This window comes from Mytilus edulis, chromosome 7 (genome assembly GCF_963676685.1).
Source record: "Mytilus edulis chromosome 7, xbMytEdul2.2, whole genome shotgun sequence".
Taxonomy (NCBI): domain Eukaryota; kingdom Metazoa; phylum Mollusca; class Bivalvia; order Mytilida; family Mytilidae; genus Mytilus; species Mytilus edulis.
The window spans coordinates 85,642,113-85,760,598 of NC_092350.1; the positions used below are offsets into that span (position 1 = coordinate 85,642,113).

The following is a 118,486-nucleotide window of genomic DNA, read 5'->3' on the forward strand; positions in this document are numbered from 1 at the left end:
GAGTGGTAAATGAATGTTGTATGATCAGGTGTCACATGTCATGTTCAGTACAGGAGTGGTAAATGAATGTTGTATGATCAGGTGTTACATGTAATGTTCAGTACAGGAGTGGTAAATGAATGTTGTATGATCAGGTATCACATGTCATGTTCAGTACAGAAGTGGTAATTGAATGTTGTATGATCAGATGTCACATGTAATGTACACTACAGGAGTGGTAAATGAATGCTGTGTGATCAGGTGTCACATGTCATGTTCAGTACAGGAGTGGTAAATGAATGTTGTAAGATCAGGTGTCACATGTCATGTTTACTACAGAAGTGGTCAATGAAAGATGTATGATCAGGTGTCACATGTCATGTTCAGTACAGGAGTGGTAAATGAATGATGTATAATCAGGTGTCACATGTCATATTCACTACAGGAGTGGTAAATGAATGTTGTAAGATCAGGTGTCACATGTCATGTTCACTACATAAGTGGTCAATGAAAGATGTATGATCAGGTGTCACATGTCATGTTCACTACAGGAGTGGTAAATGAATGTTGTATGATCAGGTGTCACATGTCATGTTTAATACAGAATTGGTAAATGATTGTTGTATGATGATGTGTCATGTCTTGTGTCATGATGATGCAAGATTTATGTAAAACCAAAGGAATTTTTTGATAGAATACCATTAAAGTGTATGTTAAGTGTCATAAAGTATAATAAAATAAATCACAATATTTCAGTTGTATGCAGTTAAGAAGTATCAGACAGCAACCCTTTGACATCCAAACTGGAGTGGTATTCATCAGTGTAATGAAGTAAATCACAATATTTCAGTTGTATGCAGTTAAGAAGTATCAGACAGCAACCCTTTGACATACAAACTGGAGTGGTATTCATCAGTGTAATGAAGTATTTCAAGTTAGTTTGTTTGTAGCTGTTATTTGTCTTTTCGTCTGGCCATGGCATTCTCTTTCTACTTTGTGTACTTAATGTGTTTTTTCGCTGTTTTACTTGGGTATAGGTGTTGAATATAGGAGTTGTATACATTAATGTTGCGTACTGATGTTTCTCACTGTTTGTGTTGAATACAGGAGTTGACTATATTGGTGTTGTAAGTTGTAAATAATGTTTTGCACTGTTTTTGTGGAATACAAGAGTTCTATATACATTTGGGATGTGTAATCATGTTTCTTAATATTTTGAAGACTATTTGCAATAATCAGAAATTAACATTGAATCACTGAACACTAACTGATTCATATTATGTGTACTATATATAATAAATACATTTTACTTCACTTACCCTATCATTAGTTCTACATTCCAAAATAGCTCTGTTTACACATGATTCTACCTCTTTTATATTCCCCTCCTCTGCAGCTGTAAGAAGTTTCTGTAAGTAAAACAAAGTTTTAACATTTTCCTCTAGAACATACAAATGTATCATAAATATAATAATTGAATTTAATAGGCTACATGTTTACAGTTTCCATAGCTTATATCAAATACAGTGATTACCAAACCGAAGTAAGATTGTTGTCTATAATTTTTTTTAGAAAAGACTTTATAGATAACTGTAGTATGTATCAGTTTTTGCTGCGGTTTGTATTGTTCGATCTTTAGTTTTTTAAGTAATACTTTGAAGATTGTTGTTTGAATTGTTTTTGTTCTTCATTTTTTGCCATGGCGTTGTCAGTTTCTCTTCAATTAACATTGTAAAAGAGTTGTGAATATCCTGTGATATCTTACATCTCTTTTTTTGTTCCCTGGAATTTTGTATATTGAAATTCTTCTCACTGTAATGATATTGATTTTTTCCTATTCTCCTTCTTACAAAACTACACACCTGTATCTTTCTGTACAGTTTATTGACAACATAGGTCACATGACATAGGTCACATGACACTGACTGACTATGAGAATACTACACGCCTGTATCTTTCTATACAGTTTATTGACAACATAGGTCACATGACACTGACTGACTATGAGAATACTACACGCCTGTATCTTTCTGTACAGTTTATTGACAACATAGGTCACATGACACTGACTGACTATGAGAATACTACACGCCTGTATCTTTCTATACAGTTTATTGACAACATAGGTCACATGACACTGACTGACTATGAGAATACTACACGCCTGTATCTTTCTGTACAGTTTATTGACAACATAGGTCTGACTATGAGAATACTACATGCCTGTATCTTTTTGTACAGTGTATTCACAATATAGGTCATATGACTTTTAAGAAGAAAAACTTACCTCATCCCAACTTGCCATTATATCCTGTAAAAGAAAAAGAAAACATTGTATCAAATTTGTACTCAGTTGTTATTTGATGAGGAATAATGAAACTGTAATTATGATGTCATATTTAGATTGTCCCAATATGTTTAATTATTGAAATTGATCAAATCTGTATTTTCTCTAAACTATGATTAACATCCAAATTTGTGTTATGTAACATACCACCATAAAAAAATTGTATTATATAATTTTACAACAAAATCACTCTTATTTTAAATAGATGCTGTACTTTCAGATTTTGCCTAAATTTTAGTGTCACGTTAAAACAATCAAGAGCCATAACTCCTGAGTAGTATAACATTTTATAAGTGAAAATTGGCACTTTCATAATTGAATGCAAGTTATTACACAGAAATGTCATTAACAGTTATTTTTCAATCAATTAAGGACAATAACCCTTAATCATTGTTAATCAGAAACATGTTAAAGTCTTTGTAGCAACCATTTGTCTAAATTAGTTCTGTCACTTTTGTCTGGTGGAGAGTTGTCTCATTCGCAATCATACCGCATCTCAGTATTTTTATATTGTTAAAACATCTTCAATTTCAGCATAAATCATTAAAAAAAACAACTTAAAGTAAAGTATTAAAGCCCCTGTCTTAAGCTAATTATCAATTTTATTAAATACCCAAAGTGAAATCTGTTGGTCCAAGTTCTGCAACTGTCAACAAAGGATTACACGTGGGCCTTCGTTAAACTCTAATTTCAACTTCAGTATGTTATGTTAAGTCTGTCTTCATGGACTTTATGCCACTTTATATTACATACCCCTTCTGCCAACAGTCAATTAACATGATAAGAAACTGCAAATAAAGTTTTATAAAAAATGTTAAATAAATACACAGATGAAAACCTGTAAACAAGGCCTAAAATAAAATTTCATTTGTTTGGCATTGCCGCCCGACCCACTAAAAAACTTGCCGCCCAAATAATTTTATTTGCGTTTCAGAATCATTTATTTTTTTATTTAAAAAAAATCGAAATTGTGCCGGAATTTGATCGTATCCGCCGAGTTTGTTCCTGGCTTTACTTATTTCAAATCACAATCTTAAAAGCGCTTGCCTTACACTGTATTCATGTGTGTTGGGAGCAAACATTTTTAAAAATGACATGGGATAGAAAAAGTCTGCCAAAAGTAATGGAACGGGGACCCAATTATTTGCCCCATTGGAACGCATTGAAAATCATAGTAAATACATAGGGTCCTGTTCAATAAATAATTTTGATAGCCACCTTGGGACTTCTGGTTCATGTTAGGCATTCATTTTGCAGTGTCTAAGTACAATCTCAGTACCTCATGACCGTCATTCCGTTGCAAAAATTTGTTTTTATTGACAACAGGGTCAGTCTGTCTACTTCCAGGGAAGAATAAAGGCTAGAATTTAGGCAATTTACTCTATGTACTGACGCCAGATTACATTGAAATCAATCAAAATTTTTACAGAAATTTAAACTAGAAAGCAGACCCTTTAAAATAAATCTACAGTCAGTTACAGAACTAGTGAAATAATAACACTACACAATTTATAACAAAAGTTATATATTTTTTTTAAGAACTACATTCGTGGGTACCGGACTGGTTGCCCTAACTGGGATCCTATTCCTAATGTCAAAGAGGCCGGCAGGGGAAAGCATCTCCCTATGCTGCAATGCATTGGTTAAGGGAGATGGATTTTATCAAAAATAAAATTTTAAGCTATTCTTTGAAAGAAACGTTCTGAGAGACCTTGTAGAGGACTCAAATTTTATCTTTTGTAAAGCAGAAACAGATGATTTCTGCTTGGCTTTGTCGCTTCATGAGATAGAAGTTTTTCACCAGGACATCACAGAACAAATATGTGTGGCTCTTACATGTTTTGAACTTATTAAATATTTGAAATTTATCATTGACACATTTTCCCTTGAACCAGAGAACAAAGTATCTACTATTGTCAGAACCACAATCATGCAGCATTCAAGATAATTATGGCTGTAAGCACCAAAGCTTAAAGACCAAAATGGTCCCAGATTTACAGGTTTATAGTAGTTTTGTACCAGTAGATGCTAGCCTGGTACAAAACATACATATTTTAAAGACTAGCATCTTGTGTCTATTGAAGAACTTCCCCCTTTTCTTGCCTTTCTCAACATGAATAAGATAATTCTTAAAACATAAAAGATACTGACAGAAACATATTTATAAATGTATCTAGTGTACTAGTGATGAATAAAATCCCCTCCTTTTCCACAATTCTAAGGGCTCATTAATTTATCTGTATTCATGTAATGCATGTCCAGATTTCTGTTAATCAAACAAGCATTACAACCCATAATTTAATTATCTGCAAAAATTGTCTGTCATGCTGCATATTTCCATTTTGAATTTATCATACGTTTTAAACCTAGCCCTGAAAAACCTTGCACTTGGATAATATTAGTATAAACACCATGTCTATTTGTGCCAACCTTCCAAATATTTAATATTTTGCTATCCTAATTTGGTTCAGATCCTTTATCCTCAAAACTTATCAGGGGCAGTATGCTTGTTTGTATGGTAGTTCGTCACACCTTACATGTATGATTACTAGCCTCTAGGTATTGGTTTGGTTCAGATCCTTCATCCTCAAAACTTATCAGGGACAGTATGCTTGTTTGTATGGTAGTTCGTCACACCTTACATGTATGATTACTAGCCTCTATATAGGTATTGGTTTGGTTCAGATCCTTCATCCTCAAAACTTATCAGGGACAGTATGCTTGTTTGTATGGTAGTTCGTTACACCTTACATGTATGATTACTAGCCTCTAGGTATTGGTTTGGTTCAGATCCTTTATCCTCAAAACTTATCAGGGACAGTATGCTTGTTTGTATGGTAGTTCGTCACACCTTACATGTATGATTACTAGCCTCTAGGTATTGGTTTGGTTCAGATCCTTTATCCTCAAAACTTATCAGGGACAGTATGCTTGTTTGTATGGTAGTTCGTCACACCTTACATGTATGATTACTAGCCTCTAGGTATTGGTTTGGTTCAGATCCTTTATCCTCAAAACTTATCAGGGACAGTATGCTTGTTTGTATGGTAGTTCGTTACACCTTACATGTATGATTACTAGCCTCTAGGTATTGGTTTGGTTCAGATCCTTTATCCTCAAAACTTATCAGGGGCAGTATGCTTGTTTGTATGGTAGTTCGTCACACCTTACATGTATGATTACTAGCCTCTAGGTATTGGTTTGGTTCAGATCCTTTATCCTCAAAACTTATCAGGGACAGTATGCTTGTTTGTATGGTAGTTCGTTACACCTTACATGTATGATAACTAGCCTCTAGGTATTGGTTTGGTTCAGATGCTTTATCCTCAAAACTTATCAGGGGCAGTATGTTTGTTTGTATGGTAGTTCGTCACACCTTATGATTACTAGCCTCTAGGTATTGGTTTGGTTCTGATCCTTTATCCTCAAAACTTATCAGGGGCAGTATGTTTGTTTGTATGGTAGTTCGTCACACCTTACATGTATGATTACTAGCCTCTAGGTATTGGTTTCAGCCCTAGTTGGGCAGTTACAAAATTAAGGTTTGATTTTCATGTCATATGTGATAAGGTTAGTTTCCTCCCGCAGGTTGGCGTTTTCCTTCAAGTACTACGGTTTAGTACGCCACTAAAACTGACTGCCATGAAATTACCCATATTGTGTAGAAAGTGATGTTTATAAAACCAAAGCAAACAATCAAAGTTTTAAATCTTTGTCCATTTATACAAGGAGCCGTAGTGGTTGAGCCATTTAACTTGTGGTAATTTTACCAAACTGTGACCACAACTTCAAATGTGACATCAGGCCTCTGTTCAATGGGCAGTCCCACAATAAAAGTTCAATTTTCACGTCATACATTTTATATGGTTAATTTGTCAGTTTCCTGCCTCAGTTCTGTGTTTTTTTCTGGGTACTTTGGTTAACTCTGCCAATAAAACTGACTGTCTTACATGAAATTATCCATATGATGTAGAATGTGACATTGACGGTTGACCCCTTTCAAAGAAACCACCAGCATGTACACACAACAATGCTGCAATGCTTTAGACAACATTGATCTAGAGACTTCATGATTTACATGATTGTATAAAGCTTTTAAATGTAAAAAAAATAAAAAAATCCCTACCTACCTACCCACCTGCTGATAGTGTGGGTCGGCAATGCCAAACAAACAATTTTTTTAAGGGTGGCCCTATCATTTATAGGTAATGTTTTTTCATATCAAGGAATTATTTAAAATGAAATTGATATTGGGTTCCTTCCTATTTTATACTAGACTGATAAATATATATTTTACTCAAAATTTCATGCAAACGAGATCGGAAAAAGGAAGTACATTATAGAATTCTGCGGAGATGCGGGAATTCAAAACATGACATAATTATGATCTTAACCTGCTAAGGCTTAGTCCAAGATTACTCTGAAGTACAGACAACAGTCGCGGATCTTAGACATTTTCATAAGTGGGGGCCCACTGACTGCCTAAGAGGGGGCCCGCTTCGGTCATGCCTCAGTGATTCCCTATATAATCAACAACAAAAATTCCAGAAAAGGGGGGCCCCCTAAATTCGCCTCTGGACAAGCTGGGGCTACGGAACCCGGCTTGTGGCCCCGTCTTGCAAAACTGCCAGTGGACATTGTAATCCTCGACTATGCCAGACAAGCTTGGGTGTTTCTTGGACACCCTGCTGTTTTTATCGCAAAGATCTCTGACTTTGAAATACTGTCAAACTGAAAATCGTTATGCTTCCTGAACAGGGAGATCAGCAGTAACTGTGTAAATAAGTTAACTGTCAAAATATGTTTAATATTTTTAATTAACACCATAATTTGTGTATTTTAAAAATGTTTGACAAAATAATTTGTGTTTCTTCCCCCGATTCTATCACCATTCACAAATCCTTAAGGCCAAAAAAACTTATTTAATTTAACAAACAATAGTTAATTTCAGCCCCAAAGATTGTTTTTATTTGAATTTGTGATACAGATTATATTATTTCTTAAGTCCCAATACCAGGAATCATTAAGGACTTTATTTCGGTTGATTCATTCAGGAAGAAAGTGTAAAGTTTCTGAAAGTAGGATGAATGTTGAAGGAAAAGTCCTGACATATCCTGGTCTATATTATATTTATTTTTGAAAGCCTGGAGATATCCTGAGAATTCCTCTAGTTTAAAGCTGCTTGATTTGAAAGTCCTGACATATCCTGTATATCAACTTTTTCCCTAAAAAAAGGGGCTAAATGCTTTACAGGATATTTTCAGGATTTATTTCTGCAAGGGTTTTTGGCCCCTAATTCCTAAACTGTTGGACCAAAACTCCCAAAATCAATTCCAACCTTCCTTTTATGAATATGGTCATAAACCTTGTGTTAAAATTTCATTGATTTCTATTTACTTATACTAAAGTTATAGTGCGAAAACCAAATGTCTTCGGACGACGACGACGTCAACGTGATACCAATATACGACCAAAAATTTTTCAATTTGTGGTCGTATAAAAATTGAATCGTAATTTTCTGTCTATATGCACATCTTTTTAGTATGTCCTCATTATCTACAAAGTTCATGAATTTCTGTTGTGTGGTTTTAGAGGAGTTGCAATGACATGAACAGGACTGACGGACGCACAGATGAACAGAGAGACCGACGGATAACAGTGTACCATAATACGTCCCGTAAACGGGCTTAAAAAAATGTAAGCAGTCAGAGCTCAGACACAAACAAGTCTATTTCTGTTTTTGACTTAAAGAAGTCAAAACATGTATTCTTTATAAAAATATAATTACATTAGATGTATGTTTCATTACAGTACGTTATTCTGATTGGCTAACTGCACATCATGTGTTATTCCTTTTAAGCAGTTGTATCACTCAATAAAACTTCTCATTCATGATGACATGAGGTCCCACAATAAAGTGCACAGGTAAATAAAATAAAAACTTGATAAAAGGCGTGTTTTCATGATCCTATCATCCTATAGGTAAAAATGTAATTATAAGTATTGAATGCTTTTTTTTGTAACTTTATAGGGTTGTAAAAGCGTTGACCGTGCTTCATACAAAATGTACTTCGGTCAACGCTTTTACACCCCAATAAATTTACAAAAAAGAGCATTCAATTCTTAAGTGTTTTCAATTTTAGACTTATCTGAGTCACAAAATGACAGACTTGTTTAGGTCTATTTATGTTGATCAAAAAACTTAACTTGACTTGGTGGCCAAACTACACCACCTTTGACAGTAAAAACCTGTCTGAGAGTTCACAAGGACTTGATCTATCTATCTATATTTAATTATCTAATTGAACATCCTTACTAAACACAGATGTTTTACCTCATTCAGTGTGGATCCAGGTGGTTGCATTGTAAGGTTACTTAACATGATCCCCGATTTTTCACTCTCATTCATATTTGTCTTTAGAAGACAAGGCATTGGCTTTCAATGTTGTCATTATTTGATTTAGATGCATGACCTTTTTATAAGTATGCGTGGGTCTTGAAGTTGACCAATTTTGGTAACTTATCGACTTGTAGGAGTTGATATTTGCAACTTTTTGATTCTGGTCAATCATTTCTTGCTTAACAATATTTGACTTATTTAAGTCGTAATTTGTCTTGCATTAAAGGGAGACAAATCCTTAAACTTACAAATTTAGACATCTATAAGTCAAAAGCAGATTCAGACTTATTTATGTCTGAGCTCTGACTGGTAAGTGGGACAAAAGAGGGAAGGGATTTTGATTGCCACTGGAAAAAAGGGTATATGATTGATGGGAATAGACATGTACATTAAGCCTTCCAAGAGTAATGAGTTGTTGCCATGGTTCTTTTATGCACAGCCTTTATAAACATACTGTATGTTCAGGATTTCAGGATAATAATATTTCAATATAGAACTTTTATTCTTTTCCAGAAATAAACAAGAGTGCACACGCTGAAATGTGTCGCCTTCTATACTGATCATTGATATTATGTTGATAGTCCTAAGTATAAAGCTAAGCTTTATAACAACTGTCACATAAAATTAACATTAACCAAGATAACTAAACATAGACCAATGAACCTTGAAAATGAGGTCAAGGTCAGATGAACCATGCCAGGCAGACATATACAGCTAACAATGCTTCTATACAACATATATAGTTGACTGATTACTTATAGTTTAAGAAAAATAGACCAAAACACAAAACCTTAACACTGTGCAAAGAACCGTGAAAATGAGGTCACGGTCAAATAAAACCTGTGCGATTGACATAAGATCATAAAATATTTCCATACACCAAATATAGTAGACCTATGGCATATAGTATTAGATAAATAGACCAAAACTCAAAAACTTAACCTTGACCACTGAACCATGAAAATGAGGTCTAGGTCACATGACATCTGCCCGCTAGACATGTACACCTTACAATTGTTCCATACAACAAATATAGTAGACCTATTGCATAAAGTATGAGCGAACAGACCAAAACACAAAAAATTAACATTGACCACTGAACCATGAAAATGAGGTCTAGGTCACATGACATCTGCCCGCTAGACATGTACACCTTACAATTGTTCCATACAACAAATATAGTAGACATATTGCATATGGTATGAGAAAAACAGACCAAAACACAAAAATTGAACTACATGTATAACCACTGAACCATGAAAATGAGGTCAAGGTCAGATGACACCTGCCAGTTGGACATGTACACCTTACAGTCCTTCCATACACTGAATATACTAGCCCTATTGCTTATAGTACTTGAGATATGGACTTGACCACCAAAACTTAACCTTGTTCACTGATCCATGAAATGAGGTCGAGGTCAAAATAAGAAAAAAAGAAACTACATGATCATGATGATTGCCATTTATAATTCTATTTTCCTGTTCTTTTCGTTTTTAAACTTGACAACATGGCATCAAAATACAGTACTTCTTATAACCCACATGTGATAAGATTTTTTTCACCTTCAAAGACAGAAACCATGGTTACAGTTAACATGGTTAATAAATTCTGGGATAGCCTATAAAATAAGATTTTTTTTTAACTGGCCAAGCAGGCTAACACTTTTCTAAATTCACTTGCCCTTTCTGATATTTACTTTTCCTTCAAAATTAAGAAAGAATTACCTCATAGATCTGTAGTAATGTGTTTAGTTAGCCTTTGTTAATCTTTATATGTTTTGGAGTTTAGTGTGACGTCCATTTTCACTGTCTAATACACAATTTTATTTCGGGGCCAGCTGATCAATGACCACCTAAAGGGTGTGGGATTTTCTCACTGCGTTGAAGACCCATTGCTGGCCTTCGTCTGTTGTCTGCTCTTTGGTCGGGTTGTTGTCTCTTTGACATATTCTCCATTTCCATTCTCAATTTTATTATATTATACAAATATCCAATGTCAATTTATTTCTAGTGAGGAAGAAAGTGAATGTAATATTTTATTAGTTTTTTTCATGAACATTTGTTAACTCTTCCAATTAGTTTCTGTAAAAAAAATTATTACCTTTTTCTTTTTTCATGTTTTTCTTTTTCATAATTTTCAATTCAAAAGTTTTTATTTGATTGTCACCTATGGCGATTCCAGGCGATTTTATTTTTAATTTATTTTTTGTATTTGATTGGTAAACCCAGAATTAGCTGATTAGCCTTGTCCACTTCCGGAATCTGGTCCAGTATTGATTTTGTCTACATTTTCAGTTTATAGCCGCCATTTGTCGAAGTTGTCATGGTTGTATTTTGTCAGTTGGATATGTTTTTCACTCGGTTTTACACATTGCTTGTTTGCGATTTTCGGCATAAAGCTAGCAGTTAAGCAAAAAGTACATCGCTGTCATGAATAATATAGATGAAAACGCAATTTGAAAAATTTTCAATCCAGCCGGCAGATGTCCCTAAAAATCTCGTTTGGGAATTCCTGCTGAAATTGGGAAAAATGAAGGGGTTTTGCCATACATGTAGGGAATCGGTCCGAATACCTGACCCTGTGGAATGCTAGAAAAATCCATGTAAACTGATATTAAATACTTGTCTCCAGTCTAAAGCCCTACAGGTAGTTCACATGTACACAGTAGCACATCCTTGTAAACTGATGTTAATAAAAATGTGTCCCCTGTTCACGAATGCCCTACTCGCACTGTAATTTTCTATGATCAGTGGAGCATGAAATTGGGGTAAACACTCTAATTTGGCATTAAAATTAGAAAGATCATGTCAGAAGGAACATGTGTACTAAGTTTCAAGTTGATTGGACTTCAACTTCATCAAAACCTACCTTGACCAAAAACTTTAACCTGAATTGGGACAACAGACGGACAAACGAACGGACCGACGAACGGACAAACGGACGAACAGACATACAGACCAGAAAACATAATGCCCCTCTACTATTATAGGTGGGGCATAACAACTTATCTCAAGTCTAAAGCCCTACAGGGAGTTCATATGCACACGTTAGCACATCCTTGTAAATAGATGTTAAATATAAAAAAGAAGATGTGGTATGATTGCCAATGAGACAACTATCCACAAAAGACCAAAATGACACAGACATTAACAACTATAGGTCACCGTACGGCCTTCAACAATGAGCAAAGCCTATACCGCATAGTAAGCCAGGGATTATTCCACTATATAGTTTAGGGCCGCTGAGCGGCCCTTAAATCGGCCAGCAGCCCCAAAAAAATGTACATGAAAATGAATTCCCAATTCAGGAAAATAAAATAAAAATCCATATTTCCGGAAAAGTTTCTGTCACTGATTAAGGCAACTATAATTTTCCATAGTTTGTTGTCAAAACGTTAAAATCCAGATAAGAATGCTGTTTATGATCGCATTAAATTAAAAACGATTTAATTATGTCAACATGTGGCAAACAATTTTAACAGCCGAATTCAATTGATTTTAAAATATGTTATTGGAGTATTCGATCTTGTAAAAGCCGATCGCCCAGGAGGTTTATAAAAATGGGTGTCAAAGCAGACCTCGGCAGAGAGCAAATTCAAATTTTGATATAACATTGATGGATAAATTTTAATGGGCGCCGATCTAGTAAAAGCAAATGTTATATTTTTGTATTAAATGTTTTAATCTTCCTAGTTATCGAATTTGAAGTCTCTATCCTGTCAATAATAAAACATTTTTTTCTGTTTCATATCGGTCAGGACATTAGTAGTTTCAAAGTCAAGTTGGTCAGGTCAAATTTTCTAACTCTTATAAATATTTTTTAATTTTTTTTTTAATTTTATTTATTAAATATAAGTTCTCATCTTGCTTCATTCCAAATTTCAAGTAAATCCTTCTAATAATAAACATGATAAAAAAAGTATTTAGCATTTTCATTTCTGTCAGGACACTGTCAGGACATTGTCAGGACATTAGTGTAACCCTCATTATGGAACTATTTCAAAAGTTTTGAAGATGATCCAAATGATTTTAAAGAACACTGGTTCAATGCTTTAAATATCTTATCAATTAAGTATATAAACTTTTGTAATCTGAATTCGACAATTGACCAGTTCAGTTTGAAATCCATTTGAATCAAGGTAAATTTGTGGAGATGACCTGCTGTTGAAAAAATACCCGATGAATGATTTTTTTCAGTGGTTTATGTTAGCTGGAATATATGTTTTTGTAATAGGCCTATGTAACTATAGCTAAGACTGGTGCATCATGTTCAATGATATTCATGTAATAACAGTAGCCCATCCAGAATTATTCAAAATGTTACAACTTACATGAACATCAGTGTACAGGTTAAACTTAATAATATACATTTTCTGTTTTTACAGGAAAATAATGTTAATTCGACCGTCTTAGATGTTATGCTTAAAAAATTCCCAATTAGAATAAAAATTCCCAATTTGATGTTCAAGGGACCCATTTGAAAACACCTGGAATCATCCCTGTAAGCCATAAAAGCGCCCGATAAGACAATGTAAAACAATTCAAACAAGAAAACTAACTGCCTTATTTATGTAAAAAAAAATGAACGAAAACAGGCGCGTAGCTACGTTTAGGTCAAAACGCCCGGGCGTACACTTGAATTTTGATGAAATGAATTATAATCTAAAAAGAATTATAAATAATTGGTAAAATACACATTAGCCTTTTACTTTTTTCTTCAATGAATTTCGAATAAGAGGGATGAAATTTTCTTTTCGACCAAGAATCATGTCAAATGAGCTGCTTCGGGTAGAAATCGACATTCAAACGTGTACATGTACGTGTATAAGATGATGACTAAGTTTGGAACATACAGTAATAGATGAACTTTGGTCTGTGTTGCAGGGTTCTTAAATCTTTTATGGCTAAAGGACAAGGTTCACTTATGGAACAATATGGCCTAAAATATCAACTTTATCATAAAACCCCAAAAAGGTTACAATTTGATTCCTAAATGGAACTATTTTAAAAGACCTAATGCTAAATAAATCAGTTCTTTTCATAAAAGTACATAATATTCTCCAAAGAAGGCCCATTTTTGGACATTTTGTCAAAATATGGTAAATTTGTTCAATTTTCAGACCTAAAAGCTTTCGGAAAACATTGGCCGCCACCTACGATCCAAAATGTTTTGAATCAAAAAGATTCGAATTTTGATGCAGAATTCATCAATATAAAGATTTTTTGGATTGTGGATGGAGGCCAAGGTTAATTATTCCAAAAATAATTAAAATTGTGGAAAAATTTGACCACAATTGACCAAAAATACAAATAATGTATATTTCAGGAGTCATAGCTTCATAAATTTAAAAGGAAGGTGCCAATAAAATATATTTTTATATTGATATTATTGTCATAAGTATTTCTATGCAAAATTTGTAATTTATTGGCCCGATTTTAAAAACGTCAAAAATTTAGGGCCAATTTTAACCCTTCGTGAACCTTCTCCTTTACAAAACAGGCAAACGTTAATATTCTAGATCAAGAAACTTCAAAGCATATTTAAAGACAATGTTTAATTATTTTATTTAAATCCTGTAAAGAACTGACATGACTGATAAATGGATAAACTTATTTGCGAGAAGCACTCCAAGACAGGACCCAGGGTTACACAGAACTCTTTACGAGTTTTGATATTGTAACGGCACATGTCTGAAAACTAATTTTTCCATGCTTACTTACGATTTTATTTTTCGATTGAATGCTTTACCCAACGGCTTCTTTAAAACTTATCTCAAAGTTATTGTTTTGTACGTTTTCTATAAAACCAATGACCTTAAATTCCAAAGTTACATTCAACATCAAAAATACACCATTAAATTCTAAGGTCTGTTACTATTGATGAGTTTTGAATGACAGGAATAATGGTATTTTATTCCTGAATAAATAGATAGCTTTCGGGGGCTTCGCCTCTTCGAACCCAATACCACCAGGTACTTTGACCTCAGACCCGCTAGGGCTCAATTTTAGGACCACAATGAACATGATGAAAAAAAAAAATTCAAGAAATCTGTAATTTTGATACTATATGCATTTATAAAAGTATAAACAGTCAAGGGTCTAACTTAAATAAGTTATCAGAGAAAAATAACATGCATCTGTTATTACAGACACTTTCATGAGTTGTCTACTCTTTTTTCCTTAATCTGTAATAACATATCATGCATATGTTTGTTATCAGTTAAATATATCATAAGTATTTTATCTTTAATGGGCACTTGGGAATTCTTAAAACTTTGCGCAGTAGCTTAATATATTACCTTGATATCTAATTTTCTAATTCCTATAATACATGTACAATTTTGATCACCCATGGTAAATCAATGAGACAAGGCCTTTAAGGGCAATCGAAGCTGTTATAACAAAGCTTAAGTTATTACAAGCATGTTACTTACTATATGAGAGTAAATGAAGCACCAGGAATCTTGCGCAGTGCCTCATTACAAGCTCTGATCATCATTTCTTACAATGAAATGAAATACATTGTTATGCAAGTCAGAGCAAAGCCTTTAAAGAGATATAAGAGAAGCAGTAATAACACCCTTTTGTTATTGCAGAAATACATTTTCTGTAATAACATAAGTGTACTATGCATGATTGGTAAACTATGAGCTGTTATATCTTTGCAAAGATTAGTATACATAAAGAAAATTATGATATCAATAGAACTTGAGAAAAATTTAACAAAATAAAGGTTGTATATTTTCCCTTTGAAACATGTAACATACATGTATATGTTATCACAGTTTTTTTATATTTAGCTCACAATAACAACATGTATGTTATTTTTCTCTAATAACTTATTGGCACTGGCTACGGTTACATGGAAATGTAACAATAATAAAAATATTATTGTTACATTGGAGACTAAATGCCGGAATGCATGGTTGGGTAAGGACCTGTTTAATAACGAATGTAACAATAATTATTAAGGCTACATTGCGTTATTGTTACATAAAAAAAAGCAATGTACGATGTACTAAATAATAAAAGTTGAGGACATTTATTACATACATTTATAACATACAATTTATTTACTGTAATTTTTTATTCACAATGACAATTTCTACAAATCCAGTAAGTTGTTTTTGAAGTCCGACACATTTTTGATGAACGAAATTACGTCCTCCATGGATACGTGTACATACAGAATTTCTTAGTTTTTAAGTTACAGTTAGCAAACTTTGCTTTTGATTATCAATTTGCGTCAAGTTATAAAGCTTTATGAAATGTATGTCTTGATAGTGTTTCAGTTTCGTTTAAAACGCATCCCAGGTTTTATTTTTGTCACCATAAACAAAATTGGTCCAAAGTATAATGACAGTAATAACAGTAGGTGTGCAGTTAAATACTTTAAAAAAGTGAAACAATTGAACTATTTTTTCGCCTTTGACAGTCATGTGACAGTGGAAAAGGCAGCTTCGTTTATTATTTTGGACTTTAATACAAAATTCTCAATTGTGATATTTTAGACTTTAATTATCTGTGTTTTATATTCATTTTATTTTATAATTTCGTTTCTATTTACATTTCGTATCCAGGACTTAAAATCAACATGCTTTTTAATTCTTAGTTTGGACATTGAGTGACATGTTTCAATCTGTTACCTAATTAGTGACATTTTACCTTATTCATAATGTATGTTCTTAATTGTCATAATCAGATTATCATTTAATATCTATTCTTCAAGTTCTAAAAATAGTTTAATCTTTGTCAGTGAACAATATCACTCAAATTAATTGTTATTTGTTATGTCTATTCTTGTCATTTCAATTGTGTATAAATACTTGCTTATAATTTCAATAAGCAAGATTCGGACTCAGGACTTTACACTGAACACAGTCCATCTGTAATAAAAGTATTAGTATTCCATGCTGAATTATTGGTTTATTCATTCGCTAGTTCCAAAGTCTCAAGAGTTAGTTTTCACCAGAGTTTCAGTATCAGAGTTCTCATTGCTATTCAGAGCAATCATTCGTTGTGTGATCAGGTGCATCACACAGTTTCATTAACAAGAGGCCATTCAGTCAGGCTCTTGTTGCACGACCTCACAAGTCACCCAGTTTCCCCGGTGACAGATTGGTGGACGACGACGGCGTGCTGACTTTTATGCTCAGCACACGATCCCGAGACCTTAAGCAGCTAAGCGAGTTCCCCAGATAAGAAGTGCAGACAATATTCAGTGATGGAGTACAGCTTTCGACCACAATGGAGACCATGGAACATCCAGTTAGGTTACAGTCCAGCATGTGGGAGATGCGGTAAATTCCATAAACATTATATTTGTAATTCTGTCAATCAAAGGTGCTTTTCATGTAGAAAATTCGGACATTTCTCAAGTAAGTGTTTTTCAAAAGCAACAAAAGACAGACAAAGTACACCAGTTCATGTGAAATCTAGAAAACAAAAAGAACGTGATATAGCTAGAATACACAGCTATATTGAGCGCAAAAACATCATCCGAGCTTTACCGTTCTCAGGTATGAGAAATTCGGCCTTCATTCAACATTTGGACATTGCAAATGTGTTAAAAACAGAACTAAATAGTGTTAAGTCGAAATTATCAGAGGAAAAACGGAAAAATTCAGAACATCAACAGTACATTCAGGACTTAAAATTTCAAATGAACCATCTAGAGAGTGTTAAATCCGAGAGAGATCAGTTTAAGCAAGAGCTTGCAAACATTAGTAAACATAAAGAAGAAAATGCCTCGCGTATAAACGTACAGGAATATGTGAATCAAATTCAAGAATTAAAGGACCAAATAATTGAAAAAGACAAGACTGTGAAAATGGTGCAAGATCTTTACTTTATGCGTTCAACCGAATTTACGGACGAAATAGAAACATTGAAAAATGAAAAATCAGACCTTCATTCTAAACTTCAATCTCAAGAAAATTCTGTCAAACAGCTGACAGAAGAACTGCAAAGCCTTCGGCATGAAAATTATATGTTGTCTTCCAGTCAACACCAACAGCGACCTAACTACAACAACAGACACTATAACAACCGCAGAGGAGGCCGATTTAGATAGTGCTAAGTCCGAGGACGGACTTAATTGGGAGGAGAGGCATATGTGACAGTGGAAAAGGCAGCTTCGTTTATTATTTTGGACTTTAATACAAAATTCTCAATTGTGATATTTTAGACTTTAATTATCTGTGTTTTATATTCATTTTATTTTATAATTTCGTTTCTATTTACATTTCGTATCCAGGACTTAAAATCAACATGCTTTTTAATTCTTAGTTTGGACATTGAGTGACATGTTTCAATCTGTTACCTAATTAGTGACATTTTACCTTATTCATAATGTATGTTCTTAATTGTCATAATCAGATTATCATTTAATATCTATTCTTCAAGTTCTAAAAATAGTTTAATCTTTGTCAGTGAACAATATCACTCAAATTAATTGTTATTTGTTATGTCTATTCTTGTCATTTCAATTGTGTATAAATACTTGCTTATAATTTCAATAAGCAAGATTCGGACTCAGGACTTTACACTGAACACAGTCCATCTGTAATAAAAGTATTAGTATTCCATGCTGAATTATTGGTTTATTCATTCGCTAGTTCCAAAGTCTCAAGAGTTAGTTTTCACCAGAGTTTCAGTATCAGAGTTCTCATTGCTATTCAGAGCAATCATTCGTTGTGTGATCAGGTGCATCACACAGTTTCATTAACAAGAGGCCATTCAGTCAGGCTCTTGTTGCACGACCTCACAAGTCACATTATTTCCCCGGTGACAGTCACACTGCTAATCTTGAGTAGTATCTTTAAGAACATCAAAACCATTAATACGTAGTAAAACTATTCAAGTTGTACACCATTTGTTGAATAATAATATTTTATTATTTATCAGTATTAAATTAAAGTATTGTTTAGTACATATGAAAGAATGAAGCAATACAACTATAGAAGATTTAAGTTTAATCAATCTAGCGTACATTACTGTTTTTCATGTAACGATAACATGATGTAACCGTAGCCTCAGTAATTATTGTTACATTTGTAATTAATCGGTTTCTCACCCAACTTTGCATTCCGGCAATTATTCTCCAATGTAACAATAATATTTTTATTATTGTTACATTTCCATGTAACCGTAGCCAGTGCCTAACTTATTTAAGTTAGACCCTTGACTGATAAATGAAAGGTTCAGACACACAGATCCATGGGAAGAAATTTGAGCATGGAATTGACAGCAAAATAAGGTTTTGAAGCGGAGAGGTGAAAAAAGTAGTTCGATACCTTCTAAATATACGTTTATAGTGGTTATTTCCATGGATTGAAACAAGTGCCTGTGTTAAGACAAGCTTTTTATAAAAAAAAAATACTTGTTTACCAAAAAAGTACAAACATCAGCGCCGCCTGGTGTCTAAAAACTATTCAACAGTTTACTGTCTTTTAACTTTCAAATTTGAATTCATAAATACTTTTACCTTGAAGAAAATAAAATTACTCAGTTAAATGTTCAAATGAAATTTCTTCTCAGTCATTGTTCAGAACATTTCGTCTTAATGCAAAGAAAAAGAGATATGGAAACCCGGAAATATTTGCATCGACATGTTGCTGTGTTCAAAGAGGGTGGTAAAGGGTTATTTTCGTGCAACGTGATCGCCGTTTTTTATTTCACGTTCAATGTGTTTTTACTTTTTTATTTGACGTTCAGTCGTGCAAGACGGGTGCCTCGTTCAACGTGTTCTGCTTATTTAATTTTACGTGCGTTGTGATTTTCAAAGTCTTATTTTGCGTGCTCGGTATTTGTCAAATAAAATTCAAACACATGGCAGGGATCGTCAAGAAATACTTTTTTAAAAGCCTAAATCAATTATATCCTAAATGTGTATACTAAATCGGGAATATCAAGTAAAACAAAGAGTTAATATATACAAGAAGACAGTGACTCAGTTACAAAAGGTTCAAATAAAAGTATTTATTTTTCGTGCAACGTTCATTACAGAAATTATTTCACGTTCAACGTGAAATTATGTCTTATTTCACGTTTTTTTCGTGCAAGCACCCCCCCTTTACCACCCTCTTCAAACTGTAAAAAATATTTTTAAAATGACCTAAAATGAATGTGTCATTTCTTCACCTGAGTCAGATATAACAGAAATTACCCTTTAAAGCCATTGAAATGACGTCTTCTTGGTTAAATAGAATTGCTTGCAGTTTGTCGATTACAGTCTAAATTACGAGAAGAGCAGGAAGTTTTTGTCAAAACGAGACGCTGAAAAACGGGATTAGGACAAGTCGGACCAAGAATACTCGGACCTTCTTCTTTATTCTTTCATCAACTATCTGGAGTACCACCATGCGCGTAGCTACGTTTACGTCAAAACGCCCGGGCGTACACTTGAATTTTGTAAAACAAAATATTTTCATCTAGATATTATTAAAAGAATTGGTTAACAATACATCAACCTTCTAAGTCTTTCTTCAATTGCTAATAATTTCGAATAAAAATGACAAAATTGGTGTCATATTTATATATTTGTTCATTTTCTGTCAAAGTCTAAATCTACCTTGATTTCTATACTCGCTTTCCTTTTAGCAATTCCTTATTCCTAATTCGAATTAGTTTAATTTGCATTCGAAACGTTTGACGTCCTAATGTCAATTCTAATTCGAATTGCAATGCGCGTCAAATTCGCTAAACTGTCAAAACGACGTTAACTTTTAATTCGTATTAACAAAAGCATATTTCTAATGCGAATTGGATAATTCGAACTAGCCAATTCGAATTAAAAAAGAAGAGTGTGTGAACGCGATTAGCGAATTCAATTCGAATTAAACGTTCGTGTGAACGAGGCATATGATTCGAAATGTGGTTTGCATTATGATCTTTTTAATTATAACTGTGTAGTTTTTTTTTATATATTAATAACTTTGTCAAACCGTCGTATGATTTTACGATAGCTGGACAAAAACTGTGTATGGTCAAACGAGTATCCAGCGCATCATGACGAAATTATATATGATGAATTTTCCCGTAATTTATGGATTTTTAAAAGGAATTTCTTAAAGAAGTTACATTCTGAGGTTAAAATTTGGTACATATAAATTATTTGTAAAACCGTGGTCAAAGTTAATGAAACTTTTTTGGAGGAAAACGCATATAGCGCAAGAATAAATTTCCATCCTGGTATCTATGATGTCGAGTTAATTTACATGATAAATTTATAAACCTCCATTTTTTGTTATGAAACTTGTGCAGAAATTAAATGAAAATATTTGATTTGTTAAAATCCTGTAATGGACTGATAAATGAATAAACTTTTACGGGGAGAAATTTCTTTTTTGGAAAAGGGGGGGGGGGGGGGTCGGACCTTTATCGGGACTAATGTCGGGATTAAAATTTCCTTAAATTCGGGAGCTCGGGATTGATCCTTTCGGGATTTGGGAATTCTTTTTTCGAATTTCGCGATGTCGGGATTAAAATTTCCTTAAATTCGGGAGCTCGGGATTTCATGTTTTTAGGCCCTGGATTTCGCCAACTTTCATTTGTTTTGTTTTATGAATACCATTCCGATTCAAGTTTAAGCAACTGTGTACAAACTGTTTTGCCGTTTCGTTGATCATGAAAGTGAGGTCTATGAGAAGAAACTTCGGTCACAGCCGTTTAAAACTAGTCTGCAATTTATGCAAGAAATTGTTGAGAATTATGGCATCGAAAGAAAACAACAACGACGACGAAGACAATCTAGTGTAAACGGTCCGTAGCTATCTTGAATGAGTGAAGTGAGGGACTGTCGTGTATGTTTACATTTTTGGGTTACGCTTTTTATCTATTTGTATAGTAGTATTATAACTCATACAACAGCGAAAAATACTAGGGGAGAGTTGAGCGTCCATAAACATGTTTAACCCGCCACAATCTTTGTGTGCCTATCCCAAGTCAGGAGTCTGAAAGCTCAGTGATTTTCTTTGGTTCATGCATGTCTGTCATATTTGTTTTTCGTGATTTTTTTTTCTTCTAAAGATTTAGATGTTAGTTTCTCATGCCATGGTTTTTGAAGCAGACTTGGCCTAACTGGTATGCAGTTTTCTCATGCCATGGGTTTTGAAGCAGATTTGGCCTAACTGGTATGCAGTTTTCTCATGCCATGGTTTTTGTAGCAGACTTGGCCTAACTGGTATGCAGTTTTCTCATGCCATGGTTTTTGTAGCAGACTTGGCCTAACTGGTATGCAGTTTTCTCATTGTTGAAGGTCCAACAGTTATCTACAATTGCTTACATCCACTTCATTTGAACTTGGATTGTTGTCTCATTAGCAATCATACCACATCACTATACCTTTTATCAGGAACTTGACTTTTTGGTAATTTCTAAACTATTATCATTAGTACTGCAGATTTGAAAGGAAACAAACCGTTTAGTCTGTGTGAATGATAAAAGTCTTACTAGTAAAGAGATGGCGTTATAGACACACAGTCAATATATTAAAGATGTCTTCAAGATCTTTAACAAAAAGCAGACATTCATAGAGATTGCTTTTGTCTTATCACATTAAGAATATTGTATGCCAAGTTACTTGTAAGCCAGCAAAAATATTTAACTTGAGTGGGAAATGTAGGCTCAGCATATACATGTAGCTCAATTTTGGTAATTTAGCTTCATAATATAATTTCCGCAGGAATAAATATTACAGTATATGTTCCTAACGGAACAAATGGTATAGAATATTTGTTCCCACAGGAATAGATATTATGACAATGTTTATAATAAAGTTTCCATTGGAGCTTCTGTTAGGCGGAACAAATATACCTTGACAGTGTGTCTTATAAATTTATGAACATACTATGGAGGGATCAAATTACCGGTGAACATCTTACTATATGGTCGTATATAGATGTTATCTAATTGGCATGATATTACTATGTACATGTATTCTTGTTCTCCGTGGACTATCAATACATCTACGACTTTGTTCTATTATTCCGTTTTACATATTTTACATCATCCTCCGTTCTTGTCTCGAGACGATTCTCGAATAGTCGTAGACATATACAAATCGATACGATTTCATATCATATATAAACTGTTTCAACCAGACTGGGTCTACGCCTGACTGGCCATTGTAGAGTTCCTAACCAAACGCATGTTGTCACATGATACCAGACTGTGTCTACGCCTGACTGGCCATTGTAGAGTTCCTAACCAAGCGCATGTTGTCACATGATACCAGACTAGGTCTCTGCCTGACTGGCCTTTGTAGAGTTCCTAACCAAACGCATGTTGTCACATGATACCAGACTGGGTCTCTGCCTGACTGGATTTTGTAGAGTTCCTAACCAAACGCATGTTGTCACATGATACCAGACTGGGTCTCTGCCTGACTGGCCATTGTAGAGTTTCTAACCAAGGGCATGTTGTCACATGATACCAGACTGGGTCTCTGCCTGACTGGATTTTGTAGAGTTCCTAACCAAACGCATGTTGTCACATGATACCAGACTGGGTCTCTGCCTGACTGGCCATTGTAGAGTTCCTAACCAAGGGCATGTTGTCACATGATACCAGACTGGGTCTCTGCCTGACTGGCCATTGTAGAGTTCCTAACCAAACGCATGTTGTCACATGATACCAGACTGGGTCTCTGCCTGACTGGCCATTGTAGAGTTCCTAACCAAACGCATGTTGTCACATGATACCAGACTGGGTCTCCGCCCGACTGGCCATTGTAGAGTTCCTAACCAAGCGCATGTTGTCACATGATACCAGACTGGGTCTCTGCCTGACTGGCCATTGTAGAGTTCCTAACCAAGCGTATGTTGTCACATGATACTATGCCTATGGGCAACCATTTGATCTTCTGTGGGAGGAGGTGGGGCTCCGGAATAAATATTCGTGATCATTTTTTGCTACTAGTACAAATTATTGTCATTCACATTTATTTTCTGCATTGTCCTGTATTTTGTTGGACAAAACATTCATCTTCTTCCCGTCTTTTCCAAAATTATTTACAAGGCCGGAATATTTTATTCCAAAATCCTACGGCCCCATTCTCTTTGTTTAGAATATCAAATGGTCATCCCCTAAGGAATTGAATTCGTTGACAGTCAACCGGTATTCATGACTTTGATTTGGCTGTTATACCATCGGTGGTGGATACGTTGTACCAAAGAAATGATTTAAATCAAGAATGTATGATTAAGGATGTTTACTTGTCAAGTTTTGGAATTTTTGTCAGATTTTCAGAATCCTCTGGTTTTATCCATTTAATTTAAATGCCTTAAAAGTGGCCAATGGACCCCCATTTTTCACTTTATAAATCTATTACATGTATAATAACAAGCCATTTGTAAAAGTCTTATAAAATCTTTTTTTTTTGTATATAGTTTTTGAGAGCTTTAACTGGTCAATGGCTCCAATGGCTAATATCTCGAAAACAAGCACATTGCTCCCTATATATATATTTTTTTTTTTTGCTTTTTTGATTCCTCAATTTATCCCCTATCAATATAAACTAGTGTTATGGAAAGCTATTTATTTTGAAACTGAGCAGCGAACTTCCTTAAATGTCATTTCCAATACTGCGTAACTTGCAGAATTGTGTTCTTTTAAATCATAATTCATGATTATGCCTATTTTAATTAACACTTGATCACCTATACGCTTCCGCAGCGTTTTTCTGGATTAACCTTCATCGGAAATGCTCAAAACCAAATATTTAAAAAGATATGACTCAAAGATAAAAGATAAAAGCCAAATCTATCTACGGTCAACTTAATTTACCTTATTGAAATCATCACTATACAAAAATAAGATGATACTTCACATATCGTACAGTTAGTTGTAAAAATTACCAAAATCACAAAATGTGAAGCATTTCCGATAACAGACTCCCTTTTAAAAAATAAAAATCAACAGCTCGGTTTACGTGCTACATGATAAAAAAATATATATGATAGATATATTGAAGCCACTACACAGATTTACGTGTCAAATAAATTGCTAAAGTGACGTCACGAAATAATGAAAGATGAAAAGAGAATAAAACATCATTGACAAAACGTCGTTACCTTATGCTCTCGTAGCTGAAATCAATCAATGCTTAATATATTAACATTAACCAACGATCGGCCCTTTGGCAGTTAAAGAACACCTAAATCGGCCCTTTAAGAGAAACGTCAATCGGCCCGACCAGCAATTGGCAGTTAGAGGTAACGTCAATCAGCCCTGCTCGGTCCGTTGGCAGTATAAGGGTTAAGAACACTTCTGAGTGATTGATTCAGGGGGGAAAGGGGGGCGTACGACCCGGCCCACCGTTTCATTGTTCCGATTCGTCTTTTAAACAGGTGTGATTTGTCTTAAGACTAATCCGAGTTGTCTTAAAATGATTTTGACAAAATGTCAATGCTTTATATATAAATGTCTATATATATATAAATTATTATTATTAATTACTATATTATTAATTATTATAAAAAAATAAGTCAAATGGAACCATTGATTCACATAAATTCGCCAATGGATATTGACTGATTGCTACAGTGATTTCCCCAACAGGAGGATCTTTTCCTTTGTCACCTCCATGACTGAGGGTCTGGTATGGGGGGATCATTAGAAACAGGCAAAGTACCATCTGACTGGAACCACGCAAACGTCAAAACTGTATTAAAAAAAGGGGATAAACATAACCCAGGTAACTACAGACCTATATCCTTAACATGCACAGCTTGCAATTTACTTGAACATATTCTTGCAAGCAGCATGATGCAACATCTAGAAATCAATAACACACTTTATGAATTACAACATGGATTTAGGGCAAAACGATCATGTGAGTCCCAAGTTATCTTTCTGATTCATGAATTATCACAAAAAATGACAAGAACATACAAACAGATCTCATAATCATGGATTTTGCTAAAACTTTTGACAACTGGGTACCACACAAAAGATTAATTTACAAAATGAAATACTTTGGCATATCAGAACAAATCATAAACTGGGTCGAATCCTTACTTTCAAACAGAACTCGAACAGTACTTTTAGAAAACATGACTTTGTCATCTTCAAAAATACCAGTCATATCGGGTGTCCCACAGGGTACAGTGCTAGGACCTATACTTTTCCTTATTTACCTAAATGACCTTCCAGAATACATCCAAAATATCAACATCAGACTCTTCGCAGATGACAGTATAATTTACAGACAAATTAAATCTCAAAACGACTGCATCAAGCTTCAAACCACCAAAGACTGGAACAAATTACCTCCGACATAACTAAAAACACCACTATAGAAACCTTTATATAGAAAAAATATATTAGAAAAATTAAATAAAAACAAAGAAAAATCTAAAAACGAAGAAAAATTGTAAAAATTTGTATTATATATAACAAATATATAACATAACAAAATTATTTATTATGGAAAACAAAACAAAATTACTAATACTTAATAAATTATAAATTTGGAAACATTTACCAGACATGCGCCGGAAAGTAAACATCAGTTTTTTTTTATGGTTTTCTGAAGCGGAAGAAGAGAAGAAAGTTGAATAGAAGAAGAAGAGGGGGGGGAGTCGTTGAACAACTGACCAATCAGTGACATATGTAATTACAGAAAGTCACATTTTCCTTCGTCACATCAGTGACATATGTAATTACAGAAAGTCACATTTATCTTCGTCACATCAGTGACACATGTAGTTTCAGATGTCAATTGGCTATGTTTTTTGTAGAATAGTATATTTGTTTTGCACAATTTCAACTTTTATGCGAACACAGTCATGTGTACTTTTCTTGTTGGCTTTATTTCAAGAAAAATATAATTGACCTGTTCCTTTGGTAAATGCAGGATTTACACTTCCGAACACAAAAGTCTTAACACTTTCTGATATGTCAAATCCTCTGTTTGCTAAGAAGTTATCCCCTAGTAAAAGCTTCGTTAATGGAGCTCGCTTCTCAGTTTCAAAGTAATTAACTTTTCAAAACACTAGTTTATATAGATAGGGGGTTAATAAAGGAATCCAAAGAGCAAAACAAGTATATATAGGTCACCTTGCTTGTTTTCGTGATATTAGCCATTGACATTTTGGCAGGAAAATATTCTCTCTTGACTTTTCATAGCTTTATCATTGACAAGTTAAAGTTCTGTTAAAAAGTAATTAAAGTTTTATAAGACTTTTACAGTTGGCATATCAGTATACATGTAAAAGATTTATTAAAAGAAAAATGGGGGTCACCGAGCAATTTTTTTCAAGGCATTCAAATGGATAAATTGGGTAAAAATATAATGATTACAGAAAAGAAAAATGTCCAGAATCCAGAAGTAGTTGCAGAATAGCCATTATTTTTAAAAGATAAAGAATAAAGAGCGAAAATATTAAAGAATACAGAAATGAACCGGGATCCCAATCAACACCCTCATATAATGACACAGATAAACAAATCAAAAACATCACAGTTACTTGACCAGGCTTCAGCACAGGAAAGTCAATTCTAAGGTGTTTAACACAGTAAAAAACAATGTCACAAAAAACTTACCCTGTCACAGAAATATGTAACTTTACCCTGTCACAGAAATATGTAACATTACGCTGTCACATGAATAATTTATGTAACATTACGCTGTCACAGAAATGTGTAATTTTACGCTGTCACAGAAATATGTATCTTAACACTGTCACGGAAATATGTAACTTTCCGCTGTCTCAGAAATATGTAATTGTCCGCTGTCTTAGAAATATGTAACTTTACGCTGTCACAGAAATGTGTAATTTTACGCTGTCACAGAAATATGTAACTTAACACTGTCTCGGAAATATGTAACTTTACACTGTCACAGAAATATGTAACTTTCTGCTGTAACATAAATATGTAATTTTACGCTGTCTCGGAAATATGTAACTTAACACTGTCACGGAAATATGTAACTTTACACTGTCACAGAAATATGTAACTTTCTGCTGTCACATAAATATGTAGTTTTACGCTGTCACAGAAATATGTAACTTTACGCTGTCACAGAAATATGTAACTTTACGCTGTCACAGAAATATGTAACTTTACGCTGTCACAGAAATATGTAACTTTACACTGTCACAGAAATATGTAACTTTCTGCTGTCACATAAATATGTAGTTTTACGCTGTCACAGAAATATGTAACTTTACGCTGTTACAGAAATATGTAACTTTACGCTGTCACAAAAATATGTAACTTTACTCTGTCACAGAAATATGTAACTTTAAGACGGCGTGCACAAAGTTGACGGCAACTGTAAAATGCGCTTTTTAAATAGTTCCATACAACCGTGTTTAAAATATTTTTGAATAAAAATAAGAATTAGAATTTTTTTATGATAAAATAATAAATGCATGCCATTAAAATCCACATTAATAGTAAAATAAATTAAAATTTAATCTATAAAGCATGAAACAGACATACAGAAAACGGCAAAAATACGGTGTAACTTGTAACATTAAATAAGCATAAATTAGAGTTTTTGACCTAAAACTTATACAAATTCAACATATTTTCCTGCATTTTCGTATTACAGAATTGTTGGGATTCGGACTCGGACATCACACGAAATTCATCGCAAAAAAATTCAAAAACGATCATGGTAGATAAGTTTGGAATTATCTTCGTTATGTGTAAGAAGTAGTAATTTGGAAGGACTAATAATCGAAATGGAAGAATCGGCAAGAAAAAATGTGTAATTGCAATCTTTTTATTTCAAAATGACTTGGTATTCAAAATGTGCATAACCAGAGGTTTTAGATAATCTGCAAAATATGAATGATTCGATAGTCTCGACTGAACACCTGAATTTTTTTTAATGTCCAGCTATTATGTTATAATCTAAGGAAATGACGTTTTAACGCTATTTTCTGAAAAGTGTTTCCGACATAGTCGCTAATCATTTCCATTGCACTGCTCTTAGCATATATTTATTTATATTTCCAGAATGTGCATTTGCTGCACTTTTTTGTTCAAAAGAAAAAAGAAATATGTTGAACGTAAATATTTAAAGTTATGTGATGAACTAAGTGTCCAGTGTTTTTGTTACGCGCTTGTTTTCTGGGCGGAAATGCCGACGTCGTAAATGGTTTTAGTAATTTGAAGACGTTACGTTTGTGGACTCAGCTTTGTGCACGCCGTCTATGCTGTCACAGAAATATGTAACGTTACGCTAACACAGAAATATGTAACTTTACTCTGTCACAGAAATATGTAACGTTACGCTGTCACAGAAATATGTAACTTTACCCTGTCACAGAAATATGTAACTTTACGCTGTCACAGAAATATGTAACTTTACGCTGTCACAAAAATATTTTACTTTATGCTGTACGTGGTGGCCTTCGGCTGTTATCTGCTTTTAGGTCGGGTTGTTGTCTCTTTGGCATATCCCCCATTTCCATTCTCAATTTTATACTTTACGCTGTCACAAAATTATGTAACTTTATGCTAACACAGAAATATGTTACTTTATGCTGACACAGAAATATTTTACTTTACGCTGTCACATAAATATACAACTTTACGCTGTCACATAAATATACAACTTTACGCTGTCAAAGAAATATGTTACTTTCTGCTATTTTATAACCCAAGAATCTAATTCTCCATCACTGTGTTGGTATGTAACCTGTAAATGTATATTTGTACTGAGTTAAATTAGCCAAATTAGCCACAGTCTTACTCCGCATTTGGTAGAATTCTGCCATTGTGTTAAAGGCATGGACAGTTAATTTTTAGTTGAGGGAGGGATTCTCGAAACACATGTTTTGTCCTGTATAGAAAAATATTATTGCAAGACTTAATTTTTGAAATCCACAACTTCATAAAGAAACTTTTTTTTCAATTTTCCTCCTTGAACAATCATGTTTAGATTTAGAATCAAACAATGTTTTTTTTCGAAAAAAAAATAAGAATAATGGTGATTGTATGTTAAATATTTGTTCACAAATAAAAATTACAAGTTCATGTCCATGATTTTACTAGGAATATAAGTCCTAGGACAAATGTTCCTAGGAAAATAAGTCCATAGCTAGTAAATTATGTCTGGCACTTGTTTTCCTAGAAAAAATTGTCCCAAGACTTGTTTTTCTTATAGTTTTATTATATCATAAAATATATTTAAAATAGATGACATTGAAATTGGGGTAAAAACTCTAATTTGGCATTACAATTAGAAAGATCACAGAGAACATGTGTACTAAGTTAAAAGTTGATTGGACTTCAACTTCATCAAAAACTACATTAACCAATAATTTAAACCTGAAGCGGGACAGACAGACGGACAAACGAACAGAAGGACAAATGAACGGACGCCCAGACCAGAAAACATAGTGCCCCTCTACTATCTTAGGTGGAATATAAAAAATTGAAACTCCCACAGCATGCACTTCTTTAAAACCTACTATTACTGTGTGTTTATTTATTCTTCATTGTCTAGAGAACACAGGGGAGGGTTGAGTTGTCACACAATATGTTTTACCCCAGCTAAGTTGACTAAGCTACTAGTCCGATGCCCCAGACTCTTATTCAGATTAGTAAGTATTTGCAAAATATTGTTTACACAGTCATAAGCACAATGCCGGAATATTGGTCTATGGACTAGTAGTTAGAAAGGATTTTGGGACAGACTGTGACCACATCACATTTGTTTCTCTTTTTTCAGATGAAGACATTTGTCAGCCTCTCGATTCCAGTGTCAAGCTATCCAGCAATTCTCTTTATAAAAAGCTATCGAACAATTTGTCATTCTGCAATTTGGTTTGGAAAACTACTTGAGCGACAATTTTTATTTTTTTCAAAATCTTGGTTTTTGTCTTTTTTTTCGTTCGAAAAAAGTGTTATATAAAAAAGGAAAGATTTAAAAACATTCTGACTTTGATTCATAGATTTCTAACTCACAATTACGGTTTTGAAAGTAACATTATAATTTACCCATTGTCTTGGCAGTTCTTCATGGCTAGGTATTATATACTCTGCTTAAATAAATAGCTTTTGGATAGTACTACACGGGATAGTATCGAATTTCTGGGATGGACATTCTCCAAGGCCGAAATTGTTTTCCCGAAACCTCGAAAAAGGCCAAATTCTATAAAATACGCATTTGGGATACCCACTTTCAAACCTATTATCTCGGCCGTTCTCTGTGGCTAGGCATTAAAGAATCTGCTTTGACAATAAGCTATTGAATAGTATTATAACGGGATAGTAATTAATAGAATTTCGGGGTCAGCATATTCAAAGGCCGTAAAGTTTCGTCCGAAGCATTGAACAATGCCATATTCTATAAAATACGCATTTGGGTGACCCACTTTTCAACTCATGGTCTCGACCGTTCTTTATGGCTAGGAATTATAGACTCTGCTTTTCAAAACAGTTATTTGATAGTACTTCAATGGGATTGCAAATAACTTCTTGATTAAGCATTCTTAAAGGCCGAAACATTTCGTCTGAAACATTGAACAAAGCCAAATTCTATAAAATACGCATTGGGGGTACCCACTTTCCAATGCATTGTCTAAGTAGTTCTTTGTGGCAAGGGATTATAAACTCTGCTTTAATGAATAGTTTTTGGATGGTACTAAAATGGGATAGGATCGAATTTCTTGAGCAAGCATTCTCAAAGACCGACAATTTTCGTCCTAAACAATGAAAAAACCCAGATTCATTGGGGGATACCAAATTTCCAACTCATTGTTACGGCCGTTCTTTATGGCTAAGGGTTATAGACTCTGCTTTATAAAATAACTACTTGATAGTACTACAACGGGATAGAAAACAAATTCTGAAGTAGGCATTCGTAAAGGCCAAAATATTTCGTCCGAAACAATGAAAAAGGCCAATTTATATAAAATACGCATCTCCTCGTTTCTAAGATGTAAATAACTTATTTTCCATAAATTGGTTCATAAGAAAAGGGGAGTAACTTGATTAGGATCGGTTTCTTATAAAATACAAACTTCATTTTGTAGTAAAAGTTCAATGGTAAGTAATCGGTTACTTATAAAATACAAACTTCCTTTTGTAGTAAAGGTTCAATGGTAAGTCATTGGTTACTTATAAAATACAAACTTCCTTTTGTAGTAAAAGTTCAATGGTAAGTCATCGGTTACTTATAAAATACAAACTTCCTTTTGTAGTAAAAGTTCAATGGTAAGTCATCGGTTACTTATAAAATACAAACGTCCTTTTGTAGAAAAAGTTCAATGGTAAGTCATCGGTTACTTATAAAATACAAACTTCCTTTTGTAGTAAAAGTTCAATGGTAAGTCAATCGGTTACTTATAAAATACAAACGTCCTTTTGTAGAAAAAGTTCAATGGTAAGTCATCGGTTACTTATAAAATACAAACTTCCTTTTGTAGTAAAAGTTAAATGGTAAGTCATCGGTTACTTATAAAATACAAACTTCCTTTTTGTAGTAAAAGTTAAATGGTCAGTCATCGGTTACTTATAAAATACAAACTTCCTTTTATAGTAAAAGTTCAATGGTAAGTCAATCGGTTACTTATAAAATACAAACTTCCTTTTGTAGTAAAAGTTAAATGGTAAGTCATCGGTTACTTATAAAATACAAACTTCCTTTTGTAGTAAAAGTTCAATGGTAAGTCATCGGTTACTTATAAAATACAAACTTCCTTTTATAGAAAAAGTTCAATGGTAAGTCATCGGTTACTTATAAAATACAAACTTCCTTTTGTAGTAAAAGTTAAATGGTAAGTCATCGGTTACTTATAAAATACAAACTTCCTTTTATAGAAAAAGTTCAATGGTAAGTCATCGGTTACTTATAAAATACAAACTTCCTTTTATAGAAAAAGTTCAATGGTAAGTCATCGGTTACTTATAAAATACAAACTTCCTTTTGTAGTAAAAGTTAAATGGTAAGTCATCGGTTACTTATAAAATACAAACTTCCTTTTATAGAAAAAGTTCAATGGTAAGTCATCGGTTACTTATAAAATACAAACTTCCTTTTATAGAAAAAGTTCAATGGTAAGTCATCGGTTACTTATAAAATACAAACTTCCTTTTGTAGTAAAAGTTCAATGGTAAGTCATCGGTTACTTATAAAATACAAACTTCCTTTTATAGAAAAAGTTCAATGGTAAGTCATCGATTACTTATAAAATACAAACTTCCTTTTATAGAAAAAGTTCAATGGTAAGTCATCGGTTACTTATAAAATACAAACTTCCTTTTGTAGAAAAAGTTCAATGGTAAGTCAATCGGTTACTTATAAAATACAAACTTCCTTTTGTAGTAAAAGTTAAATGGTAAGTCAATCGGTTACTTATAAAATACAAACTTCCTTTTGTAGTAAAAGTTCAATGGTTAGTCAATCGGTTACTTATAAAATACAAACTTCCTTTTGTAGTAAAAGTTCAATGGTAAGTCATCGGTTACTTATAAAATACAAACTTCCTTTTGTAGTAAAAGTTCAATGGTTAGTCAATCGGTTACTTATAAAATACAAACTTCCTTTTGTAGTAAAAGTTAAATGGTAAGTCAATCGGTTACTTATAAAATACAAACTTCCTTTTATAGTAAAAGTTCAATGGTAAGTCATCGGTTACTTATAAAATACAAACTTCCTTTTGTAGTAAAAGTTCAATGGTAAGTCAATCGGTTACTTGTAAAATACAAACTTCCTTTTATAGTAAAAGTTCAATGGTAAGTCAATCGGTTACTTATAAAATACAAACTTCCTTTTATAGTAAAAGTTAAATGGTAAGTCATCGGTTACTTATAAAATACAAACTTCCTTTTGTAGTAAAAGTTCAATGGTAAGTCATCGGTTACTTATAAAATACAAACTTCCTTTTGTAGTAAAAGTTCAATGGTAAGTCAATCGGTTACTTATAAAATACAAACTTCCTTTTATAGTAAAAGTTCAATGGTAAGTCAATCGGTTACTTATAAAATACAAACTTCCTTTTATAGTAAAAGTTCAATGGTAAGTCATCGGTTACTTATAAAATACAAACTTCCTTTTGTAGTAAAAGTTCAATGGTTAGTCAATCGGTTACTTATAAAATACAAACTTCCTTTTGTAGTAAAAGTTCAATGGTAAGTCAATCGGTTACTTATAAAATACAAACTTCCTTTTGTAGTAAAAGTTCAATGGTAAGTCAATCGGTTACTTATAAAATACAAACTTCCTTTTGTAGTAAAAGTTCAATGGTAAGTCAATCGGTTACTTATAAAATACAAACTTCCTTTTGTAGTAAAAGTTCAATGGTTAGTCAATCGGTTACTTATAAAATACAAACTTCCTTTTATAGTAAAAGTTCAATGGTAAGTCCTCGGTTACCTATAAAATACAAACTTCCTTTTGTAGTAAAAGTTCAATGGTAAGTCATCGGTTACTTATAAACTACAAACTTCCTTTTGTAGTAAAAGTTCAATGGTAAGTCAATCGGTTACTTATAAAATACAAACTTCCTTTTATAGTAAAAGTTCAATGGTAAGTCAATCGGTTACTTATAAAATACAAACTTCCTTTTGTAGTAAAAGTTCAATGGTAAGTCATCGGTTACTTATACAATACAAACTTCCTTTTGTAGTAAAAGTTCAATGGTAAGTCAATCGGTTACTTATAAAATACAAACTTCCTTTTGTAGTAAAAGTTCAATGGTAAGTCATCGGTTACTTATAAAATACAAACTTCCTTTTATAGTAAAAGTTCAATGGTAAGTCCTCGGTTACTTATAAAATACAAACTTCCTTTTGTAGTAAAAGTTCAATGGTAAGTCAATCGGTTACTTATAAAATACAAACTTCCTTTTGTAGTAAAAGTTCAATGGTAAGTCAATCGGTTACTTATAAAATACAAACTTCCTTTTGTAGTAAAAGTTCAATGGTTAGTCAATCGGTTACTTATAAAATACAAACTTCCTTTTGTAGTAAAAGTTAAATGGTAAGTCAATCGGTTACTTATAAAATACAAACTTCCTTTTGTAGTAAAAGTTAAATGGTAAGTCAATCGGTTACTTATAAAATACAAACTTCCTTTTGTAGTAAAAATTCAATGGTAAGTCAATCGGTTACTTATAAAATACAAACTTCCTTTTGTAGTAAAAGTTCAATGGTTAGTCAATCGGTTACTTATAAAATACAAACTTCCTTTTGTAGTAAAAGTTAAATGGTAAGTCAATCGGTTACTTATAAAATACAAACTTCCTTTTGTAGTAAAAATTCAATGGTAAGTCAATCGGTTACTTATAAAATACAAACTTCCTTTTGTAGTAAAAGTTAAATGGTAAGTCAATCGGTTACTTATAAAATACAAACTTCCTTTTATAGTAAAAGTTCAAGGGTAAGTCATCGGTTACTTATAAAATACAAACTTCCTTTTGTAGTAAAAGTTCAATGGTAAGTCAATCGGTTACTTATAAAATACAAACTTCCTTTTGTAGTAAAAGTTCAATGGTAAGTCAATCGGTTACTTATAAAATACAAACTTCCTTTTATAGTAAAAGTTAAATGGTAAGTCAATCGGTTACTTATAAAATACAAACTTCCTTTTGTAGTAAAAATTCAATGGTAAGTCAATCGGTTACTTATAAAATACAAACTTCCTTTTGTAGTAAAAGTTAAATGGTAAGTCAATCGGTTACTTATAAAATACAAACTTCCTTTTATAGTAAAAGTTCAATGGTAAGTCAATCGGTTACTTATAAAATACAAACTTCCTTTTGTAGTAAAGGTTCAATGGTTAGTCATCGGTTACTTATAAAATACAAACTTCCTTTTGTAGTAAAAGTTCAATGGTAAGTCATCGGTTACTTATAAAATACAAACTTCCTTTTATAGTAAAAGTTCAATGGTAAGTCATCGGTTACTTATAAAATACAAACTTCCTTTTGTAGTAAAAGTTCAATGGTAAGTCATCGGTTACTTATAAAATACAAACTTCCTTTTATAGTAAAAGTTCAATGGTAAGTCAATCGGTTACTTATAAAATACAAACTTCCTTTTGTTGTAAAAGTTCAATGGTAAGTCATCGGTTACTTATAAAATACATTTACTTCCTTTTGCAGTAAAAGTTCAATGGTAAGTCATCGGTTACTTATAAAATACAAACTTTCTTTTGTAGTAAAAGTTCAATGGTAAGTCATTGGCTACTTATAAAATACATTTACTTCCTTTTGCAGTAAAAGTTCAATGGTAAGTCAATATTGACATCAATCGGTTACTTCAAGTTAAAAAAATACAAACTTCCTTTTGTAGTAAAAATTCAATGGTAAGTCAATCGGTTACTTATAAAATACAAACTTCCTTTTGTAGTAAAAGTTCAATGGTAAGTCCTCGGTTACTTATTAAATACAAACTTCCTTTTGTAGTAAAAGTTCAATGGTAAGTCATCGGTTACTTATAAAATACAAACTTCCTTTTATAGTAAAAGTTCAATGGTTAGTCAATCGGTTACTTATAAAATACAAACTTCCTTTTGTAGTAAAAGTTCAATGGTAAGTCATCGGTTACTTTTAAAATACAAACTTCCTTTTGTAGTAAAAGTTCAATGGTAAGTCAATATTGAAATTAAAAGAAGAGATGTTCAGATCCCCGAACCCGGCGGGAGAGGCTATTTGAACAATTTTTGTTTTAAAAATTGGGAGATGTGGTATGATTGTCAATGAGACAGATAAACAGTACTTAGTATAAAAATGAGGAGATGTGGTGTATGATTGTCAATGAGACAGATAAACAGTACTTAGTATAAAAATAAGGAGATAAGGTATGATTGTCAATAAGACAGATACACAGTACTTAGTATAAAAATAAGGAGATAAGGTATGATTGTCAATAAGACAGATAAACAGTACTTGGTATAAAAATAAGGAGATAAGGTATAATTGTCATAAGACAAATAAGCAGTTCTTGGTAAATCAACCAAACAACACACGATGGATGGTTGGTGCTTTATAGTTATTTTGTCCTGAATTATGTACGACGTAGCTGTATTCAATCTACTATGACATACTGCTGTCGATAGTATGAAAATAGTATACATTTCGTATGTAGCTATTGATAGTGTGACCAAAAGGATACGTAGTGTTTACATCTCTGGCTTACAGGTATCAAGAGTATGACAAAAGGGATACGTAGGGTATACATCTCTGGCGTACAGCTGTCGATAGTTAATTAAATGGATACGTAGTGTATTCATATCTGACGTACAGCTATCGATAGTATGACTAAAGGGATACGTAGTGTATACATTTCTGGCATACAGGTATCAAGAGTATGACAAAAGGGATACGTAGGGTATACATCTCTGGCGTACAGCTGTCGATAGTTAATTAAATGGATACGTAGTGTATTCATATCTGACGTACAGCTATCGATAGTATGACTAAAGGGATACGTAGTGTATACATCTCTGGCTTACAGGTATCAAGAGTATGACAAAAGGGATACGTAGGGTATACATCTCTGGCGTACAGCTGTCGATAGTATGACTAAAGGGATACGTAGTGTATTCATATCTGACGTACAGCTATCGATAGTATGACTAAAGGGATACGTAGTGTATACATTGTACATCTCTGACGTACAGCTATCAATAGTTAATTAAATGGATAGGTAGTGTATACATCTCGGGCGTACAGCTATCGACAGTATGACTAAAGGATACGTAGTGTATACATCTCTGAAGTACAGCTATCGAGAGTATGACTAAAGAGATACGTAGTGTATACATCTCTGACGTACAGCTTTCGATAGTATGACTAAAGGAATACGTAGGATATATATATATGAGGTACAGCTATCGATAGTATAACTAAAGGGATACGTATGGTATACATATCTGACGTACAGCTATCGATAGTAAAAAATAAAGGGATACTATAAAAAAGAAAATGTGGTATGATTGCCAATGAGACAACTATCCACAAAACACCACAATGACAGAGACATTAACAACTATAGGTCACCGTACGTCTGGTATACATCTCTGACGTACAGCTGTCGATAGTATAACTAAAGGGATACGTAGGGTATACATCTCTGACGTACAGCTGTAGATAGTACATGTATAATTAAAGGGATACGTATGGTATACATCTCTGACGTACAGCTATCGTTAGTATAACTAATAAAAGGACACGTAGTGTATACATCTCTGACGTACAGCTTTCGATAGTATGACTAAAGGGATACGTAGTGTATACATCTCTGACGTACAGCTATCGATAGTATGACTAAAGGGACACGTAGTGTATACATCTCTGACGTACAGCTATCGATAGTATAAGTAAAGGGATACGTATGGTATACATCTCTGACGTACAGCTATCGATAGTATAACTAAAGGGATACGTAGGGTATACATCTCTGACGTACAGCTATCGATAGTATAACTAAAGGGACACGTAGTGTATACATCTCTGACGTACAGCTATCGATAGTATGACTAAAGGGATACGTAGTGTATACATCTCTGACGTACAGCTATCGATAGTATGACTACAGGGATACGTAGTGTATACATATCTGACGTACAGCTATCGATAGCATGACTTAAAAAAATCGTAGGGTATACATATCTGACGTACAGCGGTCGATAGTATGACTAAAAAGATGCGTAGGGTATACATCTCTGACGTACAGCGGTCGATAGTATAACTCAAGGATACGTAGTATATACCTTTCTGACGTACAGCTATCGATAGTGTGACTAAAGGGATACGTAGTGTATATATATCTGACGTACAGCTATCGATAGTATGACTTAAAGATGCGTAGGGTGAACATCTCTGACGTACAGCGGTCGATAGTATAACTCAAGGATACGTAGGGTATACATCTCTGACGTACAGCTGTAGATAGTACATGTATAATTAAAGGGATACGTATGGTATACATCTCTGACGTACAGCTATCGATAGTATGACTAAAGGGATACGTAGTGTATACATCTCTGACGTATAGCTATCGATAGTATGACTTAAAGATGCGTAGGGTATACATCTCTGACGTACAGCGGTCGATAGTATAACTCAAGGATACGTAGGGTATACATCTCTGACGTACAGCTGTAGATAGTACATGTATAATTAAAGGGATATGCATCGTATACATCTCTGACGTACAGCTATCGATAGTATGACTAAAGGAATACGTAGTGTATACATCTCTGACGTACAGCTATCGATAGTATGACTAAAGGGATACGTAGTGTATACATATCTGACGTACAGCTATCGATAGTATGACTTAAAGATGCGTAGGGTATACATCTCTGACATACAGCGGTCGATAGTATAACTCAAGGATACGTAGGGTATATATAAAAATAAATACGTAAACCAACAACACAACAAATACACTACTAGACATCTAGAATTAAAGAGTATCGGTTTAAACTCGCCTGTATGAATTTAATTCTATACAGTCATGTAATACTTTTGGGTCATTTTTTCATACGACGTTCAGTTACATGGGGCCGATTTTGGAACAGTGTTTTTTTATACTCTGATGATATGAAATGTACTATGTCGCAAAGTTCCATTGTCGGTGCTTCATTGAAATGCTCAAAGCGCGCCAAATTCTTAAAATATTGTATTTTTTTTAAAAAGGTGCGGGTAAATCATAGTTTTCTTACTAAATACGCATTTGACGAATAGTTTATCCGTATAAGATAACATATCATTATGATAAATCAAGTTATGCTGTGTGTCTCTTATACATATGTTGTTCTCAAACTTGAGTTAAACTTGAGTTTAATTAATTTTAGTTAGCTTTCATTACTGGTTTTCGTTTATGTCCTTTACCCAATCAAGACTAAGGCATGTGTTTGCCGCTTGTTGGAAGTTGTGGACATCATTATTTGGCAGTTACGTTTGCATTTCCGGGGGCATATTTTTTAACTGATTTCAGAAATTGTTTTCTTTTAACAATAAACAGGAACGATTTATTTCTAAAGTAGAAGGATACATGCATATTTAGGACGAGAAGATTTAAAGATCGATCCGCTGGGTCGGTTTATTTTACGTTCTAGTTCACAAGGCAAACAGTCAAACAGACATCAGGAACACAATTCCTCTACCCGAACTGATTATTCTGACTTCTGGCTGATCAGTCTATATTTTTACTTCTTATACAATATCACGTGTTTAGCGGAAAAGCTAATACCAGTTTTCAAGTTATTGGTTTGACCCGGCAAGGGCTTGAAGCCATGACACGGATCTGAAAAACCTGTGCAATAACTTTTTAATTATGTCTGGTTAAACTGATCAACTGATATATATTTTATGAGAAATAAAAGCAAAGTTGGGCACATGTGGCGCAGTATCTGCTGTCCTTTGTGATGTTTTTTCAGCTTTAGTAGGGTTTTGTTCAGTCTTCAGTTTTCAGGTAGTTTGTGTAGACTTATTGTTTGCCTTTTTATTGTTTTTTTTTATTTTTTATTTGTCGCTATGGCGTTGTCAGTTTGTTTTAAATTATAGGAGATTGATTATCCTTTGGTACATTGTATTTTCAGCCAGCCTGCAAATTGTTTATTTTGTTATTAAATTTGTTAAGAGAAAACAAACCCATTGACCATAATATATATCTAAATGTAAATATGGTATGATACATATATTATTCAATACGCTCGTGATTATTCAAGCAATCTTTGTGTAAGCCTTTATAACAATTTATGCACTCGCTCTTTTTCCGATGACGACCGACAAATCATTCTCTATCCGAACACACGCAACAATCCTTATACTTGGACTCTTTCCGATGACGACCGACATATCAGTCTCTATCCGAACACACGCAGTAATCCTTATACTTGGACTGTTTTCGCAAAGACGTTCTCTTTGGTCTGCCAGGTTTAACTCGTGAATTGATTTCTCTGGATAGAGGTTTCCTGATTTGCTACTGTACCAACCCAGGGGCGGATCCAGCCATTTATAAAAAAGGGGGGTCTTAACCCAGGATAAAAGTGGGGTTCCAACTATATGTCCCTATTCAAATGCATTGATCGTCAAAAAAAAGGGGGGGTCCTGGATCCGCCACTGCAACCATAGTGCGAATTGGGTTTCACTTGGATATTTTTCTTTTGTTAAAGCAAACAAAAGTGTGTGTGCTTGAATATTTGTTCAAGAAACCGTTGCAAGTAACTGTTGCACGAACGGTTGTAATATATATATATAGATGTATGTCGCCTGAAATTTTTATGGCAAACACAAACTGAACTTTGAAGCACATTTATATACTATTTTATAGTTGCAAATTATTCCAAATTCTGCTTATACATGATAAAACTATTTTTGTTCTATATATACACAAATCAAAAACAATACCTTAAACAAACAGAAACACGAATCTATATAAAGAATCTAAAGGTCGTGTCAACTCAGTTCGTGTAAGTATAATTATATAGTATATTATAGGTCAAAGAACGACCTTCAACACGGAACCTTGACTCACACCGAACAGCAAGCTATCAAAGACCCAATATGACTAGAGTAAAAGCCGGTGTCACTCATTCACGATTTTTACTGCCGTTCTTGATAGGACCATTTCCGATTAAAATATGTCAAAAGTCTGATCAAGATCCGGTGAATCGCGATTGTAAATTAAAAATTTAATCAAGACTTTTTGAAAATATGTATTTAATCACGACAAAAATTAGATATTGTTTCCAGCCAAATTTGTCCCGATTATCCCGTTCTCAATCCGATTCTAATTTAATTTGTATCTTTCACATGGCAAAAAACGACCGAATATGTCCCGACAGCGTCCCGAGTCCGCCGAATATGACCCGACAAAGATCAGACAGTGACCAGACAGTAAACCGATGCTGACGGAAATTATCCGTTAGTAAATCGTTTCATGTGAAAGTTCCGTCCTAAAAAAAAATCGTCATATTCGGGATGATCAGGTACATTGTACTACCGGAACGCAACCCACGCAAAATCTGCTGTACCGATTGTGTCTAGTCGGAATGCAATCGTGACTATGTCGTGACAGATTCTGATGTATCGGATTAAAATCGTAAAAATGTTCTGTGTTTTCTGGACGTTGTTCTTTGGAACGAGCATGATCATGAGAAATTCATCATTGCTGTTTTTTGGCCGATTGAGTCCAGATTTTAAACAGATCTTGCCGAATGCGAACAGTCTTTGTCGAAACCGTTTCGGAATAGTCCCGTTATTGGTACGAAATTCGGCAATGATATACACGTCAAAGTCCCGACAATTACAGATAACAATACGACAGAGTCCTGACAAACCCGTTTGCAATGCGTTACAGCAGACTGTGATAGGATTGCGTTCCGACTGTTCCTGATCATACCTAATTTGGCGACAATTTTCTAACGGGTATCTTCCGTCAGCATCGGTTCACTGTCTGATCTCTGTCTGATCTCATTCGTTAAAATCGGCACGCTGTCGGGACAGGTTCGGTCGTTTTGTATCTTGCGAAAGATACAAATCGGATAAGAATCGGATTGAAAACGAGTTGATCGGGACTAATTCGGTTGGAAACGGCTAAATTTGGACGCTTCCTGAGAAATATCTGATTGTTTTCGTGATTCAATAAATGTTTTTACAAATTTTAATTGAAGTTTGAATTTCCAGCCACGATTCATAGGATCTTGATCAGACTTTTGACAAATTTAAATCGGGAATGGTCCTATCAAGGACGGCAGTAAAAATCGTTAATGTGTGACCCCAGCTTTACGAGACGCCTCTAACTGTCGGAGTCCTTGGTCGACCTCTCCGGACTATTCCCAATCCATAGGAATTTGTTACGAACGTATTCGACTCGTTCAGACAATGAAAGGACATTCCAGATCATTCAGGATAGTATTCCGACTTATTCACTTTTCGTGTCTTAGCGCTGTCTGATCTCAAACGGGAGCCATAACTGACACTGTGTCAACGCCGCATTTAGCAATTCAAACAGGCAAACCAACGGTCTAATCTATATAAAAAACGAGAAACGAGGTCTGTTTGATAAATGCACTTGTGCACTAAACTAAATACTCTCATATAGAATAACAAACAAAGTGTTCTAGAAACGGTGAAATCGTTATCAAATAAAAAGTTAAGAAAGTTTGTGCTGATATGCAATTCGATTCCTTTAATCTTATTATGATGGATAAAATAATCTCCTGCATCAAATGATACCTCCAACACAACACTTAACAGTTGAGTTACGTACCAGCCGTACCTGATACGTAGCAAATCTGGAAACATCTGATAGCCGATAATCGCGTAAGAGATCCTCTATAACTGATTGTACAATCTGTAATCTGTAAGTCCGTCGTCGTTAACTTTAACAAAAATCTTCTTCTCTGAAACTACTGGGCCAAATTAAACCAAACTTGGAAACAATCATCATTGCGGTATCTAGTTTAAAAAATGTGTCCCGTGACCCGGCCAACCAACCAAGATGGCCTCCATGGCTAAAAATAGAACATAGGGGTAAAATGCCGTTTTTGGCTTATTTATAACTCAATAACCAAAGCATTTAGAGCAAATATTAGAGGGGTAAAATTGTGAATCAGGTCAAGATCTATCTGCCCTGAAAATTTTCAGATGAATTGGACAACCCGTTGTTGGGTGGCTGCCCCTAAATTGGTAATTTTAATGAAATTTTACTGTTTTTGGTTATTATCTTGAATATTACTATAGATAGACAATAATAGTGCATTGACTTGACATACCAACGATATAAGGATGAGGCTTAGAAACGGGGAAATGCGAGGCTGTGCCGAGCTATTTCCCCGTTTCGGGCCGAATCCTTATATCGTTGATATGTCAAGTCAATGCACTATTATTGTCTTTATACTGCAATCTAAAACAACCTTTTCAATGGTTGTTTAATGCGTTAAGGTTATTTATTGGATTTAAATATTGGGGAAAATCCCCTTTAAAAAGGCCTCATATCATGCTCGCGGAGAAATATACAACACAATGAAATGTACATATTTACCTGTTGAAACTCACACTCGATGGTGAACGAAATCGTTTGAGTCTGGACTTAAATAGCAACCATAAGCACGAAACATAATAATTTATAGGTTGCAAACAAAAAATATTAACAAATAAAATATGTTTTCCCAATAATTGCAAAAGAAACAAGGTTTAGTCGATCCACGCGTCGTTGTATTCATTGGAAACAAGAACAGGTTGAAGAGGTCGTATGCATAATTAAATATTATTTCGGCATTTTCTATTTAAATATTCATGAGGAAAAGTGATATCGGGTCAGTGACTGTATATGACATAGAAATATACAGTCAACGCATTTTGACTGCTCAAATAGAACGAGTGCAGTATAAATAGAGATAAACTGTAAACAGCAATAATGTTCAGCAAAGTAAGATCTACAAATAAGTCAGCATGACCGAAATGGTCAGTTGACCCCTTTATAAGTTATTGTCCTTTATAGTCAATTTTTAACAATTTTTCGTAAATCTTAGTAATCTTTTAAAAAAACTCTTCTCCTCAGAATTGACTAATTTGACTAAAAAATTTCCGGTGAAATGTGAGTGTTTTACATGTTACTGAAGAAATCACAAACTTCCGTCGCAATGGAGAAGAAGTAGATCGTTTAAACCTTTCATAATCATCATTCACCCAACGAATAGTCATTGGAAATGTTGCAATTGAGCTTCAAATTGCTGGGTAGACCAACCAATTAACGCATTTTTCAAATAACTTATTATTAAAAGTGTGTTTATCCCAACGAATAGGTTATCTGGGGTTGTTTGATTCATTCAATAAAATTGAGAATGAAACATATAACATCCTTATAATTCTATCAATCTCACATGTCTTATATCTTTGAGTATTAAGTCACGGCCGATTTGAATACAGAAACCAGCTTTGTGCGCATAAAACATATCCTCAATAAAAATACTATGCTTGTGCGATCTCTAAGGTTTTGTGATAAGAAGAGTATGACGAAACAGCGGTTCATAAACAAAGACTCACATTCAAGAACTAGCCACTGTTTTTCTTACTGCCTGAACATTTTACCCGGTGATTACTTCAAGTCAAACAATCCTTGCGATTTTATTTGTGAATGGAATCTTGATTTATGGAAGTAAATATGCCTTGGTAAAATATCATTTGCATACAACATGGACTTGTTTAATCTGTTAGGGAGAGGGAGCGTAAAGAAAAGAAAACACTTCCAACATAAATATGCCTTGGTAAAATATCATTTGTATACAACATGGACTTGTTTAATCTGTTAGGGAGAGGGAGCGCAAATAAAAGAAAACACTTCCAACATAAATCTGCCTTGGTAAAATATCATTTGTATACAACATGGACTTGTTTAATCTGTTAGGGAGAGGGAGCGTAAATAAAAGAAAACACTTCCAACATAAATCTGCCTTGGTAAAATATCATTTGTATACAACATGGACTTGTTTAATCTGTTAGGGAGAGGGAGCGTAAATAAAAGAAAACACTTCCAACATAAATCTGCCTTGGTAAAATATCATTTGTATACAACATGGACTTGTTTAATCTGTTAGGGAGAGGGAGCGTAAATAAAAGAAAACACTTCCAACATAAATATGCCTTGGTAAAATATCATTTGTATACAACATGGACTTGTTTAATCTGTTAGGGAGAGGGGGCGTAAATAAAAGAAAACACTTCCAACATAAATATGTCTTGGTAAAATATCATTTGTATACAACATGGACTTGTTTAATCTGTTAGGGAGAGGGGGCGTAACTAAAAGAAAACACTTCCAACATAAATATGCCTTGGTAAAATATCATTTGTATACAACATGGACTTGTTTAATCTGTTAGGGAGAGGGGGTGTAAATAAAAGAAAGCACTTCCAACATAAATATGTCTTGGTAAAATATCATTTGTATACAACATGGACTTGTTTAATCTGTTAGGGAGAGGGGGCGTAAATAAAAGAAAACACTTCCAACATAAATATGTCTTGGTAAAATATCATTTGTATACAACATGGACTTGTTTAATCTGTTAGGGAGAGGGGGCGTAAATAAAAGAAAACACTTCCAACATAAATATGTCTTGGTAAAATATCATTTGTATACAACATGGACTTGTTTAATCTGTTAGGGAGAGAGGGGGAGTAAATAAAAGAAAGCACTTCCAACATAAATATGCATTGGTAACATATCATTTGTATACAACATGGACTTGTTTAATCTGTTAGGAAGAGAGGAGGCGTAAATAAAAGAAAACACTTCCAACATAAATATGCATTGGTAAAATATCATTTGTATACAACATGGACTTGTTTAATCTGTTAGGGAGAGGGGGCGTAAATAAAAGAAAACACTTCCAACATAAATATGCCTTGGTAAAATATCATTTGTATACAACATGGACTTGTTTAATCTGTTAGGGAGAGGGGGAGTAAATAAAAGAAAACACTTCCAACATAAATATGTCTTGGTAACATATCATTTGTATACAACGTGGACTTGTTTAATCTGTTAGGGAGAGAGGGGGAGTAAATAAAAGAAAACACTTCCAACATAAATATGCCTTGGTAAAATATCATTTGTATACAACATGGACTTGTTTAATCTGTTAGGGAGAGAGGGGGAGTAAATAAAAGAAAACACTTCCAACATAAATATGCCTTGGTAAAATATCATTTGTATACAACATGGACTTGTTTAATCTGTTAGGGAGAGGGGGCGTAAATAAAAGAAAACACTTCCAACATAAATATGCCTTGGTAAAATATCATTTGTATACAACATGGACTTGTTTAATCTGTTAGGGAAAGGGAGCGTAAATAAAAGAAAACACTTCCAATATAAATCTGCCTTGGTAAAATATCATTTGTATACAACGTGGACTTGTTTAATCTGTTAGGGAGAGGGAGCGTAAATAAAAGAAAAACACTTCCAACATAAATATGCCTTGGTAAAATATCATTTGTATACAACATGGACTTGTTTAATCTGTTAGGGAGAGGGGGAGTAAATAAAAGAAAACACTTCCAACATAAATATGCCTCGGTAAAATATCATTTGTATACAACATGGACTTGTTTAATCTGTTAGGGAGAGGGGGGCGTAAATAAAAGAAAACACTTCCAACATAAATATGCCTTGGTAAAATATCATTTGTATACAACATGGACTTGTTTAATCTGTTAGGGAGAGATGGGGAGTAAATAAAAGAAAACACTTCCAACATAAATATGCCTTGGTAAAATATCATTTGTATACAACATGGACTTGTTTAATCTGTTAGGGAGAGAGGGGGAGTAAATAAAAGAAAGCACTTCCAACATAAATATGCATTGGTAACATATCATTTGTATACAACATGGACTTGTTTAATCTGTTAGGAAGAGAGGAGGCGTAAATAAAAGAAAACACTTCCAACATAAATATGCATTGGTAACATATCATTTGTATACAACATGGACTTGTTTAATCTGTTAGGGAGAGGGGGCGTAAATAAAAGAAAACACTTCCAACATAAATATGCCTTGGTAAAATATCATTTGCATACAACATGGACTTGTTTAATCTGTTAGGGAGAGGGGGATAAATAAAAGAAAACACTTCCAACATAAATATGTCTTGGTAACATATCATTTGTATACAACGTGGACTTGTTTAATCTGTTAGGGAGAGAGGGGGAGTAAATAAAAGAAAACACTTCCAACATAAATATGCCTTGGTAAAATATCATTTGTATACAACATGGACTTGTTTAATCTGTTAGGGAGAGAGGGGGAGTAAATAAAAGAAAACACTTCCAACATAAATATGCCTTAGTAAAATATCATTTGTATACAACATGGACTTGTTTAATCTGTTAGGGAGAGGGGGCGTAAATAAAAGAAAACACTTCCAACATCAATATGCCTTGGTAAAATATCATTTGTATACAACATGGACTTGTTTAATCTGTTAGGGAGAGGGGGGGCGCAAATAAAAGAAAACACTTCCAATATAAATCTGCCTTGGTAAAATATCATTTGTAAACAACGTGGACTTGTTTAATCTGTTAGGGAGAGGGAGCGTAAATAAAAGAAAAACACTTCCAACATAAATATGCCTCGGTAAAATATCATTTGTATACAACATGGACTTGTTTAATCTGTTAGGGAGAGGGGGGCGTAAATAAAAGAAAACACTTCCAACATAAATATGCCTTGGTAAAATATCATTTGTATACAACATGGACTTGTTTAATCTGTTAGGGAGAGATGGGGAGTAAATAAAAGAAAACACTTCCAACATCAATATGCCTCGGTAAAATATCATTTGTATACAACATGGACTTGTTTAATCTGTTAGAATGGTTAGGGAGAGGGGGAGTAAACAAAAAGAAAACACTTCCAACATAAATATGCCTCGGTAAAATATCATTTGTATACAACATGGACTTGTTTAATCTGTTAGGGAGAGAGGGGGAGTAAATAAAAGAAAGCACTTCCAACATAAATATGCCTTGGTAACATATCATTTGTATACAACATGGACTGGTTTAATCTGTTAGGGAGAGGGAGCGTTAATAAAAGAAAACACTTCCAACATAAATATGTCTTGGTAAAATATCATTTGTATACAACGTGGACTTGTTTAATCTGTTAGGGAGAGGGAGCGTAAATAAAAGAAAAACACTTCCAACATAAATATGCCTCGGTAAAATATCATTTGTATACAACATGGACTTGTTTAATCTGTTAGGGAGAGGGGGGGCGCAAATAAAAGAAAACACTTCCAACATAAATATGCCTTGGTAAAATATCATTTGTATACAACATGGACTTGTTTAATCTGTTAGGGAGAGATGGGGAGTAAATAAAAGAAAACACTTCCAACATAAATATGCCTCGGTAAAATATCATTTGTATACAACATGGACTTGTTTAATCTGTTAGAATGGTTAGGGAGAGGGGGCGTAAATAAAAGAAAACACTTCCAACATAAATATGCCTTGGTAAAATTTCATTTGTATACAACATGGACTTGTTTAATCTGTTAGGGAGAGATGGGGAGTAAATAAAAGAAAACACTTCCAACATAAATATGCCTTGGTAAAATATCATTTGTATACAACATGGACTTGTTTAATCTGTTAGGGAGAGAGGGGGAGTAAATAAAAGAAAGCACTTCCAACATAAATATGCATTGGTAACATATCATTTGTATACAACATGGACTTGTTTAATCTGTTAGGAAGAGAGGAGGCGTAAATAAAAGAAAACACTTCCAACATAAATATGCATTGGTAACATATCATTTGTATACAACATGGACTTGTTTAATCTGTTAGGGAGAGGGGGCGTAAATAAAAGAAAACACTTCCAACATAAATATGCCTTGGTAAAATATCATTTGCATACAACATGGACTTGTTTAATCTGTTAGGGAGAGGGGGAGTAAATAAAAGAAAACACTTCCAACATAAATATGTCTTGGTAACATATCATTTGTATACAACGTGGACTTGTTTAATCTGTTAGGGAGAGAGGGGGAGTAAATAAAAGAAAACACTTCCAACATAAATATGCCTTGGTAAAATATCATTTGTAAACAACGTGGACTTGTTTAATCTGTTAGGGAGAGAGGGGAGTAAATAAAAGAAAACACTTCCAACATAAATATGCCTTAGTAAAATATCATTTGTATACAACATGGACTTGTTTAATCTGTTAGGGAGAGGGGGCGTAAATAAAAGAAAACACTTCCAACATCAATATGCCTTGGTAAAATATCATTTGTATACAACATGGACTTGTTTAATCTGTTAGGGAGAGGGGGGGCGCAAATAAAAGAAAACACTTCCAATATAAATCTGCCTTGGTAAAATATCATTTGTAAACAACGTGGACTTGTTTAATCTGTTAGGGAGAGGGAGCGTAAATAAAAGAAAAACACTTCCAACATAAATATGCCTCGGTAAAATATCATTTGTATACAACATGGACTTGTTTAATCTGTTAGGGAGAGGGGGGCGTAAATAAAAGAAAACACTTCCAACATAAATATGCCTTGGTAAAATATCATTTGTATACAACATGGACTTGTTTAATCTGTTAGGGAGAGATGGGGAGTAAATAAAAGAAAACACTTCCAACATCAATATGCCTCGGTAAAATATCATTTGTATACAACATGGACTTGTTTAATCTGTTAGAATGGTTAGGGAGAGGGGGAGTAAGCAAAAAGAAAACACTTCCAACATAAATATGCCTCGGTAAAATATCATTTGTATACAACATGGACTTGTTTAATCTGTTAGGGAGAGAGGGGGAGTAAATAAAAGAAAGCACTTCCAACATAAATATGCCTTGGTAACATATCATTTGTATACAACATGGACTGGTTTAATCTGTTAGGGAGAGGGAGCGTTAATAAAAGAAAACACTTCCAACATAAATATGTCTTGGTAAAATATCATTTGTATACAACGTGGACTTGTTTAATCTGTTAGGGAGAGGGAGCGTAAATAAAAGAAAAACACTTCCAACATAAATATGCCTCGGTAAAATATCATTTGTATACAACATGGACTTGTTTAATCTGTTAGGGAGAGGGGGGGCGCAAATAAAAGAAAACACTTCCAACATAAATATGCCTTGGTAAAATATCATTTGTATACAACATGGACTTGTTTAATCTGTTAGGGAGAGAGGGGGAGTAAATAAAAGAAAGCACTTCCAACATAAATATGCCTTGGTAACATATCATTTGTATACAACATGGACTGGTTTAATCTGTTAGGGAGAGGGAGCGTTAATAAAATAAAACACTTCCAACATAAATATGTCTTGGTAAAATATCATTTGTATACAACGTGGACTTGTTAAATCTGTTAGGGAGAGGGAGCGTAAATAAAAGAAAAACACTTCCAACATAAATATGCCTCGGTAAAATATCATTTGTATACAACATGGACTTGTTTAATCTGTTAGGGAGAGGGGGGCGCAAATAAAAGAAAACACTTCCAACATAAATATGCCTTGGTAAAATATCATTTGTATACAACATGGACTTGTTTAATCTGTTAGGGAGAGAGGGGGAGTAAATAAAAGAAAGCACTTCCAACATAAATATGCCTTGGTAACATATCATTTGTATACAACATGGACTGGTTTAATCTGTTAGGGAGAGGGAGCGTTAATAAAAGAAAACACTTCCAACATAAATATGTCTTGGTAAAATATCATTTGTATACAACGTGGACTTGTTTAATCTGTTAGGGAGAGGGAGCGTAAATAAAAGAAAAACACTTCCAACATAAATATGCCTCGGTAAAATATCATTTGTATACAACATGGACTTGTTTAATCTGTTAGGGAGAGGGGGGGCGCAAATAAAAGAAAACACTTCCAACATAAATATGCCTTGGTAAAATATCATTTGTATACAACATGGACTTGTTTAATCTGTTAGGGAGAGGGGGGGCGCAAATAAAAGAAAACACTTCCAACATAAATATGCCTTGGTAAAATATCATTTGTATACAACATGGACTTGTTTAATCTGTTAGGGAGAGGGGGTGTAAATAAAAGAAAACACTTCCAACATAAATCTGCCTTGGTAAAATATCATTTGTATACAACATGGACTTGTTTAATCTGTTAGGGAGAGAGGGGGAGTAAATAAAAGAAAACACTTCCAATATAAATCTGCCTTGGTAAAATATCATTTGTATACAACATGGACTTGTTTAATCTGTTAGGAAGAGGGGGCGTAAATAAAAGAAAACACTTCCAACATAAATATGCCTTGGTAAAATATCATTTGTATACAACATGGACTTGTTTAATCTGTTAGGAAGAGGGGGCGTAAATAAAAGAAAACACTTCCAACATAAATATGCCTTGGTAAAATATCATTTGTATACAACATGGACTTGTTTAATCTGTTAGGAAGAGGGGGCGTAAATAAAAGAAAACACTTCCAACATAAATATGCCTTGGTAAAATATCATTTGTATACAACATGGACTTGTTTAATCTGTTAAGGAGGGGGAGCGTAAATAAAAGAAAACACTTCCAACATAAATATGTCTTGGTAAAATATCATTTGTATACAACATGGACTTGTTTAATCTGTTAGGGAGAGGAGGCGAGGCGTAAATAAAAGAAAACACTTCCAACATAAATATGCCTTGGTAAAATATCATTTGTATACAACGTGGACTTGTTTAATCTGTTAGGGAGAGGGAGCGTAAATAAAAGAAAACACTTCCAACATAAATATGCCTTGGTAAAATATCATTTGTATACAACATGGACTTGTTTAATCTGTTAGGGAGAGGGAGTGTAAATAAAAGAAAACACTTCCAACATAAATATGTCTTGGTAACATATCATTTGTATACAACATGGACTTATTTAATCTGTTAGGGAGAGGGGGGCGTTAATAAAAGAAAACACTTCCAACATAAATATGCCTTGGTAAAATATCATTTGTATACAACATGGACTTGTTTAATCTGTTAGGGAGAGGGAGCGTAAATAAAAGAAACACTTCCAACATAAATATGTCTTGGTAAAATATCATTTGTATACAACATGGACTTGTTTAATCTGTTAGGGAGAGGGAGCGTAAATAAAAGAAAACACTTCCAACATAAATATGCCTTGGTAAAATATCATTTGTATACAACATGGACTTGTTTAATCTGTTAGGGAGAGGGAACGTTGATAAAAGAAAACACTTCCAACATAAATATGTCTTGGTAAAATATCATTTGTATACAACATGGACTTGTTTAATCTGTTAGGGAGAGGGAGCGTAAATAAAAGAAAACACTTCCAACATAAATATGCCTTGGTAAAATATTATTTGTATACAACATGGACTTGTTTAATCTGTTAGGGAGAGGGAGCGTAAATAAAAGAAAACACTTCCAACATAAATATGCCTTGGTAAAATATCATTTGTATACAACATGGACTTGTTTAATCTGTTAAGGAGAGGGGGCGTAAATAAAAGAAAAACACTTCCAACATAAATATGTCTTGGTAAAATATCATTTGTATACAACATGGACTTGTTTAATCTGTTAGGGAGAGGGGGAGTAAATAAAAGAAAACACTTCCAACATAAATATGCATTGGTAACATATCATTTGTATACAACATGGACTTGTTTAATCTGTTAGGGAGAGGGGGCGTAAATAAAAGAAAACACTTCCAACATAAATATGCCTTGGTAAAATATCATTTGTATACAACATGGACTTGTTTAATCTGTTAGGGAGAGGGGGAGTAAATAAAAGAAAACACTTCCAACATAAATATGTCTTGGTAACATATCATTTGTATACAACGTGGACTTGTTTAATCTGTTAGGGAGAGAGGGGGAGTAAATAAAAGAAAACACTTCCAACATAAATATGCCTTGGTAAAATATCATTTGTATACAACATGGACTTGTTTAATCTGTTAGGGAGAGAGGGGGAGTAAATAAAAGAAAACACTTCCAACATAAATATGCCTTGGTAAAATATCATTTGTATACAACATGGACTTGTTTAATCTGTTAGGGAGAGGGGGCGTAAATAAAAGAAAACACTTCCAACATAAATATGCCTTGGTAAAATATCATTTGTATACAACATGGACTTGTTTAATCTGTTAGGGAGAGGGAACGTTGATAAAAGAAAACACTTCCAACATAAATATGTCTTGGTAAAATATCATTTGTATACAACATGGACTTGTTTAATCTGTTAGGGAGAGGGAGCGTAAATAAAAGAAAACACTTCCAACATAAATATGCCTTGGTAAAATATTATTTGTATACAACATGGACTTGTTTAATCTGTTAGGGAGAGGGAGCGTAAATAAAAGAAAACACTTCCAACATAAATATGCCTTGGTAAAATATCATTTGTATACAACATGGACTTGTTTAATCTGTTAAGGAGAGGGGGCGTAAATAAAAGAAAAACACTTCCAACATAAATATGTCTTGGTAAAATATCATTTGTATACAACATGGACTTGTTTAATCTGTTAGGGAGAGGGGGAGTAAATAAAAGAAAACACTTCCAACATAAATATGCATTGGTAACATATCATTTGTATACAACATGGACTTGTTTAATCTGTTAGGGAGAGGGGGCGTAAATAAAAGAAAACACTTCCAACATAAATATGCCTTGGTAAAATATCATTTGTATACAACATGGACTTGTTTAATCTGTTAGGGAGAGGGGGAGTAAATAAAAGAAAACACTTCCAACATAAATATGTCTTGGTAACATAGCATTTGTATACAACGTGGACTTGTTAAATCTGTTAGGGAGAGAGGGGGAGTAAATAAAAGAAAACACTTCCAACATAAATATGCCTTGGTAAAATATCATTTGTATACAACATGGACTTGTTTAATCTGTTAGGGAGAGGGGGCGTAAATAAAAGAAAAACACTTCCAACATAAATATGTCTTGGTAAAATATCATTTGTATACAACATGGACTTGTTTAATCTGTTAGGGAGAGAGGGGGAGTAAATAAAAGAAAACACTTCCAACATAAATATGCCTTGGTAAAATATCATTTGTATACAACATGGACTTGTTTAATCTGTTAGGGAGAGAGGGGGAGTAAATAAAAGAAAATACTTCCAACATAAATATGTCTTGGTAACATATCATTTGTATACAACATGGACTTATTTAATCTGTTAGGGAGAGGGGGGCGTTAATAAAAGAAAACACTTCCAACATAAATATGCCTTGGTAAAATATCATTTGTATACAACATGGACTTGTTTAATCTGTTAGGGAGAGGGAGCGTAAATAAAAGAAACACTTCCAACATAAATATGTCTTGGTAAAATATCATTTGTATACAACATGGACTTGTTTAATCTGTTAGGGAGAGGGAGCGTAAATAAAAGAAAACACTTCCAACATAAATATGCCTTGGTAAAATATCATTTGTATACAACATGGACTTGTTTAATCTGTTAGGGAGAGGGAACATTGATAAAAGAAAACACTTCCAACATAAATATGTCTTGGTAAAATATCATTTGTATACAACATGGACTTGTTTAATCTGTTAGGGAGAGGGAGCGTAAATAAAAGAAAACACTTCCAACATAAATATGCCTTGGTAAAATATTATTTGTATACAACATGGACTTGTTTAATCTGTTAGGGAGAGGGAGCGTAAATAAAAGAAAACACTTCCAACATAAATATGCCTTGGTAAAATATCATTTGTATACAACATGGACTTGTTTAATCTGTTAAGGAGAGGGGGCGTAAATAAAAGAAAAACACTTCCAACATAAATATGTCTTGGTAAAATATCATTTGTATACAACATGGACTTGTTTAATCTGTTAGGGAGAGGGGGAGTAAATAAAAGAAAACACTTCCAACATAAATATGCATTGGTAACATATCATTTGTATACAACATGGACTTGTTTAATCTGTTAGGGAGAGGGGGCGTAAATAAAAGAAAACACTTCCAACATAAATATGCCTTGGTAAAATATCATTTGTATACAACATGGACTTGTTTAATCTGTTAGGGAGAGGGGGAGTAAATAAAAGAAAACACTTCCAACATAAATATGTCTTGGTAACATATCATTTGTATACAACGTGGACTTGTTTAATCTGTTAGGGAGAGAGGGGGAGTAAATAAAAGAAAACACTTCCAACATAAATATGCCTTGGTAAAATATCATTTGTATACAACATGGACTTGTTTAATCTGTTAGGGAGAGAGGGGGAGTAAATAAAAGAAAACACTTCCAACATAAATATGCCTTGGTAAAATATCATTTGTATACAACATGGACTTGTTTAATCTGTTAGGGAGAGGGGGCGTAAATAAAAGAAAACACTTCCAACATAAATATGCCTTGGTAAAATATCATTTGTACACAACATGGACTTGTTTAATCTGTGAGGGAAAGGGAGCGTAAATAAAAGAAAACACTTCCAATATAAATCTGCCTTGGTAAAATATCATTTGTATACAACGTGGACTTGTTTAATCTGTTAGGGAGAGGGAGCGTAAATAAAAGAAAAACACTTCCAACATAAATATGCCTTGGTAAAATATCATTTGTATACAACATGGACTTGTTTAATCTGTTAGGGAGAGGGGGGGCGTAAATAAAAGAAACACTTCCAACATAAATATGCCTTGGTAAAATATCATTTGTATACAACATGGACTTGTTTAATCTGTTAGGGAGAGGGGGGGCGTAAATAAAAGAAACACTTCCAACATAAATATGCCTTGGTAAAATATCATTTGTATACAACATGGACTTGTTTAATCTGTTAGGGAGAGGGGGCGTAAATAAAAGAAAAACACTTCCAACATAAATATGCCTCGGTAAAATATCATTTGTATACAACATGGACTTGTTTAATCTGTTAGGGAGAGGGGGGCGTAAATAAAAGAAAACACTTCCAACATAAATATGCCTTGGTAAAATATCATTTGTATACAACATGGACTTGTTTAATCTGTTAGGGAGAGATGGGGAGTAAATAAAAGAAAACACTTCCAACATAAATATGCCTTGGTAAAATATCATTTGTATACAACATGGACTTGTTTAATCTGTTAGGGAGAGAGGGGGAGTAAATAAAAGAAAGCACTTCCAACATAAATATGCATTGGTAACATATCATTTGTATACAACATGGACTTGTTTAATCTGTTAGGAAGAGAGGAGGCTTAAATAAAAGAAAACACTTCCAACATAAATATGCATTGGTAACATATCATTTGTATACAACATGGACTTGTTTAATCTGTTAGGGAGAGGGGGCGTAAATAAAAGAAAACACTTCCAACATAAATATGCCTTGGTAAAATATCATTTGCATACAACATGGACTTGTTTAATCTGTTAGGGAGAGGGGGAGTAAATAAAAGAAAACACTTCCAACATAAATATGTCTTGGTAACATATCATTTGTATACAACGTGGACTTGTTTAATCTGTTAGGGAGAGAGGGGGAGTAAATAAAAGAAAACACTTCCAACATAAATATGCCTTGGTAAAATATCATTTGTATACAACATGGACTTGTTTAATCTGTTAGGGAGAGAGGGGGAGTAAATAAAAGAAAACACTTCCAACATAAATATGCCTTGGTAAAATATCATTTGTATACAACATGGACTTGTTTAATCTGTTAGGGAGAGGGGGCGTAAATAAAAGAAAACACTTCCAACATAAATATGCCTTGGTAAAATATCATTTGTATACAACATGGACTTGTTTAATCTGTTAGGAAGAGGGGGCGTAAATAAAAGAAAACACTTCCAACATCAATATGCCTTGGTAAAATATCATTTGTATACAACGTGGACTTGTTTAATCTGTTAGGGAGAGGGAGCGTAAATAAAAGAAAACACTTCCAATATAAATCTGCCTTGGTAAAATATCATTTGTATACAACATGGACTTGTTTAATCTGTTAGGAAGAGGGGGCGTAAATAAAAGAAAACACTTCCAACATAAATATGTCTTGGTAAAATATCATTTGTATACAACGTGGACTTGTTTAATCTGTTAGGGAGAGGGAGCGTAAATAAAAGAAAAACACTTCCAACATAAATATGCCTCGGTAAAATATCATTTGTATACAACATGGACTTGTTTAATCTGTTAGGGAGAGGGGGGCGTAAATAAAAGAAAACACTTCCAACATAAATATGCCTTGGTAAAATATCATTTGTATACAACATGGACTTGTTTAATCTGTTAGGGAGAGATGGGGAGTAAATAAAAGAAAACACTTCCAACATAAATATGCCTCGGTAAAATATCATTTGTATACAACATGGACTTGTTTAATCTGTTAGAATGGTTAGGGAGAGGGGGAGTAAACAAAAAGAAAACACTTCCAACATAAATATGCCTCGGTAAAATATCATTTGTATACAACATGGACTTGTTTAATCTGTTAGGGAGAGAGGGGGAGTAAATAAAAGAAAGCACTTCCAACATAAATATGCCTTGGTAACATATCATTTGTATACAACATGGACTGGTTTAATCTGTTAGGGAGAGGGAGCGTTAATAAAAGAAAACACTTCCAACATAAATATGCCTCGGTAAAATATCATTTGTATACAACGTGGACTTGTTTAATCTGTTAGGGAGAGGGAGCGTAAATAAAAGAAACACTTCCAACATAAATATGTCTTGGTAAAATATCATTTGTATACAACGTGGACTTGTTTAATCTGTTAGGGAGAGGGAGCGTAAATAAAAGAAAAACACTTCCAACATAAATATGCCTCGGTAAAATATCATTTGTATACAACATGGACTTGTTTAATCTGTTAGGGAGAGGGGGGGCGTAAATAAAAGAAAACACTTCCAACATAAATATGCCTTGGTAAAATATCATTTGTATACAACATGGACTTGTTTAATCTGTTAGGGAGAGGGGGGGCGTAAATAAAAGAAACACTTCCAACATAAATATGCCTTGGTAAAATATCATTTGTATACAACATGGACTTGTTTAATCTGTTAGGGAGAGGGGGCGTAAATAAAAGAAAACACTTCCAACATAAATATGCCTTGGTAAAATATCATTTGTATACAACATGGACTTGTTTAATCTGTTAGGAAGAGGGGGCGTAAATAAAAGAAAACACTTCCAACATAAATATGCCTTGGTAAAATATCATTTGTATACAACATGGACTTGTTTAATCTGTTAAGGAGGGGGAGCGTAAATAAAAGAAAACACTTCCAACATAAATATGCCTTGGTAAAATATCATTTGTATACAACATGGACTTGTTTAATCTGTTAAGGAGGGGGAGCGTAAATAAAAGAAAACACTTCCAACATAAATATGTCTTGGTAAAATATCATTTGTATACAACATGGACTTGTTTAATCTGTTAGGGAGAGGGGGCGTAAATAAAAGAAAACACTTCCAACATAAATATGCCTTGGTAAAATATCATTTGTATACAACATGGACTTGTTTAATCTGTTAGGAAGAGGGGGCGTAAATAAAAGAAAACACTTCCAACATAAATATGCCTTGGTAAAATATCATTTGTATACAACATGGACTTGTTTAATCTGTTAGGAAGAGGGGGCGTAAATAAAAGAAAACACTTCCAACATAAATATGCCTTGGTAAAATATCATTTGTATACAACATGGACTTGTTTAATCTGTTAAGGAGGGGGAGCGTAAATAAAAGAAAACACTTCCAACATAAATATGCCTTGGTAAAATATCATTTGTATACAACATGGACTTGTTTAATCTGTTAAGGAGGGGGAGCGTAAATAAAAGAAAACACTTCCAACATAAATATGTCTTGGTAAAATATCATTTGTATACAACATGGACTTGTTTAATCTGTTAGGGAGAGAGGGGGAGTAAATAAAAGAAAGCACTTCCAACATAAATATGCCTTGGTAACATATCATTTGTATACAACATGGACTGGTTTAATCTGTTAGGGAGAGGGAGCGTTAATAAAAGAAAACACTTCCAACATAAATATGTCTTGGTAAAATATCATTTGTATACAACGTGGACTTGTTTAATCTGTTAGGGAGAGGGAGCGTAAATAAAAGAAAAACACTTCCAACATAAATATGCCTCGGTAAAATATCATTTGTATACAACATGGACTTGTTTAATCTGTTAGGGAGAGGGGGGGCGTAAATAAAAGAAAACACTTCCAACATAAATATGCCTTGGTAAAATATCATTTGTATACAACATGGACTTGTTTAATCTGTTAGGGAGAGGGGGGCGTAAATAAAAGAAACACTTCCAACATAAATATGCCTTGGTAAAATATCATTTGTATACAACATGGACTTGTTTAATCTGTTAGGGAGAGGGGGGGCGTATATAAAAGAAACACTTCCAACATAAATATGCCTCGGTAAAATATCATTTGTATATAACATGGACTTGTTTAATCTGTTAGGGAGAGGGAGCGTAAATAAAAGAAAACACTTCCAACATAAATATGCCTTGGTAAAATATCATTTGTATACAACATGGACTTGTTTAATCTGTTAGGGAGAGGGAACATTGATAAAAGAAAACACTTCCAACATAAATATGTCTTGGTAAAATATCATTTGTATACAACATGGACTTGTTTAATCTGTTAGGGAGAGGGAGCGTAAATAAAAGAAAACACTTCCAACATAAATATGCCTTGGTAAAATATTATTTGTATACAACATGGACTTGTTTAATCTGTTAGGGAGAGGGAGCGTAAATAAAAGAAAACACTTCCAACATAAATATGCCTTGGTAAAATATCATTTGTATACAACATGGACTTGTTTAATCTGTTAAGGAGAGGGGGCGTAAATAAAAGAAAAACACTTCCAACATAAATATGTCTTGGTAAAATATCATTTGTATACAACATGGACTTGTTTAATCTGTTAGGGAGAGGGGGAGTAAATAAAAGAAAACACTTCCAACATAAATATGCATTGGTAACATATCATTTGTATACAACATGGACTTGTTTAATCTGTTAGGGAGAGGGGGCGTAAATAAAAGAAAACACTTCCAACATAAATATGCCTTGGTAAAATATCATTTGTATACAACATGGACTTGTTTAATCTGTTAGGGAGAGGGGGAGTAAATAAAAGAAAACACTTCCAACATAAATATGTCTTGGTAACATATCATTTGTATACAACGTGGACTTGTTTAATCTGTTAGGGAGAGAGGGGGAGTAAATAAAAGAAAACACTTCCAACATAAATATGCCTTGGTAAAATATCATTTGTATACAACATGGACTTGTTTAATCTGTTAGGGAGAGAGGGGGAGTAAATAAAAGAAAACACTTCCAACATAAATATGCCTTGGTAAAATATCATTTGTATACAACATGGACTTGTTTAATCTGTTAGGGAGAGGGGGCGTAAATAAAAGAAAACACTTCCAACATAAATATGCCTTGGTAAAATATCATTTGTACACAACATGGACTTGTTTAATCTGTGAGGGAAAGGGAGCGTAAATAAAAGAAAACACTTCCAATATAAATCTGCCTTGGTAAAATATCATTTGTATACAACGTGGACTTGTTTAATCTGTTAGGGAGAGGGAGCGTAAATAAAAGAAAAACACTTCCAACATAAATATGCCTTGGTAAAATATCATTTGTATACAACATGGACTTGTTTAATCTGTTAGGGAGAGGGGGGGCGTAAATAAAAGAAACACTTCCAACATAAATATGCCTTGGTAAAATATCATTTGTATACAACATGGACTTGTTTAATCTGTTAGGGAGAGGGGGGGCGTAAATAAAAGAAACACTTCCAACATAAATATGCCTTGGTAAAATATCATTTGTATACAACATGGACTTGTTTAATCTGTTAGGGAGAGGGGGCGTAAATAAAAGAAAAACACTTCCAACATAAATATGCCTCGGTAAAATATCATTTGTATACAACATGGACTTGTTTAATCTGTTAGGGAGAGGGGGGCGTAAATAAAAGAAAACACTTCCAACATAAATATGCCTTGGTAAAATATCATTTGTATACAACATGGACTTGTTTAATCTGTTAGGGAGAGATGGGGAGTAAATAAAAGAAAACACTTCCAACATAAATATGCCTTGGTAAAATATCATTTGTATACAACATGGACTTGTTTAATCTGTTTGGGAGAGAGGGGGAGTAAATAAAAGAAAGCACTTCCAACATAAATATGCATTGGTAACATATCATTTGTATACAACATGGACTTGTTTAATCTGTTAGGAAGAGAGGAGGCTTAAATAAAAGAAAACACTTCCAACATAAATATGCATTGGTAACATATCATTTGTATACAACATGGACTTGTTTAATCTGTTAGGGAGAGGGGGCGTAAATAAAAGAAAACACTTCCAACATAAATATGCCTTGGTAAAATATCATTTGCATACAACATGGACTTGTTTAATCTGTTAGGGAGAGGGGGAGTAAATAAAAGAAAACACTTCCAACATAAATATGTCTTGGTAACATATCATTTGTATACAACGTGGACTTGTTTAATCTGTTAGGGAGAGAGGGGGAGTAAATAAAAGAAAACACTTCCAACATAAATATGCCTTGGTAAAATATCATTTGTATACAACATGGACTTGTTTAATCTGTTAGGGAGAGAGGGGGAGTAAATAAAAGAAAACACTTCCAACATAAATATGCCTTGGTAAAATATCATTTGTATACAACATGGACTTGTTTAATCTGTTAGGGAGAGGGGGCGTAAATAAAAGAAAACACTTCCAACATAAATATGCCTTGGTAAAATATCATTTGTATACAACATGGACTTGTTTAATCTGTTAGGAAGAGGGGGCGTAAATAAAAGAAAACACTTCCAACATCAATATGCCTTGGTAAAATATCATTTGTATACAACGTGGACTTGTTTAATCTGTTAGGGAGAGGGAGCGTAAATAAAAGAAAACACTTCCAATATAAATCTGCCTTGGTAAAATATCATTTGTATACAACATGGACTTGTTTAATCTGTTAGGAAGAGGGGGCGTAAATAAAAGAAAACACTTCCAACATAAATATGTCTTGGTAAAATATCATTTGTATACAACGTGGACTTGTTTAATCTGTTAGGGAGAGGGAGCGTAAATAAAAGAAAAACACTTCCAACATAAATATGCCTCGGTAAAATATCATTTGTATACAACATGGACTTGTTTAATCTGTTAGGGAGAGGGGGGCGTAAATAAAAGAAAACACTTCCAACATAAATATGCCTTGGTAAAATATCATTTGTATACAACATGGACTTGTTTAATCTGTTAGGGAGAGATGGGGAGTAAATAAAAGAAAACACTTCCAACATAAATATGCCTCGGTAAAATATCATTTGTATACAACATGGACTTGTTTAATCTGTTAGAATGGTTAGGGAGAGGGGGAGTAAACAAAAAGAAAACACTTCCAACATAAATATGCCTCGGTAAAATATCATTTGTATACAACATGGACTTGTTTAATCTGTTAGGGAGAGAGGGGGAGTAAATAAAAGAAAGCACTTCCAACATAAATATGCCTTGGTAACATATCATTTGTATACAACATGGACTGGTTTAATCTGTTAGGGAGAGGGAGCGTTAATAAAAGAAAACACTTCCAACATAAATATGCCTCGGTAAAATATCATTTGTATACAACATGGACTTGTTTAATCTGTTAGGGAGAGGGAGCGTAAATAAAAGAAACACTTCCAACATAAATATGTCTTGGTAAAATATCATTTGTATACAACGTGGACTTGTTTAATCTGTTAGGGAGAGGGAGCGTAAATAAAAGAAAAACACTTCCAACATAAATATGCCTCGGTAAAATATCATTTGTATACAACATGGACTTGTTTAATCTGTTAGGGAGAGGGGGGGCGTAAATAAAAGAAAACACTTCCAACATAAATATGCCTTGGTAAAATATCATTTGTATACAACATGGACTTGTTTAATCTGTTAGGGAGAGGGGGGGCGTAAATAAAAGAAACACTTCCAACATAAATATGCCTTGGTAAAATATCATTTGTATACAACATGGACTTGTTTAATCTGTTAGGGAGAGGGGGCGTAAATAAAAGAAAACACTTCCAACATAAATATGCCTTGGTAAAATATCATTTGTATACAACATGGACTTGTTTAATCTGTTAGGAAGAGGGGGCGTAAATAAAAGAAAACACTTCCAACATAAATATGCCTTGGTAAAATATCATTTGTATACAACATGGACTTGTTTAATCTGTTAAGGAGGGGGAGCGTAAATAAAAGAAAACACTTCCAACATAAATATGCCTTGGTAAAATATCATTTGTATACAACATGGACTTGTTTAATCTGTTAAGGAGGGGGAGCGTAAATAAAAGAAAACACTTCCAACATAAATATGTCTTGGTAAAATATCATTTGTATACAACATGGACTTGTTTAATCTGTTAGGGAGAGGGGGCGTAAATAAAAGAAAACACTTCCAACATAAATATGCCTTGGTAAAATATCATTTGTATACAACATGGACTTGTTTAATCTGTTAGGAAGAGGGGGCGTAAATAAAAGAAAACACTTCCAACATAAATATGCCTTGGTAAAATATCATTTGTATACAACATGGACTTGTTTAATCTGTTAGGAAGAGGGGGCGTAAATAAAAGAAAACACTTCCAACATAAATATGCCTTGGTAAAATATCATTTGTATACAACATGGACTTGTTTAATCTGTTAAGGAGGGGGAGCGTAAATAAAAGAAAACACTTCCAACATAAATATGCCTTGGTAAAATATCATTTGTATACAACATGGACTTGTTTAATCTGTTAAGGAGGGGGAGCGTAAATAAAAGAAAACACTTCCAACATAAATATGTCTTGGTAAAATATCATTTGTATACAACATGGACTTGTTTAATCTGTTAGGGAGAGAGGGGGAGTAAATAAAAGAAAGCACTTCCAACATAAATATGCCTTGGTAACATATCATTTGTATACAACATGGACTGGTTTAATCTGTTAGGGAGAGGGAGCGTTAATAAAAGAAAACACTTCCAACATAAATATGTCTTGGTAAAATATCATTTGTATACAACGTGGACTTGTTTAATCTGTTAGGGAGAGGGAGCGTAAATAAAAGAAAAACACTTCCAACATAAATATGCCTCGGTAAAATATCATTTGTATACAACATGGACTTGTTTAATCTGTTAGGGAGAGGGGGGGGCGTAAATAAAAGAAAACACTTCCAACATAAATATGCCTTGGTAAAATATCATTTGTATACAACATGGACTTGTTTAATCTGTTAGGGAGAGGGGGGCGTAAATAAAAGAAACACTTCCAACATAAATATGCCTTGGTAAAATATCATTTGTATACAACATGGACTTGTTTAATCTGTTAGGGAGAGGGGGGGCGTAAATAAAAGAAACACTTCCAACATAAATATGCCTCGGTAAAATATCATTTGTATATAACATGGACTTGTTTAATCTGTTAGGGAGAGGGGGGCGTAAATAAAAGAAAACACTTCCAACATAAATATGCCTTGGTAAAATATCATTTGTATACAACATGGACTTGTTTAATCTGTTAGGGAGAGGGGGTGTAAATAAAAGAAAACACTTCCAACATAAATATGTCTTGGTAAAATATCATTTGTATACAACATGGACTTGTTTAATCTGTTAGGGAGAGGGGGCGTAAATAAAAGAAAACACTTTCAACATAAATATGCCTCGGTAAAATATCATTTGTATACAACATGGACTGGTTTAATCTGTTAGGGAGAGGGAGCGTTAATAAAAGAAAACACTTCCAACATAAATATGTCTTGGTAAAATATCATTTGTATACAACATGGACTTGTTTAATCTGTTAGGGAGAGGGGGGGCGTAAATAAAAGAAAACACTTCCAACATAAATATGCCTTGGTAAAATATCATTTGTATACAACATGGACTTGTTTAATCTGTTAGGGAGAGGGGGGCGTAAATAAAAGAAACACTTCCAACATAAATATGCTTCGGTAAAATATCATTTGTATACAACATGGACTTGTTTAATCTGTTAGGGAGAGGGAGCGTAAATAAAAGAAACACTTCCAACATAAATATGCCTCGGTAAAATATCATTTGTATATAACATGGACTTGTTTAATCTGTTAGGGAGAGGGGGGCGTAAATAAAAGAAAACACTTCCAACATAAATATGCCTTGGTAAAATATCATTTGTATACAACATGGACTTGTTTAATCTGTTAGGGAGAGGGGGTGTAAATAAAAGAAAACACTTCCAACATAAATATGTCTTGGTAAAATATCATTTGTATACAACATGGACTTGTTAAATCTGTTAGGGAGAGGGGGGGCGTAAATAAAAGAAAACACTTCCAACATAAATATGCCTTGGTAAAATATCATTTGTATACAACATGGACTTGTTTAATCTGTTAGGGAGAGGGGGGCGTAAATAAAAGAAACACTTCCAACATAAATATGCCTCGGTAAAATATCATTTGTATACAACATGGACTTGTTTAATCTGTTAGGGAGAGGGAGCGTAAATAAAAGAAACACTTCCAACATAAATATGCCTCGGTAAAATATCATTTGTATATAACATGGACTTGTTTAATCTGTTAGGGAGAGGGGGGCGTAAATAAAAGAAAACACTTCCAACATAAATATGCCTTGGTAAAATATCATTTGTATACAACATGGACTTGTTTAATCTGTTAGGGAGAGGGGGTGTAAATAAAAGAAAACACTTCCAACATAAATATGTCTTGGTAAAATATCATTTGTATACAACATGGACTTGTTTAATCTGTTAGGGAGAGGGGGCGTAAATAAAAGAAAACACTTTCAACATAAATATGCCTTGGTAAAATATCATTTGTATACAACATGGACTTGTTTAATCTGTTAGGAAGAGGGGGCGTAAATAAAAGAAAACACTTCCAACATCAATATGCCTTGGTAAAATATCATTTGTATACAACATGGACTTGTTTAATCTGTTAAGGAGGGGGAGCGTAAATAAAAGAAAACACTTCCAACATAAATATGTCTTGGTAAAATATCATTTGTATACAACATGGACTTGTTTAATCTGTTAGGGAGAGGAGGCGAGGCGTAAATAAAAGAAAACACTTCCAACATAAATATGCCTTGGTAAAATATCATTTGTATACAACGTGGACTTGTTTAATCTGTTAGGGAGAGGGAGCGTAAATAAAAGAAAACACTTCCAACATAAATATGCCTTGGTAAAATATCATTTGTATACAACATGGACTTGTTTAATCTGTTAGGGAGAGGGGGGCGTTAATAAAAGAAAACACTTCCAACATAAATATGCCTTGGTAAAATATCATTTGTATACAACATGGACTTGTTTAATCTGTTAGGGAGAGGGAGCGTAAATAAAAGAAACACTTCCAACATAAATATGTCTTGGTAAAATATCATTTGTATACAACATGGACTTGTTTAATCTGTTAGGGAGAGGGAGCGTAAATAAAAGAAAACACTTCCAACATAAATATGCCTTGGTAAAATATCATTTGTATACAACATGGACTTGTTTAATCTGTTAGGGAGAGGGAACGTTGATAAAAGAAAACACTTCCCACATAAATATGTCTTGGTAAAATATCATTTGTATACAACATGGACTTGTTTAATCTGTTAGGGAGAGGGAGCGTAAATAAAAGAAAACACTTCCAACATAAATATGCCTTGGTAAAATATTATTTGTATACAACATGGACTTGTTTAATCTGTTAGGGAGAGGGAGCGTAAATAAAAGAAAACACTTCCAACATCAATATGCCTTGGTAAAATATCATTTGTATACAACATGGACTTGTTTAATCTGTTAAGGAGAGGGGGCGTAAATAAAAGAAAAACACTTCCAACATAAATATGTCTTGGTAAAATATCATTTGTATACAACATGGACTTGTTTAATCTGTTAGGGAGAGAGGGGGAGTAAATAAAAGAAAACACTTCCAACATAAATATGCCTCGGTAAAATATCATTTGTATACAACATGGACTTGTTTAATCTGTAAGGGAGAGGGAGCGTTAATAAAAGAAAACACTTCCAACATAAATATTTCTTGGTAAAATATCATTTGTATACAACATAGACTTGTTTAATCTGTAAGGGAGAGGGAGCGTAAATAAAATAAAACACTTCCAACATCAATATGCCTTGGTAAAATATCATTTGTATACAACATGGACTTGTTTAATCTGTTAGGGAGAGGGGGGCATAAATCAAAGAAAACACTTCCAACAAAAATATGCCTTGGTAAAATATCATATGTATACAACATGGACTTGTTTAATCTGTTAGGGAGAGGGGGAGTAAATAAAAGAAAACACTTCCAACATAAATATGTCTTGGTAAAATATCATTTGTATACAACATGGACTTGTTTGATCTGTTAGGGAGAGGGGGGGCGTAAATAAAAGAAAACACTTCCAACATAAATATGTCTTAGTAAAATATCATTTGTATACAACATGGACTTGTTTAATCTGTTAGGGAGAGAGGGGCGTAAATAAAAGAAAACACTTCCAACAAACATATGCCTTGGTAAAATATCATTTCTATACAACATGGACTTGTTTAATCTGTTAGGGAGAGGGAGCGTAAATAAAAGAAAACACTTCCAACATAAATATGCCTTGGTAAAATATCATTTGTATACAACATGGACTTGTTTAATCTGTTAGGGAGAGGGGGCGTAAATAAAAGAAAACACTTCCAACATAAATATGCCTTGGTAAAATATCATTTGTATACAACATGGACTTGTTTAATCTGTTAGGGAGAGGGAGCGTAAATAAAAGAAAACACTTCCAACATAAATATGCCTTGGTAAAATATCATTTGTATACAACATGGACTTGTTTAATCTGTTAGAGAGAGGGGGGCGTAAATAAAAGAAAACACTTCCAACATAAATAAGCCTTGGTAAAATATCATTTGTATACAACGTGGACTTGTTTAATCTGTTAGGGAGAGGGGGAGAGAGGGGGAGTAAATAAAAGAAAACACTTCCAACATAAATATGCCTTGGTAAAATATCATTTGTATACAATATGGACTTGTTTAATCTGTTAGGGAGAGGGGGAGTAAATAGAAAAAAACACTTCCAACATAAATATGCCTTGGTAAAATATCATTTGTATACAACATTGACTTGTTTAATCTGATAGGGAGAGAGGGGGAGTAAATAAAAGAAAACACTTCCAACATAAATATGCCTTGGTAAAATATCATTTGTATACAACATGGACTTGTTTAATCTGTTAGGGAGAGGGGGCGTAAATTAAAGAAAACACTTCCAACATAAATATGCCTTGGTAAAATATCATTTGTATACAACATGGACTTGTTAAATCTGTTAGGGAGAGGGGGCGTAAATAAAAGAAAACACTTCCAACATAAATATGCCTTGGTAAAATATCATTTGTATACAACATGGACTTGTTTAATCTGTTAGGGAGAGAGGGGGAGTAAATAAAAGAAAGCACTTCCAACATAAATATGCCTTGATAAAAAAATCATCTGTATACAACATGGACTTGTTTAATCTGTTAGGGAGAGGGGGAGTAAATAAAAGAAAGCACTTCCAACATAAATATGCCTTGGTAAAATATCATCTGTATACAACATGGACTTGTTTAATCTGTTAGGGAGAGGGGGCGTAAATAAAAGAAAACACTTCCAACATAAATATGCCTTGGTAAAATATCATGTGTATACAACATGGACTTGTTTAATCTGTTAGGGAGAGGGGGAGTAAATAAAAGAAAACACTTCCAACATAAATATGCCTTGGTAAAATATCATTTGTATACAACATGGACTTGTTTAATCGGTTAGGAAGAGGGAGCGTTAATAAAAGAAAACAACAACAACTAACCTGGGAAGAGATACAAAAGAAAGATAAAGACAAATGTATGATTACACACTCAAACTTAAATAAATCATCGATTATAAACTACACTACAACGTTTAAAAGTACAAAACGTAAGTTGCAATTTAAAATAAATGTAGTTCATCCAAAATATTTGTTTGGTAAACAGTTGCATAAGCATTGCATTACTTGGGTCTAAAAGACATCAACATAATTTTCTAACAATTAACATCCCACTATCCGTACCTCATGTCAGAATTTCAAAATTTAGTTATACACCTACTAATTCTATTCTGAATCCTTTTAAGAGATAAAATTTTTGATTGTTACTACCATGAAAAATGCAACCTTGATTTCAGATTTACTTTGTTAAAGATTTTAAAATATCTTCTATTGATTTTTTTGTTCCAATAAACATTTTTGTTGAATGACACATGTTGTGTATTTGTAGACATTTTGGTACCCTTACGCGAAATAACTTATAATTAATTTGTAGACATGTTGCTCCCCTTTCGCAAAATAACTTATACATGATGTGTAGACATTTTGGTCCCCTAATGCGAAATAACTTATACATAATGTGTAGACATTTCGGTCCCCTTACGCGAAATGACTTATAAATGATGTGTAGACATTTTGGTCCCCTAATGCGAAATAACTTATACATGATGTGTAGACATTTCGGCCCCCTTACGTGAAATGACTTATAAATGTTGTGTAGACATTTTGGTGTCCTTACGCGAAATAACTTATATTTCATGTGTAGACATTTTGGTTCCCTTACGCGAAATAACTTATAAATTATTCTTTAAATATATAGCTTGACAGTTCTCTGCACATTTTACCCAAGGATAATATCTGTATCCCCTCACTTCCTCGAAATTAACCTCCTTCTTAATGTCATAATTTCAACGTAAAATAATATTTCAAAAACTAAATTCAGGTATATTCATTCACATCAATGCCATGTTTTAAGCCAGATTAATTTCAATCTCAACTTACAATGTACTTGCATAATGAATTGAAATTCTAATTTGCTGAACTTTTGTCATGTTTAAGTGCTTAGAATATACAAAACGGCGATGTCATTTTATAGGAAGGTTCAAGATGAAGTCTGGATAACGGGTACAAATTTCACGTTGTTTGGTGCTAATCTAAAAACAGATATTCTTGATAATATTGAAAAAACGATACTGTAACAGATGTTCCAAATAAGTAGCTAAACACCATCTTACACTTTCAAAATAAAAATAAAAACAAAAACAAAACAAACACAGAAACAAAAACAATATACCACGACATTGGTTCGTACTACATAAACAAGTGACCACCGTCACACTGTACCTCATCATAATTTATCACAATGCATAATGCGACGTCATGCATGGAATTGAATAACCCAAATATATTTTATAAAATGAAGACACCTCTACCAAGAAATTTGTTTTACATGCGCACGTATAAAGATTGCGGTATTTATACAACGCAATCATAGGTTTGAACTTTGTTTTCAATTTAGACTTGTTTATAACTTTTCGTTTGGGTTTGTATTATATTTGTCTTCAAGATTATATACTCTGTTCCTCCTGTTTCGACTCTTCCTAAATTGAGGTAAATTATATGGCCTTCCAAACACCGTTTCAATTCCTAACATCACTGAAAAAACATTAATTGTCGAAATCAGGACATGGTGTACTAATGTTTGCACCTCATGTTTGCGGTATACCATCTTTTTCGCAAATTTTTTTTTCTTTTCTGTTTGGTATTAAATCAATTATTAAGATCCATTCTGTTACATCTGGTGATCCGTTTATTTGGCAATTGCAATGTCAGTCAGTAGTGTTCAAGAAATTCGTTGTTCGACCTGCTTGTCAAATGCGTTTTGTTAAAATATACTTGTTCACTTTTTTTTAGAAAATGTTGTTTGTGCTGTATTTAAACCCCTGTGACAAGAAATTGTTTTTTCATGCAGACGTATACAAATTGCGGTTTTTATCCTACGCAATCATAGGTTTAAACGTTGTTTTCAAGTTAGACTTGTTTATAACTTTTCGTTTAGGCTTGTGTTATATTTGCCTTCGGGTTTATATAATCTGTTCATCCTATTTCGACTCTTCAAAATTCAAGAGTCTATCCTCAATACGGTGTACTAATGTTTGCACCTCATGTTTGCGGTATACCATCTTTTCCGCAAGTTTATTGTTTTCTGTATCAAATTAATTGACTTTTAAATCAGAAAATCTACTCTATTTTATAACATGTGTCAACTGTAAAGAAAACTACATAGGTTAAACGGGAAATAGTGTGAATGAACGGGTCAGGATTCATAAACCTCAAATATGGCAACCCGAGTACAGACAAATTCCGTTGAGCGAACATTTGGACATGTGTGCGGGAGGGAAATTTAATTGTTCCGAGTTCTTCATATGTACGGTACCAACAGAGGAATATCGGAAATAACTAGAAAGAAAGTTCAGAAAAGTATTGACGCCAAGCTTAATGCTTAGTAGTTACATGTACAACGACGTTGCGATATAATACAAATGTGTTCCCCATAACGACGTTCATAGTCGGATGAAAGTGCTACACAATGCTGCTTTTAAAACTCTTTTGTGTATTTGATTTTTAATATATAATTCCGGGCATCGCTTAAATAGAAACTTTTTTGTATATTAAACTGAGAATGGAAATGGGAATTATGTCAAAGAGACAACAACCCGACCAAAGAGCAGAAGGCCACCAATGGATCTTCAACACAGCGAGAAAATCCCGTACCCGGAGGCGTGCATCAGCTGGCCCCAAAACAAAAATGTGTACTAATTCAGTGATAATCGACGTCATACCTAACTCCGAAATATATAAACGAACTAAAACTAAAAATCATACAAGACTAACAAAGGCCAGAGGCTCCTGACTTTGGACAGGAGCAAAACTTCGGCGGGGTTAAACATGTTTTGTGAGATCTCACCCCCTTTACCTCTAGACATTATAGAAAAAAAACAAATACACAGCAATACGCACAGTAAAACTCAGTTTAAAAGTAGTCCGAGTCCAATGTCAGAATAGGTAACAGAAGAAAATAAACTAAATGACAATGATACATAAATTAACAAAGGACTACTAGCAGTTACATTTGTACTGACATGCCAGCTGCAGACCTCAATTAAACTGATTAAAAGATTTTGTATTCATCATACAAAATATCAAGCACAATCCCTCCCGTTAGGTATTTAGTATTATAACATGATAAAATATATGAGAAGAACATAACCCGTATCTTGCCAACAACTGGTTTTAGAATAAATGTGTTTATTTCCGATGCAAAGACCCTATAATTGAATCAATATTAAAGCCAAAATATGCCATTTTCAATGCCCTGACAACAGTATCGTAACTATATTCCTTTTTAATAAGTCTGTTTAAAGGGTTTTGTTAGCTTTTGAGGTGAATGCCGACATTTTTGTGCTTTGTAAAGAATATTACCATAAAAGATTGGATGTAAAATAAGATGTCTGCATGTTAATTTATATTTACAAATGATGTCCTTGAAACATTGATGAAACTTAGTAATTGTTTTGACTCGTTTGTGATATCGGAAACCCTTGTGTAATTATTTTTTTAGTAATACATAGCTTTCTTTCGTTAAAATCTAATACGATGTTACATACACGAGCGAATCGAACAAGTTGAGATATATAAACACCTTAGGATGGTGACAAGGAAACGTCACCATCTAACAATGGATAATTAACAATAGGAAATGAAAAATCATCTCTTTTATCACAAATTTTGGTATTAAGCTTCCCGTTAAAAGATATAGATATCAAGATCCAGGAAAGGACATGGTTCATTGTTAGTATTAGCTTTATTTAAAGTTAGTTCAACAGGATAAATATCTTTAGAGTACATACTAAAGTCGTCATTATTGAGGGCCAATATATCCTCCAAACTGCTAACAGTATTATTATTATTTTTTATATACGTTTATAAATCTTATAATCACAATATACCATACTAATGACAGTTTGTTTTGGATAATATGTTTTTAGAAATATATTAAAAATATCACATGGTGTTGCATTTTTTTAAATAGTTATATGTACTGTGTAGGAATTGTACGCTTCGGGTACAAGATAAATAGTCTGAAGGTCTTAATTAGCAGGAAGAGCATCAGCTCAGTAAGAAAATAATAAGATGGCTATTTTACGTATCTCTGAAATAAAGTTTCTGGCAGCGAAAAGATGAACACAATATCAAAGAATTGTCTTTCGATCAAATCCATTCTACAACAATTCACAATTATATTTATATTAATAATAAAGAGAAATTCTAAAAGTCTTTGTATCACTTCAATATATCAATAATTTGTCATGAAATTTTTTTTTTTGTATTTCTTAATTAAGGAAAACAAAACGGTCCGTATTTCTTTGTCTTCATAGCACGGATAATTACTTTGTAATTGACACTCATGTTCCAATTATCTTTTTAGATCTTTTTAGATATTCGCAACTTGTCCTTATTAGTTCATGAGTATGTATACGTTGTGTCTATATATATACTTCCAAGAAATATCCTTAACCTATTTTTCATCGTGGATAGATTTAGCAATTTATCAGAATTTCAAATTGACGAGAAAAACATCCTGTTAAAAGGAAGTTGAAACTTATGTACAGACGAAATTTCTGTTATATTGTTCAAATTTAAACAGAGAGATTAATATTTACTGATAACAAATTCATTACGCGTATTTGATTTACATTCGGAAGAAAATAACATCATAACATCCCTGTTAGTTAATTCCAAAGTTTACTGTCATTTCAACATATTTCTAAAAGGCGGCAGAATTTACAACTTTTCATTTCTATATATCAAATTGTTAAGTGTTTAAAGACTTTTAATAAAGTTAGTTATTGCAGTAATGAAAATCATTCGAATCATACTAAAAAACGAAGGTCACGCGATTTAATAATTTTTGAAAATATGAATTATACAAAATTATGAAAATAAACTCATCATAGATACCAAGATTAAAATTTTATATTTGCGCCAGACGCGCGTTTCGGCTATAAAATACTTATCAGTGACGCTCGAATCAAAAATACTAAAAAGGTCAGATAAAGTACGAAGTTGAAGAGCATTGAGGACCAAAAATACCTAAAAGTTTTGCAAAATACAGCTAAGGTTATCTATTTCTAAGGTAGAAAAACCTTAGTATTTAAAAAAATTAAAGTTTTGTGAATAGTTCATTTATAACTATGAACATATCAATGATAACTCAAGTCAACACATAAGTGCTGACTACTAGGCTGGTGATACCGTCGGGGAATTAAAACTCCACCAGCAGTGGCAACGAACCAATGGTTGTAAATAAACTCATCATTGATACCAGGATTGGAATTTTATATTTGCGCCAGACGCGCGTTTCGTCTACAAAAGACTCATCAGTGACGCTCGGATCAAAAATGTTAAAAAGGCCAAATAAAGTACGAAGTTGAAGAGCATTGACGATAAAAAATTCCTAAGTGTTTTGCCAAATACAGCTAAGGTTATCTATTCCTGAGGTAGATAAACCTTAGTTTTTCAAAAATTTAAAGATTTGCAAACAGTTAATTTCAAATTATGAACATATCAATGATAACAATGGATAACTCAAGTCAACACAGAAGTGCTGACTACTGGGCTGGTAAGCCTAGATGGCGATGTCCCATTGGTCTTAATTAAAGTTTCGGAGATAGCAGATAGAGTTTTTTTTTATAAGATTATTTGAAGTATTCAAATAAGTTAACAATATCATTAAGCAATTAGTATTATTATGAATATAATGGAAGTACATTGTAGGTTGGAATCAATAAATTATGTAAGTCTATGTGTCTGTCAGTGTTTAATAATAACGTTCAAATTAAGGAAAAGAAAGACATCAGCCCCCCTTTTTCCCCTTTATGGTTAAACCTTTAACGCTTTCCCCTGAACATTCAAGTTCTAAATTTTTACCCCCTATTTTTTCGGCTATTTTATTTCCCGTTCATCAGTGCAAATATCCATCTTTGCGACCTTTCTAATACAAATGTAGAAAAGATTTAAATGCATTATATCCTTGTTTCATCCTGAGAACATAAGGAGTCTAGTGTGGTTTTTTTTCACGCATACCTACTTAATGTCTTAGGTGCTGCATATTTTCCCACAACAGTGTACAAACCAGATTGCAAGTTGTATATTTTTCGTTCATGATTGAACATATCCTCATTACGATCCACCTCATAAAAAAGTACAAAAGATATAATAGATAAGTATTAACCGTACTTATTCATCAAAAAGTTTGGAGTCTAGTAATTTTATATTCACGTCCAATCACTGAATGTTGTTAACAAATGTTGGTCCGCAATGCTCTTCAACTATGTGTGGCCTTTTCAACCCTTTTTAATTCGAGGGTAAATGATGAGTCTTTTTGAGACGAGCCGCGTGTCTTGTGTACACAATTTCAATCCTGGTATATATGATGAGTTTACTTTTGTGAAGTTGCGTCACATTATCCCACAACATTTTAATGCAAACAAGGGTGTAACTGTATAATGACTACATCCAAAATGGAGCTGTTCAATCCAAGAAACACGATAAAATCGCAATGTCACTTAATAATCATACTTCAACAGGAGCAACCGTGATTTGGAATGTAAATCAATCATCGTTTTCGGGTTTTACTGTACTCTTTACGCTTAGTAATTCATAACAAAAAATATAGTTAATATTAAAATAAAGAGATGTGGTATGATTGTTAATGAGGAAAACTATACATCAAATGTCAATTTAAGTGGATTTAAGCAATTATAACACTACAAAAGTCTAAAAGTCTGAAAAGACCAGTTTTTGTCTTAATTTGCATGAACTCTAAGTGGATTTAAACAATTATAGGCAACCGCACGGCCTTCAATAATTTGAAAAACCCATACAGTATAAGCGGCAATAAAAGGTCCCGACATGAAAAATATGAAACAATTTAATTGAGTAAATTTACGAAAAGTAAACATAACAAACAGGAACCAACGGCAACCACTGAACTACGGGCTTCTGACTTCGGACGGGCTCATAAATAATGTGGTGGGGCTAAACGTGTTTGAATGCGCCAGTCACCTCCTTTATCTGGGACAGTGTTGTAACAGTACATTGTCAAGATAAAAACAAACTATAAAAACCAGTTGAAAAGAGGTAAATCATTAGATCGATACAAGGCAAATAAACATTTCACAAAAACACAAAAGGTTTACAACTTTTTAAAAATGTGTGTGCATGTAGTAGTCATGATAAGTTAAAAAAACAAGTTCAAATAGAAGAATCAACAAGCAACATTATGTAACCATATATATGATATATGACCAGAAAAGAAACCAACAACAACATTGAAACATATAAGAAATTCCGACCAAAAACAACTGACTGTTATTTTTGTACATTTAAATATAATTTAAAAAAAATATTTTTAAACACAGTATAAGTACTACATGACTTGAATCTTGACTCATCATAACAGGAAGATATAGATAGTACATATAAACGATTTGAACTTGACATCTTCCGTAGGTTACAAGTAACAACGTGATACTTTCAACATTCGCTGGGTTTGTCCTTGATTTTTTTAACAAATGCATTCTATCATGAGCTATGACGATCTGAATTGTGAATAAAGCAGACTTGGGTTGATTGTAATTGTAATCATCAATCAGCTGTAATTGATTACTCTTTTTCAAGTAATCCTTGTAATCATTATTCAGCAAACAATCTGATTACATGTAATTTGATTTAAACAGATGAACCTTTTTATTAATCATATATAATAAATATTTGACTTGTTAAAATAGTGTCATAAAATTTAGAATGAAATGTTAATTGAGTTATTTAATTCAGTAAAATTTAAACTGTTGGAGAGTTATCTCATTGACATTCATACCATATCTTCTTATATCTTGTTACAGTCTTGTAATCCTGATTACTTTTTTTTATTACATTTTGATAACAATGAAAAAAATATATCTAAAATTGTGTTTATGGTCAAAATGTCATGTCTTGTAATAAACCTTTTTATTAATCATATTTAATAAATATCTAACTTGTTAAAATAGTGTTGTTTACTTGAAGCATGTTAATTGAGTTATTTAATTCAGTAAAAAATAAACTGTTGTAGATGTGTCTAATTGGCACTTATACCATATCTTCTTAAATCTTGTTACGGTATTGAAAGACATCATTAGTTTAAGTAAAAGGTACTGTACATATATATTTACAATTTAGAGGTGTATATACACTAGTAAACAAAAGAAACGATACAAGGCAATTAATTTTCCATACATTGTCTTTATGAAATAATTATGCTTGTAATTATCATGATTATCTAATGATAGCGCATTATTTCCTTCACCTGAATTGCATATTAAAGAGGCACTAGCAATCTGAACTCAAATATCTCCTCAGGAAAGACAAAAAGATTTGAATCAATGACGAATACTAGAAATCCCCAATCTACAAAAGAAGACCACAATCAGGACATATAAAGGATAAATCGGACCTCAAAATGTCTGTTATTGTTGTAAATTGAGTTCGACCTTGTAAACATGTTTTATATACAATATAAGTACTACGTGACTTTATAAGTTGAATGTTGACTCATCATAACAGGAAGATGAAGGGTGTAAATATTAACGATTTGAACTTGACATCATCCGTAGGTTAAAAGTGGAAACATTATACTATCTACATTAGCTTGGTTATTCTTATATATCTTATTCATTGTATCATCCAATGCTTTCATCTTGAATGTAGTATTCGGTAACTATGTTACGGCTGGAGAAGGCTAAACATATGTAAACGTTTTTATTTTATATATTAAAAAGAAACTATACAACTCACTCAATGCGATATCACACCATGTGTCGAAATCTTAAAAAAGCAATGGTTGCATACATTTTCATTAGTAAGTCTAGTTTGGAGATTTATATTTAGAGGTATTAAATTACTTCTAACTTGATCATCTAGTTGGAAGTTCTTTCTTCAAAGGGATTGTACGTCTTTCATTGTTTAGCGTGTTTATGTCCTTACATAGCGGTATTAATCTATTTTTATTAACGCAATATGATGCAGTAAGTATATATCATTTTCCCATGACATAATAGATATTGACAATTTATGTTAATTAAAGTTAGGTTGACAGTGCTCTTTTCTACTAAAAGAACGTTGCTCTCCTAGTCTTTAAGGTTGACATAACTTTTAGCTGAAAAGACGTTTCCCAGCATCTTACGAACGGATAAATCTCTACGAACGTATCGTTAAGGAGCAGTTATTTTGTTACTTACGAACGGATAAAACTCTACGAACGTATCGTTAAGGAGCAGTTATTTTGTTACTTACGAACGGATAAAACTCTACGAATGAATCGTTAAGGAGCAGTTATTTTGTTACTTACGAACGGAAAAAAAACTCTACGAACGTATCGTTAAGGAGCAATTATTTTGTTACTTACGAATGGATAAAACTCTACGAAATGTATCGTAAAGGAGCAGTTATTTTGTTACTTACGAACGGATAAAACTCTACGAACGTATCGTTAAGGAGTAGTTATTTTGTTACTTTCAAACGGATAAGACTCTACGAACGCATCGTTAAGGAGCAGTTATATTGTTACTTACGAACGGATAAAACTCTACGAATGAATCGTTAAGGAGCAGTTATTTTCTTATAATAAAATCCAATAATAAATTTCTACCGACATTGCAGTGTGTTCAACGACAACAGTTAACAATTTGATATATTTTTTTGCAACCTTGCATTTTATTGTTGTGGTTACACGTCAGTGTTCAAATTCTGTTTTTGAATGTTGGGTATTCTTACGTTGGGTTCCGTTTGTTTTCATATCTGCCTTATCCATTTAAAAATAAAATTGAGAATGGAAATGGCGAATATGTCAAAAAGACAACAATCCGACTAAAGAGCAGACAACAGCCGAAGGCCACCATTGGGCTTGCAACGCAGCGAGAAAATCCAGCACCCGGAGGTGGTCCTCAGCTGGCCCCTAAATAAAGTTTGTTACTATTTCAGTGAAAATGGACATAACACTTAACTACAAAACATATAAATGAACAACAATTAAAAAGCATACAGGAATAACAAAGGCCAGAGGCTCCTGACTTGGAACAGGGGCAAAAATGAAGCGGGGTGAAACATGTTTTGTAGATTCTCAACCCTCCCCTTATACCTCTAGCCAATGTAGAATAAAGAAACCCATAGCAAAACGCACAGTAAAACTCAGTTTAAAAGAAATGTCCGAGTCCGATGCCAGAATAGGTACCAACAGAAACTAAGCAAAATGATAATATACACATAGATTAACAAAGGACTACTAGCTCCAGACCTCGATTAAACTGATTAAAGGATTATGTCTTCATCATATATAAAAATAACATTGTTTCTGAAAGCCGTTGTTAAAATAAAATGGCGCATATGGTTTGCGATTGTTGGATGTTTAACGTTCAGTGGCAAGTATTTCATGCATTTCACGACGAGATTAGCGTTAGATACAGGATTGAAAAGTGATTGAGGTGACAGCACTTAAATATGCTTCATTTATTATATCCACAAGTCCTTTATTTTGAACGACTAAAGAAAAGGTTTTTGTAAAAACTGTCTCCTAAAATACAGCACACAACAGGAAAGTCTAAAGATACGCAAGGTCCAATTGGTCCGAGTTGTTGATACGCCTGAGCGTCATTCTCGTGTTCGTGGGTAGCTTGGATAAATATGTCGTTGAAACAGCTAAAATACGACGGGGTTAATTAAACATATTTTGTGAGATCTCAACCCTCCCCCTAAACCTCTTGTAAATGTAGAAAAAAGAAACACATAGCTATACGCACAGTAAAACTCAGTTTGAAAGAAGTCCGAGTCCGAGTCCGATGTCAGAATAGGTAACAAAAGAAACTAAGCAAAATGACAATGATACATAAATTAAAAAGGGACTACTAGAAGTTACTAAAAGAGGGACGAAAGATACCAAAGGGACAGTCAAACTCATCAATCTAAAACAAACTGACAACGCCATGGCTAAAAATGAAAAAGACAAACAGAAAAACAATAGTACACATGACACAACATAGAAAACTAAAGAATAAACAACACGAACCCCACCAAAAACTAGGGGTGATCTCAGGTGCTCCGGAAGGGTAAGCAGATCCTGCTCCACATGTGGCACCCGTCGTGTTGCTTTTGTGATTACAAATCCGGTAAATAGTCTAATTCGGTAGGTCACATTCATGAAAGGGAAGGGGATTGTAGTTACGACGTAAGGAACATATCCGATATCATTTGTGAAACGATTATTCCATAACGGTCAACCAACTCGTGATGGCGTCCGTAAAATTTACGAAGGGATGATTTCAACTTCACCATTTGGAAATCTTGGTTTAATAGCTTCCTTGTGAGCAGTAACCCTCTATCAAGAAAATCATGATAGGAAACGCAAGCACGGGAATATCGTATCAATTGGGAGATATATACCCCGTATGCAGGTGCTGCTGGAATGTTGCTACTTAGAAATGGAAAGTTCACAATTGGAAAGCTGAAATCATCTCTTTTGTCGTAAAGTTTTGTTTTCAACCGACCCTCATTGTCAATTTCTAGATGTAAGTCAAGATATGAAGCCGACTTAACTGTATCTGTAGTATCCTTTATCTCCAATTCGATGGGATAGATGCGTTCCACATAGTCACCAAATTTTGAATTGTTTAGTGAAAGAACGTCATCTATATAGCGGAAAGTAGAGTTAAAGGATATTGCTAACTTCTTATCTTTCTTCCTAAGAAGTTCCTGTATGAAGTCAGCCTCATAATAATACAGAAACCAGTCGGCAAGTAGAGGGGCACAGTTTGTTCCCATTGGGATGCCGACAGTTTGTTGAAAAACACGTCCTCCGAACGTTACAAATATGTTACTAAGATGCCAGCTCCAGACCTCAATTAAACTGAATGAAAACTTATGTCTTCATCATATAAAAAAGAACATTGTTTTCGGAATGTCGTTGTAAAAAAAATGGCACATATGGTTTACATTTGATTGATGAATTATTGGATGTTTAATGTTCAGTGGCAAATATTTCATGCATTTTACGACGAGATTAACGTTAGATAACGGATTGAAAAAAGATAAGGTGACACAACTTTGATATGCTTCATCTATAATATCCACACGTCCTTTAAATTGGACGAATAAAGAAAATACTGTCTCCTAAAATACAGCACCCAACAGCAAAGTCTAAAGATACGCAAGGTCTAATTGGTCCGAGTTGCTGATACGCATGAGCGTTATTTTCGTGTTCGGGAGTATCTTGGATAAATATGTCGTGAACACCGCTATTTATTTATGTTTTAAGAATATTTATTAGGAATTAGGTGCACTCGATCTATCGTAAATTGATAAAGTGTTGTGTATCCTTGTTGAAAGTATGAGTCAGAACCAACAAAACTGCATAGTTATCAAAAAGTATATTTTTGTTTTAAATTGCATGATCAAAGTAATAAGAAAGAGATGAGAAATATAAAAACAGAAGAAAATATAAAAAGCTTGCCATGAAAGCTCCTCAACGAAAACAATAAACAAGAAAACAAAATAAATTATATATGTACTATGGACGATAATAAAACATACACAAAAAAGAATAAGAAAGGCCATAAAAAAAAAAAACAACAAAAAACAAAAAACAAATCCACAATACATGACCATGATGACAGAACATCTATTTAAAGTTTTAACTGTTTTTTTTTAAATGTTTATTTCAATATTTCCTTTTATTTATCTGCTTCAGTATACCAGTTTAAGCATAAGTATAAATCAATAATAACCAATAAGGGTGAAGACGTGATCAATCGGATTTAAGGGGTTAGGGCAACGAGTATGTTTTTTTGTTTTTGTTTTCAAATTAAAAAACTAGTGGTGTTCGCTCCTAGATTTATTTTACCTCATGTTTGCGAAAACTGTTTGCCGTTGATCTGATCCTAGAAAAGACTCAAAATGATTCCTTTTCCCTTTCCATTCCAAAGGTCTACATTTATCCTTTTTCACTTATATGTACTAAAAAATATATTTGAACTAATGTTGTAATATTTATCAAAATCTCTTGGACGATTACTGTACTTGGTCTAAACATTTTATATTCTTTGCCAAAAGAATTGATCAATTAGATGTTCAACCGTGTTGATTGAACAAAACATTGTATATCATATATTATGATATATAAAGTAAGTCAAAGACATTTCAAAAGTAACAAGAGCACTGTCGATAGTCCAATAATAATAAATAAATTAATGCTACTTCTTTTCTCGTTACGGCAAGTTATGTCAAGTTAGGGCAGATTTGGTTCGTTCGTTAGATTCATCAAAAAAATCCAATAAGGTTGTATAAATGTCGTATCAAAACGTTCTTATAAAAAAATCTGCTTCTATGTAAAAAAGAAAATAACGAAAATACTGATCTCCGAGGATGGTTTTGACAACATTTTAAAATTTGGTGTAAACATCTTAAAAACGTTACGTAATTAACATTGATAAAATATATTTAAACATAATTATTTTGCTAATGTGTTAACAACATGAACAATAATCTTTAAATATTGATATGAAAAGATTTATGCAAAAGCATTCAATAGAAATAATGAAACAATTTACTCCAAATATATACATATTGCTGTTATCCAGATTTTTTGTTTAACTGCCAACAGCGAACGTTTTAAATTCAAAATAGTACTGTTCTCAACACTTTTCAGACATGATCCTAACATATTATGGAATAAGAAACCAAAGGTTTAACTAACTCTTTACATGTGAAAATAGCTCAAATTTTGAACTTATAAATGCGTCTGAAGATACCAAACAACAAAATAAATGAGATGTGGTAGGTTTGCCAATGAAACAACTATCCACCAAAGGTCTAGCTGATTTTTGAGTGTCAGCAAACACAATTTAAAAATGAGGTAATTATTTATTCGGTGCCTTTATTATGATATTGATCACAAATGCAGGATTGAGATAGAAGGGGTTGCATGTACTTTAAATGACATTTATATGATTTTGTCTTCAAAACATTTTGCTTCATTTGTATTGCTTATTTGAGGGTTACTACGTTGAGGTCTCGTTTAACCTTTAGTTATTAATACGCGGCATAAAATGGTGTTGCTGTTAGGTTCTGACTGCATATATTCATGATTTGTTAAACAGAATCCCTCCAAAAATTTGATTATCATTCAATGTATAAAACAATTCCGAGTTGCTCAGAATACTATGTGAGCGAAAACTGAAGCTTCATTCCGAAGTTTTAGTTACAACCATGTACACAGGTTTCGTTTTTTTGACTAGTAGTTTTCTGATTTGTAGGCAGTACTTTCCTATTCAAATAACGGTTCTCCTTTATCGCTTCAAGGTCGGACTATCACCTACCTGGATTAAAAGCCGCTCAAAGTGAAAAAAGTGGAAATAACTCAATTAAAGATTGATAAAGGAGTTCACAATTACACTGCTTTACTTTTCAGGCTGTTAAAATAACAAAATGGTTGTATTGTAATCAATGATGTATTTGTACAAACTTTTTCTCATCAACAAAAGTCATCCTGACTATACAACATTTAGCTAATTTGGTAAATTTTGATATCATATATGATCTTGTTTTCTATATTGTGAAAGTTGTAATGTGTCACATTAGCGGACAGACTTCTAGACCTATTAAAAGCAGTTGGTATGCGGTACGTTGGGTATTTACATGAATCAAGTGAAGTATTGTGACGTAATAAGTCTTGGTGTAATGTTTCAAACATATCAAACTAAAAGAAACTCTTAGAAACTGTATACATGTGAGATGAATGATTATTCCATTGTAAATACTGAATATCATAGGTATGAATGATAGCAAAATTTTACTCTCATCTTAAACTCACCAAACTGTGATGTATGAATAATTTGCAAAGACTGATAATGTTATTTAGAAAGGGAAGATATGATAATGATTTTAATAAAGTAAATGAAAACAAATGCAATTATAGGTCTCCATTTTGAGAAATTTCCATACAGTATAGTCAGCTATAACAGACTCCCTCACATGAAAAATGTGAAACAATTTAAACGAGAAAATAAACGTCCTAATTTACCAAATACAAGTAATGAAAAACAAATATGACAGACATGATCTATGGACAATCAACAATGTGTTACTGCACAACATGAGAACAATCTATAAAAAGTAGCTGCAAATGGCTTAACTAAACAAATTTGCACGAAGCACAAATAAAACACCTTACATTAACACATAGCCGTAAAGCTATTAAAGTACATAGGCAAAGACGACTTTCATATTCCAGCATTTTTTTCTATACACTTTTGATGTCAAAATGATGTTGTTAATATGTCACGGTAAGCGTCAGTTATTCAAAGGAGCCTTTTACACAAATCAATCTTGTGTCAATAGGCTTAGCCTATCTTGATTGAACCGCACATATTGTTAAAACAAAGCCTAATTTTCATCGTAAAAAGTTCACTTTATTTTCCGTAGAATCTTGATGCGTGCACATATACCTATTACTATTAACTTTAGACGTGTCACGGTACTTGTCTATCCCAAATTCATGTATTTGGTTTTGATGTTATATTTGTTGGGATTTTGTCTGATGCTTGGTCCGTTTCTGTGTGTGTGAGTTACATTGTAGTGTTGTGTCGTTGTTCTCCTCTTATATTTATGCGTTTCCCTCAGTTTTAGTTTGTTACCCCTATTTTGTTTTTTCTCCATGGATTTATGAGTTTGAACAGCGGTATACTACTGTTGCCTTTATTTAGTACAAAGTTTTAAAAGATTAAAATAAAAAACAATATCCAGATTTCATCGTAAAAACTACCACAATGTTATTTGAGCATATGTTTGTAAATATATAACGACTGCTTTCAAACAGGAGCCATGCATTCTGAGAAGGGAAATATGCCCTCAATATTACTCAAAGGTACTACGGGATCTTCAATTGTAAATCAGAAAATAAGGGTTACAGAGTACTCTTTGTCGAAAGATATATCTTATATATGTCTTATGAAACGATATTACGGTCATTGATACAAAAAAAATAACAACGACAACCTCGCCATTGACACCGATTACCTATAATAAATTATTTTGATCATTCAACCCTCTAAAAGCGAGTTCGAATCAACCAACAAAGCCATTTAATAATCACGAAAATGTAGACAATGGTTGCGAGTTAATTCTTGATTTCTATTGAGTAATAAGCAATATAACAAAACTCTTCAACCATCAACAATCAGACACCAACAATCTACAAAAATACCACTCGGTAAATATATATGTTAAAATTCAAACCGGAAAGTATCTTATCAAATGGCAAAATCAAAATCTCAAACACATCAAACGAATGGATAACAACTGTCATATTCCTTAATTGGTAAACAGTGGCAAATCAAATAAAACGACTCTTGGATAATATACATGTAATATGACACTCGGTCGATCTAAAACATTACCATTCAGGAAATATATTAAATAACACTATACCAAGTTAGCAAAAAAATACAAACAAACTACTAGGTTATTATATTTGATAACACTCCGCTAATCTACAAAATGACTACTCGAATAATATATTAGATAACTCCCTGCCAATCTAAAAAATGACCATTCGTGTCAATTATTTTATCGGCAAAAACAAGTAGGGAAATAAAGAGGATAAAAGAGGGACGAAAGATACCAAAGGGACAGTCAAACTCATAAATCTAAAACAAACTGACAACGCCATGGATAAAAATGAAAAAGACAAACAGAAAAACAATAGTACACATGACACAACATAGAAAACTAAAGAATAAACAACACGAACCTAACCAAAAACTAGGGGTGATCACACTCGCCAATCTTCAAATAACTACTCGGGTAATTCATGTAATTTATAAGATAACTCTGACCATCATATATTCTGTCATTGTACATTTAGCTTGACCTTGAACAACATGTTTTAAATATAAACAGGATAAGTACAACGTGATAACATTAATTGATTGTTGACTCATCATAACAGGAAGATATAGGTTGTAAATATTAACGATTTAAACTTGACATCATCCGAAAACTACAAGTACACACGTTATATTATCTTAATTAACTTGTGTTGACTTTAATTTTTGTACTTTCCAATGCATTTAATTATCAGTCTAATAATATTAATTATATTAAGGGTAATATGAAGAAAAAAACATTTCAGCCAATGCTGTAAATACAACTTGTTTCAAACTTATCAAACAAGGGTGTCTATTTCTTTTATTCAGTCAAGTTTAAAGCTTAATCGTGTGCAAATATCTTAATGCTTTACATTAAACAGTATTATTTAAGTTAATTTTGTTTTCGGTTCTGTTTTAAGCTGGGGTCACACATTCACGATTTGTACTGCCGTCCTTGACAGGACCATTCCCGATTAAAATTTGTCAAAAGTCTGATCAAGATCCTGTGAATCGTGGATGGAAATTCGATTTGTATCTTTCGCCAGGTAAAATTCGACCGAGTCTGTCACGACTGCGTCCCGATTCTACCGAAGGTAATCCGATAGAGATCAGATAGTGACAAGACAGTGAACCGACGCTGACGGAAGTTATCCGTTCGAAAACTGTCGGCATAATCGGGATGATCGGGTACTGTCGGAACGTAATCCTATCACGGTCGGCTCTATCGCATTGCAAACGGCTTTGTCTGGTCTCAGTCGTATTGTATTCTGTTATTGTCGGGACTTCTCCAGATCATTCCCGTTCCACAGGACACCGTCCCGAATACACAGAACATTGTTAGGAATTCGATCCGAAACAGCAGAATCTGTCACGACATAGGCACGATTGTAATCCGACTAGACAAAATCGGCTGGGTTTCCCCGAATGTTACGGGACGCACCTAACTGTCGGGGTGCTTTGCCGAACTATTCGGACCCTTCCCGACCAGTAGGAATCTGTTACGAACTAAAACGACTGCGTTCAGACAATAATAGGACATTCCAGATAATTGAGGATTCTAATCCGACTTTTTCACTTTTCGTGTCGTATCGCTGTCTTATCTCAAACGGGAGCAATAATCGGCAATGTGTGAACCCCGCATTACGGAGGTTTATTAGAGCATAAAATAGTAGATATCATTTGTGTCCCTCTCTCTGTAGTTTCAAATATCAGTGCTCTATTATATGTTGTCTGATATCATTGACGCAGACATCATTATCAATCGCTGGATTTTATTATATATTGCCTGGTGTCATTGGGAGGAACAACATAATCAATAGGCAAATTTTATTATGTGTTCAATGGTGTTTTCTAATGTCATTTAGACAAACTATTTAATTAATCGGCTGATTTTATTACATGTTGTCTGGTGTCATTGAGGCAGACATCACAATCAATCGACGGATTTTATTACATGTTGTCTGGTGTCATTGCGACAAACATAAACATAAATCGGTGGATTCTATTATATGTTGTCTGACGTCATTGAGACAAACTATATAATTAATCGGCTGATTTTATTACATGTGTTCTGGTGTCATTGAGACAGACATCAAAGTCAATCGGCAGATTTTATTACATGTTGTCTAGTGTCATTGAGACATATATCAAAGTCAATCGGCAGATTTTATTACATGTTGTCTGGTGTCATTGAGACAGACATCAAAATCAATCGGCGGTTTCTATAGGTTGTCAAGTGATTCTATAGGTTGTCAAGTGATTCTATAGGTTGTAAAGTGATTCTATAGGTTGTCAAGTGATTCTATAGGTTGTCAAGTGTCATTGAGACAAACATAGAAGATAAATCGGTGGATTATATTGTCTGTTGTCTGGTGTCATTGAGACTTACAATATAATTAATCTGTGGATTCTATTACATGTTGTCTGACGTCATTGAGACAAACAACATAATTAATCGGTGGTTTCTATTATATCATGTATATGTTGTCTGTTGTTATTTAGGAGAGACAACATAATCAAATGGTGGATTTTATAATATGTTGTCTGACGTCATATAGACAGACAACATAATCAATTGAGGAATTTTATTATATGTTTCCTGGTGTCATTGGGAAAGACAACATAATCAAAAGTTGGATTCTAGTATATGTTGTCTGGTTTCATTGAGACAGACATGATAATTAATCGTTTGATTATATTGTTTGTTGTATGGTGTCTTTGAGACAGCTGTAATAACAAACGGTTGTTTCTGTCATATGGTGCATTACGTTGAATTTAAAAATATTTTTTTTTTAACTTTGAAACATTTACATCAATATACTTTACTGCATTACACTCAGAACAACAACATATTAAAGACGTGTTTCCTTCATCAAAGAGCAAATTCTTCTGGCTCTAAGCTAGCAATTTCTATGATAGGTTTATTGTCCTAGGTTTATAATTTCTGATCCCATTTCACAAAGTTGATACACAACTATCTTGTCTTGTTTTATTCTAAAATGGGAAAGTCATTAAAAATTGACCAAAACAAATAAATTGACTCAACTAATTTAACAAAATATGTTCACTGTTTATCAAATAGAACATCTTTAGCAAACTAGTATGTCGACACTGTCTGCCAAGTGCTATCACGAAGTTAAGTGTACAAGATGAATTTATTCTGGTTACTAAACATTAACGTTATAAGAATGCAAGACCAATATTACCTAATTTTTTTTTATCATAGCTTTATTTTCTTCAAAGGTACAGAATAGGACAGATATCATCTACACTTGTTTTTATCAGTCTTGTGTTTTCAACTTTCTTATTATTATGTTAGTTTTACCTTTTAATTCCTCTAGACAATATCTTCAAATGTATAAAAGTAAATCAAAGTGCCCAGATGCAATTAATATACAATACATCAACGACCATCTATGTCGTTGAAAAAGTTAAAGTGAGCTAAAATAGAACAAAAAAATATATAGAACAAAACAAGCTTACTTACCTTTTATAGCTATTACATCTACATTTTGCTGCTTTAAAATAACATCGTCGCCTATTAGAGTATTACCTCATATTGAATAGAAGAGCAGGAAGCAAACATTTATTCAGAACGAGGCAGTGATGAACTGCTCTTCTAATAATTGTACATCAAAGTAATTTAACTGTAATACAAAATCGTAACTGTACTTATCGTCTTGACTTAACATGATAAAATAAAGACAGGATAACAAAAAGGTTTTGCAATATAATTCCAGTACAACATAGGAGAATAAAGACTCTTGAAATGTCGTGCGTCCGATTGGATGTTCTGAATTTTATTTCATCACGACCTCTCAAATCTATATATCATTGATGTATAGATACGTCAACGCGTGTTGGGACTAGAAAACAAAACGGTACCTACCAAATAATCAAATTCATCTAACATAGGAACTATATAACAAAACGGTACCTACAAAATAATCTAATTCATCTAACATAAGAACCATATAACAAAACGGTACTTACAAAATAATCAAAAACACCCAACATAGGAGTTAGAGGCTTCACTATTGTTAATAATCTATAAAATATTCACCAACGCTAATTTTTTTTAAACATAGGTTATAAATTGTTTCAATACTAAATTACCTAATGACTTTATACACTGACTGGTAGAATAAAAAAAGTCAGTCAAAAAGCTAAAAATCAATAAGCGCTTTACATGTCTCATTAAAAGCCTTCTAACACGCAAAACAAAGTAGAGATACAATTTTTGATAGAAGATGATTAATTGATACATTTCTATCTACTTCTATATTACATCATCTTAAAATTTTTGCTTTAAATACATGTAGAACAAATGCAGATACGGTCTCTTTTTAAGATTGAATATGGTAAGAAGACATTTGTTTAATGATATACGGCATTGCCCTTTTTAGATGGTTTTTGGGGAGGGAATCGTTCTTGGATTTTTATTAAGCTAAGACATAAAAAATATAACGGTCCATTCATTAGAAGTCAAACATTATCGTTTAATATTGCTTTACTTAACTATCACCTTACACAATATGTCCGATTACCAATTGACAAGCTAAAAGTCTGACGTAAAGGATGTACACCACTAATTCATGGCCCCATTGCTTTCTATGTTAAATTCCGCAATTTCAAACAGACAAAGCTCTTTTGTTTGAAGTTTAAATAAAGTGACAAAAGGCCATGTCAAAGCAACACTTCACGGTGTCTTGTACTGGAAAAATCAACATATCTTTAATGGCATATAAGAAAGAACTGGTTCCCGGAACTTTGGATGTACCAAAACAGGTACATCAGATCTGACAAACAGGAAAAATGTACCCTCTTTATAAAATGTATTAATATTCAAAATTATAAGTCAAAAAGTGTTCTACAATGATCATCAGTCATTTCATTTGATACCAACAATACCTAAATATTCTACATATTTTGAAAGTAACACTCATGCGTAGGAACTATTTTGTGTTAAATATGTACTTCTTTCTGGTATGTGCTTTCTGTCCGGGACGAATTAGTGGTGCTACACCTAAACCCAGTATTAGAACCCATTACATTCCACAGAGTTTAGGAAAATGATGTGATATATTGAACTCTAAAATCAGTGTTAATTCATTTGAAAGAGCACTAACATGTGCGCAATGGCGGTTCATGGTTTTATTATCATAAATAATAAGTGCACTCTTTTTTTACATAAACAAAAGTTTAAATATCATTATACTTAGACTATTCACATTTTATAAAACTATCTAATCCATCGGCATGACTTCTTGGAAAAAGCGTTGCATTTGCGTAGAAACATGTACAAATCAGAAATTAAACACAAACAAGAAATTTGTGCATTTTAAACAATGCGAACAAATATATACTATCTTTTCACTTCTAGCCAGATAGCAATATAATTGCCATTTAATTGTTGTTGTCTTCACATATTACCCCTAGTATGTACATTGTTTTTCTTGCAAATATTTCTCATTAACCTTCCGAATTTATGTTTTCATATTCATTCCTCCAGTAGCAAGTTTGGGGTATTACAATTACAGTGTAAACACATAGGGTCATGCATTTTAACGATAAAGTATTTATTTGGTCCGGTTGAAAAAGGTCAAAAGTTAGAATATCTGAAGATGTAAACCTGAATGCAAGTCCTCCTCAACATAAAAATATCCATAGTTGGAGTTAGAGCTGATCAGTTTATCAATTTGTCCCAAATGTAATACATCATACTGTAAGAATAGTATTGAAAAAGCGTATGTTTTGTTAAAAAGAAATGCACTACATATCATGGGTGTCACGAGCCATTATATATTTGTCCTTTTTTAGGCAAAACAACAAATTTTGATGTACAAAGAGAACTAATACCAAATGAAGGCTCATGCTTTTCATGAACAAAGAACTAATTGAATTCTTATTGAACACAAACAAAAGTTTAAATATCATTACTTTTATATTAATCACATCAAGATAGATCGAAATGAATGATGTTAAAAGAGAATGCATATATTTGATAAAAACGAAAGAAAAAATGTCATTAGATTATATGAAAAACAACTTACCCTGATGCTCACAAAGTCCTACCATCAAATGACGGTTAATGATTTCTAAAAGTTTCTGATTCTGTGTGGCGTAAATTTTTATTATTTAATTACAAGCAGTCTGTTTTAGAATCCGGGAATACATAAGTTCTTAGGCAGCTTGCACTCACAAAAATACATAAGTTCTTAGGCAGCTTGCACTCACAAAATGGAAACGTATTGTCATCTGTTGAATCAATTTCAAAAGAAAGATCTCAATGTTGTAAAACCTATCAAAAGCTATACAAATGGTATGAACAAATCTGTTCATTTATTTGATTATTTGAGTCTTCCTATTCGTACATAAAATTGTGAAATTTGGTATATGGATGTGTACAGATCATGTAATTGCTAGAGCCACGAAAAGATAACTCTCCTTCGGTTAAACTCAATTTTAAAGATAAGAGTCCCCCTGAAACTCTTCGTGAAATTTACACATGGAATAAAGAAATGTGCCGGTAACATTGCCTCTAGATCTGAATTTAGAAAGATTTCCCATTTATTTTTCCATTGCCTCGCAATCACTTGAGTGATTTACTTAAAGGGTGTTAACTCTCTCGAAGTCACTTCATGATCAAGGCAAATATTCATGGTACTCACATGTAAATCATTTGAGGTCCGTCAATATTATTAGTAAACCCAAAGATGAAACTAAAAACAAATACATAGTCTGTACGAATCTTAGTAAAACATACTTTTTCAATTAATTTCAGCAATGATATAAACAAAATATTTAACAATAAGATTCATCTCTTGACCAACATTTAAATTTCTGTTGTTTAAGCATATACATGTAAAAACTGAATAAAGACAAAAACGAAACATTTGACTAACCTTGAAACAAAAAGAAACATTAAGCAAATTTGAAATAAGTGATCTTTCCGTTGCTATTGAATCTGGAAGAAATAAAGAAAGTGATACAGCATCTGGAAAATTTGAGATAATAACACTTTTCTTGCTTTATCAAAACCAATTGATCTTTTCATACAAATTATCAACAATGACGACTTCAGTATGTACACTAAAGAAATTTATCCTGTTGAACTTAGGCCAATTAAAATTAATTGCTAGATTTTCATCCCCGCCCGCCCCTCTGAAATCGTCCCGCCCCGATTTTGTTTTATTTAACAAAAATACGATTTCCGAATTTTGATCATGTCCGTTACCGGGAACCAAATCCGGGTCTGTTCGCGCCCAATCACGTTCGCACCCTTCCACATTCGCCCCCATTCACTTTCGCACCCCGCATGTTCGCACCCAAATTTTGTGAAAAGTTCGTTCGCACCCCACACGTTCGCACCCAATTTTACCGATTTTTTGGAGGTGAATTGGTATAAATATATATGCTATTGTTTCTAAATAATTCGAGATACTGACAAGTTTTTTTTGTGTCATGACAAGTTTATAAAAAAAAACAACTATTTCATTTGTGTGTTGAATAATTCTTAATCGTGTTTTTGTTAGTGCATTGAAATAATTTGTTTTTCACTGTTTCTAGTCAATTAAGTGCGAAACTGACAACATGTTGAACAACTGGTATGCATGGTAAGTGTATTGCTATAATTAATATTTATTTTATTAGTATTTACATCAAAGCAATTTAAAACAACAATCATGATTTATAAACAACAGTTAACAATTACACCAAATTTTATTAAAAATTGGGCGCGAACATGTAGGGTGCGAACGGACGTTGGGGGGGGGGGGGGGGGGGGGGGACGGGCGAAAATGTGAGACCTGTGCGAACGTGTAGGGTGCGAAACTATATTGGGCGCGAACGGACCTGATACCCCGGGGACCATCAATAACTTCGTTTCATTCAAAACTTCCTGTTTCAATTTCGTTTTTTTATTTCTTCGAGTAATCTAACGAAAATGATTAAGTCGACATATTCAGCTGCTCTATGATGACAACAACATCTACCGAGAATAGAGATTGATAACGAGAAGGGCATGAAATATTCGGGTTACGAGTAAAACGCCTTGTCCTTGAACGCAAATTGCGGTAGTCACATAAAGTGAATCGAAAACCGTGTTTGTTTATTCATACAATGAGTTGTGTCAGGAAATTTGGACTGTGAATGATATCCAAAGCGCAAGAATTGTAGAACAAATTGGTACCAAAAACATGACTGGATTAAAGAAATTGACATAAGCACTAACTTGTTTGATTTATGACCCTATATTGAGAAAAAAAAGTCGTCAAACACGCATTTTAATTATAACAAGCCCTTATATTTACCCATGGCTGCTGTTTTTGATGACAAACAGCACACAGGAACTGTCCCAATACCCTCAATTTAGTCATTAAACACCAACTACTTTTTTGTAGTTTCATATGAAATAAAATTTAAAAAATAAAATCCTCCCACCCGCCCAATTTTTTCAAAAATTTGGATGAAAATCTACTAATTAATTTTAGTTGGCCTTACTTTAAATAAAGCTAATACTAACAATGACCACTGCCCTTTCCTCGATCTTGATATCTTTATTACTAACGGAAAGCTTAATACTAAAATTTATGATAAAAAATATGATTTCTCATTTCTATCGTTAATTATCCATTTTTAGATGGTGACGTTCCCTTGTCACCATCTTACGGTGTGTATACATGTTATATATCTCAACTTGTACGATTCGCGAGTGTATGTAACAGTGTTGTAGATTTTAACGAGATAAATTTATGTATTACTGAAAAATTATTACACCAGGGTTTTCGATATCACAAACTAGTCAAAACATTTACTAAATTTTATCATCGGTATAAGGACATCATTCGTAAATATAGCTCAACATGGAGACTTCTTATACATTCAGGTAATTCACATCCAATTTTGTATTGAAATATTCTTTATAAAGCACAAACATGTCAGTATTCACCTCAGAAACTAATAAAACCTTTAAATATACTTCTTAAGAAGGGATATAGTAACGATACTGTAGTCAGGTCATTAACGATTGCATATTTTGGCGTTAATATTGATTCACTTATAGGGTCTTTGCATCAGAACTAAACACATTTATTAAAAAAACAGTTGTTGTCATGACACGTGTTACGTTCTTCTCATATTTGTTATGATGGTATGATACTAAACCCCTAACGGGAAGGATTTTGCCTGATATTCATATTATGAAATCATAATCTTTCAATCAGTTTAATTGAAGTCTGGAGCTGGCATGTCAGTTAACTGCTAGTTGTCTGTTGTTATTTATGTATTATTGTCATTTTGTTTATTTTCTTTGGTAACATCTTCTGACATCAGACTCGGACTTCTCTTGAACTGAATTTTAATGTGCGTATTTTTATTCGTTTACTTTTCTACATTGGCTAGAGGTATAGGGGGAGGGTTGAGATCTCATAAACATGTTTAACCCCGCCGCATTCTTGCGCCTGTCCCAAGTCAGGAGCCTCTGGCCTTTGTTAGTCTTGTATTATTTTAATTTTAGTTTCTTGTGTACATTTTGGAAATTAGTATGACGTTCTTTATCCCTGAACTAGTATAAATTTGTTTAGGGGCCAGCTGAAGGACGCATCCGGTGCGGGAATTCTCGCTACATTAAAGACCTGATGGTGACCTTCTGCTGTTGTTTTTTTTCTATGGTCGGGTTGTTGTATCTTATAAGAAAACAATTAGATGGCGATTTCACGTATCTCTTAAATACAGTTTTGTTGGGGAACGACAAGATGAACACAATATAAAAGAATCGTCTTACAATCAAATCCATTCTACAACAATTCACAATTATATATATATATATATTTATCATTAAGAGAAAAGTCTTTGTATTTCTCCAAAATATCAATATTCTGTCACGAACATTTTTTTTTATTTCTTAATTAGGGAAAATAAAACGGTCCGTATTTCTTTTTCTTCATAGTACGGATAATTACTTTGTAATTGAAACGCAGGTTCCAAATAACTTAGTCCATAACAGGTCTTTAGATATTCGCAAGTTGTCCTTATACTATTAGTTCATGAGTTTCCATATGTTGTGTCTATATATATATATATATATATATATTTCCAAGAAATACACTTAACCTGTTTTTCATCGTGGATGGATTTAACAATCTTTCAAAATTCCAAATTGACGAGAAAAACATCCTGTTAAAAGGAAGTTGAAACTTATGTACAGATAAAATTTCTGTCATTTTGTTTAAATTTAAACCGAGGGATTAACATTTACTGATAACAAGTTCATGACGCGTATTTAATTCACATTCGGAAGAAAATAACATCATAACTTCCATGAAAGTTAATTCCGAATCTTACTTTCATTTCAGCATATTTCCAAGAGGCGACAGAAGGCCACAGACCACAAAATTTTCCTATCATTTCTTTATAACGTTTTTTCGCATTTAAACAAAAGGCACTGCGAATTTGCAAAATGTTTGGTGTGTGTAATGTACAGTGTAAGTCTCACATTATATCCAACTTTAAGGAAAATCCCTGCTGTGCATTTCATAAAATGAGCCAACACAAATCCCTACTGCCATGTACAAGTCAAGAGATGTTTCGAAAACTATAAATTGTACATTTTGCAACTGACCTAATCACTCATTCCCACAACTGAATAGTTAAACTAATGCATCTAAAAATGTATTTTAACTTACTTCTTTCATTTTCACCCCATAAAAACTAAAAAATGAATCAGGAAAGCATAGAACAAAAATAAAGAAGAAAGACACTGTAATAACAAGGGACTATATTCGTTGACAAAGATAAGCGGGGTCATTAATTGTGGTCTTGGGCCAGAATTTGCAATTCTTCATTTCTTTTTATCAAATTGTGTATTCTTTCAAGAATTTTATTAATAGTTAGTTATTGCTGTAATGCAATCATTCGAGTCATACTAAAAAAATGAAGGTCAAACAATTTGATAATTTTTGAAAATATGAATTATATAAATTTATGAAAGCCTAGATGATCATGTCATATTTGTCTTAATTAAAGTTTCGAAGATAGCAAATAGAGTTTTTATAAGATTATTTTAGATATTCAATACAAATATAATATAGCAATTAGTGTTACGAAGACTATAATGGAAATACATTATAGGTCTTTATTAATCAATTCTGAAAGTCTATGTGTCTGTCAGCGTTAAATAATAACGGTCAAATTAACGAAATTATGGACATAAGCCCCCTTATGGTTAAACCATTTAAATCTTTCCCCTGAAAAGTCAAGTTTTAATAAACTGAGAACCATTGTTTTCTATTACTGTTCACCTTCTATTTCCCGTTTATCTGCAAATATCCGTCTTTGCGACCTTTCTAATACAAATGTAGAAATGATTTAAATGATACACTATATCCTAGTTTAATCACCGATGAGTCTTATGTAGACGAAACGCGCGTATCAAATTATAAGTCTGGTACCTTTGATAACTATTTACACCACTGGATCGATGCAACTGCTGGTGGAAGTTTCGTCCCCAAAAGTATCACCAGCCCAGTAGTCAGCACTATTATATGGTCATTTTTATAAATTTACTGTTTGCAAAATTATGAATTATTCGAAATACTAAGGATTTTCTTAGCCCAGGCATAGATTACCTTAGCCGTACACAGGGAAAAGTGCCACGCATGTTTTACACATGTTTTACATATGTAAAACATATATTTGGTAACGCATGGGAAACGTCTTTTTCCTACCACGCATGTAAAACGCATGTTTTAAACATGCGTTATAAAACATGCGTTATTCATGCGTTTTACGCATGAAAAATACATGTTATTTAAAATGCATCTTTTAAACATGCGTTATTCATGCGTTTTACGCATGAAAATTACATGTTATGTAAAACTTCGTGCGTTTTACACATGAAAAATATATGTGATGTAAAATGCATGTTTCAAAATCATGCGTTAAACATGTGTTGTAAGAAACATGTGTATAATATGCGTTTTAAATGATGCGTATAGCATGAGTGTAACAAACATGCGTATAAAGCATATTTCAAACAAATTATAAGATATTATTCCAAATCATCCATAAAACCTTTGTCAAGTTTACTAGTTCACATTCCATATGTTCCACACAACCAAGACGACTTATGTTTTTGAAGGCTGTTCCCGGGACATATAATTGCTTTAATCAGTTTAATTTGGACTCTGTTGGATAGTTGTCCAATTGGCAATCATACAACATCTCTTCATGTTATTTTGACCTCCAATCTCCTTTTGACATGTTTGACAAGCAACATCAGAATCATATATTGCAGACCAGACTTCACTTTTCATCAGTCTTTAAAATTTTCCTGTTTGAATACACCAATAAACAAAAGAAATATCTGTAACATGATTTTCATGTTTATTAAACCTTGATCAGGTACATTTGACACTAAGATGATTGAAAAGACCATGATATGAAATATTTCATGGAATATAAACCGACAATCTTTTGTCTCTGTAGTTTCATTGGCAGTAATACCACAACTCTTCTAAAAAGAGGTCAAAATTGTCTTAAATGGATTTTGTGGAATGTTGTACATGTATTTGACAATTTTTGTTAAAATGTTACTTATGGTTAAACTTTGACAAACACATTTGTTGACTTATGCATGTAATATGAAAAGGAAAACCCCAAAAGTGTATAAGATGTTTCCTCTAGCATCAATTTAAATACAATTTTCAAGTTGTGTCCCTTGCCGGTTTGATAATAACCAATGTCTTGAGAAATCTGAGATTGTATTATTTATTAAAACATGTTAAATGAAAAATTCAATAAATCCACTTTAAAGAATTTCATTCATATTTTTGTTCTCTGTTGTCTAGTTGTTGCAGAATATAAATTTTTCAAAAATCTTCCAAAAATTTGATTTCACTCTACTTTTATTTTATACAGCAATCTCAAAACGTTACACAACTTTTTATGTTTTTTTGTTGTTGACATAATAACAATATCAATAGAATGTTCTATCTTCTAAATGTTACTCTTCTTGAAGTTGTTTTCATCTGAAGAAAAAAAATTACATTCATACATTTAAAAACTTAATTTGATTTATTCCCATATACTGTAAGTTGTTAGTTTTAAAAATAATGACATATCCTCAGTGACTTTTAAACATGCTTTTCTGTCTCATTTTGGTCTCTTGTGGAGAGTTGTCTCATTGGCAATAATACCACATCTACTTTTTTATATTTGTCTCGTTTTGATATAACAAAACTGGAAAGTATTTTATAAATATAAATATTGATTTTGCTATCAGTAAATTAAAACCAAATTAAACATTATTGTTATACACATATGTATGTTGACCAGTTTTACAAACGGTTGATACCTATATTTTGGCATTGTACAAGATCATGTCCTTATCCTATGATTAATGGCAGTCTATTCTCTAGATTCTAAATCAATTAGATGTTTACTGATTGATATTTAAGTCTTAGACACATGATTTTTGGTTTTACATTTGGCATGAGTTTTGCTAATTTTTAAATTCTTCTTCAATGGTCTCTGGTGAAGAGTAATGACTCATTGGCAATCATACCACATCTTCTTATTTTTATATTAAACTTTAATATATGTAGCTAAAAATTGGAAGCAATTAATATTTGTAATAAAAACAATCTTGCTATACAAAATGTAACCACAACTGATCTTTTTACTTACAAAATCGATAGTTTTTAAAGTGCTATAACCATAAGAATTAAGTTGAAACTTTTCATTCATTTATTTATAGGTATGTAACAAAGGGGCTGCTGGCTCAGTCGATACGCCTCCTTGTTACGGGGTCATAATTTTATGCAAAAAATCATTAGAAAAACGTTTATACCAATGACAGGAACTAGTTGTTGCAGTTATCAAAGATCAAACAGATTCACTTTTGATTATCTATCATTTAATTCCAAGTCCAAGAAATAAACATAGGACAATGTCAATATCAAATGTACGACTCCTAACTGTAACTATCTCGACTCTCTGTTCTTACTCTTTATCTGCACTATTTCTATTCACTACTGTTTTACATCTTCTTCTGTGGGCTTTTTAAGGACGGCTTTCCTACTGGAAATTGCGCCTTATATGTTCCTAATGTTTTTTTTCAAAAAAAAAAAAGAATTTACTTAATGTTTTTTTTATGACTTTGTTGTGGGTTTAACAAGAACCTAGTGTGTCGCTCATTTGTTGTTTTTAATCAGGTGTTACTTATTTGCTTATGAAATATACGACTTAAGTTTTGATCAGTTGCCCCAGCCAGTGGTCCCGTGAGAATCGTGTATACGCACTATCCCAAGGAGGTACTAACCATGGTAGTGTAGGTTAATTGCAAACTGGAACCAGACATTAACCAGTTCTCTGTCTGGTGATCAGTCAGGCAGAGGACATGCCACTGTCTAGATCCCGAAATGCAAAAAACTGTTTCATGATATACCCCCCCAAAAAAGCCAAATTGTATATATATGTATATATATATATATAAAGAAAAATAAATTAACTTATTTCTATAATAAAATACGGGACTTTATACTTTATATTAATTTACTAAGGTGCTCAAGGATTCCAGTTTGAATTGTACTTGCTTGTTTTTCCCGTAAGTACATTCGATGTACTTGTGCTGACGCTATTGTTAAACAAGCTACATACACGACAATCTGGTAAATATTTAACATAATTTCATACCCTGTATATCACGACTACCATGTCAGGGGGTGACCACTGGTTGGCACCGCTAATCTACTTGTCTATATGTTGTGTCGATGACTTAACATGAATTAATACTTGAATATTAAAAAAAAAGTGTAATAAATTTAGCAGCTTAAATATGAAAATGAATGTATTGAAAATTAATTCTGTAGCTACGTATAGCTGTTTTACATTTATTTTCACACAATATTTATACTATTAATCAGACAATACTTCATTTGTAACAATACTCAAATTAATATGACATTTCATAACACCTAGCAATAAGTAACAGTTTTCACATAATTAATATAAAAGATAATTATAAGTCCTCATATAATCCCATTAACACATATTCTCTTATATGCTTAATTCTCTCACATTAATTCTCAATCTGTCACAAATCCTTAGATATCAAATGTCACTAATTAACTCACATTTTGTTTTGACATGTAAATTATTAAATTTGTAAAAACAGTATTTTTGTAAAAGTCCAATTTTTGAATAAAATAATAAATTAAAATATAAGTCCAAATTAGCCTTATGACAGGTAACCCATGAAACTTTAACAACTGCAATGTGTTTGGAAGAGCAAGGATTAAAACATTTATTTTTTTTAAATCTCTCTACAAATATTACATAAATATAAATATATTTATACACATACCTACTTTTTTGGCCTACAGAAGTCCTTTCTATGAAAATATCCTTGGTTTTGCTTGGCTTTCCAGAAACTCCTGTAACATAAATGAAATAAAATTAAGTTTGGAATTAATTCTTTATTAGATGTCATTTGGTACTAATTATTAACATGGTAAAGGTACAAATAGTTTCAATTCACTCTCAATGACAGTGTTTTTCCATACAGGGTTACAGCTAATTTCCTACTGCATGTAGAGCAAAACTTTGGTTAGCTTGCTTGCTTTGTTTGTATTTTGTACAATCATATTAGGATAACACCCAATTGAATTCAAATATAATATATACAGGTTTAACTATGCCTATATATATATTGTTTAAAGATGTCAATCTTATTCACAAAGCTTGTATAAACAATCATACTAACAAGCAAGCAAGCCAACCAAAGTTTTACTTTGCAAGCTTAAGGAAATCAGCTTTAATACATGCCGGATCATCATGTTCCATCCTTATAGACATCTCTAAATAAAACACTAGATTCACTATAAATATTTGGTTTATCAAAATGTCAGATTTGTCCATTTTGATAAAAAAAAATTATCTCCATGGGACACAGATGATGCCCCCTCTTGCATAGGTATAATGTTATAATAAGGGATATAACTCCAGAACAGTAAAAGTGACCTACCCAAATTTGTACTTGATCTGCATTTAGTTGATATTATCAGGGTGTGTAAGTTTCATAATATATGGTTTAAACAATTTTACCCCATGTCAGATTTGCTCTATAAAATGCTTTTTTTTCAGAGATATACATTTTTTGTAAGCCAAAATCTATATTTTACACCAATGTTCAATTTTCTATACAAGGGGTTAAATTGCCATAGCTGTATTTTGACCTGATGGTCAATTTTCCATGAGGTTCAAAAAACCATATAGGGGCCATCTTGCAATTGTATGTGGTTTTTTTTTCGCTGTGTATTTACTAATGTTGATTCATTGATATATACCATGTATAGTATACCCCTTATAAGTTATCAGTTGTTTCTCTATTGCATTATATCTTTTTTAATAAATTCTCCTTACTATTTTTAACAGCAGTGAATCCCAAACTCTGTCTCACCAACAAGCTCAGACAAAAAGCAATTCAGACAGAAAGAACTTTCAAGATGTTTTAGTTGAATATATAGTAGAAAAGTTCAAATTTCAGTTTGGCAAAGACTGTAACAGCAAAGTTACCTTAATATATAGTAATAAAGTTTCAGCATAAATAATGTATTGAAAAATAAAGGCAACAGTAGTATACCGCTGTTCAAAACTCATAAATCCATGGACAAAAAACAAAATCGGGATAACAAACTAAAACCGAGGGAAACGCATTAAATATAAGAGGAGAACAACGACATAACACTAAAATGTAACACATATAGACAAAATCCCACGAGAATAACAAATATAACATATATATATAACATCAAAACCAAATACATGAATTTGGGATAGACAAGTACCGTGACACGTCTTATCGCAATGTGAATTTACACTCAAAAATAAGAGAAAACAAACGACACAACGTTATAATGTAATACACACAGAAACGAACTATAATATAACAATGACCATATTCCTGACTTGGTACAGGGCATTTTTAAAGGAAAAAATGGTGGGTTGAACCTGGTTTTGTGGCATGCCAAACCTCGCACTTGTATGGCCATGTGAAATATAACATCAAAATGACAACACAGGACTACAATATAAATAAATTGGAGAACACAATTGACAAAGAATCACACGAACAACAGCCAACAAAAGGCAACAAGTTCAAAATTTTAATACGCCAGAAGTGTATTTTGTCCACACAAGACCTATGTGTGACGCACAGATACAAAAGTTTGAAAGCCGAAACGAGTACAAAGTTGAACAGCATCGAGGACCAAAAGATCAAAAAGGTTGTGCCAAAAACGGCAAGGGTTTTCTGTTAAGTTACCAGAAAATCCCTATAATTTAGAGTAATTTATACTTTTGCAAACAGTAAATTTAATAAAATGAATATTCAAAAGATGTACATGATAAAGCTGAAGTATTAACTAATTACAGGAAACAACTGAAATACATTTACATAACCAGACATTTGAAACACAAAAGTAGACACATCCGAATACGTTTAAACCTCTACGCCAAGTGACGTCCTATTTGAAACTGAAAAATGACGAAAAAATGACGTCATTTGAATTAGTAAAACAGAGCATCAAAAAATGAAAAATGACGTCACATAAGAATGAATAAGATAGAATTAGGATTAATTTAAGATTATGTATTTGAACTAAATACTGATATTGCATTTAATAACAAAGCACATTTTAATTCTTATTAATATAAAACTGAGGTAGCAATTAACTATATTATAAAACTATGTCAGGTTTGTTATGAATCTAACTTCAAACGTAAAATATCATACTGATTACTTTGAACGAAATCAAATCTGATAAATGAAGGCGGTGATTAATTTTCTTTACCATAACACATAAATATAATAGAAAAGACGTCAACACATTTGACAAAATTCGATGAGAATTACAAATATAACATTAAACATTTAAACTAAATACATGAATTTGGGATGTATAAGTACCGTACCACGTCTTATAGTAATGCGAGTTCACACTCGGCAAAACAGTCACAATCGGGAATAAGTCACGTTTGGTAATTAAAAGATTAGACGACATTATGACAAAACACAATCTACCATGTGGTAAATATGTCCTTAGCTAGTTTGGTCAACGAAACATCGTATGGATCCACCAAATCGTGATGGTGTCCATAAAATTTACGGAGTGTCAATTTTAATCTGTCCTCCTCATAACTTTGTTGGAGCAGTTTCTGCGTAAGGAGCACACTCCTGTATATGAAGTCCGTATAGTGTGAACAAGCACGTGAATAACGTATCAATTGTGATATGTAAACAACATACGAAGGGGCAGAGGGTATGTTACTGCTGAGAAATGGGAAATTGATAATTGGGAAGTTGAAATCGTCCCGTTTATCATAGATTTTCGTGTGAAGTCGTCCATCTACGTCAATATTGAGGAAAAGATCAAGGTATGAAGCAGTCCTTCTAGTATCAGTGGTATCCTTAATTTCAAGTTCACTTGGATATATGAGATGTAAGTATTGGCTGAAATATGGGTTATTCAATGATAGAACATCATCAATATATCGGAAAGTAAAATTAAAGAATTTCGCAAGGTGCTTTTTCTTTTTGTCTTTTAGAAGGTTCTGAATGAATTCTGCTTCATACGAGTACAAAAACAAATCAGCCAGCAGGGGTGCACAATTAGTACCCATTGGAATACCGACTGTCTGTTGAAATATAAATCCTCCAAACTCAACAAATATATTGTCGATCAAAAAGTCCAGCATTTTGATAATATCATCTTCTGTATATTTTCTGGGAGATTCAGTGTGATTTTTCACAAAATATGAATTATTGTAACCCAAAACAAGAAATTTGTATCTACGATTTCCATTTTTATAGAAAAAGCTCTGTTTTATGAGATGGTGTAGTCGATCTTTCAACTGAGCATGGGGAATAGTAGTATATAGCGTAGAAAAATCAAAAGTTTTTATGTTGCTGCAAAATTGCAAAGATTGTGATTGAAGGTTAAGCAGTAGATCTTTCGAATTTTTGAGAATCCACATCTGGTTAACACCACTGGTAGAATATATCTCCTCACAATATTTTTGAAGCCCATCTTTAACTGTCGAAAGAATAGTAGTCAGTACTTTAGAAAGATGTTTGGTTGAACATTTTGAAGACCCAGCTATGTATCGTTCTTTATATGGCGTTTTGTGTAATTTGGGTATCCAGTATAATGAAGGCAAGTTTTCTTCGTTTTCTTTGATGTTGATACCAAAAGAAAGAAGGACAGATTTATGATTTTGTAAAATTTCGTCCTTGGTAAATGATGTTAAAGAATATGTAGGATTACCAGTAGTTTTATCAATTCCAAGCTCTGTAGTGAGACATTGCAAATAATGTTTTTTACATATGAAGACAATATTATTGGAGGCTTTATCTGCTGGAACAACGACATATTTGTCATGCAAAGAGGATAAAGCATCCACAACCTCCGGATTCTTGAAAGGGTTAGAAACTTTAGTACTCATATTACATCGTAGTTTGCAAGTTGTCTTACAAAGTACATATATATTCAATACAGTAAGTCTGACAAAGACTTAGAGCAAAAAACAACAGAAGGCCACGAATTGTTTTCAACTCAGCAAAAAAATCATGCACCATACAAAAAATATACTTACCATTTCTGAATTGTACTTGAAACATTTACTAGGCATCTTTCCTTGCCATTTTCTTCACCATTTGTGGAATTTTTTAATCATCCATGTACATGTACCTTCCTGACATACTAGGGGAGGTCAAATTTGATAACTAGCCTATAGGATAAAAAGAAATCCATTTGATAAAAAATTTACAGAAACTATTTTCATATTACTTTACAATTACAGACACATGTGTTCGTGTGAAAGCCAAAATGAAGATGATAGATATAAGAAGATGTGGTATGAGTGCCAATGAGACAACTCTTCATCCAAGTCACAATTTATAAAACATGTAAAAGTAAAACCATTAAAGGCCAAAGTACAGTCTTCAACAAATTGTCATAGAGCTCAAAAAATTACTACTAGTAAGAGTAAAACCATCCAATGAGAATTGCTGCAAGCATTTTTGAGTTATTGTCCAAAACTGGAAAATCCCCTTTCTTTAATGAATAAAACCCCATGCCATAACTCTGAAATGTAAAATGTAAAATTTTAAAATTCTAAAGGGAGCTTCCATCAAAGCTATAAACAATTCACAAAAGTTTCACGAGAACAGCTGCTGAAAGTATTTTTGAGTTATTGTCCAAAAACTGGAAAAATTCCCCATCTTTTTATGAATAAAATCCGTTAACTCAAAGACCCAATATCTAAAATTATAAAAATTGTAAGGGATCTCATGTCAAAAGATATAAACAATTCACCAAAATTTCTTGCAAGAAAAAGAAAACATTCTTTTTTTATGAATATAAAAGCTGGTAACTCAGAAATTTAAAATTTTAAAAAATTGAAAAGGAGTTCATGTCAATAGATATAAAAAAATACACCAAAATTTCTTGCAAGTAGGAGAAAACATTCTTGAGTTATTGACTAAAAACTGGAAAATCACCTTTTTTAATGAACAACCCTGTTACTCAGAAACTTAAAATCTAAACCTTATAAAAAATGAAAGGCAGCTCATGTCAATAGATATAAACAATTCACCGAAGTTTTATGCAAAATGGTTAAAGCATTTATGAGTTAATGTCCAACATGTTGACCATGGACAGACAGACAACGGTATACTATAATACATATGTACTCACATAAATGGGCGTATAAAAAGAAGAAACGAGAAAAACGTATGAACTTAGTTACTACATCAACAAACGAAAACTACTAAACATCAGATTCCTGACTAAGGACAGGTGGCACACAATTGCAGGGGGTTTAAACTTTTAAATGGTACCAAACCTTCACCCTTATCTGAAACAATAGTGTAACATCACAACATAGAAAGACACACTATAAAATATTAATTGAAATGGCTGATACGTGTTCATCCTCAACCTTTATATATGTTATGTGTTATCATCAAATACAACTTACTTTTCAATATTTTTAAGAATGGACACCAATGCGGCCACTTTCATTCAAGACAAAAAAATACGTCTAAAATTTAACTAAAATTCTAAAATTGTGAAGATTTCAGTAATTTAGCATGACTTAATGATGCTAGTACCCGATATATGTGCGTTGTATTGTTTAAAACAGCCCACATTTATGTAGCAGTAGCATTCTACTTTCCGATGAATAACTAGAAGTTTACATTTAATCAATTTTGTAAAACTGCTATATTTTGTGGCCAAAAGGGGATCTTACTGGACCTAATCCTGAGGCAATTGCAAACTAAAGTTAACACAAGGAAACAAAAATTGAATCAGCATCCAATGTAATACTGAAAGATGGACCAACAGTCCCTTAAATTTTTAATGCCTACATAAGGCAGTCTGCATAATGTCTCAGTGGCAAATATTTCAGATATCAGTATAAACAAGTCATGTCAATCAAATAATAAAACTAAGAAGTGTACAGTATATTATACTGAACTCACTATATTGGTTGAGGGAATATGCTATATATTTTGAACAGTTGTATTAATATTTTATATACATTTTTGTATTAAAACAAACCATAGTATAATGATAACCAGATGCTCCACAGGGCGCAGCTTTATAAGACCGCAGAGGTTGAACCCTGAACGGTTGGGGCAAGTATGGACACAACATTCAAGCTGGATTCATCTCTAAATTTGGATTGTGATTAAATAGTTGACACAGCATAGGTTTCTGACACAGAATGAATGTGGTCTAATGAACTTAAAATTTTTGTTTTGCCTTTGAGCAATTCACTATAGCTGTTGAATATTAATCCTCTCAAAAAATGTTTGAAGAAATTTTCTTTTTATTTATGAAATCTGAAATGAGAAAAATTGACCCCCCCCCCCCCCCCAATTTTTTTTTCACATCCCCCTGATAAGCCAAAAACTGCATACCCCAATTTGGTTCAGTAGTTTCAGAGGAGAAGTTTTTTGTAAAAGATGACTAAGATTAACAAAAATGGTTAAAAATTGACTATAAAGGGCAATTACTCCTAAAGAGGTCAACAGACCATTTTGGTCCTGTTGACTTATTTGTAGATCTTACTTTACTGAACATTTTTGCTGTTTACAATTTATCTCTATCCATGATAATATTCAAGATAATAACCAAAAACAGCAAAATTTCCTTAAAATTTCCAATTCAGGGGCAGTAACCTATCAACAGGTTGCCCGATTCACCTGAAAATTTTAGGGCAGATAGATCTTGACCTAATTAACAATTTTACCCCTTGTCAGATTTGCTCTAAATGCTTTTGTTTTTGAGTTATAAGCCAAAAACTGCATTTTCCCCTATGTTCTATTTTTAGCCATGGTGGCCATCTTGGTTGATTGGTCGGGTCACCGGACACAATTTTTAAACTAGATACCCTAATAATGATTTTGGCCATGTTTGATTAAATTTGCCTCAGCAGTTTCAGAGGAGAAGATTTTTGTAAAAGTTGACGACGACGGACGCAGGACGACGATTTTTAAACTAGATACCCTAATAATGATTTTGGCCATGTTTGATTAAATTTGGCCCAGCAGTTTCAGAGGAGAAGATTTTTGTAAAAGTTAACGACGACGGACGCAGGGCCAGGTGAGCTAAAAATGACAAAATGTCATTGAATTTCTTGAATTCCAAATTTTTAAAAAGTTTAAAGAAGAAATTTTTAACTGCACAATATTGCGCAATAGATTTGTAAGATCTTGACATTTGCTTAATGTCAGAAACTCATATTACATGTATGTCAAAAATTTGATCAGAATCCAAATTCAGAGCTGTATCAAGCTTGAATGTTGTGTCAATACTCATGATACTAGCCCCAACTATTCATGGTTCACCCTCAGCGGGTCGCAGAAAGCTGCTCCCTGCAGAGCACCTGGTTCTGTAATTTTATAATTCAATTCTCTGAAAATTTTAATTTGATATGACATTCTTAATTAAGATTCCTTAAAGCCCATGATTTATGAATGTGTTCTTACCAGTCACCCCAGATTGAGAAACCAGACCAGGATATTCATTTTATGCCAGGTCACTTGTTTTCACAGTCCTCTAGTCTGGTGTTATGTATTGTGACTTAGTACAAATGTATTACTTATACAGTTATAGTTCCGTAACTCTTTCTCCCAAGACTGCCACCTGCCATGTTATTATTCTTGTCAGGACTTTGATCTTTCCAGACTTCCAAACCCTATTGGACTCTTTGTCCCTAGCTAGGAACTATACGTATGATGTCACTCATTGGGTTGAAAGTTTACTAATAGGATTTGAATTGAGAGGACGCTCATCCTATGGCTCCCACTTTAGGGACTGTTACAATAACATTAACAAGTAGACTAGCGGCAGCCCCACTGTATATTTATGTTATTGTATATAACTTATATTCAACTTTAATAAACATCTTATTGTTTACATGCTTTGATAGTTTATTTCAGAACTTGGGAAGACAACAGGAATATTACGAAGCCAGTGTTAACTTCACTCCGGTTTCACTCGCTACCAAAAAATGTATAGTTATCAAAGAGCCATACATTCCAATGGTTATAAACAGATAAAAGAGGGACGAAAGATAACAGAGGGACAGTCAAACTCATAAATCGAAAATAAACTGACAACGCCATGGCTAAAAATGAAAAGGACAAACAATAGTTCCCACGACACAACATAGGAAACTAAAGAATAAACAACACAAACCCCACCAAAACAAGGGGTGATCTCGGGTGCTCCGGAAGTGTAAGCATAAATGGTCATCTGGTTCTACTTTACGGTCTTAACTTAAGTTCGTAAATAAATAATAATAAATAAGCTTTATTTAGAGTCGGCATGGTATATAAAACATAGACAAACATAAGCTCTAATGAGCTTTTAACCGACATATGAGACATTACATAACAGTACAACATTTATAACAATACAATACATAATATAGTACACATGCAATAAATATCACAGCACAAAAATGAAGCACTAAAAGCAGAAGATAAGCATAAGCTAGGTATTAAGGCTAAAAGCATATAAGTGTAAACTAGGCATAAAAGCTGGTAAAAATGCATAGCATAAAAATTGAAAAAAATGGGATATGATCTAGATGGTAAATAAATTTGCATAATATATAAACTAAAAGTCTGCACAAACTGTGCACTTACAGTCATTTACATTCCATGACTTTAAAATATTTTTGAACTGGCTAAAATTAGCAATTTTTCTAAAATCATCAGGTAGATCATTCCATAAAACAGCATCTGTGTATTTAAAAGAGTTCTTACCATAGGTTGTTGTTCGGACCCTAGGTATATCTACAATATTAGAATATCTAAAATTATATTTACAGTCTTTCAATACAACTAAATCATGTAAGCATGGTGGTGACAATTTATATAAAATTGTAAAACACTCAATAGCCATGTTACGCATACGTCTTATTTTCAGTGATGGAACCTTTGCTCGTAAAAGTAGTTCATCATATGAACTAACATAGTCTTCATATATAAATCGTAAAGCCCTTTCCTGAATTTTTTCCAATTTGGTGGTGTTATTTTTGTTGCAAAAATGCCATGCCAAAGGACAAAAATTAAAATTAGATAAAATAAATGTGTGGAAAATTGTCAGTTTATTCAATTTAGTAAGGTAGCAGTCAATGCGCTTTAAAACATTCAGTTGTTGGGATGCTTTACGACAAATATTTTTAATGTGGTGATTAAAATTAAGTTGATAGTCAATATCAATACCCAAAAGTTTGACAATCTCATCACAGGATATTTTTGCTGACTGTATATTAAAAACAGGCTTTTTTGCAAATGTTTTATTTCCAACTGCAATGGCTTGGAATTTGTCAGGATTTGCCTGCATACAATTAAACCTGAACCAGTCAATTAAAACAGCACTTTCTCTTTCGAGTGTACATAATAAATTATCAAAATCATTGTCAGCATAAGACAGAGTATTGTCATCGGCATAATTATACAAGGTACAACCATGTTCAATAAAATAAAATATGTCGTTTATAAAAGTATTAAATAATAGGGGCCCCAGGATTGAGCCTTGGGGTACCCCTTTCTGGATGTCAGCCCAACTGCTGAGTACTCCCTGAAGTTTGATTTGTTGCCTACGATCTGTAAGATCATTTTGAAGTAATTTCACTGATTTAGAAGAAAGACCGTAGGCAGATAATTTACTTAAAAGAATATCATGAGGTAAACAGTCAAAAGCTTTCGAAAGATCCATAAGAATAGCTGCCACATACATCTTATTATCCAAAGCTGTTTTCCAATCTTCAAGGAGTCTCAGCAAAGTTGTCTGACATCCATGACCTTTTCTGAATGCACATAAAAAAGCATGAAATATATTCTCATTCGTGCATGTCTTTATAATTTACTCAAACTGGATAAATCACAGAAGATTGATTTGAGTGAAGCTCTACTGTGATATTCAAGTTTGGTATATGTTTATCCCGTTATTGATAGGATTTCAAACTCCTGAGTCCTGTGGATAAATAAATCAGTTTTGGAAATGGCATTTAAAAATCCTTCGTGAAATGTTAATCGAATAAAATATTAAAGTTGAATTCTTACCCATCTTGTCTTTATTGTCCTAGATTGAAGATATCCTACATTGTCCTAGCTGCATCTCAGTCATATCTTCCATAAAATTTGCGTTTTGCTTCACGAATCATGATGTCAATATCAGTGTCGTCTGTCTGAACGCTCGTTTCCGGGTGAACCGTACGGGCTAATATTAAACCAAAGGCGAAGCATTAAAAATTCCATTTAAACGGCATTAAATGATTGAAATCCATGCGTAGATTTATAAGTAATAAAAACAAGTAAACATGATTAATATTGTATGTAACCGATTGGACCTTAAAAAAAATATATGAATGTGGATTCCGTAATTTACTCTGAGTCTCCATGCTAGTGTAATGGTATTTCCCGCGGTTATTTTTGTACAACTTATAAATAAAATACGGTATGACTATACATAATTTCATGCTTGCATCACAGCTGAAGATTGACCAATCAGATGATTAGATTGTGTTTATCTATTTGAATATTGGAGTTGAAGCGGTGGCAAATCCTTGGGTTTTACCATATATAAGTACACAAACTTAAAACTCAATTTAATTTTTGTTGAATCATTCAAATTAAATTTGAGATTGTTTTTTCAAATCTCCTTATCATATTAGACATGTGTTATAAAAATCTTTGTGATATCTTTTACCGTTTGGTTTTTAATTGGAATTAAAAATTGTATTTTCCCATAGAGTTTGAGGTAAAATCCCGAGAATTTCACCTCCTAGAATTTTTAAGTGACAGGATGTTCGAAAATATGTATCACTTGCCACTAAGTACCTAACAGAATGAACAATTATGCAAAGACTCATTCAGTGTAAGTATATCGATACGGTGAATTAATCAACATGAAAAAACTCTGTAATTTCTAAATAATTTTACTGGACACAAAGCACACGGGCACCTGGTAATTCGTCACCTTATTAAAGTCAAATCGGCACCTTTTTTCACGACATTTCTGCAATTGATTTTTTAAATGTCACCTGATATTAAAAACGGTTTTCATCTTTAATTTGAAAGTAATTATTGGTTCTCTTCTCTATTGCAGTATATACAGATGAGGATAAAAAGAAGAGAAAACAATTAAATTTTATCATTGATTTTTTTTTGATAATCTGCCTTTCCTGATTTTCCTGATCTTTTCAGTGGCGGATCCATAACTTTTTCTAGAGGGGGGGGGGCGCTGACTGACCTAACGGGGGGGGGGGTGGTGCTCCAGTCATGCTCCAATGATTCCCTATATAATCAACCAAATTTTTTACTTGAAAACAATAAATACTATTGTTTGCTAGTATTGTGCAGTTGTCATGAAATAAAACTTCATTATGATAATAAATATAGGTTCCAGTTACGGAACAGATCTATTGTGGCTCCATTGATTGTTTATACAGAGAGCACACAAGATCATGTATGATTGTTTATACAGAGAGCACACAAGATCATGTATGATTGTTTATACAGAGAGCACACAAGATCATGTAAATTTGGTTAAATGTCCAATGGTAGATGGAGAAACAGCACTGTATACTATATAAATAGAGCACCTAGATTCTACCTGTGAAAATATGGTTCCTTTTTCAAAGGAGGTTTAAGGATCAGTTCAATTATATTAGATAGTTTATAAAACAATTATGCATAGGCGGATCCAGGGGGGCCCGCCCCCCCCTTTTTCGTGGGAAAAATTTGGTTGATTATATAGGGAATCATTGAAGCATGACTGGAGCGGGTCCACTTTAGAAAAAGTTCTGGATCCGCCACTGTTATGGGAGTCTTCAACAGTTCACTTGCAAAACATAATATTAATTTTGGGTATATGGACTTAACTACTGCGGGTTACCCGAATTAACAAGGGGCGGATTTGACTTGTTATGCCATATTAACTATCAAAGGTGGCTTACATTTGTAGGTGCCCATTTGACCAGGTTTCCAAACATGGAAAAATGACTAGAATTCAGACACAGTGTTAAATAAATTAAGATATATACAAGTTTGTGTTGGAATGCACACTACACTGGCAGCTTTATTAACTAAGCTACATTAGATTGTAACTTGAGTTATATTCCTTGTGACTAGTTATACATGTGTTAAAAATAATACAATTTTGAATAATAATATTGAAAATAAGGAGATCAATGTAGTATGATTGCCTATGAGATTACTATCTACTAATGTTTATATGAACTGCATTTAAGCATCTATATAGGACACCTTAATAAAAGTGCTTCGGACCCAATAAATTATAAAACGTGTTGTTTTCCATTTTTTAATACCTTTAACAATGAACAAAGCTCATACTGTCAGCTACAAAAAATGTATAACAGGCCATCAAGGCTTGACATGAAAAAATGTAAAATGATTTGCCAAAATAAATCAAATATGGTAGACTGCATCAAACAACAACTAAATTTCATCCGGACTTGGAACAGGCATAAATAGAATGTTGTGACTGTTGTGTAACAGCACAAAAGAGAAACAAAGTGGTGAAATCGGTTAGAAATTGTTTTGATTCATTGAATTGGTACAAAGCTAAAAAATTCTAACATGAAGACAAACAATCAAAACTTAATAGTACTTTCAGTTATTGAACATGTTGAAAGCTCATTAAAAGCTAATAAAAACTCAAACATTATATATAAACCATGTTTTCGTGTACACATATATATATGTATAGATGTAATTATCAGAGAAATTCGTTTTACAATTTTTGTTTAACATGTTTAATTATCTATAACTGATATATTTTTTATTAAAGTTTCCAAGCAAGTCAATACATGCAATAACAAAAAACTTTTGGGACAGAAGACACTGTTTAAAAAACGTGACCAAAGAAAAGAAAAGGAAATGTACTTGTAATCAACACTGGAGAAAAAATGGACTCTTCAGGTAAGAAGTTTTATTCTGCAATAACTTTTGTTTAATAGTTAATCTGTTTTTGAATACAAGAATGTGTAAAGTATATTTTAGTGGGACAGCATCCCAACAAACAATAAATCTGAAGAGATATCAAGTGGTAAATATTTTGCTTTTACTGAAAGTTAATACCAAATGTGCCATGCTATAAATTATCCTTCATCTGAAGAAGGTATCAATATATGCAACAGGAGTTTTACAGAAAAAAATCTGTCCTTTATTATGTCTATATGCTAGTCGCAAATTTTTCACTGCATTTGCATATCTTGTTAGGTTAGTACTTTTTCATCTTTTTAAAATTTTGTCTTGCAAAACAACAAATTGCAGGGATAAAGTAAATGCAACAAGTTTTCATTTTATCCAGGTTTTTTTCATGTTTGCACATTCTCTTTCCCATACAATGTTTTGGTGAAGTTAAATAATAGTAGTTTGTACACATGTTGCCACTTGGAAATATAAATGATATGGAAAATAGCATTGTGAGCTCTCTCAAGCCTATGTGAGTTGTAGGATTTTACAAATTTTCATCATTTGTTCATAAGTAGGAGGCCACTGACGGCCTAAGAGGGCGCCCGCTCCGGTCATGCTTTAGTGATTCCCTATATAATCAACCAAATTTTTACCTGGCCCCATGCACTCTAAATCCACGTTTGCTAAGACCAGTTAAATAATCAGCTTTGGTCAATAATGCATTGGAATTCTGTTAAAAAGGAAGGTGTTTGACTTTTTCTAGTTTAAAGATTAAGTGTTAAGAAACTAGTTTTACAGGAATTAATAGTTCCCCTTTAAAATGGAAAGTATAATAAAAATTGCATTGTCAATCTCAATCCTATTGTTCAACTTCATGTTTGTTTTTATAGCATTTTTTTTTATCAAATTCAAAGGTTAGTTTGGCAAGCCAAAGTCATGGATGAGTTCAATAAATGTTGCAGATTAGCTTTTTTTGCAGGAGTTAAGCTGCTTTAGAAAACTGCATTTGTTACTTATTTCAAGTATAATAACTTGTTGATTTTCGCATTTTTTTCATAAGAATGTTCAGTATATATTTGCCTTTCGTGAACTTTTAACTTTCAGTTACATTCAGTTCTTGTGAAATTCAACATCTGTTATATAAACATCACAAATGTCTTTTTACTTAATCACCTTTTTTATGTTTACAGATGAAATTGTCACACCGAAATGTCTTGGGCAAATTAAAAAGGAGAAGTAACTCTGCTAGGAAGCAGTTCCAGTCATTTGTAGCAACAGGACTGTGACGAATAGAACTTTAATATAAACTTAATCAAAATATAGAATTTACCAAACTTGTGTCAGATAATACTCTCATGCTTCTATTGGAGGACATCAATGATGAGAAGTAAAGGAAAAGACAATAAATGACAGCATATCAAATATCACAATGTATATTTAGTCAGTTAACACATTAATTCATCTACATACTTTACAGCATTTCATTTTAACCATGTGTAAATTTTGTCTATTCAAGCTTAACATAATGCTTTGAAATTAGAATATTAAATATTTTAGGCAGACATGTTTTTGTAATTTTCATTTATTTTTCAAACTTTCAAGTTATTACATTCTTCAGTGGCGGTACCAGCCAAGAGCCCATTTTTCAAAGGGGTTTCCCAACCAAGGATAAAGGAGGGGTTCCAATCATGTCTTTCATTTATAAATTGTTAATTTCCACTACAAAACTAAAAAAAAATAAGCCAAAGATAAAAAATCAGTCATAAAAAAAATTAAATTTTGAAATTCATGTAAAACACATGTAAAACATGTATTTTACATGAGTTTGTATTTACACATGTTTTACACATGTGAAATATTTCATGCGTTTTGTAACGCATATTTAATATATGTTTTTGCACGCCTGTTATACGCATGTTGTAAAAAACATGCGTTAAACGCACAAAAAACATACGTTTTACACACGTTTTCTTTACCATGCGTGAAATATACGTGGCACTTTTCCCTGTGTATTTGGTAAAAAATTTTTGAATTTTGGATTCTCAATGCTATTCAACTTTATACTTGTTTGGCTTTCTATTTTTTTATCTGATCGTCACTGATGAGTCTTATGCAGACAATACGCTCGTCTGGCGTATCAAATTATAAGCCTGGTACCTTTAATAACTATTAATCCTAAAAAAAACAGGAGGTCTTTTTCACGTACACCTACTCAATGTTTTACGTGCTTCATATTTCCCCACAACATTGTATAAACCAGATTGCAAATTGTATTTTTTTCGTTCATGCGTGCACATATCCTCATGACAATTTTACTCATATAAAAATACAAAAGATATAATACCGTACTAATTAATTCATCAAAAAGTTTGGAGTCTAGTAACTTTTAAAATATTCACGTGCAAGTACTGAACGTTGTTGGAAAATTTTTGTCCACTATGCTCTTCAACTTTGTTTGGCCTTCTCAACCGTTTTTTTTTAATTCGAGCGTCACTAATGAGTCTTTTTAAGACGAAACGCGTGTCTGGCGAATACACTTTTAATCCCTGTATATCTGATGAGTTTACTTTTGTTGAGTTGCGTCTCATTATCCTGCAACATTGTAATGCAAATAAGGGTTTAACAGTATAAGGACTATTTCCAAACTAGACCTTACCTTACCTTACCTCTGTATCTTTAACCCCCTTTGTAGAGGAACCATACGCTAGTATGTATAACTTGTGGTCTTTCTTATATACAGTGATGCCTCCACCAAATATGTTGCAGTGCTGAGACTATTTACACAGTGAAGTCCTACCCACACACAATTATATTAAAAATCCGTTATCACAATATATTTACAATGTTCCTGTGTTGATTAAAAGTCAAGTCACGTACTTTAAAATTCCTCTCTTTCTTTATATATACACAGGTATCACATGTGTACCCCTAACCGATAGATGTACTCTTTAAAAGTTAGTATCACTCTTTTAAAAAATATCAACGGCATCATTCCATACTTGCGGTAAAAACGGTAAAAAGATAAAAGAATGATGAGTGCCTCTTCCTCATGAATTAAAAGTTGTATTATAAAGTATTATCTAAAAGTTATATTCATTTCTTCTAAAAGGTAGAGTGGTTTCATCTTAGAAACACGATCGGCCCGAAATTTCACTTAATAATCATACTTCACCAGGAGCTACAATGATTGGGATTGTAAATCAAGACAATGTTTTCTGGGTTATACGATTATTTAATCGTTCCATTATGATTGATTTCAAAGTAAGCGATGTGATATGATTGGCAATGAGTAAATTATCCTCCAAATGTCGACAGAAATGGATGTAAGCAATTGTAGACAAGCGTATGACTCTGATTCCTTGCCCGGCTTTGGCTATACTTTTTGGTCCTTTTTTCTTTATAGCTTTTCATATTTTTGACAAGCTTTGGATTTTCGAATATTTTGGCCTCGACGCTAGCATCACTGAGGAAACATTGATTATCGCAATGCGCATCTGGTGCAGAAAAATTAGTACCATGTATGTTATTACTTCAACAATGAGAAAACTCTTTACCATATAAACGGCTATAAAAGGCATCGACATGAAACATTAAAAATAATTCATTTGAGAAAACTAACGCCTCAATCTATATCAAAACAATTTAAGAAAAGCGATTGTATCTTGAACTGGCTACAACCACTGAACTAAAGGCCACTGACTTAGGACGGGCTCATCAACAATGTGGTGGGTTGAAACGTGCTAAAAGGCGTCAACAATCTTTCTTACCTTGGATAATGTTCAAACAGTAAAACATAAGAATAAATTATAGAATGTCCACAACTTTTTAAAAATGTCTGGCATTTAATAGTTATATTATTTTGGACAATAATATCGAATGTATTCCTTTGATCGAGTTGCGTATCAAACAGTTTCACAGGGCGCATCAACAAAAGTATTTTGTAGCAACATATCTGACCAGGAAAAAAAAAACATTGACGAATATCAGAAATTCTGTTTCAAAACAATCGGGCCAACTCAGTTATTATAATTTGAAAACATATTTTAAAACACAGTATAAGTACTACATGCACTCCGTGATCACATTATGACTCAATGTAACAAGAAGATATGGAACGCCACAGCTGCCTTATGATAAGAATAACCATGTCATTAAGGTTAGAGATATATCATGAAGCAAATGTTCTATACTATAAGGACATTTGCTATAATACTCTGTCAATTCGCTATATCACTAAGATACATTTATATACTATAAAGACATTTGACTATAAT

General features: G+C 33.1%; 1 long non-coding RNA gene across 2 annotated transcripts; it reads right to left on the reverse strand.

Moving 5' to 3' along the window:
* Window positions 1–1,298: 1,298 nt before the first annotated feature.
* Window positions 1,299–89,302, reverse strand: LOC139482707 (uncharacterized). 2 transcript variants are annotated; one of them, XR_011654923.1, is made up of 4 exons: window positions 89,178–89,302; window positions 2,940–3,114; window positions 2,267–2,290; window positions 1,299–1,388 (listed from the first exon to the last, which is right to left on the reverse strand). It is a non-coding gene; the product is annotated as an uncharacterized lncRNA (long non-coding RNA). The 2 variants fall into 2 exon arrangements; XR_011654924.1 differs by lacking the exon at window positions 89,178–89,302 and adding an exon at window positions 19,896–19,973.
* Between the last annotated feature and the right edge of the window lie 29,184 nt (window positions 89,303–118,486).